The 144,179-nt window shown below is 33.9% G+C and overlaps 1 protein-coding gene across 1 annotated transcript; it reads left to right on the top strand.

Annotated features, from left to right (window-relative positions):
* The first annotated feature begins 34,734 nt into the window (after nucleotides 1-34,734).
* Nucleotides 34,735-143,139, top strand: LOC149559137 (protein SENSITIVE TO PROTON RHIZOTOXICITY 2-like). The gene is made up of 2 exons (XM_089831258.1): nucleotides 34,735-34,843; nucleotides 141,923-143,139. The coding sequence occupies exons 1-2, from the start codon at nucleotides 34,735-34,737 to the stop codon at nucleotides 142,678-142,680; spliced, it is 867 nt and encodes a 288-aa protein (XP_089687384.1). The 3' UTR covers nucleotides 142,681-143,139.
* The last annotated feature ends 1,040 nt before the right edge of the window (nucleotides 143,140-144,179 follow it).

The following is a 144,179-nucleotide window of genomic DNA, read 5'->3' as shown; positions in this document are numbered from 1 at the left end:
CTCTCCACTAAAATAGAATCTAGTAAGATATCACCAACTTCAAATACATCTATCCTACAATCTCATAGAAACTATTCTAAAAATGTTGGGTTAGCTCATTTGAAAGAAAGAATGAAAGAAAAAAAGGTATACTTGTCCTAAATGGAATCAAAACATCACATTAATTAGCTACAAACATCATACATATCCTGTATTCTATTAAACTCTTTGATTCTCACTCAACATATGGAAATGTGGGGGGAAATGTTGGACAAAATTTACAATCCCTTCCATTAACTTGGAAAATTACATATACAAGACCTTTCTTAAGGTTCTTAGCAAGTTACATATTCATCAGTTACATTGACAAAGCACTTGAGTCACTAAGAAACCCAAAAATCATTTAATAGTAAAAAAACATGAATAAAATATGAAAAATATCTAATCTTGAACATGGTATAGATGTGTGACATCATTCCTAGTGATGATCCTCCTCCTATGGCACCTCTGAGAACACCTAGTGACCTTTCATCTTCATGCAACTTTTGAAAACACTGTTAAACTTTGTGCTTCCTCTATATTCTACTATTTGGTACCAAACCCATGTAATTCATATTCTAACAGTCACTACAGTTTTGAATTTTGACCATCAACCTTAATTTCATAATTAAATAGTTTTAAACATTTATTATCACCGTTGTATTTCCTTTTGTCGGTCCACCATTCCACATGTTTCATTGTCGCTTCCATACATTGTGTAAATGTTGTGCAACTTTAAAAATTAGGAAAATGACATATCTTCTTTGATTTGAAAGTGGTAATAAAAAAATATTAAGTTCTCTTTGTTTCGCGGTGCAGATCTTTCTTTCTTGCTAGGTACACTATGGTAGACAAATGCTAGAATTTTGTTGCTTGTAGGATCTGACATTAGACTTGTCTTCTTTGTTGGCACCTCGTGACTAGATTTTAACACTTCATGGAATGTGTTGTTGCTGTAGTAGTAGATCGACAAATGTAATAGGAAGCTAGTGATATGTTTTATGTTGTTTTAATTTTAATAACATCCTACATGTGGTGGCATACCTGGAGTAGCAATTCAATGAGCTCTCCAGATATAGCCACCTAGGACAAGGTGTGTCGATTTCTTCAATTAGAGTAGTTGCCTTTAAATCATTGTTTTGAGTGTTTAGTGATTTTTAGAATCCAATCATAGGTAGTAGGCAGTTTTTTGGAATATGCATGATTTAGAAAATGGCTATGGAATAAAAAGAAACCGTTTCATATTCCTTCTGTCAAGAGGAAAGTCAGTTTTTTCTTTAAAAGGGTATTTTTTTTTAATGTGGGGAGGAATCAGTTTTTAAGAAGAGAATGAGCTCTTATGTAAGAGGGACGGAATATCAGTGAATATAGAGAAGATTTCCATTTCTTGGGAGTTAGTGTTCTGAATTTTTTTTCTGATTTTGAATCAAATTTTGAGAGGAGAATAGAACTTTTTTTTCTTATTCTCTTGGTGCATGGTTCAGTTTTTTCAATGTGAAATGAATTTACTTTTTTTCTTTTTCAGCTGAAGGTTGGTTTTGGAAGGGAATCAGATTTATGAGAATGAGAGAAAGTTTTTCTTTGTTGATTGATTTAATCTAGATTTTCAGTTTGTTTCATTTTCTCTCTATGATTTGGAACTCGATACCTTTGGAATGTTCTAAATCTTACAAAGGACAAAAGTAAATAAGTTTTTTTGCTGTGTGGAGGTTGATAGACATGGAGGAAGAATGGGGTCATCCACTTTGATAGAGACCTGATAACAACAAACTATCATGCATGGTATTTGGTAATTAATGAGAGCGGAAGGAGCCCAATCAGTAGAAGTAATGATAGTCTCCTCGTAGATGCTGGCACAAGGGAGAGAATTGGCTTGTGATGCCTGACATGCAGTTGAAAATGAGAGTTTAGTGTTGGTAAGGTTTTGTAGAGGGAGTCGTTGATTGCTTAGAACTTCTTTAGTTCTCTGGGATGGGTCTCAAGATCATGGCAAAACCACACCATTGTTTGTAGTTGACAAAATACATTATTTATGGAAAAAAGATTTTGGGGGTGATTAAAGATGGAGAATGGAATGTAATTGTTATCTTAGCAAGTCCACTCTGGAGTTTGGTTTTAATTCGATCCTGGATGTTGTACGTGCCCCTTGAAGCAACTTAGTTGAGTGTCTGATTCCTCCTGAGTTTTCCAAGGTGTGGCTCTGCATCATTTTTGGTATCAGAGCTTAAGAGTTGCAGGTTGTGAAGTTATATTTTGAACGCCCCTGATCAAGATTCCTCAATAGGGTCAAACAAGATGGTGACCAATGCAGAGTTAGCAAAGAAGGTTGAGGAGCAAGAAGAACTTTACCAAAAAGAGAATAGTGAACTGAAGGGGATATTGGCAGAATTAGCCAGTAAGTTGGAACACATGAAGACTATCATTGAGAAGAAAGAAATGAAAGAAGAAATGGAAGAAGAGGAAGACATGCCCAATGATGAAGAAGATGATATTTCTGAGAATGAGAAGCCATTTTTTAAATCTTTAAAGGCTTTAGGAGGAAAACTCGTCAAGTTATCGATGTTTATAGGAAAGATGGATGCTGAGTTAGTGTTGGAATGGATTGAAGCTTTAGAGAATCATTTTGAATGTGAGAAAGTTTTAGAGTCGCAACAAGTTAAGTTGGCTAAATCTAGAATGAAGGGAGCAACCCTTACATGGTGGAATTTCGTGCAAGAAGAAAGGGTAAAGGAAGATAAAAGGAAGATTTGTTCATGGAAGAATATGGTGTCAATGATAAGAGAGACGTATCTCCCTAAAGACTATGAGGTACAGTTGCATCAAAAAAGGCAGAATCTCAAACAAAGGGATATGGATGTCTGCACTTATACAAAAGAATTTTAGAAGTTAAGTCTAAGGTAAAAATTTACAGAACCTGAGAGTATCAAGGTAGCAAGATACCTAAATGGTTTGAGGATGAACATACAAGAAGAGTTGTAGTCGCTAAGTCCTAACACCGTAGCTAAGTGCTATCAGCTGGCTTTGAAGGTGGAAGAGAAAATCAAAAGGAGATAAGAAAATAACAATAGAGGCAAAGGAAGGCAACCATTCAGAGGAAGAGATACATTTAGAGGAAGGAGTCCAAATTTTCAACCACAAGCAGAGCTGCATAATGAAGTTAACCAGTTCGATAATTTTAGAGGAAGTTTTAGAGGCAGAAGGCAAAATTTTAGAGGAAGATCACCAGGAAGGACAAATGGACCAATAAGATGCTACAACTGTAATCAGGAATTTCATATGGCACACAAATGTCCAGCAAAAGCAAGCTCTAGTACTCATGGCGAAAAGAGAATACACTTGGCACAAGAAGTAGATTTAAAAGAAGATTCAGAAAGGTATGGTTATCCAGAAAAAGGGGAAGCACTTATGATGAGAAGAACAATGTTGAAGATGCCTATAAAAATAGAACCACCACAAAGGAAGTCCATTTTCAGAACTACCTATAAATCTGGAAGAAAAGTTTGCAAGGTATTGGTAGACTCTGGTTCTACAAAAAAAATTGTATCTCTAGAAATGGTAGAAAAGTTAAAGCTACCAAGAATACCACACCCATATCCTTAAAAAATATCTTGGTTAAATAAAGGACAACAGACTATAGTGGAAGAGCAAGCTTGGGTGGAATTTCAGATTGGAGCATACAAAGATAGATTACTGTTTGATGTTGTTAAGATGGATGCATGCCATTTACTTTTCGGTAGACACTGGCAATATGATCTCAAGGCACATCATGATGGAGTGAAGAATACGTATACCATTACAAAGAATGGAAAGGTCATTGAACTGATACCTTTAGTTGAGCCAAGTCCAAAAGAATCAAAAGCCGTAGAAGCCAAAGTTATGGTGATGGGTAAGAAAGAAATTTTGAAAGAAGTGAAAGGAAAGAAGTGTCCACTCTTTGCACTAGTTCCTATACTCAAAGATAAATTACAGAATGATGCTGAAAATCAGATTGAGGAAGAAAATCCAGAGATGGAGTTTTCAAACTTGAAGGTGGAAGTGATAGAAAAGAAGAAGGAAAAGGTGCCAGAAGAAGTGGAGCCAATTCTAGACAAGTACAAGGAAATTATAGCGGATGGAATACCAAGAAGTCTCCCACCTATGTGAGAAATAAGTCATTGTATTGATCTCATACCAGGATCAAAATTACCCAACAAAGTGGCATATAAGCTAACACCGCAACAAAATGAAGAAATGGTAAGGCAAATTGGAGAGTTTCTCGAGACCGGTTTGATTGGCAAAAGTTTAAACCCATGCGCAGTACCTGCAGTCCTAGCACCAAAGAAAGAAGGAACATGGAGATTATGCATAGATTCGAGAGCACTAAACAAAATCACTATAAGGTACAAATTTCCAATGCCTAGAATAGAAGACTTACTGGATTGTTTAGGGAAAGCAAGATATTTTTCAAAAATTGATTTGAAAAGTAGGTATCATCAAATAAGAATTAGGCCAGGAGATGAATGGAAAATAGCATTTAAGACAAATGAGGGATTATATGAATGGAAGGTAATGCCATTTGGATTGTCTAATGCTCCTAGTATGTTTATGAGGCTTATGAATGAAGTTTTGAAGGATTTTACAGGGAAGTTTGTGATAGTGTATCTAGATGACATTTTGGTTTTCAGCGAAACAAAAGAAGAGCATTTGAAACACATAGATTTGGTGTTGAGAAGGTTACAAGAGGAAAAGTTAATGATCAATATGGAGAAATGTAGTTTTATGCAAGAGGAACTAACATACCTTGGCTTGTGATCTCCAAAGGAATGCTCAAGATGGATCAAGATAGGGTAAGTGTGATTCTTTCATGGCCAACTCCTAGAACTATTGCAGTAGTTAGAAGTTTTCATTGTTTAGCCACTTTGTACAGAAAGTTTATCAGAAATTTCAGTTTGATTTGTGCACCTATTTTGAACACCATAAAAGGAGGGAAAAAGTGTAAATTTGTCTGGATAGCTGAAGCCAATGAAGCCTTTGAACTTCTTAAGAAAAAAGTGGCCCAACAACCAGTCCTTGCATTTCCTGATTTCAATAAAGTCTTTCAGATAGAATGTGATGCAAGCAACATAGCCATAGGAGGTGTTCTTAGTCAAGAGGACAGACCTATAGCCTTTTTAACTGAGAAGCTCAATGAAGCAAAAAAAAGATATTCATCATACGATTTAGAAATGTATGCCCTTGTTCAAACCCTGAAGAAATGGAGACACTATTTGCTACCCAAGGAATTCATTGTATACACAGATAACCAAGTACTTAGTTTCATAAAGAGTCAAGAGAAATTGAATCATAGGAACATGAAATGGGTAGAGACATTGCAAGCATTCACATTTTATATTAAGCACAAGAAGGGAGTAACAAATAAGGTCGCTGATGCATTAAGCAAGAGAACTTTAACTACGTCACAAATTCAGTTGGAAACTACAGGCATTTCAAATCTGAAAGGTATGTATGTTGATGATGCTGATTTCAAGGACATTTATTAGGCATGTATTAATTTGGATGAGAGGTACAATAGTGAATATTCTGATTTTCTGGTTCAAGAAGGATTATTGTTCAAGGGAGGACAACTTTGCATCCCAAAGTGTTCAATGAGAGATAGTATCATACAAGAGAAACATAGTGGGGCATTATCTGGTCATTTTGGATTGGATAAGACTTTAGAGCTAGTTCGTAGAAACTATTTTTGGTCAAAGTTACAAAAGGATGTGAGGAAATTTGTGGAAGAATGCACCATTTGTCAGAAAAGTAAAGGTAAAAGTACCAATGCAGGATTATATCAGCCCCTGCCTATTCCTTCTAGACCATGGGAAAGTATTAGTATGGATTTTGTTATGGGATTACCAAGAACTCAGAAGGGGTTTGATAACATTTTTTTTGTTGTGGATAGGTTCAGTAAAATGTCACATTTATTACCATGCAAATCCACCAAAGATGCATCATACATTGCAGATTTATTTTTCAAGGAGATAGTGTGAATTCATGGACTACCACTAAATATTGTTTTAGACAGAGATGGCAGATTTCTGGGTCATTTTTGGAGGACTCTTTGGAAGAAACTTGGCACAAATTTATCATTTTCATCTGCATATCATCCATAGACCGATGGTCAAATAGAAGTTGTCAAAAGATATTGAGGAAATCTATTAAGATGCCTTACAAAACAACATGGAGAAAAGTGGGATTTCATACTTGCTCAAGCTGAATTCTCATACAATGATACAGTGAATAGAAGTACAAGGAAATCTCCATTTCAGATTGTGTATGGTACACATCCAAGAGGAATTCTCGAGTTGAGGGAACTTCCAAATACTTTTCCAAGTAGTTCACATGCTGAAGAATTTGTTGAAGCTATTAAAGAGGTCCAAGATCAAGTCAAGTTGCAACTATAGAATTCAAATCAGAAGTACAAAGAAGTTGCTGATCAAAAAAGAAGAGAAGTACAATTCGAAGTTGGTGATTTAGTATGGACATATCTGAAGAAAGAGAGGTTACCTCAAACGAAGAATACAAAGCTACTACCTAAGAAGGTTGGTCCTTGTCAAATTCTAGAAAAATATGGACATAATGCATACAAAATTCAATTACCTACAGACATTGGTATTTCACCCATATTCAATGTTTTTGATCTCACATGATACAAAGGTTCTGAAACACAAGCAGCACAAGAAGATTCAGTAACAGAAGATTTGCAACAAGTACCAAAACCAGCACCACCTCAATTGGAGAAAATCCTAGATACAAAAATAAAGAAGACTTGCAGACAACAATACACTCAGTACTTAGTCAAATGGAAGAACAAACCAATGAAAGAGGCTATTTGGATGGATGAGAAACAAATTAGCAAACATGGTTCATCAGTTCAAGATCTCATCTCAAGTGGACTTGAGATTCTTTCTACAGGGGAGTATGCTGCAGTAGCAGATCGACAAATGTAATAGGAAGCTAGTGATATGTTTTATGTTGTTTTAATTTTAATAACGTCCTACATGTGGTGGCATACCTAGAGTAGCAATTAGATGAGCTCTCTAGATATAGCCACCTAGGACAAGGTGTGTCGATTTCTTCAATTAGAGTAGTTGCCTTTAAATCATAGTTTTGAGTGTTTAATGATTTTTAGAATCCAATCATAGGTAGTAGGAAATTTTTTGGAATATGCATGATTTAGAAAATGGCTATGGAATAAAAAGAAATCATTTCATATTCCTTCTGTCAAGAGGAAAGTCAATTTTTTATTTAAAAGGGTAGTTTTTTTTAAATGTGGGGAGGAATCAGTTTTTAAGAAGAGAAGGAGCTTTTATGTAAGAGGGATGGAATATCAGTGAATATAGAGAAGATTTCCATTTCTTGGGAGTTAGTGTTCTGAGTTTTTTTCAGATTTTGAATCAAATTTTGAGAGGAGAATAGAACATTTTTTTTCTTATTCTCTTGGTGCATGGTTCAATTTTTTTAGTGTGAAATGAATTTACTTTATTTCTTTTTCAGTTGAAGGTTGATTTTGGAAGGGAATCAAATTTATGAGAATGAGAGAAAGTTTTTTTTTGTTGATTGATTTGATCTAGATTTTCGGTTTGTTTCATTTTCTCTCTATGATTTGGAACCCGATACCATTGGAATGTTCTAAATCTTACAAAGGATGAAGGTAAATAAGTTTGTTTGTTGTGTGGAGGTTGATAGACATGGAGGAAGAATGGGGTCATCCAATTTGATAGAGACCTGATGACACAAACTATCATGCATGGTATTTGGTAATTAATGAGAGCGGAAGGAGCTCGATCAGTAGAAGTAATGATAGTCTCCTTGTAGATGCTGGCACAAGGGAGAGAATTGACTTGTGATACCCAACATGTAGTTGAAAATGAGAGTTTAGTGTTGGTAAGGTTTTGTAGAGGGAGTTACTGATTTCTTAGAACTTCTTTAGTTCTCTAGGACAGGTCTCAAGATCATGGCAGAACCACACCATTGTTTGTAGTTGACAAAATACATTATTTATGGAAAAAATATTTTGGGGGTGATTGAAGATGGAGAATGGAATGTAATTTTTATCTTAGTGAGTCCACTCTAGAGTTTTGTTTTAATTTGATCTTGGATGTTGTACGTGCCCCTTGAAGCAACTCAGTTGAGTGTCTGATTCCTCCTGAGTTTTCCAAGGTGTGGCTCTGCATCAGTTGGTCCACTAGACATGTATCAAACTGTCACTTTTCCACATTCTCTAAACCTTAAACATCTTCAAAGAAGCAAAGCGATGTCTGTAGATTTTCTATTATCTATGGCTTGTGAAAAAGACTTCTTTATTTAATTTTCAATATGGGTCCACTTTCCAACTAAGCCTACCATGGCATACATGTGGAAGTACTTTATTGACTAAAGAATTTGATGCTATCTTGTATGTATCCCATGGAACTTCATGACTAGACTATACCACATGGAATAGATGTAGGGCCCATTTTCCGTTGCACCAAAAGCCATGACTGTTAGTGAACATGGAACATCACATAATTAACCACCTGTGGGCAGGGGAGCGTGTCGCATCACCCAAAAATCTCCCCCTCGACGCACATACCAGGTGCTTACGCGGGTCGGGAAGGCACCGGGGAGATTTGAACCCATGACCAAGCCAAAACCAAGCTCTGATACCAATTGTGGGGCCCATTTTCCGTTGCACCAAAAGCCATAACTGTTAGTGAACATGGAACACCACATAATTAACCACCTATGGGCAGGGGAGCGCGTCGCATCACCCAACAATAGAATGGGTCCCTTCGTGTAAACATGTCATGTTGTCACTTTCCCACATTATGTAAACTCTATGAAACTTAAAAGTGTGAAAAAGAAATATATGACCATCTTGTAAGATCAATGGTTGAAAGCATTTCTATTTTTATTTATAATTAAATTGGACCGAATCTGACAGGCAAGCATTTGACCTTTCAATTGGTCAATAACATGTCTCTTTTCATTTGTGACATATGCATGCAGATTAAATGTTAATCATCAATTTTAATTCAAAAAGGGTCATACAAACTTTGACTTATTTCCTTCACCTTTTTTGCATTCTTGAGTGTTCATTCTATATTGAATTCAATCAATCTCTCTTTTGACTGGTGTTCATGATTTGTATATCAATCTTTATCCTTGGTCTTTTTCTTAGAATATGCTTTTGGTATCTCCATTCTACCTATATTATTCCTTTAATAGAACATTTGATCATAGAATTAGGATTTCTTATGAATAGAACTGATTCTTTCCCTCTCTCTCATCTACGGTATGCAGAAACTTACCCTCCCAAAACCTAGACACCTAGCTAGACTGAATCCATTACATTGTTTCATGTATTCCCACCTAGGAAACTCAAAGATAAGATGAGAGAGGAAACCCTAATAGGAACCTAGATGAAACAAGACATCACATTAACTCAACCCTAATCCTAAAAGTTTGAAAAATATAGGGAAATTAGAAATTTTCTAACAACTAGCTTTGACTAGGGAACTAGGCATGTTAGTGCCTAGGTAGGAACCTAGAAATATCTAGTTTCACAAAAGCTTGGTAAAAAAATAGCTCAACACGCTACCTACTTCCTTTATTACAAGAAACACCAAGTAGGAAAGATCAGTGCCTAGTCCATTGGGTTGCAGAGTCTTAAATAACACAGGGAGATGTTATACATTAGGGTGGTGGGGAAGCAAGGAAGCCAACACAAATGAAAGAAAGCACATAGAAAGTAGGAAAGAAAGGAAAGAAAACTACACTAAACATACACCTAAACTAACATATTTATAGAGGTGAGATGAATCTCACCTTGAGAAAAACTAGAAAAAGATACTCCAGTGAATCCGCTTTTTGATTTGTTGAAATAAGATCTACTTCTCCTGAATTGATTTTGATCTCTAAGTAGGATCCCTTCTTGTAGTAGCACCAACAACATGGAAAATCCAACTCTCTAAGTAGTATGTAGGATTTGACTAGAAATCCACTTAGATCCAAACATCCATGTCTCATTATATATTACCTCATCTTCTTTAGGTTCTTTGATAGTCTCTTTTGATAATCTTTGGGGAGAGGAAAATGGTCATGCACCTCCTTATTAGGAGAAAAGTGATTGGCACTAGAGACTTCAATTACCCTCTCAGATAACTTGGCTTTATCAATCAATGTAGAGAAAATCTTCTCTTGCATAAACTTTTTTGTTGGATGGGTACCCACTTCATTACATTCAAGAACCAAATCCCCCTCAGCTATGCAATGATATGCATTCTCCCTGTCCTCTATTGCATCTAAACATTATCTTTAGGAATGAAATCAAAAGGAATAAACACAAAAAAAGGAGGATAAAATAGAACCTTTAATGACCCCTCTTCAATTTGATTTGGTTTTGCAATTTCTTCTTTCCTTACATCCTCCAATGCAATGGTTCTCACAATATCTATTTCATAAAGATGGCAAGGGAGGGGAAAAAAATCATCTTCAATACCTAGATTTGTCATACTTGAGTTGTTATGAGAGATATTTTTTGTCCACTTCATTATTTCCTTGGAAGAAATATGAACATTCAACAAGCTCTTGAATAGTACATCCACCCTTAACCCTTTTGGTCTATTTTCCCCATAAAATTGTCCTAATGCATCCTTAGTGAACATTCTAGTTTCTTTACAAAAATTAGGCATTTTTTCTTTTTATTTTGTTGTTGACCCCAGAAGATCCCTAATTTTTGTTTTATTGTTTTTTCAAGTATTAAGTTTTTCCCTAGAAATCCTTTGAATCATTTTCACGTAGTATGCCCTTTTAAAAAAGGTGCATAGGAAAAATCTTTTGAACACCCCTTTTTATTTCTACCTAGGTACCTTTCAAATTTAATTGCATTACCTAACATTACCCTAAGTCTCCATAATAATATTAACCTAAGATTTTATTTAATTTTTGTGCAGGTTATATTTTATGTTTGAAAATTAGTTAAATCAAAGTTACCCTTGTTCTTCCTTCAGATCAAGGGTTGTCACTTTGTTGCCAAAGGAAGTTATGAGGTCTTTACCCATGGTGACATAGTGATAGGGAGACACGTGTTCACATGACCTAGTTAGAAGCATAAGTATTTAGTAGAAAATTTTGTGTCATTGATTAGTTGGTAAATCAATGAGGCTCACTTTGTTACCATAGAAGGTTGATGGTTCTTTATTCATCATGACATAGCAAGAACTCAACATGTGGCCACATGGGCCTTTTTCCCTTTAGGCTAATGGGTATGTTAGAATGATATAATAGATGTCCATGCCCTATTCATAATTTTTTTTAAGGGGATAGTCTTTCAATGTACTTATTTCAACCATTGATCTAAAATTGATCTAGGGCAGTCACTATGTCATTATCTAAAATTGAACAACCCTTACTTAAAGCGACATAACAAGATTTTGACAAGTGGAATATGGCAGGACCAATCAATGCAGAAATTGTCACATGATCTAGAAATCATCCCACAGGTGCCAAATGTTAGTTTTCCACCTACCATGAGGGGTATACTTTGAAAAAAATTATATGTTGGTCTACACAATTGAACTTTTCAAGATCGAAGATGGTCACTTTGTCACCAAAGGAAGTTACAAGGTTTTTATCCTTTGCAATATAGCAACATGAAGACATGTGTCGAGTGGGTTCCAGCTTGTTTATAATGTGATTTTCATTTTTTCTACCATCCAATGGAAAATTAATCAATGATCATCACTTTGTCACCAACAAGAGTTGCTCAACTTTTATCCTTGGTGACACAGTGAGAGATTGACATGTTGCATAGTGGGCCAGCTTTAGAGAAGTTCCGTAGCATCATCCTCAATTTTCCAATGTAGACAAAATCAAGGGTTGTTTTCATGTTGCCAAAGGAAGTTGCTTGACTTTTATCCTTGGTGACATAGGGAGAACTCGAGATGTGTCCAAATGCATAAATAAATAATATGCAAGTTTTTAGTAAGGAGAAAAAGAGTACATGTGATAAAATTTGATTGGATTGACCACCAACTTGGGAGGTTGAAGAAATGATAAGGCCAAGTAAGTGTTTATGTCTACATATAATCCTTGATGCTTAATGTAGAGAGGAATGAAATAACCAAGGCCGATGACACAACTAGTTATCCAATCCACCTTGCAAGAATTAACACAGTGGAAAAAAAAAAGGAACAACACCAAAGAGGGAGAGAACAAAATATTTATAGATTCATGAAAATATCATCATACATGCCTAGCTATAAGGCCTTCTAGGTTATGGTGAGATTCAAAATACATTCAAGTCCAAGATCTAGCTTCAAATTCAAATTTCTAGACATAGATGCTTTCAATTTCCTATCGTCCTTCTATCCTCTATCATAATTATCTACTTAAGAATCTACCCAAGATTCCCTTAAATACATGCCAAAATGGCTTATAGAAGATTCTAGAACATATTAAAGCTATAACTTGGCTCTCAACAAATGTTAAATACCCATTATGAAGATAAACCTAACATTAAATTCTTGAAGAGCCACAAGTCAGCCTCCAACAACAATTAAGTGTCCAAAAATTGATACCCAAGGAAAATTGAGATATCTCATAGCTCTTACTGAATTAGAACTTTTAATTCAAAATAAAGATATTAATTTAGGTTCTCTACAACCCCCCAAGTTTTCAAAGGCTGATTCATGAAGGACAAGTTCACATACATCAAAAAATTTAAGCACAGAAACCCATCGTGCAAACTGCCATTAATTGATACTTTAGGATAATTACCATATCTTAAAACTTGTAAGAAATTAGGAATTGCACCTTTGATAGAAGAAATTAGTCTAAGCCCTCTTCAATACTTGAAATTTTCATTCTCTAACACATTGCAAAAAATTAGATATATGGCTTGTAATAGGTACCCAAAAACTAGAAAATCATAATTCCAACAGCAAGGTAAAAATGGCTCAAACGTTAGCATGATAACTCCAATAACTTTTTGCACATAGGATAAGGTTTCCAATTATGTCTCCAATGCTTAAAAACTACTAAAATATTTCAATGCAAGACATTACAATCGTAAAAACTAAGAAAAATTTAGAACATGCAGGATAACAGTGCAACCCAGGATGCTCCTACATCAGACAACCAGGGTTGGAAGAAATTCCTCTTGTGAATCATTGAAATGTCACAACCTAATTTGAATCTAACTCAAATTAATAAATCCATGAAGCATCTTCCATAGATCTATTTTTCCACTTCATTAGATATTCATAATAACCTTTTCCACTTGCACTCTTACCAAATCTCTGATCCAATGTCTATTCAACTTCTTCAATCTACTTCTTAGGATGATCCTCTGATACAATAACTTCATCATCTAACTCATGAAACTTCTATAAATCAGCAACATTAAATATAGGAGATATATCCATTTCGTAAGGTAACTCAAATTAATAAGAGTTTCCACTGTCAAACTTCTTCAAGATCTTACAAGGTCCAAAATTCTTCATCTCTAGCTTACTGTATGTTCCAACAGGAAATATTCCTTTCTTCATATGAGCCATCACCTCATCACAACCTTGAAAATCTTGATGTCTTATAGACTGATCAAAATTCTCCTTACACTTATGATTACTTTGTTCTAACCTCAACTTCACTTCCTTATGTAAAGATTTCATAAAATCAGCAAATTCATCTCCTACATCACTTCTCTCTTCTTCACAAACAATATCTCTCAAATCAGATATACCTCTAGGTTGCATTCCAGTAACAATCTCAAAAGGTGTCTTCCCTATACTACTATTCATAGAATTATTATATGCAAATTTGGCCTGTGCCAATACCATCTCCCAATTACTTGGCTTATTCCCTACTAAACATTTCAGCAAATTACCCAAGCTTCTATTCACAACCTCTGTCTATCCATTTGTTTGTGGATGGAATGTAGAACTAAATTTCAACTCAATATTCATCTTCTTCTATAAAGTCTTCCAAAAATAACCAAAAAACTTATTGTCTTTGTCAAAAATAATACTTCTTGGTAATCCATGCAATGTCACAATCTCTTTAAAGAAATGTTCAACAACATGTTCAACATTTGATGTCTTCTTACATGGTATGAAATGAGTCATCTTAGAAAATATATCCACAACAACAAATATAGAATCATACCCCTTCACTATCTTAGGTAATCCAAGAACAAAATCCATATTGATGTCAGTCCAAGGTTTCTTAGGAACACTAATAGGTGTATACAAAATAGTATTTCAACTTACTCCTTTTGCAACTGGACAAACTCCACAACTCTTTACAAATTTCTAAACATCCTTATACAATTGTGGCCAATAATACTTTTTTAACAAAGTCAATGTTTTATCATTTCCAAAATGTCCAACCAATCCACCACTATATTTTTCCTTAATCAGATTCAACCTCATAGAACTTCTATGAATACACAACTAAATACCTTTGAACAAAATACAATCTTGAATGAAATAATCATCATACTTACTGATGTGTTCTATTATATTTGGTGATCTACACTCTCTCCATGCCTTAGAAAAAATAGGATCAGCAACATACAACTCTTTCATTTAATCAAAACTAAGAACTTCAACCTTCATTTAATCTAACAAAGAACATCTTCTACTCAATGCATTAGAAACTTTGTTAGTAACTCCGTGCTTATGTTTAATCACAAAAGAAAAACTTTGCAATTATTCAACCCACTTCATATGTCTCTAATTCAATTTATGTTGACTTTCCAAGTATTGCAAAGCTTTATGATCAGTAGACAACACAAAATCCTTAGGAATCAACTAATGTCTCCACTTCTTCAATTCTTGAACAATAGCATAAAATTCTTGATCATAAACAGAATACTTCTTTTTAGCATCATTAAAATTTTCATTAAAAAAAACATGTTTACCTTCTTGACTTAATATATCTTGTATTGCGTTATCACTTGGATCACATTCAACTTGAAATTTTTTTGTGAAATCAGGTAACGCAAATACAACTAGTTTTGTAACCTTTTGTTTCAAAGTCTCAAAACTCTTATCAGCTCCATGTGTCCACTTGAATTCCATTTTATCTTCTCTCATTGTCTTAGTCATAGCATTACAAATAGAACTGAAATTTCTTATGAAATTTCTATAAAAACTAGGAAAACCATGAAGAGATCTTATCTCAGGCACATTCTTAGCCATAAGCCATTCCAAAATTTCTTTAACCTTCTCAGGATCCATCTTCAAATGATTAGGTGAAATCAAAAATCTCAAATGCACACTCTGCTCTTGCATGAAAGAATACACTTTTTCAAATTAATTAGCAACTTCTCCTCTTTCAACCTCTGCAATACTTGTCAATATGCTCAAGATATTATTTCTTGGTCTTACTAAATATTAGAATGTCATCCAAATAAAAAATCACAAACTTACCCAAGAATCTTTTCAGAACTTCATTCTCCAAACTTATGAAAGTAATACCTGTGCATTAATCAAACCAAAAGGCATAACCAACCATTCATACAAACCATCTTTTATCTTGAAATTAGTTTTCCACTCATCACCTTCTCTAATTCTGATCTAATGATAGCCACTCTTAAAAGAAATCTTGGTAAAATACTTTTCTCCACTCAAATAATCTATTATGTCATTCATCCTTGGCATAGGAAACCTATATTTCACTGTGATCTTGTTGATAGCTCTAGAATCACTACACATTCTCCATTCTCTATTCTTTTAAAGTGCTCATATAGAAGGTACAACACGTGGACTCAAAATTTCTATAATTAATCCCTTCTATAGCAACTCATGCACTTGTCTATTAAGTTCTTGATTCTCTGTAGGTGAGGAATCAGATCCATACAATGACTTATACTTCTTACTAGTGGTAAATGATCAAGAATATCCTTAACAAAAATATATTTATAATCATTTAGCAATTTTTCAATTTCTTATAGTACTTGGCTACCACTATCTATTGTCACTTGGTCATTACCAACTTCAACTACTTGGTCATTAGTACCAACACTCGGTCCTCTAGGAACTATAGCAAAAAAAATTTGATTTTTATTTACTTCCTTTTCGAATCTACTTTCCATTAACCATGCAAACTTTGTTTTAGTACAACTAACCTCATCTGAACTTTCAATCAAAGGTAGTAATATGTGTTTCTTCCTGCTTACCCAAAGAGTATATTGATTCAATCTTCTATCATGAACAACATATCTATCATATTACCAAGGTGTACCCAAAAATATATGACAACAATCCGTAGTCATAATATCACACAAAAACTTCATTATTGTAATGTCCCAAGGCATTGCTCACTTACCAATATCTTATGCTCATCTTTGATCCATAAAACATGATAGGGTTTAGGATGCTTCAGTCTTTGCAATTGCAACTTGATAACTAGCCCTTCTAATGGAAAATTTGCATAACTTTCACTATCACTAATCACTTTGTAATATTTTCCAACCATCTTACATCTGGTCTTGAAAAGACTTCTCAAAATAGGTTCCTCATCACTTCCCTTATTACATAAGATTCTTCTCACCATCAAATCTTCTCTAGCCTTAGGACCACTTGGTGAATTCTCAATTTCACCTTGAATCATGACATTTATATTATTCTACACACTTTGAGAAGATCTACATTAAAAATATATATGCCCTTCTTTACTACATCTGAAACAATTACCAAAAAAACTACCTCTAGGATATGAATTACCTCTTCCTTGGTATCAATTAGTACCTCCTCGATAAGAATTACCACATTTCCATTTGGTCTTTTATTTTTCATCATTATTCCATTTATATTTTCCTTTATCATGTAGAAAATTGTCAGATCTTCCACCTTCACCATAAGATCTTCCTCTATCTCTCTATAATCTACCACCTCTATCTCTTTATCTTTGTTCATCCTTCTTTGTCAAGATCTCCTCAACTTTAAAAAAATATTGACATGCTTCTTCCACAATTTCCAACTTCACAAAACTTATTTCATCTTGAATTCCAAATCTTAATCCATTTATGTACCTTGCAATATTCTCAACATCATCATCCACATGTCCAGGTTTGATGTCCAATCTATAGAATTCCTCGGTGTACTCTTTCACAATCATGTCTTTTTGTCTCAAATTTTGCATCCTTCTTAACAAGCTAACTTGGTAATTAGTAGGAAGTAATTTTTTCTTTACCTTGTTCACCATCTTTGGAAAAGTTAGGATCTTCTCCTTTTATTACCTTTGTCTATTAGTTTGCAAATGCTCCCACCATAGTGAAGCATGACCTTTCAACCTAGTAACTGCAATCTTCACCTTTCTATTATCAAAAGTGTTTTCATACTCAAAGAACTTCTCCATATTAGATATCCAATCCAATACAACATTGGTGTCCAATTATCCATCATAAGGAACAACTTCTATAGCAGGCTTTAAATTTTCCCTAGAAAACACTCTCAACAACCTTGTGTTATCTTGGTCTTCTTTTAGTTCTATATTAGGGCTTGGTGCTACTACTTCATCAACACTTACATTATCAAGATGTGCTCCTCTCCTCTGGGCTATCTCCATAGCATCTAATCTAGCTCAAAATTTCCTCAATTGATCCAACATATAATTATCATCATTTTCTTGCCTCGAGCCATCCTTATAAATTAGATTCCTACAAGATTGTAACTGTCTACAAGTTATAGGTAAAATCCATAGATCTAAAACCCTACAATCCAATTCACTTAGGGTTCTACATGATCCAAACACCACAAGGATGAACCTCAAGCTCTCATACCACCTAATGTAGAGGGAAATGAAATAACTTGGGACTATGGCACACCCAGCTATCCAATCCACTGTGCAAGAGTTAGCATAGTGGAAACAAACAACAAGGAAAAACACCAAGGAGGGAGAGAACAAAATGTTTATTGATTCATGAAAAAATCATCATACATGCCTAGTTGTAAAGCCTTTTGAGTTATTTCTAGATATAAAATACATTCAAATCCAAGATCCAACTTCAAGTTCAAATTTCTAGGCACATATGCTTTAAATTTCCTATCTTCCTTCTATCCCCTATCTTAATTATCTACTTAAGCCTCTACCCAAGATACCCTTGAGTACTTGCCAAATTGGCTTATAGAGGATTATAGAACATATTAAAAGCCACAGGTTTGATCTCAACAAATATTAAATAGCCATCATGAAAATAAACCTAACATTAAATACTTGAAGAGGCACAAGTCGACCTCCAACAACAATTATCTGTCCAAAAATTGATACCCAAGAAAAATCAAGATATCTCATAGCTTTGATTGAATTAGAACTTGTGCTTCAAAAAAAAGATATTACTTTAGGTTCTCTACAACCCCTTAATGTTTCAAAAGTCGATTCACCAAGGATAGGTGCACATCCATACCAAAAGTTAAGCATAAAAAACCATGGTGCAAACTACCAAAAATTTATACTTTAGGAGAATTGTAATATCTCCCAACTCACAAGGATTAGGACTTTCAACTTTGATAAAATAAAATTCTCTATGCACTCTTTAATCCCTAAAATTTTCATCCGTTAACTCATTGCAAAGTAAAAATGGCTCAAACCTTAACATGATAACTCCATTCTATTTGCGCACAAAGGACAAGGTTCCCAAGTGTGTCTCCAATGCTCAGAAACTACTAAAAGATCACAATGCAAGGCGTTGCAACTTGGAAAAACTAGGAAAATTTGAGAACATGCAGGATAGATGTGCAACCTAATATGCTCCTACATCAGTCCTTGTCTCTCCTTGTTGTTTTTTTTAGTATGCCTCTAAAAGTGGGTTTCTTTGGGAAAGTTGAATATGTTAGTAGAAATATTCATGATGATTTTCTAGCTCAATTGAGTGAGTCTACTAATGAATCTACCCAAATAAAGAAATTAGTTCTTGTAAACCATAGACTCCAAATTGCGAACAATCTATTTGACAAAGGGAATCAAACTAGGGATGCCATAACTTCTAAAATAGAGTTACAATTATTTAAGAAGTTGTTTTTAGAGAGGAAATTATTTTTCCACCATAGAAATATTTAAAATTTTGACTTAGGTAAGTTGGTCATTCCTAGAGTTGTTATAAATTTAGACCTCCTCACTATTGTAGCCCATAATTATGATCTAGTAATTAGGATGGTGAGGAGAATATAAGGGAAATGTTTGATGAAATCACTATAGAAGAAATACAAGAAGTATTTCAAATGGACTTGACTATAGATTATCATGAGGTCATTAACTTTTAGGGATTAGAGAAGGAGTATTTGTCCCATAAGAATTAAATTAAGCAAGGGGCATTAAGAGGACACTTGGTAGCAATTAGAAATCTAACTTTTGTTACAACATTAACTAAAGATCCTTTTGAGAAATAATTCTTCAATTGTAGGGCCATAGATGTCTATATGACTTTGTGCAGGGTCCTTGGTACAAATTAGAAAGAGTTTGTATCAATAAAGTTAATGTATATAATGGTACAGATCTCTTCCTTTGATGTGGATATTATTTTTGATTTTGTATCCTTTATAGAAGATAAAATTCACATAGGTCTAATTACAATTGTAAAGGGAAAAATTGAGAAAATATTTGTTTTTTATTCTTTGTTGATGCATATGTTTTTGTATGAGGGGGTTACTTTCTTTGAAAAGGAAATGGTGTTGACAAGAGAATATGATGGAGAATCTCTACCAGTTCAATAATGGATTAAAGATATGACTTGGGATGCAAAGGATGCTAGTTTTGTAAGGTTTGATAGATATTTTGGATCTAGATTTAGGAGCCAGTTATTGAGAGATAACCCTAGGATACTTAAGGAATTGCTAGATTTCATAAGGCCTATGGATAACCCTACTTATTTGAAATTTTCCTATAATTGGGCAGACATCATACCATATTGATGGAATTCTCTAGAATAATGTAGAGGGGAGGGGGTGACTCAGTTATCCAATGTCTAGATGTACTATTAAAAAATTTCATAGCTTAGTGAACCCATAAAACATTTATCATCATGCATGCATCCATAAGATTATGCAATCACTTAAAAATTGTAGTTTACTATCACTTCAATTTGTAAAAATGTAAATCAAAAACATAACATATTCAATAATACAATTGAAACAATGACTTATGTGGAAACCCAATTTTGGAATAACCACTAGTAACATGCTACTCCTCACTCTTCTAAAGTGATGCCCTATGAAAACCCAACTGTATTAAAGGTTACAATGCAAACTATTAAATGTGACCTAGTTAAAAGATTTATAAATGACTGTTAGGTCAGCCTTAATCCAAATTATTTGTACCCTAGATGAATACAATTATTAGAGACCAACAATAAGGCTTGATCTAATAACAACTTACAACTCCATTTTCAAATTACAAATCACTATTCTAGTCCTTCATTTTTCTTAGCTTTCACACACTTAAAATTTGATAGCTTGTTCACCCTTCAAGAATCCATACCCTTAAGCCTTCTTTCCTAACTGATCAATGTAGACTCTTCACTTAGGTGATTGAATGAAGCAATACCCTAGACTCCGTGTCTTCCTTAGGTTCTCACACATGTCAACCTTTACTTCTGACTAACCATCCCTATAAATGGAGAATTAAGATATTTTGTCATTCATTTTCCATTATTGATCAGAATTATGAATTTAGGTTGCAATAATTGGTGTAGAAACTGTGGTATTGTGACTATGTTGAAAATAGTTAAAATGCAATAGTAGATATTTTGCAAGCCAAAATTTGATCCATTCATTTTGAAAAATAGAGTTTATACAAGTTTCATGGATCTAAAGGGTCACCATTATCCCTTGGAAAAGAAAATGAAAAGTCCATAGACTAACTAATTACAAAATAAACTCTAACAACTATAAAAAATATTAAAAACTATATTAAATTTTACGTCTACTTGTAGAAGTCGTAACTTTCTACTCGTAGGTCAAAATTAGGAACTGCCAAATTTTTGGAATGATATTCTAGAGCTCCACATTTATTATCCAAATTCTTATGCATAGTACTACAATTTCTTGGTCATGTCGAAGCCCATAAATGCCCCATATACCTCCAAAAATGCAAAATACATAAAATAGAAAATACCAAAAAAATGAATTTTGGTATTCTCCCATTTTTTCTTGTCCCAACATCTTTCATATCTTCCTATACTATGTTTTGATTAGTCATCCAATTTAGAGTTAGGATAGATTAGGTAGGATTCAATGAATCTACCTCTTATTTCATTTCATCTCCTTTTAGAAACTTCTCCTTCAATCCTCTTTGAATTTGTCTCAAAATGGTTTACCATGGATTCTATGTCACTATATCATCAATATTATCTTCCATGTGGTTTACACAATCTAAGAAAATAAAATTGTCAGCTCAGATCTATTGAAAACACAATCTTTTGAATAATGCTAACACTCGGCATTAACTAGCCTCTTATGCTTGGTACATAATGCATTGCTCAACATCCTCCATAAAATCAATTGGTAAAAAGTAAAGTTTATTGGTACTTGACATCAACTAAACTTTACTTGGCATCAATTGGTTTACTTAGCATTCACTAAAATAGTCTTTTACTTAGCTCCAACTTATTTTTTTCTTGGCTTGTACTAAATTTTCTTGGCACCTACTAGCCACTCGGTCAAGATTATTAGACAAACGTTATTTTAACTTTCTCTTCTAAACTTGCTTAGTGAAACAATATTTTTAACCTTAATTATATTATCAATGCACTATGATATCATTGTCTTACCTGATTCTTGTACTCCTTTTCATATCATAACTCAACCTTTTCTTTAGGTCCTATTGTTACATAATTTGATCAAATCCTCTTCATAAATCAAATAAATGATAGTACTTAAATCATATAAGCATTTATCTTATTAGAAAATAGTAGGTTTGACATCAGTGAAAAAATAATGATTGAAACACATTTATCATACTTGTATTAGTTTGTTTTCAATAACTTCCTCTTTGATATTGATGAAAAACCAAACTGATCAACCAAACTGACTAGGTTTAAACAATTAGTCTATTGGTGTAAATAATTATTTACTATTTACACTTACTTAAGTTTACTTAGGTTAGTGCATTATTTAATTATTTATTAGTTAGTCTCCTAGGAGTATGCATAATCTTGTGAGTTGTCATGTTGATAACACAAGAGTTAGCACTCTAATTATGCACATGGTGTCTATAACATAAGAGTAAGCATTTTATTTGAGCACATGGTGTCTACAACATCTCTACATCTAGGACACCTTGTCATACTTATCCGCCCATTTATGCACACATATTCATGCACAATGGAGGACATGTGCTTAGTTGTCATACTTATCTCCTAGTTCTTTCTAGATTGGTTCTAGATGCATCTTAGAGGCCTTTATATATAGGCACTCCTAGTGTTTATGTATATGCTTGAGATAATTCATTCTCATATTGATCATACTCTTTTGGTCTACTATTGTGCTTGTGTTTGAGTTCTTGATCTCATGTGAATTTTTTCCTAAGTCAAATTCTTACATGGTATTAGAGCTTGGGGATATTCTCTTTAAATAGCCATTTGAGACCATTGTTGCTTCAGCACCTTGAACTAGATTCAAAGAATCTATAGATATTGGGAAGGTCTAGAGCCAAAGTGGACCTTGCCATTGTGTCTAGAACATTGATTCGATGAAAATTGGCTATAAATTTGCCTATATTGGGCCCAAGTCAATTTTGAGACAAAGCATTTTTGCAAACCAGCACTTGAAGGCTCGATTTGCAAGTTTAGTATGATTTCTATTCAAATTTGCAATTTTATTTTTAGATTGAATTTATTTTTCTCTACATTTTCGGTTTTCTTTTATGTGGAACTTTTTTGGCCCTTTAGGCCAATAGAGATTTTTTTTATACTAGCACTGAGTAGTGATACCTTGACCCTACATGGAATAGTCCTCATTTATTTGGTGGCATTTTATCAATGAGCATGACATTTCAATGGGCACACTTTACAAATCTAGAATTCAAATTCTACCACTGGTTTGCAATTGCCATCACCATAATATTTCACATAAATTGGTATCATTTCCAGCCAAGCTTGGCTTACAAGACATATTGGCCACTTTGTTGTTTATTAGTTGTAGGTGTTTCATTTTATATATTTGAAAGCCTTGTTTACCCATGCATGTGGTACTAAAAAAACTCCCTACTAGTCGTGAAAAATTTCTAGTACCCGCAATAAATTTCTTACCAAAGAGACTCTCATCAAACTACAACATGACTCCTTGACTATATTTTGGCAACTGTCTTTATGAATACCGATAACCATAGGTCAATCACCAACCATCCTCCCTACAACATGTGGTGCTACCTCCCTCTAATAAGTGACTGACACATACCACCTTAGCCAGACAGAGATGCCAACTCAGCATCTTAATCCATAGTGCCACGTGAGAAATCTAGTCAACATATGACTAACATGTCATCAAGCCACATCTGCTATGTTCGTATAGCCATACAATTTGTATGGTGATGATGTCATGAGAGGGGCCTGACTATGTTGATTTCAACATTATACTATCTTCAAATAAAGGAAAGGGTAAGAATAAGAAGTGAAAGAATAAAAAATAAGAGGATGCAGAAAAAACAACACCACCATCAAATTAGCAAGGAAAGTCTCCTTGAATTCAAATAAGAAGGGGGACACTAATAAGGAGAAGAAAAAGTGTGCCAATTGTAAAAAGTTGGGTCATGAAGAACATGAGTGTTATCATAAAAAGATTGATGAGTTGGCCATCATCATGAAGAAACACAATGTTTTACTGCCTAATGCTTATAAGGAGAAATGATTTTCTTCAAATTCAAAGGGCAAAGGACAAGCACTCATTGATGTAGAAAACACAACCCACTTCTACCACTTGGTTCTTGGACCTCTAGTTGCACCCAAGCCAACTACAAGATGAAACCTTAGTTCACCAACCTTTTCCAAATTATGACCCCTATCTCTCCAAGTGGAATCCAATTTCCTAAGGTCTTTCCCTTCTCCTAGCGCTCTTGGAAAAATTTCACCAAATCCTTGCTTTAGGGACACTTGCCCTCAACTAGGCCAAATAGGTAAATAAAATAAAATGGTTTCAAGACTTCAAACTTGGGATGGTTTTAACATCAATGGACCTAAACCATTAATATACATCCACTTCCAAGGTTCCAACACCTTCAAAGGGACAATTTCCCCGAATTAGGCCTAGAAATGCTAGGAGGTCAAAAACCAATTTTCCTCAACAAACTTCCAAACTTTCCAAAGGATGAGACCAACTCCTCACCTTGTCAAACACCCTTTACCTTGTACTTTAAGATTCCAAAAAACCATTAGCTAACTCTACTCTAGCATATCCAAAACCTCCCCTTTGTCCACATACCTAATAGGCCTAATTAGGTTGGGTTTCCAAATAAATTGTTTGAAAATGGGTTCATGGAATCAACAAAACCCCTTAGAACTATTCCTCTGCTTCCTAAAGCTCCACTTCACCCTTCACCTAGGTTAAAACAAAAAGTTTGGAAGTACAACCATCTGGTAAAAATGGTAAACCAACTCCTCTAGGCCTAAAACTCTATCATCTTAAAGTACACCCATCTAACTTATATTCCCCAAAGAGGCATCAAAATCCCACTATAGAGTTGCAAGTTAGAGGCACATGTTTGCCCAAACCCTTGAATTTAGGCCAAAACTGACAACTTTCACTAAAATTGAAATAACTAGAACAAATGAAAAGATCTAAGCTTCAAATGAAAAGAAAACAAGAATTACTTCATAAGGCTATCCAACCATGATAGTTGATCACCTATGCTAATTTTTACATGATCTTACAACCCAAAATAATAGAGAAATAGATAGAAAATTAGGGTTTTATAGATGCTATTCTTCACTAGTCCATACATCCATGTTGTATCTTCCATGTACAACCTTAAAATACATATATACCTTATTTCCAAAGGTCATAACCCATATTCAAAATGGTTAGACCATAATTCAACTACCTTGCAACTATTTTGCAAAATGTTGACAACAATTTTGCATTTTTGCTTGACAACTTGAGTCCTTTTTACTAATGACCTCCTAAACACCTAAATCCTTTCCCAATGACCTTAAGGGCATCTAAATCCACCTTAGGACCTAAAAAATCCATGTTGTTTACAAAAATACTTAATCTATTTGAATTTTATTGTTTGTTCAATTGGTGTCCTGGCTTACAATAACACCAAGGATCAAATTAACCTTATACATGGTCTTATTACAACATCCTTATTTTAATGACAAGTTTAAAGACCAATTTTCCTTGCTTCCCTACACCATGCTCCTTAGGCTTGGAAAACTCAATTCTCTTGAGTTGGAAAATACTCCACTTTGAGTCCTATTTTGATCAAATTTTCTTCAGTTAGCCAGGTTGCATCTTCCATGAGCTTATTTCTCCATTTGACAAGGCAGTGATAATAAATCTTCCTCCTAGTCTTCTTCAACACTTTGGTGTTCAAGCATCATTCAATCTCTAGTGGTGGTTGCTTGGGAAGCTCTGTAGGTACTTCCACTCCTTGCATTTTTCCCTGCACCACAAGCAATAAATCCCTTATAGGGATACAAATTAGAAACATTAAAAATGTTAGATAAACCAATGTTAGTAGAGAGTTCCACTTTATAAGCATTTGTGCCATATTTTTGCAAGATTTTGAAAGGTTGCATCTTCCAATTCATCAACTTGGTGTATTTTCCTTTAGGTAGCCTTTCTTCCTTTAGGGGAAATATCACCATATCTCCCACCTTAAACTGAAGATCTCTTATTGTTTTGTGTGCCCTCTCCTTGTACTTTTTAGAGGGTTTTTCCAACCTGTGTTTGACTTCTTGGTGCAATTCCTTCATGACTTCTGAAAAGTCTTCTACTTGTACACTTTTCCTCTCTAGTTTTTTGACATCCTTTACTTCCATTACTCCTCTGGGATGGGTCCCTTAAACAATTTGAAAAGGGCTAAGACCAGTACTCCTATTCATTGAATCATTATAGGTAAATTCTGCCTATGCTAGGATTGAATCCCATGTGACTCCATGATCTTTTGTTAAGCACATTAATAAGCTCCCTAAGGACCTATTTATTACCTCTATTTGGCCATCTGATTGTGGGTGGTATGCAGAAGAGTAAGACAAGTTAGTTCACATCCTTTTCTAGAGGGTTCTCCAAAAATGTCCTAAAAATTTTGGATCTCTATCAGACACTATAGACAAAGGTAATCCATGCAACCTTACAACTTATTTGAAGAATATCCCTACAAGGTGTGAAGCCTTATGACTTGTTTTACAAGGAAGAAAATGGGCCATTTTGGAAAACCTATCCACTACAACTCATATGCTATCATGACTTTGCCTAGTTCTTGGAAGTCCAAGCACAATATCCATGCTAATGGAATCACAAGGTTTTCTTGGAATGGGAAATGGGGTGTATAACCTTGCATTTGATGTTGTTTTATTGGCCTTTTGGCACACCATACACTTCTCTATAAACCTTCTCACCTCTATTTGTGTTTTAGGCTAGAAATAAAACCTCTTGACTAGTTCTAGTGTCTTGTCTAGACCAAAGTGTCCTCCTAATACCCCACAATGCTTCTACTTTATTATGTTTTCCCTTATGGAGCCTCTAGGAATACATAATTGACTTCCTTTGAAAAGGAATGACTCCTATAACATAAAATCTACAAATTTAGTGTGGTACCTATCATTCATCTCATTGCATACATGGTATGCTTCAGAAAAGTCTTCATCTCCTTCATATATGTCCTTTATTGCATTGATTCCCATGCTTTCGAATTTGGTTTCTTGAATGGTCATATTTCTTCTACTAAGGGCATTTTCTAATTTGTTAGCAACCTATTTTTTATGCTTAATGGTGAAATTGTATCCCTAGATGTACCCCATCCACTTGACATGCCTATGGTTCAACTTGTCCTACCTATTCAAAAAACTCAAATCATGATTATCAGTATAAATCAAAAATTCCTTAGGCAACAAATAATGCCTCCACTTTCTCAAGGATTAACTATTGCATACATTTCCAAATCATATGTTGAATATTTTTGCTTTGCCACATTTAAATTCTCACTAAAGAAGGCTATTGGTTTAGCTTCTTGGCTTAGGACTCCTCCTAGGGCCCTATTACTTTCATCATGCTCAATGGTGAACACCTTCTTAAAATCAAGCAAAACAAGGATGGGTGCCTCTACAACCTTCTTCTTTACGTATTCAAAGGATTGATCTACCTCCTTAGTCCATGCAAATTGACATTTCCTTCCACCCTTAATGGTGTCAATTATAGGAGCACACAAATTACTGAAACCCTTAATGAATTTTCTATAGAAGCTTGTTAGACCATGAAATCTTTTTACCTCACTTGTATTCCTTGGTGTAGGCCAGTTAATGATGGCTTCCACCTTTTATCGATCCATCTTGAGGTTTCCCTTTGAGATGAAAAAGCCTAGGAATACTGATACTTCCTTCATGAAATCACATTTGTCCAAGTTGATCCTTATTGCCTTCTCCTTGAGTTTCTTCAAAACCAATTCCAAATGTGTTAGATGTTCATCCCTAGTTTTATTCAAAATTAGTGTATCATCAAGATAAACAAAAATAAAATGATTAATGAAAGGCTTTAATACCTCATTCATGAGTCTCATGAATGTACTTGGGGCATTTGAGAGGCCAAAAGGCATCACCATCCACTCATAAAGTTCTTCATTTTTTGTGAAGGTAGTTTTCCACTCATCTCCTTCCCTTATTCTAATTTGATGGTATCCACTTTTCAAATCAATTTTTGAATAGTATTTTACTCCACCTAGATGATCCATTAAGTCCTTCATCCTAGGCATGGGAAAATTATATCTAATAGTTATCTTGTTAATGGCTCTAGAGTCAGTACATAGCCTCAATGTACCTTTCTTTTTAGGAGCCAATAATGTATGGACTGCACAAGGGATAATGATCTTTCTTATGAACCCCTTTATAAACAACTCTTCCACTTGTCTAGCCACTTCCTTATTTTTCTTTGGTTTCAACCTATATGTAGGCTTGTTTGGTAATGTGGAACCAGGTATGAAGTCAATACAATTTCTTATCTCCCTGAAAGGTGGTAAGGTGTCTATGGTATAGTCTGAAATCACATCCTTATACTTTTCCAATAATTATCTCACTTCCTTGGGTTCCATAATCTTCTCATCTAATCTACTTTCCTTCCCCTTTCCTCCTAGCTTTGGCTTCACCACTATGGGAAAGCAAGGGGTATTCTTCACTTTGAGAGTCTTCAAAAAATCCTCTCCAACCACCATCACACTAGATGCATGTTGGGGTTCCTTCCCATCTTCTGGTAAGGATCTGATGGTATATGCTTTCTATTCTTTGAGATGATATAGACATTGCTCTTTCTATCATACTTGGAATTCACATCATACTGATAGTTCCTGCCTAGCAATAAGTGTCAAGCATCCATCTCTACAACATTACACACAATCTTGTATTTATATTCCCCTATCTAAAATTCAACATGAACTTGTTCATTTATTATGACTTGTTGCTCCTTATTTAGCCATGAGACCTTGTAAAGGTTAGGGTGGGGCAATTTCTTCAATCCAAGTTTATTAAATATTTCTACTGATGCTATGTTATTAGTTTAACTATAATCTATAATGACTTTGAAAACTTTACCTTTCACCTTTTAAAGAGTCTTGAATAATGTCTTCCTTTGGGGAGGTTCTTGCTCTACAGTAGTCTTCAATAGGGTCTTGTTGAACATCAAAGACTCTCCTCTCTTTGGATCAACATTTCCTCTTACCTCTTGGTCACTTTGTGCATGTTCTTCTTGAGCCAAATGGATTCTTCTATCCCCTTCTTGGGTGTTGGATCCCAATTTTTTAGGACATTTAGAAGACCTATGCCCTTTTGGTTACAAGTAAAACATCTTCCAGTAAAGACTCCTAGAGTCCTCCCTCCAAATCTACCTCTCCCATTAGGCCTCCTTCCTCTAGATCCTCCTCTAGGATTTGTGTGTCCTTTTGACTTATCTTGATTACTTGTATCTCCTTGAGACTTTTTAGATGAACTTCTACCCCCAAATCTTTATCCACCTCTAGCATTTCCTCCTCTCCCTCTACCTTGGGATTCATTTTTCATCTTTTTTTTATCCTCAATCTTGAGGGCCATCTAATAACATTGATGTATAGTTTTGGGGTTAAACAAAATCAATTCTTCCTTGATGGAATACTTGAGCCCATTCAAGTATCTTTCCAATTTTTTCTTCTCATTTTTAGGGACCTTATCCATTAGAGTGAGTTTATGAAACTCCTCTATATATGTCCCCACATCCAAATCCTTTTTCCTTAGACTTTGTAATTTTTGATGCATGAGGACCTCATAGTCCTTTGGTATAGATTACTTCTTAATCTTTGATTTCATCCTTTTCCATGTTGACAAAGGTTCCTTCTCTTCCTATATCCTCTCATTCTGAAGGAAATTCCACTGACTAAGGGTAGATCCTTTTATCTTGGATTTGGAAACTTTTATTCTTTTACTTTCAAGAACATTATGGCATTCAAAGTGGTTATCATGGGCTTCAATCTAGTCTACGAACTCCTCTAGATTTAGTTTCCCACTAGACATATGCAATTCATACCTTTGGTCTTTTCTCCCTACCCTCTCTAGGGCCTCTAACATGGCTCTCTAATCTGTAGGCATTTTTTTCTATCCTACTAGGGTTTCCTATCTTTAGCCCCTTCTTCTTCTCCTTCTAAGTCTTCTAAGACTCCTCTAGCCATCTTGCACTTCAATTTTTCCAGTTCTCTCTTCATCCTCCTATTCTCCTCTATTACTGCCCTACTTTCTACCACTTTTTCTTTGACCAATTTGGCCAACTCAACATTTTTGATCCTGAGAGGTTTCTCCCTCTCCTGCTCTTCACTTTTTGACATCTTGTTGCCTCCAATAGGTTCTTAGTGGCTTTGCTACCACTCAATGTAGAAAACACAACCCACTTCTACCACTTGGTTCATGGAACTCTAGTGGCACCCAAACCCACTACAAGATGAAACCTTACTTCACCAACCTTTTCCAAAGGATGAACCCTATCTCTCCAAGTGGACTCCACTTTTATAAGGTCTTTCCCTTCTCCTAGAGCTCTTGGAAAACTTGGACTAGGTTGTTGCTTTAGGGACACTTGCCCTCAACTAGGCCAAATAGGTAAATCAAACAAAATGGTTTCAATACTTCAAACTTGGAATAGTTTTAACATGAATGGACCTAAACCATTAGTATTCATCCACTTCCAAGGTTCCAACACCTTCAAAGGGACAATTTCCCCAACTTAGGCCTAGAAATCCTAGTAGGTCAAAAATTGACTTTGCTCGGCAAACTTCCAATCTATCCAAAGAATGAGACCAACTCCCCACCTTTTTAGACACCTTTTACCTATTCCTTGAAGATTCCAAAAGATCATTGGTTGATTCTACTCCAACATATCCAAACTTCCCCTTTGTCCATAGACCTAATAGGCCTAATTAGGTTGGGTTTCCAAAGCTAGTATTTGAATATGGGTTCATGAAATCAACACAACCCTTAAAACTCTTCCTATATTTCCTACAACTCCACTTTGCCCTTCACCTAGGTTAAAACAACCAATTTGAACGTCAAATTGCCACTTATCCTTCAAATCTAGGCTAAACATATAAGAATGTTTAGCCTAGGGCCAGTTGGTAAAAATGGTAAACTTACTCCTCCAGGCTTAAAACTCTATCATCTTAAAGTACACCCCTCTAACTTCTATTCCCCAAAGAGGCATCAAAATCCCAGCATACTGTTGCAAGTTAGAGGCACTTGTTTGCCCAAGCCCTTGAATTTAGGCCAAAAGTGACAACTTTCACCAAAATTGTAATAACTAGAACAAATGAAATGATCTAACTTTCAAACCAAAATAAAACAAGACATAGTTCATCATTCTATCAAACCATTATAGTTGATCATTCCTACCAATCTGAATAGGACCATACAACCCAAAAAAAAATGAAATTGACAGAAAATTAGTGTTTTATTGATGCTATTCTTCACTAGTCCATACATCCACATTGTATCATCCATGTAAAACCTTCAAATTAATATATCCCTTATCTCCAATGGTCATAACCCATATTCAAAATGGTTATACTATCATTCAACTACGTTGTGAGCAATTTTGTATTTTTGCTTGGCAACTTTTTACTAATGACCACCTAGACACCTAAATCCTTGCCCAATGACCTAAAAGGCATATAAATCTACCTAAGGACCTATAAAATCCTTGTTGTATACAAAACTACTTAATTTCTTTGAATTTGACCCTTGGTTCAATTGGTATCCTTGCTGATAATGACACCAAGGATCCAATTAACCTTACACATGGTCTTATTACAACATCCTTATTTGAATGAAAATTTTAAGAACCTATTTTCCTTGGTGACCTATGCCATTTATGGAAAATTCAATTTCTTCAATGGAATGAATTCTTGACTCAGGTGCCTCACATCATATGGGTTCCTCAAACGAAAATTTTTCTTCATTGAAGTAGTCTAAGGTACTAAACATTTTTGTAAGAAATGATACAAAAATGGAAGTTAAAGAGAAAGGAAATGTGGAGATTTAAAATGGAGATTTCAAAGATGTTCTCTATGTTCCTAACCTAAGGTCTAATCTCCTCTCAAGTTACCAAATCACTCACCTTAGAGATGGCCATATTATTGAGTTCCTTCTAGACTCAGTAAAGGTGCGCAATCTAAAAGATGATTCATTGGTTACAGTGGGGAAAGTTAATTATGACAAAATGTTATATTTTTTCTCCCACTTTGTACCTAAGTCTCATCCAAAATCCTTGTTGACTCAATCAAATTCAAAAACCAACTTATGGAATGAATGGTATGTTCATCTTGTCTTATGCTATCTTCAAAAACTTTGCTCAAATAATATGGCCAAAGGTCTACCTACAATAAACTTTTCCCAAGGTGAATGTTCAACATCTTCAGTGGATACGCATCTACATGAGAAGTTTACTAAAGGGAAGTCTTCAAGAGCACCAATTGTTCTTCATTTGGTTCACATAGTACTATAAAGACCTATTCTAGTGACATTAGTTAGCTAGGAACACTACATACTCACTTTCATTGATGACTTTTCATGCTACACTTGGGTCTACTTTATTCATCATAAGAATGAAGTGTTGGATAAGTTTCTAGCCTTCAAGTCTCACATTGAAAAGCATTCATGGAAATTCATCAAAGTTCTTAGGATGGACAATGAAAGGAGATATGTGAACAAAAGACTTAAAGACTTTTTCAAACTTGAGGGTATTGATCTTTAAAATCCACCATCATTCAGTTCACACAAGATAGATGTTGCAACACTAAGGATATGAACTCTTAAGTCAATGGAAAGTTACATGATACAAGCCAAGTCTTTTGATCCATCACTTGAAGTCAAAGTAATCAGTAGTGCCAATCACATACTTAATAGGTCTCCTCAAATATCCTTAGATGGAAAGACACCTTTTGAGGCATGGTGTAGTAGAAAACCAATTGTGAGTCACTTTAGAGTCTTCGGTTGTCCAGCATGGACAAACATATCTTCTAGAGGATGCAAGGTACTACCACCACCTAGGCCTTGTAATTTCATCAGCTATGAAGATGGTTTTAATGCATACAAACTTATGGATCCTAAGAAACATGAGCTCTTTTTGGAGAAGAACATACACTTTGAGGAAAGTTCACCAAGCTTGTCCTCTAATCCTCTCCACACTTCATACATTGTGGAAATTGATAGTGACACTAGTGATAGTTCTTCAATAGATTCAGATACATGGGGTTCTATCAATAATTGCAATCAAAGGTCATGACATCATCATACTCCACATGCATATATTGCCACAGTGATAGGTCTAGCACAGTAGGGTACACCTTGTCTTCCTACTCTAGCATGAGTGGATCACTTCTTGATAGACATTTTAGGTTTTCTTATGGAGTCACACATAGTATATTAGGGAGACAAAATTGGTCATATACATCTTCTCTTTGATGAAGCAGATACTTCTTTAGTTATCATTAGGGCTCATTCTTGTAGGATTTGAGAAAAAGTGCATAACAAATCCATGAAGCCCAAGAAAAACTACATGCAAAAAACCTATCATGGAGAAGAAAAGATAAGAAGAGGCAAGGGTTTGATCTAAAAAACTTCATATGAAGAACAAAAATAGTATTCAATGGATTTAATAAATTTACAAAGAGATCAATCCTTAAAGGAGATCAAAACCCAAAAAGGGTAACCTAAAGCCTAAAAAAGCTAGGGTTGCACATCATAATTAATAAATTATTAATTATATGCACCTAAAAGATACCTTAAGCAAACTAGAGTAATAGGAAACTTAATTAATTAAATTAGAGTGATTTAATTAATAAGTGAAAACAACTAATTACTCTAACACCCCCACTTAAGCAAAGCTCAGGAGGTAAGCTGACCTAGCACAGCTATGAAAGCAGAAAAGTGGGTCCTAGCAACAAGGCTTGATTAGGTACCCAATACAAGGAAATCTCTATGAAATAGAGAAATAGAGAAAACCACATGGGAAAAACCCTACTCGAAAAAGAGATAACAAAGAATGTTCTAGAAGAAGGAACAAAGAGAGATCATAAAGAGAACCACTAAAGCATCAAACACTACAAAAATTTGTCAAAAGGTGTTGATCTATAAAACCTCCAAGGAAATAGAAGGCACAAACCAAATGTATCTATATGGTAGATGATCCATCTCACCGAAATGCATAGGTAGCCAGCCACTACAATTGCCTAGTATGTAGGATCAGGTACTAAATACATAGCTCACACTAGTGAACCATCGAAGCAAGGAAGCAATAGAACAATAGAATAAGCCCCCCTTAAAGTAGATGGGGTGAGGTGACAAGAAACTGAAAGGATGGACCAAAAATCTCCTACAACATAGGAACCAAACACATCAAGTGTGAGGTACAGAAACCTATAAAGGAATGTGTCATCGACACATGATGGGGCTAATGTCATGGAAGGGACACTCACTTGACAAAGGAAGAGGCCCAAATGACAATAAAATTTCCCCCCCATGGCACTTTGTAAAATAGTGTGAGTACAACAAATCACAATGATGAAAAGGATCCCGAAACACAAGAAGTGGCACTTTATCTTAGTACATTTCCATAAGGATGCTTACAATGAATATCAAAAATATCCACCAACATGCAAAAATGTAGAAGGTTGAATAAAATGTGCCTAGAGTAGAATCTGGAACAACAACCAGATCATTGAAAAGAGCACAGAAAGAGCTTTCTAGTGATATAACGAAGTCCAAAATCGGAGATCAAATGCACAAGATATGCCTCCCAGAGTGCAAAATAGAACATCTAGTTTTCACTACCAAACTAGGCAACCAAACTACATCAAAACTCAAAAAAACCTATACAAATATCTCTATCTCAGAACTAGCTTTCCAACACATTTTTCAAATCAAAAAAAATGTCTGTATGCTCAAGTTATAGAAGAAAAACCGACAGGCTCTCTGAAAATGCATGAAAAAATATATTTTTAAATTAAAAAAAAAAATTAAAAATAAAAAACTTCAAAAAAATACCACCACTCATGGGTAGAGCAAAGGTGGGCAAAGGAGCCACTGCCGAGTGGGGCTATGACGGAGCCGCTGTGGGCCACTGCGGGCCTCTGGGCAGCGACCACAGTAGTGACCGTAGCGGTAACCACCTATAGTGTAGCTTTGGTTACTAAATTGCCACAATGTTTTAACCACTTTTTAAAAAAAAATTCTGATTCTTTTGTAAAATTCAGCCTCAGAGTGCATGTAAAGGCCCTATAGCCCTGCGCGGCAAAAAAATTTGCCTCCCAGATCAATGTTGTCCAAATCAAACAAATTTTATATCAAAATGGGGGTTTTGAAGCCTTTTGAATCCACCCGTGAGGTCTGTTTGGCCTCAAAACACTCCAAATATTAGTGACCCCCTAGTTTCTCTAAAAAAGCCAAAAAAAACACCGGATCTAATCTAGCAAACCCTTTTTCTCCTTTTTTCTTGAAACACCAAACAAGGTATAAAAAATTTCGCTCTAATACCATGTAGTATTTGAGAAAAAGCGCATAAAAAATCCATGAAGCCCAAGAAAACTTGCATCCAGAAAACCTATCATAGAGAAGAAAATGACAAGAAGAGGCAAGAGTTTGATCTGAAAAACTTTAGACGAAGAAGACAAATATTATTCAATGGATTCAATAAATTTACAAAGAGATCAATCCTTATAAAGGAGATTGAAACCCGAAAAGGGTAACTTAATGCCTAAAAAAGCTAGGGTTGCACATTATAATTAATAAAATATTAATTATATGCACCTACAAGATAGCTTAAGAAAACTAGAGTAATAGGAAACTTAATTAATTAAATCAAAGTGATTTAATTAATAAGTGAAAACAACTAATTACTCTAACAATTCTAACCCTCCTGTCCATTCTCTACATGATTGATCTTCACTCATTGATATGATTGTGGATTCTTATGAACAATAGTTTCCAAGAAATTTCTTTATCATTTGGGGACATTGATGATTCTTTGGGATAGGAGCTACATTCATCTTTGATAGATCTACACTCATTCTTTTCAGCAGTGTTGGAAGGTACAACTATTATCATAGACACAAGGACAGTTGAGCAAGTTTTAGAGACAATATTTATCTACAAGATTCTTTCTACACATAGGGGAAGCATCTCACATGTACCTCTACCATTTTTTCTTCCAGAGGGGAGGAACATTATTCTACATTCCTAGATCATCTTCTACATTAGAGCAACTATCACTGATTGACACTCTTCTTTGGGGGGGAGGGGAGATTATATTCTCTCTCTTCTTCTTCTTCTCATATTTTTCTTTTGTTTATACTTGATGTATGTCTTAATGGGGGGTCTTGATTAATCAATCTATCCATGCATCTTGTCTTTTTCATCTCTCTTTTTAGGGGAGGGTTTTTCACATAAGGTTTTCCCTCTTTCTCTGCTTTATGAGAGATTGCATTTCATTATGTACATGGGTAGCTAACATGGTCTAGTAGCCAAGACCCATTATGCATTTCATCCTAGGCAATTTCAACTTAAGTGCATTCCCCTAAGTTGCACTTAAGGGAGGTATTGGTGTAAATAAGTATTTACTATTTACACTTACTTAAGTTTACTTATGTTAATGCATTATTTAATTGTTTTTTAGTTAGTTACCTAGTAGTATGCGTACTCTTGTGAGTTGTCATGTTGATAACACAAGTGTTAGCACTCTAATTATGCACATGGTGTCTACAACATAGGAGTAAGCACTTTATTTGAGCACATGGTGTCTACAACATCTCTTCATGTGGGACACCTTTTCACACTTATCCTCTCACTGATGCACGTATATTCATGCAAAATGGAGGACATGTGCTTAGTTGTCATGTTTATCTCTTAGTTCTTTCTAGAACCATTCTAGATGCATGTTAGAGCCCTTTATATATAGACACTCCTAGTGTGTATGTACATGCTTGAGATAATTCATTCTCATATTTTTCATACTATTTTGGCCTACTATTGTGCTTTTTTTTGAGTTCTTTGATCTTGGGTGATTTTTTCTCTAAGGAAAATTCTTACCAAGACCAACAAAATACCAAAAAGAAAATAATTCCTTGTATTGAAATCTCACCCTCTATCAGTGACTTTCATCTTCTGAATAGGTTATGATATTTTTTTTTTTTCTAATCAATAGAAAGAAAACTCATCCTTATGATTCCCTCGAAATTACTTCTTATATCTCCTTCTACACTATCTTCGTCTTACTAGGTAGATGCAATCAATAGATACACTTTCTTTTTCAGTAGTCAAAATTTCTCCCCCATACTATGTCTTAGGATTTCTTCCTCTTTTTTTAGTTCCTTTATGTTTTATTAAAAATGTCTATCTTCAATATCTCTTCTTGTTAGTTACTATCTCCCTCTTCTTGTATATCTCTCTCTTTGACAACAATGCCGAAGACTTGTCATCTTAATATGTAGATATGAACTTTTTTAGTTTTTCCCTATGTCACAATCCTTATGACTAATTTGTAGTTTTAGCTATTTGATTACTTTAGCCAACTCCTAAATTAAGATACCATGCATCAATTTATAACATATGCCAATCAAATTGTTTGATGTAGGGTGCTCATCTTGTTTCTTGAATAGCCTTTGATAGGGATATCACCCCTAGTTTACCTCTTAGATACTCGTGAGCATCCTGTGGTAATAATTTTGTGAAGATATCAAAAATTTTCTCTTTTGTGTTAAAATATTCCATCTTCACCTCTTTATCTTCAACTAATTCTCTCAAGTAATGATACTTAATTGCAATTCAATTAGTCTTTGTGTGCATAACACGATTCTTTGATATATTTATAGCACTTGTATTATCAAAATAAAGTATCACTAGTTCAATAATCTCATCCTTCATACCTTTAAGTAGTTCTTTGATCCGTACAATGTTTGTACAATTTACATTAGCAACAACATATTTAGCTTCAACAATAGTTTGTGAAATACAATTTTATTTCTCTCTACTCCATGTAACCAACCTCTTTCCTAATAAAAATGCTCCTCCACTGGTACTCTTTTTGTCATTAATAATTCTAGCCCAATTAACATCACTATAGGATCTTAATTTAAATTTGTCATTTTTCTTATAGTATAGATCATATTTCTCTGTTCCTTTCAAATATCTCATTATTCTCTACAACCGTCAAATGATTCAACCTGGGATTAGTAGAGAATCTTATAACTATCTCTATAGTTAAAGAAATATCAAGTCTACTATGTACTACATATTACAATTCACCAATCATAGACCTATATAATGTTTGATTCACCTTAGCTAAACCATCATTCTTTGACAATTAAAGTCTTGTTACCATAGGTGTACTTACTAGTTTGAAATCATCCAATCCAAAAGTTTTTAGTACCTCTTTCACATACTTTGACTGAGTGATGTATATACTATATTTCATCTGTTGTACTTGCAAACCCACAAAGAACTTGATCTCTCCAAACATAGACATCTCAAATTCTTGCTTCATTTCTTTTGCAAAAGCCTTAAATAAGGTATCTTGACCTCTAAAGATGATATCATCAATAAAAAATTTAGAAAACAAAATGGATAAAAGTACAAACACGTGTCACCTTTCAGGCTAACTAATTAGAACGATAGATTTTGAGTATTTCTATCTAAAGAGAAATTTTATTCAAACATATGATCTAGATAAATTCATTCTAGTTAAATTATATATGGTTTCATTCTTTTCCAAGTGGAAATGTCCATTAAATGCATGTTTTATTCTAGTTTTTTATGATATTTTTCCAATTACTAAAAAAAGAAAATTATTTCAGAAAAGTGGCATTTCAATAACTCTTATTATTTTTTATGATATTTTTTTAATGACATATAAATACTATTTTATAGAACTCATAGTCAAGAGCATTCTCATATAGATTTTATAGTGTTTTAATTAGATCTAGTAAATTGTAACTAAAAAAATCTACAAGCATGCAATTTAACACTCAAGAATATGTCAATTTTGAGAAATAAAATAATAATAAATTATATAAAAAAAATTAAAATTATATGGCATTCTAGAGGAGAGAGTCATCTTCTAGAATATGCAATTTTTTTCCTAGTTAGAATAGATTTCTTTTGAAAAATGTGGTGGGAGATGAAAATTGTTGATTTCAAATGAGTTGAAATTTGAATCATTATAAAAGAGAAAATATAGGTCTAAAGAAATTTTTTATTTTTTATTGCTCTAGCTATGTATATTATCTATAACATAGTCTAGCATCAAAGTTAAATAACATTATTTCCATATAATTTTGTGGTGGGAACTAGACACCTAATTTTTTAGCCTTTTTTAGCAGCTAAAATATTCTGTATTAAAATTAGGAAAATGTATCAATTCTTATTCCAAATAATTATTAAAATTATAATCCTAAAATTCATCCATTTCTACACATTTCATTAGTTTATTTCATTTACAATTTCAAAATAATAATACCAATTTTATGACATTGAAGGTGAATAATTATAATTTTGTTAACCTTTTCCTTTACAAAAGGGTGACACAGGTTTGTGCCTTTACCCAAATACCTTTTCCTTTCTCTGTCTTCAAGTATAGAGCATTTTATTATCAGTTCTTTCAAATCTAATCTTTAAAAGATAATTATGAAGTCTTTCATACCATGTTCTTGGTGCTTGCTTCAAACCGTATAAAGATTTGTGTAATATATATACCATATTTTTATTGTTAACATCAAAAAATCCTTCTGACTATTCTATATAAAATTCTTTCTCTAATATACCATTTTAAAATGAAAATTTAACATTTATTTGATAAACTTTGAAAACTTTGTATGCAAAATAAGCAAGTAGAGTTCTTACTCCTTTCAATCTAGCAATAGGGCCAAATGTTTCTCCATAGTCAATTCCTTCTTCTTTTGCATATCCTTTATAGACTAATATTACCTTTCTCCTTGTGACTTCACCATTTTCATCTAACTTTTTTATGTATACCCACTTGGTGCCAAACACATTTTTGTCTTCTGGTCTAGGAACAAGAATCGATGTTTTATTTTTCTCAATTTGTTCAATCTATTCTTCCATGGTTTTACTCTAGTCCACATCTTCTAAGGAACATTTAATTATTTTGGGCTCTTTCATGCTCATAGAAATGTATCATTTCTCAACCTATTCTTTGGCATTGGTCTAGCATCTTTATCTCCAATGATTTGTACAACAAGATGATATCGCTTGACATATTTAGACAATCTTGGCTTAACTTTGGTTTTTCATTTGGTATTTCAACTTTTGAGCCACTATGTACATCTCTATCAGGTATTTTTAACATTTCTTTCATGTACACTAATCTCATCATCAAAATATGCCTCAACTTCATTCTGTAACTTGGCACTTGGAATGTAGCTCGATTCCTAAATGTAACTTGACACTCATAGTATGTGACTCAGTAGTCATTGAGCCTTGATGTTGGTTTGTAACTTGATTTGCAACATCTTCTTTATCAAGCATACCTTCATAAAAGTATACAAATGATTTATATTCTTATGGTTCCTTCATAGGTTCAGCCTCATATATTTTTTATATTCATAAAATTTCATATTTGCACTTTCCACAACTTTTTTAGTGTTACTATTTAAACACTTATAATATTTACTTCTTGTGGAATAACCTAGGATTATACCTTATTTACTTTTTGCATCTATTTTACCATTCCTAAAATCTTTGATAATATAGAATTTTCCTCCAAATACCTTAAAACATTTTATGTTGGGTGAGTCTCCATACCATAGTTCAAAAGGTGTTGAATGAACAATTGTACTTACCACTTCTCTCTAGTATTTCAAAGCAACATTTTTTCTCCATCATGAGTGTCCTACCACAGTCCATTGCAGGCCTACTCCTCCTTTTAGGAATTCCATTTTGTGGAGAGGTTCTAGGTGTAGATTTTTGTCTTTTGATTCCTTTTTCATTACAAAACATCTCAAACACATTTGATGTAAATTCTCCTCCTCTGTCAAATCTCAAGCATTTTAGAATTTTACTTGTTTCCTTTTCAACTCTTGCTAAGTACCACTTAAACATTTGGAAAGCATTAGATTTCTATTTCAGGAACATAATTGTCATTATTTTAGAATAATCATCAACAATAAGCATAATCTATGTATCTCCTTTGTAGGTTTGCACTTCAATTGGTCCAGACAAGTCATTATGAACAATCTCTAGTATTCCTTTAGAGGTATGAGTTTTATTCTTAAAATTTGACTTTTTCATCTAACCTAACTAACATTGTTTGCACATTATATTATCAGGCTTCTTCAACTTAGGAAAACCTCTAACTCTTCTCACATTATCGATACTAACCAAGTTATCTAAATTAACATGAGACAACCACTTGTTCCATAGCCACATATCATCAAATTCTACAACTAAACAAGTAGCATCCTCTATATCAAGGTAGAATAAATTACTCCTAGTTTGATCACCTTTTCCAATCAATTTTTCATCAATATCATATATCTTAGTAATCTTTTTTTCAAAATCAACCTTACATCCTGAATTATTTAGTTATGACACACTCAATGGATTATAGTTAAGTTCTTCAACATTGTAAGAATTGTCACATAAAATATTTTTTGTGAGTCTCATAGAACATTTTCGTTTTATCAAACATGGTGCATCATTACCAAATATTACACTATTTCCATCATAACAATTCAAGGTAATGAACTCAATTTTATCTCCAGTCATGTGATGTAAACATCCACTATCAATTATCTATATGTCATTCTTGTTAACACAAGATACAAGTGTAAGTTACCTCATCTTCATTAGATTCATCCTTCATTGCAACATACACATCTTCATCATCATGTTCATAAGATCATCTCTTGTTTCCTCTTCATCAATGTAGCAAGACTTCTTGTCTTTTTCTTCGTAATCTTTGTTTTCCTCATCTCTTATACTTTTGTACTTGTCACCACCTCTGTAGTTCTTCTTCTCTAGACATCTAGCAACAATTTGACCAACCTCATTACAATTTAAAAATTGATAGGTAATTTACCTTTAAAATTTCCTTTACCTCTATGAAATATTCTTGCTAGTAGTGCTTTAAGTTGGTCTACATCCTCCTCATTATTATCATTGTCATTGGACACATGTTTTGTCTTTTTCTTCTTTTTATTCTCACCAAGTTCTTTCAATTATATCATAGCTTTGAAAGTAGATTCAATATTTTAAGGTTTGTAATTATCAAAATTAGATAGCTCAAAAGTAGTGAGCCTACCTATCTGACCTTCAAGAGTTAGACCATTCCCCAATACACATATTAGTTCATGTATTATAGAAACTCTAATAGCATAGATGGGTAGAAGTGTTTAGAAAACATTTCATTGTATAGTATCATTATCTATTTTAATAGTAGCTCCTCTTATTGCATTAACAACATATTTTATCCTAGAGCAATATTGTGCAATTTACTCACCTTCTTGCATTCTCATATCATCAAACTTACTTCTGAGACTTTCATCTTTGGCTCTCTAAACATTCTTCTCTCTTCCATAGATGGTGTATAGAATTTCACATTTTCATTTGACTATCAAGGTTTTGATATCATAAAACTTAGCATAGATTAAGGTAGAGGCAATCTCCAACATTGCATCATTGAGTTCTTTCTTTTTTTTTATATCTTTACCAGTTAGGGCTCCATTAGGATCATCATTATCAATAGTAATGGTAGATTGTGCATGATCTTCAATTCCTCCAATGTGTAGCTTCATTAGACTTTTCTATGCAAGAAAGTTATCTCTATTTAGCTTGGGTACTTCTTTTTTTGACATCTTGATCTTTGTGCTTCTAGTACATTCAAACTAGTTCTCTTAAGTAGATGGCTCTAATACAAATTGTTAGAATTCTTTAGAATAACTATTAGGGAGGGTTAATCATTATCCAAGATCTAGATGTGCTATTAAAACTTTTCATATCTTAGTGAACCCATTAAACATTTATCATCATGTATGTATCTATAAGATAATGCAGTCACTTAAAACTTGCAGATTACTATCAAATCAATTTGCAAAAATGTAAACATGAAACATAATAGATTCAATAATGCACTTGAAACAATGATTTACATAGAAACCCAATTTGGAAAAAATCACTAGTAAAATGCTACTCTTTCTCACTCTTCTGAAGTGATGCCTAGTAAAAGGTTACAATGCACACTATTAAATGTGATCTAGTTTAAGGATTTTAATCACCCTATTAGGAGTGAACCTTTTTAGAGGACTTTAGACCATACATTTAGAATGTCACCCAATTAAAGGATTTACAAATGACTGTTAGGTCAACCTTAATCCAAAGGACTGATAGAATTATTAGAGAGTAACAATAAGGATTGATCTGATAAAAACTTACAACTCCTTTTGTATATTACAAATCATAGTTTTATTCCTCCATTCTACTTTGCTTTTACACACTTTAGCTATGATATCTTGGTCACCCTTCAAGTATCCATACCCTTAAGCCTTCTTTCTTAACTTGCCAATGTAGACTCTTTACATAGGTTACTGAATGAAGCAATACCCTAGACTCTTTGTCTTCTTTAGGTTTACACACATAACAACCTTTTATTTTGACCAACCATCCCTATAAATAGAAAATTAAAATATTTTACCTTTCATTCTCCATCTTCCAGTTTAGGGTTAGGATAGATTAGGTAAGATTTGATGAATCTATCCCTTATTCTATTTCATCCCTTTCTAGAAAATTCTCTTTCAATACTCCTTGAATTTGCCTCAAAATGGTTTACCATGGATTTTGTGCTACCAAATCATCAATATTATCTTCCACATGGTTCACCCAATCCAAGAAAACAAACTTGTTAGCTCAGATCTATCAAATTCACAATCTTTCAAATAATGTTGAAACTTGGCATTAACTAGCTTTTGATGCTTGGTACATACTACATTGCTTGGCATCCTTCATAAAAAATTTGGCATGAACTAAAGTTTACTAGTGCTCCACATCAACTAAACTTTACTTAGCATCAACTATTTTACTTGGCATATACTAAAATAGACTTTTACTCCATTCCAACTTATTTTATGCTCTTCTTGCACTAACTTTTCTCTACACCTACTATCCAATTGGTCAAGATTGGGAAACAAACTTTGTTTTAACTTGCTCTTCTAAACTTACTTAGTGTAACCAATCTTTACAACTTTAATTATATTATTAATACACTATGATTTTATTTTCTTAACTAATTCTTGTACTCATTTTCATATCATAACTCAATCTTTCCTCTAGGTGCTATTGTTTTATCATTTGATCAAATCCTCTTCATCAAACAAATAAATGATAGTACTTAAACCATATAGGAAGTTTTCTTACCAGCAAATGGCAGGTTTGACATTGGTGACAAAACAATGATTGAAACACATTTATCATACTTGTATCAGTCAGTTTTCAACACATATCCAGTGTCAATAGTTTTCAAAGTCTATGGAATCCAAGGAACTCTACATGTTCTTCACTACCAAGTACCTCTTAAGATAGGAATAGCTAAGATGTTATGGAAATTAGGTGGTTAGGTCTATTTTATCATCTTGTATAGTTTCTCATTAGTTTATAATCACAACGAGTGGTTGGTTTTTTCTGTATAAATTTATAAACCCATACAAAATGGCTATCTCCCATGCTCATTTCAATGATAGTGAAGTATTTTTTGAAATATTCAAATAAAGGGCTAGGACTAGTGCTTGAATGAATCAACACTATTTCCTTGAAGATATAATAAGAAATAAATTTTCTCTCCAAGAATAAGAGATTAAAAAATAAAATGTAGAGTTTGTTCTAGGGTTTTAGAATTCATTAATTGTTTCAAGGAAGATTATAGACCTTTGAAAAATGAAAAGACAGAAGCTGATAAGATGAACAAGTTGATGATCACTTTTTCCAGAGGTTATGGAGACCATGAATGAAAAGAAGACCCTTTTTATCAATTCTCATCCTAGAAATCAAGGGAAGTAATGAAAAGGCTGTCTTTTACACCTACATAAGGGAAGAACAGAGGACAAGTTAAGGGTTGAATGTTTTCAAGTGTATGAAATAATATAAGATGCTTAGAGGAAGTGAATTAAAAGGATAAGAAATATATATTGAGGAACTGAAAAGATACATTCTATCAGAAGGGATCAAGTATTCAAGCTAGAATTGAGATCTAAAATCATCAATATATTTGCATCAGAAACTAGGTCATCTCATTTTTACTCTCTAACCATTGTAGTAGTGATCTAAATATCTTAATGGAGTTGGCTTAACAACTATTCGTAAATCTTCGAGCACAAGGTCACATTTCTAGATTGAAATGTCTAAAGAACTCTAACAAGGCCACTCCTAATAGGGTGATTAAATCCTCTAATATGTTCACACCCAATAGTGTGTTTTGTAACCTTTAATAGGGTTGGCTCCTAATAGGGATCACTTTAGAAGAGTAAAAAATAGTAACTAATTGCAATTGGTGGCTTTTTCCAAATTGGGTTTCTATATTAAGACTTGGTACCTCTACTATTCATCCTATTTATTTCATGTGTAGGAAACTAAGATAAACAAGGTTAATCATAGATAATATTTAAAGTTATGCATGTTTTATTTTCCAAGTCACAGTTGTTATTTCAATGGTTATCAAGCTACAACATATTATCAATATTAACTGAGTGCCTATGTGTTTATAAAGCTATAGTATTTTCAGTAAAGTTTATGTTGTGTGCTGACACCTAAGGGATTTAGGATTTATTTTAGTGGTAATTGATTCACCCATCCCCTCTTAGTTATTCCTCTTATGTTTCCAATAATTGTTATCAGAGATTTTTTTGCTTGCAAAAAGGTTTTAAGGATCTAAGCTAAAGATTAGGATGTCTTACAGAAGAGAGATTCCTCAGTTGAATAGAGATAAATTCAAGGCATGGTAGAAAATTATGAATTTGCACTTGGAAACCATTAGTAATTCTAGTTTAAAATATTTGAACAATACTTACAAGGCCCCTACTAGAGAATTGACTATTGAAGAGATTTCTGAAATGAAAAATCATAACATTATGATGATTGACATTGCATCAACTATTAACTATGTTGAATTTGATAAGGTGAAAGAATGTGCCATCACACATGATATGTGGAGAGAACTAAAGGATATCTATGGAGGTGATGATAATGTGAAAAGAGACAAGTCAAAAAGCTTAAGTGGCTAGTTTGATCAGATGAAGATGAGAGAGGATGAAAACAATGCAAAATATATTGAAAGAATCAAAGCTAGTGTCTATGCAATAAAAGCCTCTAGAGGGAAAATCAATGATTTGAGAGTGGTAAGAAAGGTACTCAGAACTCTTTTTCCTATCTATGAAATTATAGTTTTATCTATTCAAGAGATTAGATGTGATCCAAATAACAAGATAACTTTGGATGCTCTAGTTAGAAGATTGACTACATTTGAGCTAGATAACTATGATAATTATACTCCCAGTTCACTACTACATTTGACCCCATTTTTCAACCAAAAATTTTGACCATCAATTAAAAAGGTTTAGGTTGGTTAGATTGTAGAAGGAAATTTTTCTCTTTTTTAAAAATCTAACCTTTGTTGGTTGAAATTTCGGCCAACATGAGCTTTAACTTTAAATCATTTCACTGAGCATAGGAAGGAGTCCGAGTTTAAGTTTTAATTTGCAAAATTTGTTGTGAAACTAAGATTGAGATTGAAGGAGCTAGTTTGGTGAATAGGCAAAAATGGTTGCACAATTCAATGTTTTTGATTTCCTATTGCTAGTCTCTATTCTAGAGGCACGAGAGTTGAGCAGAGGAGGTAGATTAGGGTTTTCTGAAGCAAGAGATGACATTCAAAAGGAAAAATGGAGTGCGTAAAAGCACGGTTGTATTTTTAGGTTTTCTCGTTCTTTCTTATTTTCCTATAATTATTTTCATTCTTGCTCTTTTTTGATAACTGGTCTTGTATGCTTGTGTTGTGTTCCCATGTCTACTACAAATTTTCATTTGTTCTAAAAAATTTCTCCATCAACCAAATACATGCATCTTCTAAAACTTGTGCCCCAATTTATTCTTTGTAAGGTTTGTGAACTATCCTCAACCAGATACATGCAACTTCTAAAAAATTACCACCCCCCAATTTATTCTTTGTAGGGATTGTGAATTGTTATGTCCAATGTATTTAGATTATATTTCTACTCATGTTGAGTATGGTGTGCAATCTTTTGCATATTTTATGTTTATTATTTATAATTATATTTACAATGCTGTGAAATTTCCATAATGCTAAGAAATGGTTGCTTCTCTTAAGAATAGAATCATCTTAGGGAACAAAATTTTTTTGTTAGTTTAGGATTCTAGTGTAGGCTTTTCACTTATGTTATTATTAGAATTTACTTTTGCTAGTAGATACAATATAAGGTATACTTTGGACACTATAGCATTAACCATGGAATAAAAGTTAAAGCATGGATATAACCTCTTTCGACTCATTCACATTTTTTTGTTGTTGATATCTTTCTATTTTGATTTGGTTTATACGAAGATATACTTGGAACTCTAATAATTAAGCTACAATAGATGGTGAGCAATGAGAATCAGTGACAACATACATAAAATTATTTTTCTTGTTTATATAGACCTATTCTAGTGTTCCTATTATAGAAAAAATATTGTTAGTTACAACAAGTAGGTATTAACTAACATATTCATCAAATACATATCTACATATAATTTGTGGTTGATTACAGGTATCAGTGACATTTCTTTATAGTTCCTCCATTGTTCCATATTACTATCTCACCTTGTAGAATGTGTTCTGTGAAGTCTGTGTGTAAAGCACTTTTGTACTTAAAAGTGTAGATTATTAATTTGTGATCTCTTTTGGGAGTATCAATTATTCATATCAAGCCATGGTAAAAGTTTCTAGAGATGTAGATCTAACAAGAGTGATTGTTTTAACTTTCCAGATATTTGCACATACATAATAGTCAGCAACCTACATAACCAATTGGGGTTCCTTTGATTAATAAACAACTATGATGTTGATGGAGTTGCATATAGAATAGAAACTAAAAGGAATAAAAAACCTTGATATAAGATAGGATTAATAGTTTGAGAATGAGATCACTTACATAACAGATTGTTATAAATATGTAAACCTATGAAAAGAAGCTATAGCCTTCAATTTAGCATTAGTTTGTAGATTTTATATAATTTTTTTGTAACATGAGTTCTTGTTGTAGTTGGAAGCTAATCATATTTTACTTTTGTGGACTGTGTTTGATTTTTAAGCCGTTCTATATCCTTCATTTGTGCTTTAAAATTCATAATGTCCTAGTGGAAGGTTGTGAATATCATTTCGTTTTGAAGGTTGCTACAAAAGAAATTTCAAACATTATATAGGCCTCAATCAAATATGTTTGCAAAGTGGAACATGTTCTGGATTTCAAGAGATAAGTCATAGGTAGTATTGAAATGTTTCTTCTACCTCTTGTAGTGTAGGCATCCTGTATTTTCTTTGTCAGGTTAGGAGAAAGATTTGTGTTAGGAGACTTTGTGAGAAACTTTTACATTTTCTTGTCCCTACATACTATTGATTCACTTATTAGACTGTGTAATATGTTGTTGCCACCTTTAATAAATCTCTCACTATAATGTCTCAGTCACAGACTCACAAGTGGAGAGAGTTTAATAGGCATAGTTTTTGATTGAAGTATGAGAGCTAGTTGACCAAAACAATAGATTAGTGAAGGAGAAGGAGAGTAAAAATGTAGTAATATTAAAGCTTTAATGATTTTGTCTTGTGCACTCTCTTCAAATACCCACACCGTACTGAGGAATTGTGGAATATTTGCACTAAAATCAATTTATATTAATCCTTAGTTCTATTAGTGACCTGCCTAATATGTATGATGATAACAAGTAGATTAAAATAGTAGAACAAAGAAGGAAAACTTTAAACATGAACAAGATCATAAATCATATGATGATGACATATTGGAAATGATAAACTTATGCTTGAACAATGATAAAGTTTATTGTTAATAAATATTCTATCAAAGTTTCAAAATGATTAGGTATTGAATTAAGCTTGATAAAAAATGAGTTGATACACAAACAAAAAATTAGAAAAAAAATCAAAAATCTCAATCAAGGTCCTTAGCTATCATGCTCTCTATTGATTACCCGGTACTTGGGATATGTGTACCTGGTACTTGGGTACATGGGTACAAGTTCCAAGTGTGTGGGTACAAGTAACCATGCAACATTGATAGTTTATTAGAACACCAATTTTTTTTCTTGAAAGTGAACTTTGGTGTACAAAAAGCAATTAAAATAATTCTAATAATCCTAAGGTACAAAACCCTTTTACTTTTCTTGGTCTTTCTTATATGCAAGTTCCCTTATTAGAATCTATTATTGTTTGTCTTTAGAGAGAGAAAATATAAATTGGTAATGGTTGGAGTAGAATGTGGCTTTAATTTGGTCAAGGAAAATAGCCCTTAGGCATTTGGTAATAGAACATGGGCCTACTTGATTGATAGGCCATGTAATTGTACAAGATTATAAATGATTGAATATCAACCTTCTATAGAAAAAAAAATGGTAAAACACTACTTTAGTGAGCACTCCATCATGAGGTGGAGGCCTACATCCAATTTTTAAATTTTTAAAAAATTAAAAAATACTTGCCTCCTTTTTACCATAGTCTTATAGTTTCTTTCTATATTTGTAGCTCTGGAAAGTGCCAGATAGTTCACTAGAGAAAAGGTCACACGAAAGAATGTCAACCACCAAATAGCAGCACTAAATCTGATTTTCCAATTCTATTCAAGATGGATGAAGTTAAATCTTTTGATGTGAATATACAAGAGGCAAGAAAATTTAGTTCTAGATCTCAAATGTTGGGTTATTCTATTACTATTGAAGTTTCTAAAACCTCTGCTTTAGGACTGATTGATTTGCAGAAGACTAACTCTGAAGCAACAAAAGAAATCTCAAAGATTTTTGTTTCTAATGCAACTAAACCTAGAGAACCAACTATTTTTGTTGTTAGACCTAAAGTAAACAACTTAGATATCCATCTATCAAGTAGCATCTCAACATATGTCTGTGCAAAGACCTCTCCCATGGATGGCAAGTGTGGTTGTCAATGTACACTCTTGAATTGTTGCATTATAGGTACGGAGGCTTTACAAGATTATGTCAACTTAGATATTGGCAGCTCCTGTGAAGGAATCAGTCTTTCCTCTAAAAATAATGTGAATCAAGTCATCTTCCTGGAAGATGAAGTGAATCTTATCCCTTGTTTCAGTGAGAGAACAATCAAAATGTGTGATGATCCAGTCTCTTCCAGTTTTGTCAAAAATGTGATAGGGTTTCTAGTTTTTGAATAGAAAATTAATAGGTCTTTGAGCTACACTCATGAGCTTTTGAATTCTGGTGGGTTCATTACTGAAATAACTCTAGATAGTACACATGAAGGATCTAAAACAAAGAATAACATTTGTGACCATCCTCTTGATGACTCTTCAAGTACTGATCATCATATTGTAGATACTGTTATTTCTAAAAATCATATTTTAGATACTATTAGTGAGTTATGTCGTGTGGATGTTCCATTTTCTAGAAACTTTGATATTAGTATCTTTAGTTCTACCATTTTGAGCATCAATGTCCCTTTTCTTCCGATTTCTATTAGCTTAGGTTTAGAAGGAGCTTTGCTGATTGGTGATCCTAGTTCTAGCTCATTATTGAATTTCATTAAGTTCCAAAATCAGGAGCCAAATGAATCCAATACAAAAAATTTAGAAGATAAACTCCAAAGTTCAAGCACTTCTATATTGTTTTGTGATACTTATGAAATGCTAAACACACCTTAAATATAACCTACACACATATTTGCAATGCCACTCATAATTACAAGAATCCTTTTTCCATTTACAGCTTTCAACTTGGAGAGGATGGAGAAGAGGAAGGAGACTTGTATAGTTTGACACATCACCATAAAGTATTCATTTTACTCACACAAATGAAAATCATGGCTTTATATCTTGAAATTCAAAATACACCTTCCTTGATGTGAAATATGAAAATTTTATAAAAAATCTGCAAGTGGTCCCAAGGGTACCCCAGGGAAGTTGGATACTTTGGTTTTCCCACAAGCTTCTTCCCCTTATAAAATCCTAAACTAAACCTTATATATGATCCATTCACCAATTTTCATGACAACTCAACTACCACAATCATTTTTACAATTACGATTGTTACCTGAAGAGGAAGGAGAAAGGAGGATAGAAGCATGCATTGTCTATCACTAGTCGCCCATGAATGGTCACATTTATTGCACAAATCAAACTCATGGTGTGAAATAATAAAATGAAAAATACACTTTTTGATGCCAAATATGACACCCTTCTACACAATCTACATATGTTCCTGCAGGCACCTTAGGAAAGTTGGATACAATAGATAGGTACAAGTGTTCTATTGGGACCATATGCTTGAGTGATTTTCCTCTAATAGTGTTTCAAGCTTGGAAACAAGGTTTTTTGGGTGCTATTCTTTGGTTGTTTAGCTCTGTAGCCTAAAAGATTCATTTCCATTGCTTCTATTTCTTCTACCAAATTGGGGGTGGCTATAGTTACAAACTACACATTCTTTTCTCTCCTAAACATATAGTAGCTAGATAGACATTTGCCCCTCCTTGGACACACATATCCTATTTGTATGGATACGATATGGATACATATCAGATAACATACCCACACAAGCCCAACAAACCTTAATTTTTAGACTATGTAGGATACTGTGTGAAAATTTGACATAAACCTTCCTAAACTTATTTAACAAACCTGAAACCAAATGAGGATGACAAATGAAATGCGTTTTCTATTTTGGTGACCCATTTTTTGGGTTATCTTCTGATGCAACACTACAATTTTTTTTGCATAGTGAATTTTTTAATGTAAACTTATAAATATGTATGGAGCAATTATTTGTCTATATTGCTTTAGAAGTAATGCAAATAGGGTGAAATTATATTTGGGTCTACTTTTGGTGATGTCATTAACTGAAGTTCAAGAGACTCATTTTGTATCATTGAGTTCATCATGTAGGAATGACAATGATGTTGAATGAAAATTTTCTAACTTTTAAGAGTTTTTAGAGCCTATGGAAGCATTAATTATGTAGAGCATCTTGAATTGGATGTTTCCTAGGGTGTATTTAGATAGTCATCATTAGCTTTAGAAGAGAAGCATTCTCATACACACGTGCACTTTTCTTCACCACTTAAACCCATTCCTCTTTTTGGGATAACAAGATACAGTCTTCCACCATCTCCACCTATGTCTTTTAGTGATAAGGAGGATATTTTTAGCTCTTCAGAGTGCAAGACTTCAATAAATGATGTGGGACCTCTGTCACCTTCTCATTTACCACAACATATTAAGCATTTTATGTGTGGTGGAAAGAAAACATATCAATTGACAGATTTAGTAAGGGCTAGAAAGCTTGATGATGAATCCAAAATCTCCACAGGACATGCAGAGGACTGCACATAGTCATCTGGAAGGATAGCTTTGCATATCAATGAGGAAGTGAAGAAGCCACATGTATTAAGTGGCCATTCAGAAGTGAGTGAGAATCCACTTGACTATACTGACCATCCAAGTCCTAAAAAATATGGTGCAAGTGTAAGTGAACAAGTGGGCTACATGTAAATTTACATGATGGAAGAGAGCTTCTTGAGTTTTGATAGCCATTGCAAGCATCGCGGGTCACTTCATGAAAATGTTAGAAAACTATACATATCATTACATGTACCAATTCCTCAACCCCTTTTTTCATTATTGGACCTTGCAAATATCACCAAGCGACCTAAAATCCAAAACTCTTAAAGTTAATCAGATGAAAAGAAATCATTGTGGCTTCTCATTCAAACTCCTTTCCTATTCATTTTCTAGATAAAAATTGGAGTCTAGATTAAGATAGTATCATTTCATTCTATTAGTCATTATTATAGTGATTTTGTAAATTACCTCATTCTATGTACTATGATAATTATATTTTCTTATCAAGAATGTCATGACACTCAATTACTTCAGCTTAGTGGGACTGGCTGTATACTAGTTGAAACATTTAGTTGAACTCCAATGTAGTCCAGTATGAAATTTAGTCAAATATTCATTGTTCAAAAGCTATTATTATTCTGTGTAATATCATATTTATTTGAATTCAAGTGCATTTAATATCAACTCAGTCTTCATGCTTATTAGCAGGAAATAATATTAGAAAGAAATTGTGTAAAATCTGGCAACATGGAGTTCCTAACATTTGCTACAATGAATGTTTAAAAGAGAGCAATTCTTATGCAGTAGCTAAATGGTTATATCTTCCAAATCAACAAGACCTTAACATTAATAATGCATTTAAGCACCATACTTGAAAAGGGTTGTTTATTTGTCTTATCAAAAGAATTTTCTTTGAATCTAAGAAAAGGATTTGACAAATGTTTCTTTTGCATATGGTATAGACACCTAAAAACCTTTAGAAAATAAAGTATTTTTATTTTTTGAAAAATTCCTGATGACATCATCATTTATTAATTAATTAATTTTTATACCATTAAATCCATTTATCTTAATTAACAATATTTAATTAAGGAATCCCTCCCAAAAATGTTTAAATCTTATTTAAACATTATTTTCTTATTTATTAATTATTTAATTAATAAATTGACCAAAAAAACCCAAAATAAATAAAAAATTTATTTTTTGCCCAAAACTTGGCCAATTTCCTTAAGACCACTAACCTCTTCCAAAATCTTCTAATCCTTCTTCAATTTTGATTAAAGGCTAATCCCATCATTTCCTACCCTTAATCTCAACTCAAAATATTTAATTAAGATTAAATATTAATCCTCATGTTTATTAAAAAAGTTTTAATAAATATCTCCTCAACCCACACCCTTGAAATAAATAAAACTTTATTTATTTCCTGAAAATCTAATTTATCCTCATCCTAAGAAGTTCTAGACTCTTCTAGAAAGTCTTCATCCTCATCCTAGGAAATTCTAGACTATTCTAGAAAGTCCTTATCCTCATCAAAAGTCTAGACTCTTCTAGAAGATGTCTTTAAACCTAATCCTAATCCCCTCCTAACCTTGTCACATTCTCTAAAAATGGGTTAAGACTTACTAACCCAAGCCAAAGTTAACAAATATCTCCTCCTTCACCCACCCTCATTAAATGCCATCCACTTGCCTATCCCTAAGCTAATCCTAAACCATCCTAATCCATCCTCTAATCATTTGCACAATCCGAAGAAAGCTTAAAACCCTCCTAATCAAGCCCAAGTCAAAATTGCTCTCATCTCTCTCAAAATATCTCAACCATAAAACTTTATGAAGCCCACTAGGCCATAAATGACTCTTCCAAGCCCTTCTATTGCTCTTACAAGCCATTATGAGGGTCTTTATGAATATTTTATCCCTTGAGCCTCCTTTGTTGACTCATCCTTCCCCTTTCCTCCATCCTCTCACTGTGTGACATGTGTCACTCCCTGATTGGTTGTAAGGAAGCACAATCCATGTGCTCTCTTCTCATGCAATCTAAGCCCTCCATGAGCTTTTTCCCATCCTTGCATCTTAGCCCTCAATCCCTCAAGCCTCTTGCCTATAAATTGGATCCTTCCCCTTTGCAAAACAACACAATCCATGAAGTAAAGTCATAATGCCATTTTAACAAGCCATTTTACATCAAAAGCATACACTCACACCCAAATTTCAACTCCATTTGAAGCCCTTTTTGAAGCATAAGTTTGAGCATACATCCTATCTATTTAGACAAAGCCACTCAACAAGAGAGCTTCTCATTGAGAGAGTCCATTAATGGCTCATATTCTCAATTGAGAGTTCATCTTAGTCTATCTTGAAGTTTATGAATTTTGTTTAGTTTGTAGAAGCTTTATTTAAATTTGGTTTCTATTAGTATACTAACATTGCTCATATACATTTTCGCACGCCCGGTGGGACCCCACATGGGTCATCTTCATTAGCTTTTTTAGTCAAGTTTTGTATGTCATTTGCTAATTTTGGCTAATTTTTCTTATTTTTGTGATTGGTAGGATTGTATAAATTAGTTTTGTAGGTCCACATGAGCATGAAAAAGACAAAGGAACTCATAATCTATCTCATAGTGTTTGCAGATTTTTCAAGCTTATAGGTGGACAAAGAACTTGGAATTCTTCTTCCTCTTCTTGTCTATATTCTTCTTATTCCATCTACTTCTTCTTCTTCTTCTTGTGGGAGATCTTGGCCATTTATTTTTTTTAAGGAAGAAAAATCATATACACTTCTTTTTAGTGCTTAAAATGAACCCCCAAATCATACTTAAATCCATTTAAAAACTAAAAATTTGCAAAAAAAAAAAAAAAAAAAGCCTTTTAACAAGTGAAACTAAACCAATTCAATCATTTGCATCCTTGCAACATCAAGGTTTTAGATCCATTCATGCAAAGTTAGGAATACTTCATTTTTGGAAATTTAAAAAGAACTTCAAGTTTCCATTTCAAAAGGTTCAAAATCAACACTAAGTGCACACTAGAATCTAAATCAAACTCAAAGCATCAATCAAGGATGAAATGAATCTCATTGGAAAATATTTTAAAGTTTTTTTTAAAATCTCATGAAAACTAAGAGTCCTAAATTGTTGCCAAAAATTGTCCTAAAAGCTTTGTTATTTGTTCCAAACAAATGTCTTGTTGCAAAATCTTGAATGTTTCTTAGGTTTTTCATGCATCAAAACAATCTAGGAATATCATTTTTGGGCTTAAAATATGCAAACTAGAACACAAAATCTTGAATGAAAACCAAAGTCCAAAGAGTCATTTTCACTTTTGAGTCCAAAACAATCTTGAATTATCTAAGGTTAAAACAAAGCACTTCAAAGTTCTTAAAACAACACACAAAATCTCAATCTTGAATGCTCAAAGGAAAAAACTTTAATGTTTAATCACTTGTCTTTGAATGCATGTTGCTAAAATCACTCTTGAGTGCCATGGATTAAAATCAAGTTTGTTTTATTTATGAATGAATGATTAAAACAACAAAATCCAATATTGAATTCCATAGATCAAATAATCATCTTTTGGGGCATAAAAAGAATCCACATTTTTGAAATCTTCTAAGTTATAAAAACTAATAAAGATGCTTTGAGTAAGTTTGTAGTTAGACTCACCCTCTTTAATCACCCATCAATTTAACCATTGGTTGCAATATCAGCACCATCTGTGGGGATGGGTCTACCTAAGAGGGTGTTAAGTGCTCCACAAAGATCAAACTCCACTCACTTGGGTCTTTAGTGGTTTTTCTAAGTTCAAAAATTCCTTGAATGCGCATTAATCTTGCTCACACTTCATTTGGGCACAAAAATTGGACAAATCTTGACATGGAGGGCCTTCGGGTGTGCGCTTGGCAATCGAGTTTCACACATCTTTGTTTTGGGCTTAAAAAAAACTCACACTCAATCTTGAATGCCTAACAATCAATGCACATTGCATGGTTTGGACTCATTTTCAATGATGCTTGCATTTCTTATGTTGACGATCTCTCAACTTTCATTATGCTGACGATGCTATCAAATTGGAATGAACATTGTATGCCATAATCACAAGTGTCTTCAATCATAGCTTACAAAATCTAAATCATCAATTGGAATAAATGCGTCTCTTTTAAAGCCCAAGATCATGTATGTGGTCTTTTTTTACACTTTTTAGGAGGCTTGCTTGGGGATTTCATCACCCCTTGGGACGACCTCAACTCCAGCGTTCCGGCAAAGTATAAAAATTGGGAGGTTAATCCAAAGACACCTCTCTTGGAATCAAGATTTTGTCACTCGGGCTAAGCCTCAAGGAACTTTATACCCTTGAGAAGTGAAAGAGGAGAAGTGGGTTACCACTCCTCTCGGTTGTGTGACATCTTTTTGGTTTCATCTACAGATTTGGGCCTCACGTACCTTGCATATATCAAGGACTGCCTAGTTATAACAAATTTCATCCTTGTAGAAAGCTTCCTAGGATGTTGGTGTGTTTGACGTGCTTGCTCCAAACTTTTTTCTACTTGTTTGTTCATAGCTTTTGAATGAATGTTTGCCCACTTTGGTCAAAATCCCAAAAAAACAGAAATCTCCCAGCTCAAGGCATACTTAGCATAGTCACTACCTTATCAAAAAATCATCAAAGCTCCCCTACTGCAACCGAATCTATCTAGTTCCTTGCTTTAGAACAATACCAAATCCAAAGTCTCTCCAAATCATCCCCCCCAGCCAGCTAGCAACCCAATCCAAAATCACACCCAAGCCTTTAGAGAGTTGTCATTTTGCTAGAATTTTTTATCTAATCAGTCCGACCAATCCACCAGCCTCACCAAGGTTATCCCTTTGACAGAGCTTTTTCTAGGGTAATCTAGCTTTGTCACTTGTTATCCCTCATCACCTTGAGCTAAAGGTTGGGATCCACAAGTGGTCAATCTCGTATCATGCCCATAGGATCATTAGTCTATCCTCAAGTTGACACAACCACCACAAAATCCAGTGCATAGGAAAGAAAAAATCTCACTTTTTGATAGCATACCCTTGAAGTCTTCCATCCACAGGAAAGCCAAAAATCTCCAGCCAATCCTCCTTAGGTCTGTCATACAGCTTTGACTCTCCCTAGGAAATCCTTCATCAGCCAATCCAAAATCTACGCTTAATCCAAATCCAACCATGAGCTTCCATGTTCATCCATATGCAAGACCCCATCCCCTTCCAACTCATCATCAAAACATGAAATCCCAAACCTATCATGATGTCTTTGGTTGTATTGTCTTTTCTCCAACTACATCCTATTCCAATGATGATGAAAATCTTGTTGACTATGACGGGTATCTTGAGAGCCTTAGAGGCCTTCCACCAACAATCCCCCAAAATCCAAGAGTTATTCCAAACTATCTAGTCATGCCATCTGATATCCCAGCTTCTCCTCCATCACCCAATCAACCAAGCTTCCAATCTTCCACCCTCATCACACCAGCTATTCCTATCAATCCACCACCTCCACCTCTGACACACGAGTCTCGAAAAAATCTCCTAGAGGAAATACAAGAAAAGTCACCTCCAATAGTCGACAAGCCATGTCATCTAATCCAACCATGTCAAGTAGTCAGTGATGAAGCATCCCCATCTATAATATCGCCCCCATCTCACATAGCTATCATATCCATACCATCCATCAAGTTGCTTAAAATCCTTCCACTTCCTGCAAGCATCAAATTCCCACCACCCATCAAATCGCTCCAAATCCCATCCACATCTCCTCCTCCAAGCATTATCCAAATCCCATATAATGAATCTCATGCATCCACTCCCATCCATTCCTGTCAAGATCTTGTGCAAAAGCATGTTGAAATATCCTTTGACAGAACAACAGATCCCACCATCCCACTTATTCCCCTACAGGATCCACTTTTCCCATCCCCTCCATATCTAAATCCTACCATCTTACTTACTCCATCTCACGATCCCTTTCCCTCAGCCTACCCAACTCAAGATCCTATCCTCCCATCTCCTCTATTTCATGATCATACATCTCCCATAATCCATGATGATAGATCCATCGAAAAAGAACTAATTATCACATCTGAAGCTCCAACTCCTTCAACTAGTAATGGACTCACATCTTGTGTTCCAATTAATGAACATCATATTGAAAAAGGAAATGAAAATGTATTTCTAGATGTTGGTATCCTCGCTATTCTTGCATGGTCCCAAGTCCTTCCATCTCCACCCCAAAGTTCCCATCCATCTTATTCCACATCTATTTTGGGCCCTCATCCTACTCCTTATCTCCAACCCTCCATTTTGGGTCCATATATCCCTTATCTAAATCCCACACCCTTTCCATCCATTTTGGGTCCTTACATACCTAATATGAATCCTTTATCCCCTCCATCTATTTTGGGACCTACACCTTCCCTGTTTCCATCTATTTTGGGCCCATATCCTTCCTTCCCTCCATCCATTTTGGGCAATTATATCCATCCATATCCTATGTTCCAATCTATCCTTCCATCCCCTCAAATCCACCAGCTAGATCATCAATGGCACTCACCCTTGAATCTTGTCCAACCTTTAAACCCTATCACTCCGTCAATTATCCCTCCATCTCCTCCATGCTCTTTTTCCCATCCCATGGCTAATAGAAGCATATTGGATGCCAAAATACAAAAGCATAAATCCAAAAATCCACAAAAATCCAAGTCTCGACATGTCCCTTCTAAAATACATGTTCAAAACAAGAAACATTTAATCCCAATCAAAGAAAAAGTCAAGAGGCCACAAAAGCCCAAGCTAAAAAAGTCAAAAATCATGTGGTTACCCAAGATGCTCATAAAAGAAATGCATCTCAAAGAAAAATCTCAATTGGAATCCATTCATGCTACTCAAAAAGCCTCATCCATCCATCCTTCATCCAAATCTCCAAATAAGCATCCTTCATCCCCCAATCCACATTTAGTCCATATGCTTCTTATCCTAAATTTCCCATCCTCCATCTTCCAACTCTACTTTTAGTCCTTATCTTTCTCTTCCTCCATTTTCTCCTCAACCTCACTCAATACCATCTTTCCCACTACTTTATCACCTCTCAAGGTGTGTGCCAATGATGATCTTTCCATTTTCCTCATCCATTTACCTAGAAGCCTTATGTCTTTGCATCCATTATCTGTCAAACTCCCACCCACCATTCCACTTGTTCAATCCAATCCTTTTTCATCCATCCTACCAACATTTATGAGCCAAAAATAGCTGAAGAAAGCCAGAATCATTCCAACTAAGTCCAAAGTCAAAAAGTCAAAAAAATAATAAAGAAAGATAAAGCGTCCACTGGTGAAAACTTGGCAAACAAGCGTCATGCATAATCCTGCCATCCCCAGCTTAGCCTATCACCCTCATGCTTTTGGTCATCTCTTGACATCCAACTCCATATTCCAATCTATCCACCTATCCTCCACCCTCCATCTTCCATCTCACACCATCCACTTATCTCCTGCAGCTTTAGTCAACCATCCCAGCTATCATCCATCTCCCTAGCCCCTTCAGCTTTTTCCATCCTAGCTTCAATCCTATCACATCCATCATAAGACCTCCTTCTGCATGTTATCTTCTGATGTGGGGCACTATATTCCTTGGAGATCTTGTCTTGTCCATCCTCCCTTGTCATTGGTATCTAGCTCTAGGCTATCCTCATGCAAACCCAATGTCATCTCTTTATATCCATCATAATCCTAGCTATCTACCATCCTATCTAGCCATCTCATCCTGCTCCTCTAGCTATCCTTGGTCACAAAATCTCTCATCATCATTGGATGCATCTTGCCAAATCCATATCTTTCACTATCACCCCACCCATAGCTTTCGTATCTTGCACAACATCGAACCATCCTGCTATCATATCATCTTGAGCTTTTGCCTACTTGTAACTATCTTGGTAAGCTACAGCTTGTAAATATCTTGGTCTATCAACTTGTATATTCTCTTTAGCTTAGTACCATTGTATCTATCCATCTTTTGTGTCAGTTTCTCCTTGATCAACATCTTGCACACATCACACATCTTGGTTAGCTATCCCAATGCATCCTTTAGCTAGATCTCCTGTCACCAAAGTGTTATCCTTCTTAGTTCAGCTTGCCAGATGTATCACTCATCCAGATCCACCAGCTTAGGTGCTCTCTGATAGATCCTTGTAGGATATAGCTTTCCTCATGTCTGATCTTGTTCCGTTAGTACCTCGTCCTACCCATATCGTTGGCAAATGTTTCTCTTTTAGATTTTCACTTTCTTTTTATTTGGACTCTTCCTTGTTGGGTCTTGAAATATCTTTTCCAAGCAATCTCCTTGTTCCCTCCTCAAGTTTTTCATGATCTTCCATATCATGGTATACTGCGAATGGGGCAATCAAAGTGTAAGGTCTTGATCATGTCTTTTTCTTGTTTTCTTTTCTGCTTGTGGGTTACTTAGTGTCGTTTCCACACTACTTCCTCTGGGAATCATGTGTGATGCTGGGGCAATTTTTGAGTCAGTTCGTCAGTCCTCTGGACAGTTGGTGAAAAGGCCTTGATGTTCTTGGTAACCTTGGCAATTAACCAACAGTCCTATAGAAAATCTAGTGCTCAACTACATGGTGGTACTTCTCTTTGAAGTATCCCCCCACTCAAAAAGCTTCAATGGTTTTCCTTCATCTCCATTATCCCCCATCCATATCCAAAATTGTTCTCTCCTACCCTAGCTTATGCATCAGTATCTCTTTGAATCACTCCTCACCTTTAGCTTTAGGGATCCACAATCCTAGTCTTAGGGATCCACCAATCCAAATCAATCCACCAAGCCTCATCTTTCGAGAGCCACAATCCTAGTCCTAGGGATCTTCAAAACCCATCTTCCACCAATCTGACTCTTTGAAATATTGTTGCATCAAGTTTTTAATCCCCTCATCCATCTCCCCATCCTAGATTCCTTTTATAGCACTTCGCTCCTTCATCCTCTGCAATCCTTGAGGTCTTAAGCCAATCTCTTTCTCTTTGCCAATCTAAGTCTTCTTTCTCATCTTAGATTCTTGTACTTTTCAAGAAGTCAGCGAGCCTCACTTTCTCTCCCCACCGCCTTCTTGAGGGGGCATCTTGTAGTCCATTCTCTCCTCCTCTGCTCTAGCCTTGGGCATCTTATTTTCTTATCTTTGATGCCATGCCACTTGCGACATCACATCAAAGAGGGGCAAAATGTAGACACCTAAAAACCTTTAGAAAATAAAGTATTTTTATTTTCTGAAAAATTTCTGATGACATCATCATTAATTATTTAATTTTTATGCCATTAAATCCCTTTATCTTAATTAAAAATATTTAATTAAGGAATCCGTCCCAAAAATGTTTAAATCTTATTGAAACATTATTTCCTTATTTATTAATTATTTAATTAATAAATTGACCAAAAAACCCAAAATAAATAAAAAAATTATTTTTTGCCCAAAACTTGGCCAATTTCTTTAAGACCACTAACCTCTTCCAAAATCTTCTAATCCTTCTTCAATTTTGATTAAAGGCTAATCCCATCATTTCCTACCCCTAATCCCAACTCAAAATATTTAATTAAGATTAAATATTAATCCTTATGTTTATTAAAAAAGTTTTAATAAATATCTCCTCAACCCAAACCCTTGAAATAAATAAAACTTTATTTATTTCCTGAAAATCTAATTTATCCTCATCCTAAGAAGTTCTAGACTCTTCTAGAAAGTCTTCATCCTCATCCTAGGAAATTCTAGACTATTCTAGAAAGTCCTTATCCTCATCCAAAGTCTAGACTCTTCTAGAAGATGTCTTTAAACCTAATCCTAATCCCCTCCTAACCTTGTCACATTCTCTAAAAATGGGTTAAGACTTACTAACCCAAGCCAAAGTTAACAAATATCTCCTCCTTCACCCACCCTCATTAAATGCCATCCACTTGCCTATCCCTAAGCTAATCCTAAACCATCCTAATCCATCCTCTAATCATTTGCACAATCCTAAGCAAGCTTAAAACCCTCCTAATCAAGCCCAAGTCAAAATTGCTCTCATCTCTCTCAAAATATCTCAACCATAAAACTTTATGAAGCCCACTAGGCCATAAATGACTCTTCCAAGCCCTTTTATTGCTCTTACAAGCCATTATGAGGGTCTTTATGAAGATTTTATCCCTTGAGCCTCCTTTGTTGACTCATCCTTCCCCTTTCCTCCATCCTCTCACCCTGTGACATGTGTCACTCCCTGATTGGTTGTAAGGAAGCACAGTGCATGTGCTCTCTTCTCATGCAATTTGAGCCCTCCATGAGCTTTTTCCCATCCTTGCATCTTAGCCCTCAATCCCTCAAGCCTCTTGCCTATAAATTGGATCCTTCCCCTTTGCAAAACAACACAATCCATGAAGTAAAGTCATAATGCCATTTTAAGAAGCCATTTTACATCAAAAGCATACACTCACACCCAAATTCCAACTCCATTTGAAGCCCTTTTTGTAGCATAAGTTTGAGCATACATCCTATCTATTTAGACAAAGCCACTCAACAAGAGAGCTTCTCATTGAGAGAGTCCATTAATGGCTCATATTCTCAATTGAGAGTTCATCTTAGTCTATCTTGAAGTTTACAAATTTTGTTTAGTTTTTAGAAGCTTTATTTAAATTTGGTTTCTATTAGCATACTAACATTGATCATATACATATGGTACCCATGTGGTGGTACATAACATAATTAATTGTACTTGGGACAATTACAAATGTCAGTTTCAATACCATTTCTATGAACAATATAGTTGTGCTCGCAATCAATGTCCCTTATTAATTTTTTTCATCCTAATTGTATAAACTAAGTCTTTTCTTGTGACCCATATTGAATTAAAGGATGCTTTTCCTTGAACAAGGTTGTTATGATTTTAGTAGACATATAAACTAGCAGTGTTGGAGTTCTATTTCTCATGACTGATTTTGATTTTTTGATCACTTCATGTATAAATCTTTTAGGCTCTGAAGAAATTTCTAGATGGAGATGCCATATTAATGTTAGATCCAAAAATAAACAAAAACCCTGCTACAAACTTGGTGATAGAGAAAGTGCTATTAAGGAGTGGTTAAAAGGCTTGGCAATGATTTGCTTTTGATCAATTAGGTATGCTTCATGTGTCTAGACTTTGTCTACTCATAATTTAGCTCTTGTTTATGGACTATTATTATTATGAGCTTTATAAGTTTATATAGTTTATTTCTTTGTTAAAAATTTCTATTAGATTTTGGTTTTCTTTGTGTTGTACATAATCCAAATTAAACCCATTTATTTCTTATTACAGTGCCGCATCAACCTTATGCTTGAAAAAAGAAGAGGAAGCCTCATGTTATAAGAATAGAACCACAAGATCCATAGGAGAATGTCGAAGATAGTCACAATGTGCCTATTAGCATCATGACTATATTTGGCATTCTCGTATGGCTTGTAAGGGAGATCAACTAGTGAAGATGCTCTATTAGCTTTTAATACACTTCATAGATGAGATTACATTATATGAGATTCATTACTACACTCGAGAATGGGCTCATCTTCAATCTTCAGAAGATTGAAGATGAGACCATTCTGAGTGTAGTAATGAATCTCAAAGCTCCTTCAACCTGAGCATATGATATCTTTTAGATGATCTTTCTGAAGCTGCATCAACATTGTATCCTTCAGGTGTTTGATTCTTCATCTTTCTTCTTTATTATCCTACAAAACAATTCTTATGGTTTAAGTTTTTTAGCATCAATTTTTAATTTCAGTTAGAAATCTCTATATATCTTATCTTGCTAGACAAGGTTGCTTAGTTTTTATGTAAATGTCTTTGCTTTTGCAGCTTGGACTTGAATTCACCACCAATGTTCTTTATACTCAGCCAATAATATATTTTTACCAAGTATAATGCATTGTAATGGTATTGTTCATACAATGTTGATGTTTACTCAAGAAGACTATTTTTATTTAGTTTTATTCGCCAAGTTTCCTTTTTAGTCTGAATTGACCTAGGGGATGGGCTTGGTAAGAAAACTTAAAGAGTCAGCTTGGTGAGTACACTTGAATTGTTGGCTTGGTGAGTGGACTTGGGTACTTGGTGGGACATGTGGGCAAGTTGACTTAGTGAGGCGAGATGGTGAGTCAACTTGGTGAGGTGACTTGGTGAGCAAATTTAAGGACTAACCTTGATGAGGCACTTTGGTGGGAAAACTTGATGAATAAAGTTTGAGTCAACTTGGCAAGCACACTTGAATAGTCAACTTGGCAAGTGTACTTTAATTGTTAGCTTGGTGAGCTGACTTGGGGAGTTGGCCTGACGATCTAACATGGTGAGTGGGCTTAAAGTGGCAACTTGGTGGGGCAAGTTGGTGAGCCAACTTAGCGAGGCCACTTAGAGATGTTACATAGAAAGCTGACTTGGTGAGCAAGCTTGATGAGAAGACCTAATGATTGACCTTGATGAGGCACTTTGGTGGGGTTACTTTATGATTGAACTCAAAGAGTCAACTTGGCGAGCATACTTGAACTAGTACATTTGGGTTCATTTTTTGACCTTTATTGGTCAAAATTTTTACCCTATTTTTGACCAAATTCAACCAACCCATTGGTCAAAATTTTTTTGGCCAAAATTTTGACCAACTCACTAGTACATGATTTGTCTCAATCATATAAATAATTATATATTCTTCATATTAGTTACTGTCGGTGTTTTTTAGGCATTCTATAAAATAGTTCACATGCCTTTCATATGATATAATATTTTGCATGCATCCTGCACTCTCTGATCTAACTAATGATGGATTACGTAGAGTGATATGAAACCATGATGCTAAAAAACATACAATCAAATCCAAATTGAACTTGCACTACAAATAGATTGTGGAAATCTGATATTGGTAAAATTGCATGCATGTCTACCAGGACAATCACAACTTAAACATATATTTGTCCTGGTAGACATGCATGCAAAATTAACAATATCAGATTTCCACAATCCATTTGTACTGTAAGTTCATTTTGGATTTGATTGTGTTATTTTTTTAGAATCATGGTTTCAAATCACTCTGCGTAATCCATCATCAGCTAGATGAGAGAGTGTATGATGCATGTAAAATGTCATATCATAGGCAAGACATGTGAACTATTTTATAGAATGCCTAAAAAAAATTTACACCTAGCTATTGGTGGAAATTTCCACCTTCATTGGTCAAAATTTCCACCAATGCCTAGGCTTTTTCTACCTTTGTTGGTCAAAATTTTGACCAAATCCTATTTGAACCTACACAATGGCTTTGACCAGTTTTTGACCAATAAATTGGTCAAAATTTTGACCAAAAAGTGAGTTGGTCAAAATTTTGACTGAAAAAATATCGACCAACAGGTTGGTTGAGGTTGGTCAAAATTTGATCAAAAATTGGGTCAAAAATTCGACCAATAAAGGTCAAAAAATGAACCCAAATGTACTAGTGGTTCTAGCAATCTTGAGTCTACATTTGAAGACAAGTTATGACTCAAGAAGAAAGAAACAAATTCTAAAGGAAAAAAATTTGAGACTAAAGAGGAAGACAGTTCTAACAGTGATCTTGAAGCTATTAAAGCATTTATTGGAAGAAAGTCTACCAAAGGCAAATGAAAGCACAAAGGTGAAATTCCTTTAATCTATTTTTCTTGTGAACTAGTTGGTCACATTACTATAAGGTGTCAAAACAAAGAAGGAAAGGATGAAAAGAAGAATGATAAGTACAAAGGTAATAATAATTTCAAGAACTTCAAGTACTATAAAGAAAAAGGTATGAAGTATTGTTTCATGGCTAAAGATTTAGATAGTAGTGATGATGAAAAAATGGTCTATATGGTTGTAAAGCATGACTCTAATCATGAAGAAGATAAAATAGAACTTATCCCTCATGTTAGAAAAAATGATACATGGATCACTGATAATGGTTTCTCACATCATATGACTAGTGATAAAACAAAATTTGAACATTTACAACACTATGATGGTGTAAGTGTAAGATCTGGAAACAATAGACCATGCATAAAGGGAAAATGTTGTGTCTCACTAACCAATGAACTTAGATGTGATAATTCTTATTGGGTTGAAGGACTAAAGCATAATCTACTAAGTGTGGCATAGTTGAGTAACATGGGATTCAAGGTAGAATTCATGAATGGAAAGGCCAAGCTACTAGTTGGAAAAGGAAATCTAGTTGGGTCTTGTAACCAAATAAAAGGTAACTTACTCTACCTAGATCTTAGTGAAATTTCATGTTTAATTTCTCAAGTATAAGAATGCTCATTATAAACTAAAAGGTCATTTCATGTGAACTCTGATAATCCAATCAAGATAAGAAAAAAAGAAAGAGTGAGAGGTATTCCTAGTTTTAGGAAACTTGATATGGGCCTATGAAGAAATTGTCAAATTGGTAAGATGGGAAAGACAAGTTTCAAAAGAAAGAATTATCATTCTAAATAAGTCTTGGAGGTAGTTCATACAAGCCTATGTAGAACTATTGGAATTGAGTGATACAATTAAGATAAGTACTTTATTATTTTTGCTGATGGTTACTCTAGAATGATGACGGTAATGTATCTAAAAGATAAGTCTAAAGCTTTTCAAAACTTTAGATAGTATCTAGAAAAAGTAGAGAAAGAAAAATTAAAGAAGCTAAAATGTTTGAGATTAGAAAGAGGTGGTGAATTCATTTTTAGTGAATTTAATAAATTTTTCACTAAAAGAGGAATCAAAAGACAAGTATCAGCCCCTAGTACACCACAACAGAATGGTATAGTTAAACCCATCATAGATTTTGCAAGAAATTTGATTTTAGAAAAGAATGTTGCAATCAAATAATGGAAGGAAGAAATCAGTACTATAGTGCATACCTTGAATAGAGTACAGCCGAAGAAAGACTCATATCAAACTACTAATGAACTATGGTATTACTACATACCTAATGTAAGTTACTTGAAAGTATTTGGTAGAGAATTTTATATTATGAAAGAAACTAGGAAAGGTCAATTTTATATCAAAGGTGATGAAGGCATATTCTTAGGATACTCTAGTAGAAGTAAAGCATAATTTTTTTTGGATTTGTCCACTCATATGATCATAGAAAGTGTACATGTAAGAATTGATGAGTTTGTAGAAAAGAGTTAAGAAAAAAGTAGCAAAGAACCTGAGGATTAAAGAAAGTTTATTTACTTTGAACCTGATATATTGCCAAGTCTAATTGGAAGTTAGTAGACTTCATCTGTCAAGTCCCCAAAATCTCCAGAAGAAATTTATTTACATCCAATGCAACTTGAGTCATAGTATAAAGGACCCAAATCACAACTAGAGAAAATCAATTCTAAAGGACCCAAGTCATCGATAATGGGACCCAAGCATGATATAGAAGATTATGATGAGGCAAGTGGAACTAATTATAAATCCAAAGTACCTATGTTAGCAAGATATATTAGAAGGCACCATGTACTTGATCAGATCATGGGAGACAAGTTAGATGGTACAATGAACAGGAACAAATTGAAAGGTGTTGGTGTAATTAAATATTCACTAATTACACACACTTAATCTTACTTAGGATAATGCATTGCATAGTAGTTTGTGATTAAAATACTTGGGAGTTTGCACCAAAATTGAACACATAGTGTAGGAGAATTCCACTCTAGATAGTCATAGTTGATATCTCATTGCACGTTTAGTGCACATATCACATTACCATCCTTATCATCACACATAAATCATTTCATAATGGAGGATGATCCACCTTTCATGGACATGTGATTCTACCTTATGTGGGTGATAGTTTATCTTCTCCTTATCATTGTCTCTTATCATCTCTCCTATATAAGGAGGCCTATTATGTACATTTCAAATCAATCCATTGGATATCAATCAAGGCCATTATCAATAATATCATTCTCTTATGAAATTATCTTGTCAGTCTCTTGTGGAAGTTATCTTGGTCTTTCATTTGATCTTGGGGGTGTTGTAGAGTCACCTAAAACTCTAACATGGTATCAGAGCTCTTGTGGTGTGAAGACTTCTTGTCAAGAAGTGTAATCTTGGCTTGACTCATTCTTGATGTAACATTTGGCAATTTGGACATCACAATTTGGAGGAGATTTTGGGAGTCCTATTTTGTGACCTTCTATTGCAAGTCAAAAATAGAGTTTGTTGGCACAAATTAAAGGCTGGCATCATATAGAGGAGGTCCAAATACCCCTAAATCAAATTTTGTTTCATCCAAATCAGACATTTGAGGCAAAATATAGAGCTACTTGATTTTTGAACGTGTGATGGTGGCAATTTAGAAAAAAATATTTGAGAGGTCATTTTCAAAAAATGATATCTCCCTCATATAGAATCCATTTTTTGATCAATTTTATTTTTTGTGTAGAATTTCACAATCTACATAGTGGTGTAGGTGGTTTTGGATCTCTGTCTCTAAATTTTTCTAAAGATCACAAATCCCATTTTTTTTGTGACTTTCAAAGCTTTGTTTGCTCAGATCCGATAAAATTTTCAAGTGCAATTTTTTTTGAAAGTGCATGATTTTTCCTCTACTTTCCAAATTTGTAATCAGATTTTAGTGATTTGGAGTGGACATATCACTTTTAGAAATAGGTCTTTTTTGGCTATATTTGCACTTGGTGAATACTTGGATTTCATTTTTCTTAATTGAATCAGTAATTTGAAGGAGTTATCAATTTATTTCAGTGTTCATTTGATTTCATTATGGGTTTATTTGAAAGTTCCATTACCCACTCTATATAACTATCATGAATGGGCAGTTTCTAATCAGTTGATGAGTATTGGATTGCTTGAATGATTCTTGGATAGGGTCTAGAACCAGGTATAGGTGTTGCAGAAAGAAGGAAATGGTTTGATAAATGGGATAAAGCACTTGGCTCTCTTAGATCGATGATCTTTAATGATTTACTATATCATATTGCATCCTACACACATCCTCATGATGCCTGGAAAGCAATGGAAGCAGTCTCTCATAAACGTGATAGAATAAGAAAAGTCAAATTGGAGAATGAGCTTATAGGTCTAAGTATGTGTTATTTTGACAATATTCCAAACTTTTTCTCTAAGTTCAATTATATTAGCTTGGAAATTTCTAATTGTGGCATTACTAAAGATGATGAGAAATTGATATTATCTATTATTTCCAAGCTAGGTCATGAATATTCAATCTTTGTTTTCACATTCTATGCTACTATGGATGTTCTTGGTAGTGCATACAAAATTCCTTCTCTTGATTAATGTATAGGTCAACTCACAAGGAAACAAGAAAAGTTAGTACACCTGGGTCAATTGTAGCCTTCAAAACATCAAGCATTGGTTGTAAATGACTTCTCTCCAAAGGCTCCCAAAGGAAAGGGAAACAAACAACACAAGGATACTAAGAAACATGACAAAGGTGATGACTCTCCTTCACAACATAATATTGAGTCCAAGTCCTCTTCGAGAGAGTAATCATCTAGAAGAAAGAGAGATAAATGTGCTTATTGCAAATAGTTAGGACATGATGAGCATAAATGTTTCCATAAGAAGATTGATGAGCTTACCCACATTCTTCAAAAGAATAATATCCAGTTGCCCTCATCAATGTCTTCTCCTTCTTCTCAATACCAAGAAGCTTCTACATGTACATCATCATCCAAAGGTAAAAGAAAAGCATTCATTGTTTCCACACATCTTGAGTAAGGTAAATAGCTTCTTGATTTAGGAGCATCACATCATATGGCATCTTCTATGGATATATTTTCTTCTATTGAGCTTTGTACTTCTCCACATATATTGATGGGTAATAATACATACATGAAGGTCTATGGGAAAGGTTCTATTCCTATGGGAGAGGGTACATTTAATTATGTTCTTTGTGTACCATCCTTGACCCCTAATATCATTACCATATACCAAATTACTAATGGGTCACAATGTAAAATTGTTGAGTTCACTCCTGATTATGTCTACATTAGGGACATGGACACTAGAGATGTCATAGCTATGGGATTTTTTGATCATACATCACACATGTATTATTTTGTACATTTTGTTGATAATGATGATGATATTCATGATGTTTTTGGCAATATGACCAATCAATAAGATAAGTTGAGTTATGTGGTTGTCATTAATGGAAACATATTTGTTTTGCAGTTTAGTCATGATTATTTGTGAAGGAAAATTGTCTAAGTGTTAGATAGTGGGGTAAAAGCACAAACCTATGTCACCTTTTATGAAGAAACTTGATATCAAAATGTGATAGTTCAACATTAATGACAAAAAAAATGGTATTTGTGTTTAGAATTTGAAAATGATGTAAATTGATGAAATGTGTAGAATTGGATGAAATTTATGCCTATCATTTTTTTAAATTTTTTTGAGTAATAATTTATTAATTTCTTTTATATTGAAGTCCCTTTTTTAACTATAAAAAATATAGGGTGTAGTTCCTATAAAAAAAAATGCAAATCATCATTTTTTGTTTTGATTTGAAAATATCTTATAGATGACATGTATATCTAGTGCACAAAAAAAGAAATAATTATTTTTGATCTATATTTTCTTTGTTTTAAGTACTCAAGCTCGACCTTCTCTAAAGCCAACAATTTTTTCTTCCCGTCAAAACTTCCCAATCAAATCTACACCTTCTTGAGAAAAAATTACATATTCATGAAGAGGACTCTCTCCTCTAGAGATAAATATATATTTTTTGTTTTTTTGGTATGATTTACTATTTTTTCCCCTTTTTTAAGTGAGCATCTTTTGAAATGTTAAAATATCAACTTATAATGTTTTGAAATTCTAACATATTATAACTAATCAAAACACTCAAAAATTTATATAATGATGATATTGAATCTAAAATCTATAAAAGAGTATTTTTAAGTTTTGAATAAAATTGAGTTTTGATAGAGAAATGAAATTTGGCCACAACAGGTTTTGATATCACAAATGGTGACACAGATCTGTGCTTTTACCCAGTGTTATAGCAACATGACAAGATTTTTTAATAGTGAAACAATCCCTTGGAATATTCTTTTGTGCAGTTAATCATAGATGCATGACCTCGTCTTGATGATGCATACCAATGTGCATGTCTGTACGATCAATCGAGTTCAAGTTATGAAGAAATTAGTGATGCAGTGATGTTACAATGAAGAATAGAGCATGTTAGCAAAATGAGTTAAATGACTTGAATAATTTTTTTAATTATTAATTCTTGATGATCTTACTCTAAGGATTATATTTGAGCCAAATAAGGAAGAATTATTGATATACGTGGTATAAATAAAGAACTTCATTTGTGAAGTTTATGTGTAACCAGTAATTGTAAAGTAATGTGAATGTTGTGAAATATAAGTGACAAGTGAATGCAATGTTATGATTTTTGATGTGAAGCAATCCTATGTGAGATATGATGCAGATTGATATGTTTGCAATCACTCTTTGTATAAAGAATTGACAATAAAAAGAATTGAAAAGTACAGTAAGTGATCAAGTTTTGTATGTATATCTATTCTCCTGAAGAAATCAATCGTATAGTTGAATTTTAGGGTAGTGGGCTCTTCTTGCACACATTTTTATATGATCTACCAACTTCTAATAGGGTTGAATCTTCTAACAAGGCTTGGAATCCTAATAGGGACTCGAGACACTATACATTCTTCATAGACTCCTAACAGGGTCAATATCCTTAACTAGGTCCTTTAAATAGTGAATCATCTTGTGGGTTCCATCCCCACCATCGTTTTCCCTTGGCCAAGGTTTCCCTATTTAACAAAATATGGTGTTATAAGTTCTCTTCTTGTATGATTTTTTATATTGTTTATCACTATCGGTTTTATTTCTTATGCATGTGAAAAAGTAATTAATTATATTCAGTTGTGGGTAAAAAGATTGAAAATACTGATTCACCCCCCAAGTACTATATATTTCTAACAATTGGTATCAAATATTACTTATTCATAAGAGGCTTAACAACTTGAATAAGATTCCCATGAATATAGTCTGTTTGAAGAAGAATCTTGAAGAAGCTCTTGAATAGATTGATCTACTTATTGATGAAAGAGATGGCCTAAAAGATAGATACAAAGATGCAAAAGCTTACATTGGTGAACTAAAGGACAAGATAGATGATACGAAGAAAAAAGGACCTAGTGAGAAAGCTAGTGATGATGATATTTAAGATCTAAAGAAAGAAAATGAGATCCTAAAACATGAGTTAATGATAGTTGAATGCAAGCTAAGTCTTAAGAAAAATGGAGGAAAGAGTGACTCTAAAATTAAAGCTGAAAATGTAGATCTAAGATCCTAGTTAAGCAAGGTAACATTTGGATTGGAATCTATCAAGTTAGAACATACAAAATTAGAAAAATACAACACTATTGTGAAACGTGTGTTCATACAAACCAAATAGCAACTTGAAATTATTTTGTATTGAAGAAAAAATATCTATACAAAAGCCCTATTATGAAAAGAATGGACTTGCATTATTTCTTAGACAATTTACCAAGAAATCTATTGAGAGAAAAGAACCTAATACTCCTAAAATCAAGAAGGATCTAAGAAAAATAGATGATACATCTAAAGAGAAAGATAATGTTACTCACTCTAAGAAATCTAAAGAATTTGATCAAGATCAGGATAAAAAAAGAAAGGAATCTCATTCTTGGTGTGATGAACTTGAGCATACTAAAGATGATTGCAAAGGTAAGTCTTTAAGACTAATTTCAATTTTTTATTGTCATAATTATCATGGATATGGACATTATGTAGTAGATTGTAAGAAACCTAAATTTGATAGTAATAATAAAAATAGTAGAATGTTTAGGAACACTAACCATGAAGGAAATAGAAGAAGATCTCACAGCAATGTAAGTGGATAAAGAAGACAAATTATTTGTTACAGATGCAGAAATCTTGGACACATTGGAAGGAATTGAAGAGCACACGATGAGTAGAAGAATGAATAAAAAAGTAATGTACCTATATGCCAATTATGTAATAATATTGGACACATAGTAAAGTTCTACAGAATGGATAGAAGAAGCCTAAATAGGAATCAGAATTATAGAAGGAACAATAGAAGAAATGATGAAAGTATGGAGAAATAAATGAAGGAGTAGATAGAGGAATTAAATGAATCATTTGTAAAGGCAAAGGAATTTGAAAGCTCTCATACGGTTCTAGAAAATGTTCTTGACAAGATAGTAAAGTGACTTATTGTTTGTGACTCCTCCTACTAGAATCAAGCATTCTTAGTGAAACAGAGCATCAGTTATTGATAACTAATGTAATATAGAATATCATAGGTTGTGCAGTTAACAATATGTACTAGACATTGAGAAAAGTATACAGTAAAGTTTGCATTCCATAATATGATCAAGATAAGGATCTATAAGAAGAATAACCTCTCTGTTATATAGAGACGATATATAGAACTAGTGGTAGATATGAATTTAATGTAAAGTATAGGTTGCAAAGGATTTAAAGAATGCAAATTGATTTGAAAACATCATTTTTTTGTACAAAATCTTGAATGCAAGATCGAAGAAAGATTTGAAGTGTTAAATAGGTCTATGGACACATGAATTGGCTAGAAACCCTAATATGCAAAGTTAAGGTATTTCTTGAATTTGTTGAGCATATTTTTAAGAAATGGCAAGATAAGAAGTTTTTAATGTCACCAATAGACCTACATATAATTTCAAGAAACACCCATTTGTCTCTTTCCTTGATGACCTTATTGGAGCATTTTTGCAAGTTCCATAAATTATTCTTCATGTCAAAGATATAAGAGGTTATATTCATTAGAAAATTCAAAGCATAGGAGATACAGAGATTCATAAGGAATAGAAAATGTGCAAAAATGATTTTTCACTAAAACCATAACATGGATACCTAGAACATAATTTTGAGTAGAATACATGATGATCTTCTATGGCTAGGAGATTTTATCATATGTATTGATAATGACCTAATTCAAAAGGTCATAGCTTTAAACAATGAAGGATGCAATCTAGTGAACATAAAGAATGTATGCAAGATAGTTTAAACAAATCCCAACACATGTTTTGATGGCAGAAACATGAAAATTAATAGCATTCTGGATGATGGAGTGAGATAGATTAGCAAAATTTTGGGATACAAGTTCAACCATGGATCTAGGATAGATTCATGCCCTATAGAATATCTTCATCCATCTTACTTGGTAGTAAAGGGTGAAGAGGTTATTCTATGTGAAATTATCTGAATATAGCTATTGGATAATATATCAAGAATCAAGAAGTCTAGGAGTGTAGTCTTTAGGTTTGAATCCCTATTAAGTCATATATTCTTCTACACAACTAAGAAGTTTCCTAGTATCATAAATTGGGATGGAAGTTAGTGCACAATGCAAACAATCACTCGTGCATACAGAGCCAGACTTGAAAAAGTTAGAGAGTGATATTGAGAGAATAATGAAATCTTTTCATGTTGAAATGAAGAAAAGGTATAGGATACCTCCTGTGCTAGTGGAGAAATATAAGGGTGAACTATGTTTCATGGTCAAAACAAATTTCACATGTATGGAGGTAGTAGTTCCTTGAGTTAAGTTCATTGAACCTATGGGTTATGAAATGAGTGAGGAATTAATTGAAGGATATGAACAAATAATCATTCACTTAGAAGTTGATTTAGAATGTACTAGATGGGGACATATATTGAGAAGATGAGATAAGTTAAGACAAGTCAGATTATCAAGGACTCCAAGAAGAAGGTGGAAAAGGTGATTGATTCTATTTTGAAGGAATTGGGAATGTCTCAAAAGGGATAGCCATGGAAATGAAGGCTAGTGGTTAATCTAAACTATTGATCCCTACACTTATTGTAGTGACCAAACCTACTGAAGAGGTCACAATTTCTGAGACAAGTGTGCAAGCACCTATTGTGCCATATGCAGTAGTTGCACAATAGAAACCTCTAAAGAATCTAGTGAAGACTGAGGAAGGGCCAACACCTAGGATGTCTACAAGACTTTAAAAGACCAAAACCCTTCCTACGAAGAGAGTTAAGAAGACTACAAGTGGTCCAAGTAAGAAGAGAAAAACCTTGCAGATTAGTTCTTCTAAGTATGAAGAAGAAACTGGTGACAAAATAGTAGAACTAACTGATTGGGAAGCAAAGACTTTAGTAGGAAGGGATGGAAGCCCAAGGTAGAGAATCTTAACACGTAAATTATTAATGGAAATAATTTTGTATAATTAAATAAGTACTATGACTTGTATAATAATATGGATAGGAGACAACTAGATAATGTTGTAGTTATGAATATGATCCTTCAAGATAAAAGGTTTGATAGCATAATAGGTAAGATACCTGAAGATTTCTACAATAGATTGAGAAATAGAAAAAGTAGAGTGATAGAGGAAGACAAGTAAATAAGAATTAATATGGTAAAAAAGTTATGCACTATAAATAATGAGGATGAGTTAATAGAAATTTTAAAAGGAATAGTACCACTATTAAGAAATTAAAAGAGATCCATTCTCCTCATGGGAGGAAATTATGAGGAAGTAAATGTAGAAAATCAAAAGGCTATAGTCATGTTGGTGTTTGAAAATGTTACAGGTTTTCAATTACCCTGATGAGAACAAAACACTAGGGGCAACTAACTCCCGTTTTCAACATGCCCATTCAGACACTAGGCCAACTATAAGGCATGACCCTTCTTCTTCTATAGGCTCTGCAAAACCTAGGTGAGTAGACCTATAGATCCTCTATATGGTACTAGTTGTCAAAGCATACACAAAATCTAATATGAAGTAAATAAAACCCTTATTCTTCTAAAAAATCATGAAATAACATCAATCTATAGTAGCTAGATGTAGGTCTAGGAATCTCAAAAGCTGAAGAAGGGCATTCTATTATAACTCTTCAACATGAAAGGGGAAAAGTGTTTGATTAATGATGTTGATATCAGCAAGACCCAAATACGAGTAATAAAATCTAGTGATCCTATTTCTAATCAGTTCCTTATCTATTGGGAAATTAAATGAATTATAACCATACATCTTTTGGAAATCTAAGACACATTACTAAATCCAGATCCCTGATCTATCCTTCACCTTGTGAACAAACATCTGCTTCAGATTTGAATCTCATACTCAAATTATCCCACCATGAAATCTGCAAACCCTGTGATAAATACCGAGCAATTACATGGCTCTTTGATCCATATGCAAGACATTTTAACCACATACATTCCAAAATGAGATGCAACCTAGTCTATGATCCTTGATCACAAACTAGAAAGATTACAGATCCATAAATAGGAGACAAGACTCAAATTGAAATTGGAAACCTTTGTTGTATTTTAGTCATTCTCCTTGAAAATGAATACATGAAAGACGTACAAAAAATAACTCATAGAGCACCTAATAGAAAAGAACTATATGCATAAAACATACATGTTTCTCAATACAACAGAGAAATGCTGAAGAGTGAAGGTGGAATTACAGTTCTAGATCCAAAGAAATGGTCTCACAGAATGACTGCAACTTTCCAACCAACAATGGTCTCACAGTAACGAAAAAATGGAACCAAAGAAATGGAGAAAAACAAGAAAGATATAGGAGAATTTAATTATAGACCTGAATCTGCAACTGATAAGTGTCCACTTGGAAAACCTTCTCAACAGGTTAAAACAACTCTCTCATCTCTCTCCTCAACTAATGAATCAAATCTTCAATCACTAGGCCTCTACCAGCACAAAAATATCTGATTTGAACAATTAAGTGAGTTGATTCCTGACCTGGAACAGCAAAAAATTGCTAAAAATGAACTCAAGAAAGGGAAAAACATCTCCAAAATTCATTTTAAGCTTCAGCAAACATCAACATACGTCCCCCAACTAATTTTGACACTCCATGCTGACTTATGCTCATTCCACTAAGAATGCCTCTGAAAATTGAAAATCTACTTATACACTAAACCAGTAAATACCTGTTCATAATCTGATCATGAATATGGAAAATTTAGATTCTCCCAATTCCAACGGTATGCTACACTACTTGTTTCTGATAAAAAATGCCCCTATTATGGCCATTTGAAAATTTGGTCCTAGACTGAACTTTGGCATTTAAAATGATTTTTTTTGAAAATTATATAGTTTGGACTATATAAAAATTTGAAATATTTCAATTTTTTTACTTTATACTTGTTCCTCTCTAAAATTTCATTTTATATTCACTTTCTCGACCTGTTGTTGCCATGTGTCTCTTGTTGATTGGCTGAGATACCTTTAATTCATTAATTAACATTAATTAATTAATTAATTACTACCCATAGCCCCATGACCCCTTTACTCCTTCATTTTTGCCTTTACGCTCAAAACTCAACTCCCGCTCATATGCGCAGCTTGGTTTTGCATGCTTAGGGTCAAAATTTATTGGTCGTGAACCCGCGGACCCCTCCACAACGCCATGGCCTTTTTAAAGGCATGTCTTTTAAAACAATTGTATTATTCTTAGAAAAGTATTTAAACATTTGAAAGGTTCACCACATAAATAATGTGGGATATAGCCTTATAGCCTGCACTTTGCTCCTGCGACTTTGAGTACACAGGTTGATCCTACTTCTAACCACCATGAGTTCTTCCTTTTATTTCATGGATGTGGATTCGATCTACAACATTTTTACTCTCTTCTAATGCTGCCCCTGTTCTTTTTTCAATTTGCATTGACTCCATTTCATGCTATGGTCATTCCTTACTACTGTAGGTCGTGGGTACCCTCTGCAATATGTGATCTATTCTATTGATGCTCTTCAATATGGCCACGAGATCTAAAAAGAAGGTCCTCTGCCAAACATTGACTGCCCTTGCATGTGTGGATTCCTCTGTGTAAATTGCTCAAATTTACTGCAACAAGCCCCCCTGCCCCCCCTTTTTCCCTATGGCTTCATTTTGGGTGCCATTCTCCATTCTTGCATGGAGGGTCTAATCTTTCTTTTACGCAAATCACAATATAAAATGTTACAGCCTGCTATGCATTTTCTTGGTGTGGAATTTTTATTTGTTATGAATCTAGTTTCTCCACTAATGCTTGTGTGGAACATGGAGTTGGAAGTTCCTTACTTCCTATAGCTCTATCCATGTGAGTGGAAAGAAAACTTTGCACCTACCCATGAAATGTGGATGTAAGCTCATATCAGACCCCAAATCTCCTCTCAATTTGGTTTCTTTGCTCTGAAAATGGATGTCTTTTGCCTTCAAAATCGTGGGAGCCTATCTACTCTTTTGATGGTGTGCCTTATTCCTTGCAACTCTTCCATAAATGGTCTTGCCTTTTCAAATGTGAGCTACAACCGTTCTTTGTCTTTGATGTGTCTGCTTATGAGGATTTTATCTCTGTTGTGTGTTCCTCTTTCATAAACTTTAAAACTTTCCACTTTGATGTCTACCTTTATTTTCTTCATTGCGTGGGGTTATTTTTTAACATAGTGACTCCCCTTTCTATACATCACATCTATTGTAGTCACCTTAGCGTGGGATACTAATCAGGAAAGTTTCCTTATAAGTCGTAGACTCCTTGATAATTTTTGAATTATCATCATTCATTTTTTAATGGACCTCCAATGGCTTACTCTGCCCACTTCTTTTTTTTAAATGGTGTGTCCCCATCCATGGCATCCTCTGGAAATTACTTCTCTTGCACTCATGAGGCTTCTCCTAGTTACTTTCTTTATCAAAGATGTGGACTATGCTTCCATTGCATTTTGTGGAGCTTTGGATACTTGTCTGCTGTTGAAACCATCCCCCTTATGTAGGCAATATTGACACTTACATGCTGCAGTCTGAAATGGGCTAGTGCCCTACCTTTGGTGTGGATTTCTTTTCATATGCATGCATAAAAACTATGATTCCATTTCTTGTGCATAGGCATGGGTGTAAACCTAATACACTCTTATGAAAACTTCAATGATTCATAAAGATAAGTGGCCATAAATTCAGATCAGAGGATTTATCAGTTCTTGGACTTTGGATGAAAGTGCTTTCTACCTTACTCCCTCATGGGTTGATTGGGAAACTCATTTCAATTTTATTAATTTCACATTTGAAATAACAAAACCAATAGACTTCAAAATTCATAAGCTTATCAGATGGAATCAACCAGGCCCAAAGTGGGTCTGGCTAAAAAAAATTTGTTTCTGGACAATTGAACTTTCAAACTGATCCACTGACCTTCTCAGACTAATTGGAAACAATTTTGATCATAGATTGATCATTAAAAACTCAAATTTTCACTTTTTGCCAACTGTGAATCTAATGCCAAGAGGTCTATTGACTACCTTTAAAAACTGACCTGAATACCTGATCAGGATCTAAAAACTGACACATTGAATCTTTTCTCTACATAATTCTACTCTGTCAGATCTCGTCTCATGATGAATTTCTATCCAAAAAATATTCACTATCAAAGTTGACCTCTCAGAATCACCTGCAAACAAACACGTCAGAAAACCATAAATTGGGTTTGGATTTGGCTCAGAAAACTATGCAAACTAACACCTAGGGAGACGAAAACTGGGACACTCATTCTTTTTCATGAGGACATTATGAATCTATGATTTGGACACATGATGAATAACAAGGCACAAATGGCGAATGCTCAAAATATGCTACTAGGATTTTGCAAATTAAAAGCCTTGATAGAAAATATTTTTTGCGAATGGAAATGACTCGTAAAAGTGTGCAAATGGATTTGTTAAAGCTCAAAAATTGGTACACTTATAGTTTTTTTAGTATACAACACAAGAGTAAAATCCATTTGACTTGAAATATCACAGATTAGGAGATATAATGTCCCAAATAGGGGTCCTGATAGCTCTGCAAATGCTAACACCAGTAAAATTTTAGAAATCTCATTTGGAATCACGTTTGAAAACATATCAAATGGATTCGTCAAAAGATGAAACCTGACACATAACAATTCTCTTCTCTGTAAAATGCAACGCAAAAATAAATTAAAGATTTTGGTCAACTAGGTCAAAGTTATAGCACATCAAACAGGGCCTCCCAGAATTAGGTGCAAAGTGCATCAATCATAAAAACAGTAACTAACCAACTTTGAGAAATTCAAAACCTATTCAAACATTCTCAAAATGACTTGAAATCTGAAACATAGATTCTTAGGTATGGACCTTAGATACTGTTAAAGTAGAAAGTCACAAAACCTTTCTGGGTGTGAGATATTCAAATGCAAACATAGCCTCCCGTCGCTGTTTGACACTAGGGCATAATTGCAAATTTGACAAATGCTTGAAACAGGACTTCGCCAAATAGCTCAAAATGATGATTTATCTTCATGGAACAGGTAGACAGGCTGAATGGAAGGTGTTAGAAACATTAAACACCATTTATGCATTAACTCAACGGCGAGGTACATAGGTTTCATAAAGCATTTATAGGCCTGAATTTTTCAATAGTGCTCAAAATTAACCATGCAATTTTGAGCGCCAACAGTGGCTCTATTTTGGGATGCATGCCCCTTGTGGGTATGGAAAGATTTCAGATCTTTGGAAGAAGCAGACCACACACCTGAACAACAAAAATTTATCGAACAACTTTATTCAAAGCAAGAAAACTACACCTACTATGTACAAACGATGGCCCCAAGCCATCAAAAAGTTTTAGAACTCCTTACCTCTGTCATAAACCTTATTTTCATTTACATTCTCCAAAGGTAAACTGAAATTTTCATTATCATTTGTTTCACCAATCAGATCAGCATACTAAAACAAATAACTTGGCAAAACAAAACAGCTTCCTTCATTTTCATAGTGCATATAAAAATCAAGGACCATTTCCTCTTCATGCTCACTATGAGAAAAAGCATCAGCATGCTCATGATTACACAAACTGAACTAAGAATCAAAATCCAAAAATGATTCATGCATGCTGATCGAAAACACAAAAGCTTCATAATCTACATCATTCACCAAGTTACAAACATAAAAAACTTGCAACTCGCCTTGTGTCTTCGACTGCAAAGAGCATTTGGAATCTAATTATTGCCTACTTGCAGTCATATCATTTACTAAATCAGATTCATCTTTCACTGAGAACTCTTCACATTCTTCAAACAACTGATTAGTCACCAAAATTGAAAACTCATTCTGAAAGTGCTGATCTAAACTATGTTGATCACTATCATTTTCTTCATCTAACTGAAAATCAGAATACACCTTGAACTTATCTTCACAAGACTTATTAGAACATGAAGAAAATCTATAACTTGATTGACAATATTCACTAGTTTCCTCTTCATCATATGAAACATCAAAACAATGTTCAACAAGATCAACATAAAAAGAATCTGAAATAGCATTAACCTTCCCCTCATTAACATTCCTTACATCTAGCAAATCGTCATGTGTAAAAACATTTGAGGTTCTGTTATATGCACCTCCAAAGTCTAACAAAGATTGTTTGGATTCTACCTCCTTTTCCACATCAAACTTTGGGGAATTGATTTCACTAAATGAGAAAGTATTATTAGATAACATATGAAGATCCTTAGAGATATTTTTGTGCTTTTAAAACTCATGAGCCAAAAAAATAGAGATTTCATCAAAACTCAAGAAGACTGCCTCACAAATCTTCTCCTAGCTATGACTATCATTTGGACAACATGAAGAACTTACAACAGGAAGATGATTAGTGTAACAATTTGGAAAATCAGAATTATTACAACATTCTTTCTTATCATGGCAATCATTCCCCTTACTATTGTTACAAATTTCTTCAACTTCATATTCACTATAACAAAGTTTATCTTCTCTTTTATATCCATCCTTTTCATGTTGAGTGCTATTACCTAATTCACTAATATTTGAATCCACCTCTTCACATATGGAAGACAGATTATCTTTCTCTACAAACTCATTGTAATCATTACTACCTTGGCTTTTAGCACACTCATTATCATTAGAAGACATGTCATGAAATCTATAATCACCACTTTCCATCTCCTCAATGAATTTTTTAATTTACAAAATTATTTATAACCTTACAGGTGTTGGCGAATCAACTAAATCGGGTACTAGAACATCAAGGAAAACACTAGGCAGGGAAAATTCCTCAGGTTTACAATGAAAAGGCATCTTACTGATTGCTGACTTAAGCCTTAAAAAACATTGTTTGACACTTAAACCTTGAGTATTTCCTACCTCAACTCTTAAAAGGTTGACAATCTTTTTGTAAACCATTCTATTCAACATAGCATTGTTATTATTCACAATTTTCAAACTCTTAGAATTTGGTACACTAATATCAGATCTGAGATCTAACTCCATTATAGAAAAAAATTTCTACCTCTTCCTTCTAGTGCTGAAAAGTCACTTAATAGAGGCACTGATTCTTTAAACACTTAACATCCATGAAAAGAAACATGAAAATCAAAATACCTCAAGTGTTGATGCTGAACTTCGATCTACTGATTTGGCACATGTGCAAGATTGAAAATCCTTTACACCACTGATCAAAACTTTTTAGAGCCTCCACCTCTTTACAAGAGGAATAAAATAACCACTACTGTGATCTACTTTTACATTTCAATTCTTTATAACAGAAAATTGCAAACATCACTTTAAAACTTATCAAAAATTTAAAACTTTCTTTCCAAGATCTATCAACAATCTTAGATCTGCCCATACAACTGAAAGTCTTTCAAAATTTTGTAATGAAATCAATTAGGAACAACTAGTACAGCGATTTGAGAGTTGCCACTCACACTTTGTGAGAAATAAAACATAATTTGTCACTTGACAAATCTGAACCAAACCTTCAATGTAGGAAAAACTTGCAGATCACGAACACCTTGAAAATACTTTATAAATCAATTCTTGACTCTAGACTTTCTCAACAACACTTGCAAAAACTGAACTAATTGAAGATAGACCTATGATAGTCATAGAACACAATTTTCATCTAGTTTCAACATGCTGCTGATTATGAATAAAGCTTAACTGGGGTGCATGATATTTGAGTAAGAGAATTGGAAAACACATCAGATAACCTACTACTATAAGTTCTTTATGCACTTCTTCTGTTGTATTGAATCTCCTCTTTTAAACTCTCAAGGTTTGTCTTACATTTGATTCAATACAGTCCATAGTAGAGTCACCATTTTGTTGGTGTTTAAAAATGTTACAGGTTTTCAATTACCCTAATCAGAATGAAACACATCTAGGGGCAGCTAACTCCCATTTTTATCATGCCCATTCAGACACCAGGCCAACTATAAGGCATGATCCTTCTTCTTCTCTAGGCTCTGTAAAACCTAGGTGGGTAAACCTATAGATCCTCTATATGGTACTAGTTGTCAAAGCATACACTGAATCTAATATGAAGCAGATAAAACCCTTAATTCTCTTGATAACTCATGAAATAACATCAATCTACAGTAGCTAAATGCAGATCTAGGAATCTCAGAAGCTGAGTGAGGGCATTCTATTATAGCTCTTCAACATGAAAGGGGAAAAGTGTTTGATTAATGATGTTGATATCAGCAAGACCCAAATATGGGCAACAAAATCTAGTGATCCTATTTTTGATTAGTGCCTTATCTATTGGGAAATTAAATGAATTATAACCATATATATTTTGGAAATCTGAGACACATTAGTACATCTGAATCCCTGATCTATCCTTCACCTTGTGAATAGACATCTGCTTCAGATTTGAATCTCATACTCAAATCATCCCACCATGAAATTTGCAAACCCTGTGATAAATACCAAGCAATTACATGGCTCTTTGATCCATATGCAAGAAATTTTAATCACATACATTCCAAAATGAGATGCAACCTAGTATATGGTCCTTGATCACAAATTAGAAAGATTATAGATCCATAAATAGGAGACAAGACTCAAATAGAATTTGGAAACCTTTGCTATATTTTATTCATTCTCCTTGAAAATGAATACATGAAAGACGTACATAAAATAACTCATAGATCACCTAAAAGAAAAGAACTATATGCATAAAACATACATGTTGCTCAATGCAACAAAGTAATGCTGAAGAGTGAAGGTGGAATTATAGTTCTAGATCTAAGGAAATGGTCTCACAGAATGACTACAACTTTCCTACCAACAATTGTCTCACAGTAACAAAAAATTGGAACCAAAGAAATAGAGAAAGACAAGAAAAATATAGGAGAACTTAATTCTTGGATCTGAATTTGCAATTGACAAGTGTCCACTTGGAAAACCTTCTGAACAGGTTAAAACAACTCTCTCATCTCTCCCCTCAACTGATGAATCAAATCTTCAATCATTAGGCCTCTACCAACACAAAAATATCTGAAATATCTGATTTGAACTATTAACTGATTTGATTCCTGATCTGGAACAACAAAAATTTGCTAAAAATGAACTCAAGAAAGGGGAAAACATCACCAGAATTCATTTTAAGCTTCAACAAACATCAACATATGTCCCCCAACTAATTCTAACTCTCCATGTTGAATTCTACTCATTCCACTGAGAATGCTTTTGAAAATTGAAAATTTCCTTATACACTGAACCAGTGAAGACCTGTGCATAATCTTATCCTAAATCTGAAAAATTTAGATTCTCCCTGTTCTAACGGTATGCTGCACTACTTGTTTCTAATAAAAAAATGCCCCTATTATGGCCATTTGAAAATCTAGTCCTAGACTGAACTATGGCATTTAAAATGAATTTTTTTGAAAATTATATAGTTTGGACTATATAAAAATTTGAAATATTTCATTTTTTTTTACTTTATACTTGTTCCTCTCTGAAATTTCATTTTAAATTCACTTTGTCGACTTGTTGTCGCCATGTGTCTCTTGTTGATTGGCTGAGATACCTTTAATTGATTAATTAACATTAATTAATAAATTAATTCTACCCGTAGCCCCAGGACACCTTTAATCCTTCATTTCTGCCTTTACGCTCAATGTTGCTTTTTACATCTTCACGTTTAGGTTTTTTCATAGCCTCATGATCCCTTCAAATTTCATTCATGCTCTTACGTTTCAACTTGGCCTTTATGCCCATATGGGCCGCGCATATCACTGAAGACATTAAAATTTTGGCTTACACCTATACGGGGCTTCAATTTGCTTAGGAATGCAAACCTTTCATTTTTGTTCTACGCCCTTACGGGGTACTTCAATTTTGAAGCACCGTAATGCTTTAAGATTTGCCTCATGCTCATACGTGAGCCTAACACTGGAGGACTTTGAAACTCAACTCCCACTCATACACGTAGCTTGGTTTTGCGTGCTAAGCATCAAAATTTATTGGTCGTGAACGTGCGTACCCCTCCACTAGGCCATGGCCTTTTTAAAGGCATGTCTTTTAAAGACAATTGTATTGTGCTTAGAAAATTATTTAACCATTTGAAAGGTTTGCCACATAAAAAATGTGGGATATAGCCTTATAGCCTGCACTTTCCTCCTGCGACTTTGACAATGCGGATTGATCCTACTTCTAACTGCCATGAGTTCTTCCTTTTATTTCTTGTATGTGGATTTGATCTACAACATTTTTACTCTCTTCTAATGCTGCCCCTATTCTTTTTTCAATTTGTATCGACTACATTTCATGCTGCAGTCGTTCCTTACTACTATAGGTTGTGGGTACCCTCTGCAATGTGTGATCTATTCTATTGATGCTCTTCAATATGGGCATGAGATCTAAAAAGAAGGTCCTCTACCAAACATTGACTGCCCCTGCATGCATGGATTCCTCTGTGTGAACTACTTGAATTTACTGCAATGACCCCCCCCCCCCCCCCCTTTTTCCCTATGGCTTCATTTGGGGTGCCATTCTCCATTCTTGCATGGAAGGTCTGATCTTTTTTTTATGTAAATCACAATATAAAATGTTACAGCCTACTATGCATTTTCTTGGTGTGGAATTTGTATTTTTTATGAATCTAGTTTCTCCACTAATGCTTGCATGGAACATGGAGTTGGAAGTTCCTTGCTTCCTACAACTCTATCCACGTGAGTGGAAAGAAAACTTTGCACCTACCCACAAAATGTGGATGTAAGCTCATATTAGGCCCCGAATCTCCTCTCAGTTTGGTGTCTTTGCTCTGAAAATGGATGTCTTCTACCTTCAAAATCATGGGAGCCTATCTACTATTTTGATGGTGTGCCCTATTCCTTGCAACTCTGCCATAAATGGTCTTGCCTTTTCAAATGTGAGCTACAACCATTCTTTGTCTTTGACATGTCTACCTATGAGGCTTTTATCTCTGTTGTGTTTTCCTCTTTCATAAACTTTAAAACTTTCCACTTTGATGTCTACCTTTACTTTCTTCATTGCGTGGGCTTGTTTTTTAACATAGTGACTCCCCTTTCTAGACATCACATCTGTTGCAGTCACGTTAGCGTGGGATACTAATCAAGAAATTCTCCTTATAAGACGCAGACTCCTTGAGAATTTTTGAATTATCATCATTCATTTTTTAATGGACCATTTTCAGTAACGCAATAGGACCTCCAATGGCTTACTTTGCCCACTTTTTTTTTAAAATGGTGTGTCCTCGTCCATGGCATCCTCTGGAAATTACTTCTTTTGCACTCGTGAGGCTTCTCCTAGTTCCTTTCTTTATCAAAGACGTGGACTATGCTTCCACTACATTTTGTGGAGCTGTGGATACTTGTATGCTGTTCAAACTGTCCCCCTTATGTGGACAATATTGACAGTTACATGCTGTAGTTTGAAATGGGCTAGTGCCCTGCCTCTGGAGTGGATGTCTTTTTATATGCATGCATAAAAACTATGATTCCATTTCTTGTGCATAGGCATGGGCATAAACGTAATACACTCTTATGAAAACTTCAATGATTCATAAAGTTAAGTGGCCATAACCTCAGATCAGAGGATTTATCAATTCCTAGTCTTTGGATGGCAGTGCTTTCTACCTTACTCCCTTATGGGTTGATTGGGAAACTCATTTCAATTTTATTAATTTCACATTTGAAATAACAAGACCAACACACTTCAAAACTCATAAGCTTATCAGATGGAATCAGCCAAGCCCAAAGTGGGTCTGGCTAAAATAAATTTTGTTTTCGAACAACTGAACTTTCAAAGTAATCCACTGACCTTCTCAGACTAATTGGAAACTATTTTGATCACAGATTGATTGTTAAACACTCATTTTTTTACTTTCTACCAACTATGAATCTAATGCCTAGAGGTCTATTGACAACTTTTAAAAATTGATCCGAATACCTGATCAAGATCTGAAAACTAACAAATTGAATCTTTTCTATACATACTTCTACTCTGTTAGATCTCGTCTCATGAAAAATTTCTAGCTGAAAAATATTTGCTATCAAAGTTGACCTCTCAAATCACCTGCAAACAAACATGTCAAAAAACCATAAATTGGGTTTGGATTTGGCTTAGAAAACTATGTAAACTGACACCTAGGTAGATGAAAACTGGGACACTCATTCTCTGTCATAAGGACATTATGAATCTACGATTTGGACTCATGACGAATAACAGGGCACAAATGCCAAATGCTCAAAGTATGCTACTTGGATTTTGCAGATTAAAAGCCCTGACAAAAAACATTTTTTGAGAATGGAAATGACCCGTAAAAGTGTGCAAATGGATTCGTTAAAGCTCAAAAATTTGTACACTTATAGTATTTTCAGTATACAACACAAGGGTAAAATCCATTTGACTTGACCTATCATGGATTAGGAGATATAATGTCCCTAACAGGGGTCCTGACAGCTCTGCAAATGCTGACACTAGTAAAACTTTAGAAATCTTTTTTGGAATCGTGTTTGAAAACATATCAAATGGATTCGTCAAAAGATGAAACCTAACACATAACAAGTCTCTAACGTGTACAATGCAACGCAAAAAGAAATTCAAGATTTTGGTCAATTGGGTCAAAGTTATAGCATGTCAAACAGGGCCTCCTAGAATTAGGTGCAAAGTGCATCAATCATAAAAACAGTAACTGACCAACGTTGACGAATTCAAAACCTAGTCAAACAGACTCAAAATGACTTGAAATCTGAAACATAGATTCTTAGGCATGGACACTAGACAATCTTAAAGCATAAAGTCACAAAACCTTTCTGGGTGCGAGATATTCAAATGGAAACACAACCGCCTATCACTGTTTGACATGGGCAGAATTGCAAATTTGACAAATGCTTGAAACAGGACTTCGCCAAATAGCTCAAAATGATGATTTATCTTCATGGAATAGGTAGACAGGCTGAATGGAAGGTGTTAGAAATATTAAACACCATTTATGCATTAACTCAATGGCGAGGTACATAGGTTTCACAAAGCATTTATAGGCCTAAATTTTTTAATAGTGCTCAAAACTAACCATGCAATTTTGAGCGCCAACAAGTCACATACATGTATACTATGCCAAAGAAGAGCGTGTAGCTAGAAAAGGAAAGCTCTATGTCAGAAAAGAGTGTACAACCAGAGAAGGCAAGCCCTATGCCTAAGGAGTTTTAGGAGTGTGTGCAGACAGAGGAAACAAGTCCTATTGTAGTCAATCAACCTCTTAGTCTTGAGCAACCATTTGAGACACCTATTCCAATTGATTCACCACATATTACCATTGGGATTGAGTCTATGCAAGTGGATAACACCAATGCGATAGTTTATAGAACTAAGGAGCCATTTAAATATTTTTGTGCCAACATTGTTGACAATATTGTGGATTACAGTAGCTCATCTGTTGAATAAGAAGACTAGGAGCCAAAGGAAGAAGATGCACCTTCTAGAAATAAAATTGAATCTAGCATTGAACTAGCTACTTCAAGTGATCCCTTTGCATCAGTAGAAGTAACACCCTCTACACTACCCACTCAAGTAGTAGTGGTCACAACAATAGTAGTTCAGTTAAATAAAGAAGATAAGACACAAAATATCATATCTTCTTTGAGTAAATTTCTTGAAAGGAAGAAATCAGTCAAATCCATTGAAAAGAATTTAAATTCATTTTTGGATAGATTGGAAATGACAATAAGCCCTATTGACACACCTGCATATATTCAACAACAAGCACCAATTTTGTGTAAAACTTTTGATAATAAGTTCACATCACTTACTAATGTGGCTACAATTCAAGCACAAATGTAGTATGATGGTAAAATTCTTAATATCATGTGTACAAATGTAATGAATGATATAGAAACTTTGAATATATGCATTAAGGCATTGAGATAGAGTATAGAAGAAGGGGGAAAAAATTATGCTAAGTGCAATTTGGCATACATCCACCTTCAAAGTTCTGATGAGAAAATCAAAGAAAAGGTAACTGAGCTTCAACCGCTCACTAATAACTTTCTAAAATAGAATCAGAAGTTAGAAACCATTGAGCATACAATGCAAGCACTTCATGATAGCATCAAGGATACTCAAGTAGAAAAAGAGAAAGTTCTAAAAAGATTCACTCATTTGAGAGATCACTTATCCCCATAGATTACATTTCTATAAAATCAATTGGAGGAATGCTTGGCAGCAAAGTCCTCATATGACAAATATGTGGTTGTAGATTTGAATGCAGTAGAGTTAGCCACATATGCTCTATGTGCACTAATCAATGTATTTGATGCACTAAAATATAGTTGGAAGAAACATTTCATGTAGCTAAAGATATACTTCAATGATTGTTTTTCCAAGTTTCAATGCAGCTACCAAATTTTGATAGGTTTTTCTTTTTGTGGCACCTTTATCATTGATGTCAAAAGTGGAGAAATATGGAAAATTATAATTGTAAGGGGGAGAAATAAAGAAAAGTTTAATTGATAGTTATATTTTGAAGTATATTAGTAAGTTTTGCTTCTAGAAAAATTTTTATTTGGAGTTATAAGGGATGTAATCCTTTCAAAAAATCAATACAATGTTTTTATTGTGTTATGGTTATTTACTTTGATTGGAATGACAACATGTTTGGGACTTAGCCAATTTTCCCAAAATGTTGCCATCAATACCAAAAGGTGAGATTGTTGGCAATATAACCAACCAATTAGACAAGGTGATATATGTAGTTTTCATTTATGAAAACATATTTTTTTTGTAGTTTAGTCATGATTATTTGTGAAGGAAAATTGTTTAAGTATTCTATAGTGTTCCAGCAACATGACAAGATTTGTTGATAAAAAAATATTCCCTTAGAATATTCTCTTACATAGTTAACCAGAGATGCATGATGTAATCCTAATGATGTATACTAGTGCACATGTTCATATGGTCAACTAATTTCAAGTTATGAAGGAATTAGTGATGCAGTGATGTTACAATGCACAACAGAGCATGTTAGCAGAATGAGTTAAATGACTTGAATAATTGTTTTAATTATTAATCCTTGATGAGACAACTCTAAGGATGATATGTGAGCCAACTAAGGAATAATTATTGATATGCTTGGTATAAATAATGAACTTCATTTGCGAAGTTAATGTTTAACCAATAATTTTGAAGTAATGTGAATGTTGTGAAATATAAGTGACAAGTAAATGCGATGTTATGATTTCTGATGTGAAGCAATGTTATGTGAGATATTATGAAAAGATTGATATGTGTGTAATCACTATTTTTATGAATAATTGAAAATTAGAAGAATTGTGAAGTACAATAAGTGATCTAGTTCTATATGTATATCTATTCTCTTGAAGAACTCAATTATATAGTTGCATGTTAGGGCAATGGACTCTTCGTGCACACTTATGTATATGATCTAGCAACTCCTAATAGGGTTGAGGCTTCTAACAAGGCCTAGTCTCCTAACAGGGACTTTAAACACTGTAGATTCTTCATAGACCCCTAATAGGTTCAATATCCTTAATTGGATCCTTTATATAGTGAATCATCTTGTGGGTTCCATCCCCACTAGGGTTTTCCCTTGGCCAAGGTTTCCCTAGTTAAAAAACTATGGTGTTATAAGTTCTCTTCTTGTATGGTGCTTGATACTGTTTAGCACTATTGGTTTTCTTTATCATGCATGTGGAAAAATAATTAATAATATTTAGTTGTGGGTAAAAAGATTGAAAATACTGATTCAACACCCCCCCCCCCCCCCCCCCCACCCTCCCCTTGAGTATTATTTCTAACAAATGTACCCAACCCTTTATGAAGGGTGAATAATTCATGTCAGGATAATATTGAACACTTGAATCATTTTTTTCCTGAGACAAGTGTTGAACTTCCTACTCCTCCACCTCCTACTTCTTCAGACATAAGTTCTACTATTCAACATGATGATCTTTATGCTTTAGATCCTTCAATTTGGGATGAATTCCTAGATTCTCTTTCAGACGAGTCTCATTATGAAAATTTGTTAACACATCTAAGGAGGTTTCTCTTTGAGATACTTGTTCACCATGTTTGGAGATTGGATTTCCCAACTCTTCATGTTCTCTTAGTTTTTCACATCTCATATGTTAGGTTGATGGTGTGATAGAATATTTGAGCTTGGAGACATCTATTCAATCTTCATAGATGCATACATGGAGACCTTCTTCTGACTTCCTCACTTTTTACATGGAGTGTCTTCATCATCTTTTGATGTATTTATCTCTTCCTAAGGGGAGACATGTTTCTTGTAGGTAATCTTCATATACATTAGAGCTTCTTCATCCTAGGGGGATATCATGTCTACTTATTTCATTTCTATGGGGGTATCATTCTTTGTATATACATTATGTATGCAATTTTTGGTGGATCAAGAGTAGTCCATCCATCCATGCATCTTATTTTCATCTCTCTTTTTGGGGAAGATTTTTTCCCATGAGGTTTGTTGGAAATGATTGAAATGATCATGAATGAAGAATAATGGAACTGGTAAAGAATGTTTTCAATCCTTGTTTTGTCATTGATGTCAAACTTGCTACTTGCAGGAATGACAATTGCTTAAGTGATCCAAATACTATCAATCGGTTGATTGTCAAGGAGGTGGAAATCAATAAGATGTAACTAGAGTACCTAGAGAAAGGTTGAATTTATGATGTTGTAATGAAGTATAAGGATCAGCTAAGCCATTGATGAAATAGTGTATTGATGACATACTCTAAGAGTTTGGACATACTAAGACACATCAAAGATGTAAGGTTTAACTAAGTCATTTGTAAAGCCTAACTAAGTTCATCGGAGAGAGATGAGCAAGCTAGTTAGAGCCAAATAGATTCTTAGTCGAAGCTAAGAAAGTTCAACTTTAGTGTGTGCTAAGTGATCTTCAGGTGTTGAGTGAAGATCAAGTGTCGAGTGATCTTCAGGTACTGAGCAGCCTTTAGGTGCCTAGTAAAGATCAACTGCCAAGTGACTTCGGGTGCCGAGCATGATACAATAGCTGAGTGATATTCTGATGTTGAGTAACATAGAATTGGTCAAGTGCCAAACATCAATAAACCAATGATGCCGAGTTGCTACATTATTTGTTAAGTCAAAGATTAACCATATCAGTAGAAATAAGTTTGTTACATCAAATTTTGTGAATTAGTTGGATGATAAGGATGATGAGTAGATGTCATAGAATTTTAGGTAAACCATGCAAACCAATTCAAGGTGAATGCTAATGGATTTATCATGAAGTTTCTAGAAGAAACAATTTGGAGGGAAAACAATACCATTTTCTCAAGATCAAATTAAGATTTGAGTGGTAAGTGAAGAATAGAACTTGTATAAAAGGAGTTATAGGTCAAAGATCAAGTTTGCATGTATGAGAGGGAGTTGGTCATAAGTGTGGTCAAGCAAAGAAGCCAAGATGAATAAGAACATAGCATCAAGGATCTGAGTTGATCAAGTGACCATAGAGTGCATTGGCATAATGAGTGGAAGAATTCAAGGAGACAGATCTTGAAGGGTGAACAAGTTGTCAGCATTGCAATGGAGGAAAGCCAAGCAAAGAAAAGAACTGAAGAGTGATCTAAAATCTGCAAGGTTAGAGTTGCAATCTAACCTTGCAAGGTTAGCTTACCATTGTAATACTCTCTTACCATTGTATTAGATATTGAAATCCTACATTGACAGGTTAGCTTAACAGTTGGGTGGATAAGGCTCAGGAAAAGGATAAAGCGATCCCCAGGAGAAGGATAAAGAGATCCTTAGAGAGGGATGAAAGATTCTTTTGAGAAGGTGACTGTAAATCCCATACACTTGGGTGAGCCTAACAGCTCTATGTAAATCCTTTAATAGGGTGAGATTCCAAGTTGAATGTTCTTAAGTCCTCTAATAGGGCACACTCCTAATAGGATGTAGAAATCCTTTAACAGGGTCACATTTAACAATGTGTTGTAACCTTTAATAGGGCAAGCCTTTAACAAGGTAGACCATCAAAAGTGGTTGAAATCAATTGTGTAGTTATTTTTTGGGTACCATCTCCACCCCAATTTTACCTTCTTATTCTTGGAGGGTTTTTGGGTCATCAAAATCCTTGGTGTTATGGTGTGAAGCATGTTAGCTCTCATGGTTGTTTAATGTTTAATTGCATGCATTATAGTTTCAGTTATGTGCCATTAAGGATTAGAAGAAAAATTCTTATCGGACATTATTGGACCTTGAATAACTAATTCACCCCTCCTCTTAGTTATTCTAAAGAATTCTAACAATTGGTATCAGAGCCCACTCTGATTTGTTTCAAGGTACTAGCAGCAGAAAGATCAAGATGTCCAAGAGAGAAGTTGCCAAGCTAAACAAAGACAACTTTGCTGTATGGAAAATTTTGATGAAGGTACACCTCAGATCAATAGGTGACTATGCATAGACCTCAATCAAAGTTGATCATGTAGACCCTATAGGACCTCTCACTATAGATGACATGAGCAAGAAGAAGGAGGACAATCAAGCGATGTTAGATATTGCTTTAGCATTAAGCTATGTCGAGTATGATGACATCAAAGAATGTGGTACTACACATTAGATGTGTGAAACATTATCAAGAATCTATGGGGGAGATGCTAATGTCAAGAGAGCCAAAAGAGAGAGCCTAAGAGGAAAGTTTGATGACATGAAAATGGAAGGAGTGAATGTTGCTCAATATGGTGCAAGGATGAAGGAAGTAGTAAGTGCCATAAGAAGCCTAGATGGATAGTTAGTAGAAGAAATACTATGTAGCAAATACTTGAGAACTTTGCTTCCTATCTATGGTATAAGAGTATCAACCATCCAGGAGCTAAGGTGTGTACTAGGCAACACATTGTCATTTGAAGGAATAATTGGAAAACTCACTACTTTTGAGCTATCCATCTTTGACAACTACAAGCCAAAAAAGTTTGAATCTACATTCAATGCTAGGATGACAATAAAAGACAATGAGGAGGTGCAAACAAAGAAAAAGAGTGGAAAAGGAAAGTATGTATCTAGTGATAGCAGCACTGATGAAGATGATGTGGACCAATTGGAAGCATTACTAGCAAGAAGATTTCACAGAGGAAGAGGAAAATTCAAAGGTAAGCTACCAATCGTTTGTTTTAATTGTAATGAAGTTGGTCACATTGTAGCTAGATGCACACAAAAGAAAAACTACAAGGATGGAGGCAACCTCAAGAACAAGAAAGAGGACAACAAGAGCTACAGAGGAAAAGGAAAAAGATGCTACATTGTTGAAGAAGCCTCTGATGAGAATGATGATGAAGTAGTCTATGTGGCTATGAAAGATGAATCAGATGAAGATGAAGCAACTACCCTGGTAACCTATATGAACAAGAATGATAAATGGATCATAGATAGTGGATGTTCTCATCACATGACTGGAGATAAAATTAAGTTTATTTCCTTTACTCAATATGAAGGAAATAGTGTTAGATTTGGTAACAATGCACCATGTCAAATCAAAGGGAAAGGTAGTATCAAGCTTACTAAAAATATATCATGTGATAATGCATACTATGTTGAAGGCCTAAATTATAACTTGTTAAGTGTCTCACAGTTAGGCAACATAGGATATAAGGTTGAATTTGAAAATAGAGCTACCAAGATCTATGATTCCCAAGGAATTCTATTAGGAAAAGGTGATCAAACTAGGAGTAATTTGTTCTACCTAGACATGAAAGATGCTTCTTGTCTCATTGTTCAAATTGATGATGTATGGTTATGGAACAAGAGGCTATGTCATGTAAATTTTGACAATCTAATAAGCATCAGCAAGATGAAGAAAGTCAGAGGTCTACCAAAATTGAAGAAACCTGATAACAACATGTGCAAACAATGCCAACTAGGGAAGATGACCAAGTCAACTTTCAAAAGCAAGGCTTATACTTCTAATGAAGTATTAGAGCTAGTTCATATTGACTTGTGTGGTCCTATTGAAGTACAAAGCTACAAAGGTGATAGATACATAATGCTATTTGTAGATGACTATTTAAGCATAAAAAGAGTCATGTTCCTGAAACTAAAATCATATGCATTTCAAATGTTCAAATGGTAGTTGGCCAGAGTAGAGAAAGAGACTGGGAAGAGCCTAAAATGTCTCAAATTTGATAGAGGAGGTTAATTCACATCAAGAGAATTTGAAGAATTCTGCAATGAAAGAGGAATCAAAAGGCAGACATCAGCACCTAGGACTCCACCTTAGAATGGTATAGCAGAGAGAAAGAATAGATCAGTTATTGACTATGCTAGGACCTTGATGATGGAGAAAAATGTTACACTCAAGCAATGGAGAGAAGCTATAAGTATTGAAGTCTACACACTCAACAGAGTTCAAGTCAAGAAAGGTACTAATGCAACACCTTTTAAATTATGGTATGGGCATTCTCCTAATGTAAAACATTTCAAAATATTTGGATGCAAATGCTATATATATAAAGAGTCTAGAAATAGAAAGTTTGATGCAAAGAGTGAGGAAGGAACATATCCTAGTTATTCTACTAGAAGCAAAGCTTATAAGTGCTTGAATGTTAATACTAACAAAGTAGTAGAAAGCACAAATGTGAAATTTGATGAGCTTGCAAAAGTTCAAAGTGTTGAGAACACTAAGAAAGTAGAAGAATATAAGATATTTGTATACTTTTATGAAGGTATACCTAATAATGGTGAAGTTGCAACGCAGAATTACAATCAGCAATAAAATCTAGCATCTGCTGAGTCACAGATAGTGAATACCAAATAGTAGACACATTTAGAAGCCGAGCTACAAAATACAGAGAATGTTCATTTAGATTCTAAGAACAGCCAACAAGAAGAAAATGAACATATACCTAATGAAAATATGCATGAGGATTAAAATTCTAAAAGATACAGCATCCAGACAAGGAAAGAACTAGTATTGGCAAAGTATTTAAGAAGAAATCATTGTACATATCAAATTATTGGAAACAAAGAGGCAAGACCAATGACAAGGAATAGATGCAGAAGTGATACATGTCTGCTTAGCAAAATGGAATCAAAAATAGTAAGTGAAGGTATAAAAGATGATGACTAGTAAAATTCTATGAAAGAAGAAATAGAACAAATTGAGAAGAACAAGGCATGGACCTTAGTCTTAAGATCAGTTGATAAGAATGTGATTGGAACTAAGTGGGTGTTCAGAAACAAGTTAGATGAGAATGGTGAAATCACAAGGAACAAGGCAAGACTAGTCCGTCAAGGGTATGCACAAGAAGAAGGGCTAGACTATGGAGAAACTTTTGCTCCAATTGCTAGAATAGAAGGAGTAAGGACCTTACTAGCATATATGCAGCCTTCAAAGGATTTCAAGTCTATCAAATGGATGTAAAGTCTGCATTTATGAATGGTATACTTGAAGAAGAAGTCTACATAGAGAAACCAAATGGATTTGTTGATGAAACTAACAAAAACAAGCTATGCAAATTGCATAAGGCTCTTTATGCATTAAAGAAAGCCCCTATAGCTTGGTATGAGAGACTTCACAAGTATCTAGTGCAAATAGGATTTGAAAGAACTGATGATAATAGCAACAGGTATATCAAATCAAAAGAAGGTAAGGATAACATTGTATGATATAGTTTTTGGTGGAAAGGAAGCACTTTAAAAAAATTTTGTGACAAAATGAAACATGAGTTCAAGATGTCAATGTTTAGAGAAATCAAGTTCTTTGTAGGATTGCAAGTACATCAACTAACATGGCATATTTGTGACACAATCAAAATAAATCAAGGAGATACTCAAGAAGTTTGGATTGGAAGACTCCAAACTAGTCAACACACCAATGCCAATAGGACATAAGCTATCTAAAAATGATGAATCAACTTAAGTCAATCAAACAGTGTACAGATCCATGATTGGAAAACTACAATATGTTGTACATAGTAGACCAGACATAGCATTAATAGTTGGAATAGTGGCTATATTCTTTGCTAATCCTAGATAAAATCATCTCATGGCAGTAAAAAGGATAATGAGGTATCTCAAAGGAACTGATGATTTTGGCCTATATTACAAAAAGAATGAGAAGTTTGAGCTTAATACATACATAGACGTAGATTGGGGAGGCAACATTGATGATAAGAAAAGCACAAGTGGACAAGCATTATTCTTAGGTAAAAGGCTAGTTACTTGGACTAGCAAGAAACAAACATGCACATCTCAGTCCACTACATATGCAGAATATGTGGCAATAGCAGTCAATTGCACAAGCATTGTGTGGCTTAAACATCTATTGAAAGGAATGAAAGAAGAGGTAACCAAACTTGTGATACTATATTATGATAATACAAGTGCTATAAACATATCCAAGAACCTAGTAATGCATGCAAAAACCAAGCATATTGCAATCAAGTATCACTATGTTAGACAATTGGTGGAAGACAAACAACTGAAGATGGATTACATTCACACAAAGGAACAAACTGCATATATCTTTACCAAACCATTGCCCAAGGATGCTTATGAATATCTTAGAGGCAAGTTGGGGGTAATACCCCTAACTCAAGTAGTCTAAAACAACACAGAAGCTGCCCTACATCAACAGGAACAAATCATTGAAATATCTTAAGAGTGATGTAGAGGATATCAATAGGAACAAAAATTCCAGATCAGTCACAAGCATGGTGATAGAGGGAGAAAACATGAGATGCAAAGCTTATATTTAGCATGTTGAAGATGTTACATCTTTGGCATTTATGTCAAAGAGGGAGATATATGCAAAATTTATCAATACAAAGTATGAGGGAGATATATATGAGAGATGCATATGAAAGAGGGAGATTCAGAAGAGAAAAGAATCAGCAAGCAGCTATGAAGGATCAGGAATACAAAGTAAGGATGCAGTAGTCCAGAGGGAGAAGCAAAACAAAGGATTCAATTTGATTCATTTTGTAACGTATGTAATTTTGATGGTAACTAACTTGATCAATTGATCAGTTTGGTTTGCCATCAATGGCAAAGAGGGAGATTGTTGGAAATGATTGAAATGATCATGAATGAAGAATAATGGAACTAGTAAAGAATGCTTTCAATAATTGTTTTATCATTGATGTCAAACTTGCTACTTGCAGAAATGACAATTGCTTAAGTTATCCAAATACTATCAATTGGTTGATTTTCAAGGAGGTGGCAATCAATAAGATGTAACTAGAGTACCTAGAGAAAGGTTGAAGTTATGATGTTGTAATAAAGTATAAGGATCAGCTAAGCCATTGATGACATAGTGTATTTATGACATACTCTAAGAGGTTGGACACACTAAGACACATCAAAGATGTAAGGTTTAACTAAGTCATTTGTAAAGCCTAACTAAGTTCATTGGAGAAAGCTAAGCAAGCTAGTTAGAGCCAAATAGATTCTCGGTTGAAGCCGATCAAGTTCAACTTTAGTGTGTGTTGAGTGATCTTCAGGTGCCAAGCAACCTTTAGGTGTGAAGTGAAGATCAAGTGCCGAGTGATCTTCAAGTGCCGAGCAGCCTTTAGGTGCCAAGTCAAGATCAAGTGCCAAGTGACTTTGGGTGCCAAGCATGATACAAGAGCTGAGTGATATTCTAATGCCAAGTAACATAGAATTGGTCAAGTTTTGAGCATCAGTAAACCAATGATGTCAAGTTGCTACATTATTTGTTAAGTCAAAGATTCACCAGATCAATAGTGATAAGTTTGTTACATCAAATTTTATGAATTAGTTGGATTATAAGGATGATGAGTAGATGTCACAAAAGTTTTGGTAAACCATGCAAACCAATTCAAGGCAAATGCTAATGGATTTATCATGAAGTTTCTAGAAAAAACAATTTGGAGGGAAAACAATACCATTTTATCAAGATCAAATTAAGATTTGAGTGGGAAATGAACACAACTTCTATAAAAGGAGTTATAGGTCAGAGATCAAGTGCAGATGTATGAGAGGGAGGTGGTCATAAGTGTCTTTGATCAAAGAAGCCTAGAGGAGTAAGAATAGAGCATCAAGGCTCTGAGTTGATCAAGTGACCATAGAGTAAATTAGCATGACAAGTGGAAGAACTCAAGGAGAAAAACCTTGAAGGGTGAATAAGCTGTCAGCACTGTAAGGGAGGAAAGCCAAACAAAGAAAAGAACTAAAGAGTGATATGAATTCTACAAGGTTAGAGTTGCAATATAAACCAGGTCAAAACCCTTCTAATACTCTCTTACCATTGTATTAGATATTGAAATCCTACATTGATAGGTTAGCTTAATAGCTAGGTGGATAAGTTATCTTAAGTCCTCTAATAGGGCACACTCCTAACAGGGTGTAGAAATCCTTTAATAGGGTCACATTTAACAATATGTTGTAGCCTTTAACATGGTGGGCCTTTAATAGGGCAGACCATCAAGAGTGGTTAAATTCAATTGCACAGTTGTTTTGTGGGTATCATCCCCACCCCAGTTTTACCTTCTTATTCCTAGAGCCTTTCTAGGTCATCAAAATCCTTAGTTTTATGGTGTGATGCATGTTATCTCTTATGGTTGTTTAATGTTTAATTGCATGCATGATAATTTCAGTTATGTGCCATTAAGGATTAGAAGAAAAAGTTGTATCGGACATTATTGGACCTTGAATAATTGATTCACTCCCCCTCTTAGTTATTCTAAAGAATTCTAACAAGGTTATCTCATTTTCTCCACTTTATGAGAGATTACATTTCATGTATTGCATTTCATATTGTACATGGGTATCTAAAATGGCCTAGTAGTTGGGACCCATCTTACATTGTGAGTTTAAGTGCATTCCCCTAAGTTGGACTTGGGTGGTCGGGGTGAGTGTGGTGGGTGTTGGTGTAATTAAATATTCACTAATTACAATTACTTAAGCTTACCTAGGATAATGTATTTCATAGTAGTTTGTGATTAAGAAACTTGGGAGTTTGCACCACAATTAAACACATGGTGTAGGAGAATTCCACTCTAGGTGGTCATAGTTGTTATCTCATTCCATCTTTAGTGTACATATCACATTACCATCCTTATCATTGCACATACTTCATTAAATAATGGAGGATTATCCACCTTTGGTGGAAATGTGATTCCACCTTGTGTGGGTGATATCTTATCTTCTCCTTATCATTGTCTCTTATCACCTCTCCTATATAAGGAGGCCTATTATGTACATTTCAAATCAATCCATTGGATGCCAATAAAATCCATTATCAATAATAGAACTCTTGCATCTTCATGCAATTGTCTTGCCAATCTCTTGTGGAAGTTATCTTGGTCTTTCATTTGATCCTGGGGGTGTTGTAGAGTCACCTAAAACTCTAAAAAAAGGTACATTCTTTCTTACTAAATTTGACCTTGAACCAGTGAAAGATTCTTTTGATAATGAAAGATGGATTGAAGTAATGAATGAAGAGATAGAACATATAGAAAGGAATAAAACTTGGACTTTTGTTCCTAGACTTAAGGTTAAAATTGTAATTGGAAAAGTGGGTTTTCAGAAATAAGTTGAATGAAGATGGAGAAGTTTCTAGAAACAAAGCAAGTTAAGTATACAAAGGATATTGTCAAGAAGAAGGTATCAATACTACGTTGATTTTTTTCTTCTGTTACAAGATTAGGTGTGAGGACTTTAATTTCTTATACTGCACATAAAGGATTTAAAGTTTATCGCATGGATGTGAAATCTATATTCTTTAATAGAATTCTTGAAGAGGAAGTCTACACAGAACAACCAAAAGTTTTTTAGATCTGAGCAAAAAGGATATGGTTTGTAAACTACACAAAGCATTGTATGGTCTCAAGAAATCTCCTAGAGCTTGGTATGAAATACTTCATAACTACTCAATGAAGATTGATTTTCAAAGGGAAAATTATAACATTAGCCTATACATCAAAGAAGGAATGTACTGGAAATGATGATTTGTGCAAGTTATTTTTAGAAGAAATGAGTAAGGAATTTGAGATGCCCATTTTTGGAGAGATAAAATTCTTTGTTGGATTGAAGATTCAATAGAAGAAAGATGGTATCTACATTACTTAAGCTAAATATATCAAGGAGATATTAAATAATTTTTGAATGGAAGATTCAACACCAGTTAGAACACCTATGCTTAATGGACATAAGATTTCCAAAAATGATGATTCCAAGGAAGTAGATCACACTGCGTATAGATCAATGATGTGAAAACTATAGTTTGTTGTATATACTAGGCTTGATATTGCTCTTGCAGTTTGTATGGTGGGAAGATTCTCAACTAATCCAAAAAAATCATATGATAAAAATAAAAAGAATCATGAGTTACCTAAAGTGTACTAAAGACTATGGATTATGGTACAAGAAAGGAGACAATTTAGATTTGAAATCCCTCACCGATGTTGATTGGGTAGGAAGTGTTGATGATAGGAAGAGCACCAATCATGTAGTGTTGTTTCTTGGTAAATGACTAGTGTCTTGGGAAAGTAAGAAGAAAAACTACATTTCTCGATCTACAACAGAAGAAAAATATGTTGCAGTAGTAGTTGCTCCAATTTTTTTGTTTCAAACAACTACTAGTAGGTATGAAGGTAGAGATCAAGGATCAAGTGGTTATCTTCTATGATAAAACCAATGCAATTAATATGTGATAGAATCTTGCGATGCATACCAAGACCAAGAACATTGCACTCAAATATAAGTTTATGAGTGAATTGGTGCAAGATAAAGAGGTAAGATTGGAATATTGAATACTAAAGAAAAAATTACAGTTATATTCACAAAGTCATTACCTGAGGATGCATTTTTGTATCCAATAGGTAAGTTAGGGGTTGTTCTCCTATCTGAAGTTCACTAAATAAAGTGCAGTGATGCATCAACTAGTACATGTTTAAGATCATTCAAGTTGATGTGAAAATAAAAGGGTATATTGCATATGAATCTATACATGAGGTACATTGATATTCACTGAATATTATCTTTGGTATAAGATGTCAAAGAGGAAGAGTTCTCTCATAACGTTAGAGAAATTTTATGTCTACAAGGGAGAGTTTTCTATCATGTCACAAAAAATTATGCTTTAAAAAATCAAAGAGGGGGAGATCAATCATATATAAGTTAAAGATGTCAAAGAGGAAGAACTTGGTCTGATAATCAAAGGGACAGAGTTTGCTAACAAAGGGAGAAAATAAATTCAGAGGGAGTTCACACTAATAGAGGGAGCTCTCATGCATGAGAATCTTAATGAAACTAAGGATATTACCTGTACTATTATTTTGGTCCAAAATTTCATTTTATTATGACATGTTGTGTTGCCATCAACATGAAAGAGGGATATTGTTGAAAATAATTGGTTAATTGTGTATTTTGTTGGATGTTACACAAAATGTCATATCTTTACTAGTTAGTGTATGTCAAGCTCACTTGGTTAATGAAGGAAACTTGGATGGAACCAATGTTAACCAAGATCACTTTGTTACCAAAGGGAGTTCACAAAGATACAGTGTTAATCGAGTTCACTTCGTTAACAAAGGAAAATCTTTTTAGTGTTAGTATATACCAAGCAAGGTCGACTAACGAAGGATTTTCTTGTTTTGGCATATTTGAGTTTAATGGATTTGTTTGTTTGTTCTAGCTGACTAAGGAGATGAATATTTATTATTATAACTTGTATTCAAGTCAACTTGAAAATGCATAAGGTAAAAATATAAGTTAAATTTGAGGATTGAATGTGTGCAAGTGTATGGAAGAATATAAAGTTCTTAGAGGAAGCAAATTAGAAGGATAAAAGGAATATCTTTTAGGAGCTGCAAAGATACATTCGATCAGAAGGGATCAAGTATTTGAGCTAGAATTGAGATCTAAAATTAGCAATATAGTTGCATCAAAAATTAGGTCATCTCATTGTTACTCTCTAACCATTATAATAATGATATAAATCTCTTAATAGAGTTGGCTTAACAACTATCTGTAAATCCTCTAACTAGGTGGAATTTCTAGATTCAAGTGTTTAAAGACCTCTAACAAGGCCACTCCTAACATGGTGATTAAATCCTCTTATAGGGCCATACCTAATAGTACATTTTGCAACCTTTAACAAGATTGGCTCCTAATAGGGCTCACTTTAGAAGAGTAAAAAAGAGTAACTAGTTACAATTGGTGGTTTTTCCCAAATTGGGGTTCCATGTTAAATCTAGGTGTCTCTTGTGTTAATGCTATTTATTTTATGTGTATGCAACTGAGTCAAATAAGGTTAATTATAGATACTACCTTAACTTCTTTATGTTTAGTATTTTTTGAGTTGCAATTGTTATTTCAATGATTATTGAGCTAAAAAATATTATCAATATTAACAGAGTGCCTATTAGTTTATCAAGCTACAATATTTTTATATAAAGTTAATGTTTTGTACTGACATCTAAGAGATCTAGGATTCATTTTAGTGGAAACTAATTCACCCCTCCCCTCTCAGTTACTCCTCTTATATTTCCAACAAAACCAAGATCTGTAAAGAAATATTATACAAACCAAAGTAGGAACAAATCTTGCATTGCTAACTTATTGTTAGAATGAATAGATTTACCATTGCACCAAAAGATTGACCTACCAATACCTGATACAACCAATAGCATTATAGAATCATAGGAGGTGGTTAAGCCATGTCATGAATCTTGTGAGGGGTGTTGGCCCATTACAAAAAATCTCCCTCCCAACATCACTCATCATGGGTTGCAGGATTCAAAAATTTGATAAAGATTTGATACCAATTGTTAGAAAGGATAGTGTTTTTGTTGCCCCAAAAGATCGACCTATCAATGTTTGATACAACTAATAGTCTAATAGAACCACTAGAGGTAGTTAAGCCATTTTGTGAATCCAATGAGGGATTTTGGCCCACTACCAACACTCGTCACTATTAAAATCCCTCACTAAAATGTGTATCTAAGATATCCATGACATCATGATGAAAAAATTTCCTCTAACTATGAGAATCAAACAATGCATCAAATCATCAAAGAACTCAAAGTGTACATCATAAGCTCCTCAAAATAAACCAAATAATCATGATCCTTAGCGAAGATGATATACCACCATAACAAATTAGGAATCCAAACTAATGAATATCAAGGAGGTACCTCTATATCCAAGCATGTCATGCTAGAAACTATGGAACCATGATCACATCCATGAATTGAGAGTTTAACTCTCAATGTGTCCAACTTGTTAGGATACAATAGTCAACCACAATTTTCCACCATGACTATACCTGGTAACAACATCTCATTCACTTCTACATGAAGAAAAATCAACAAATCCCTTGACTAAGGGCATAGACAACCCAAATCAAGGCCACCAATCTGAATATGCATTACTAATGAAAGATCAATGAGAAAAGAAAACTCATATACAAGCCATAAATGCAACCTGTATGTATAGACCACTTAAAATGCACCACAACTTGTATATTTGACAAATCATCAAACATATCCAAAATAAATGCTGATAACCATATTATCATGAGACCAATCTAAAATATGAATTGAGTATACAATGAGATTGGATCCAAATATCCAAAATATACAATTTCATGGACTCACAATGTTATCATAGTCAATATATATCATAAACCATTTATATCAATATATCACCAAATAAATCATGAAAAACCTACATGAAATATGAACCAATGTGTAGATCTCACCAAGACTAAGATTTTAGTTTGTGGTGACTAATTAGGGAAGTAATATACATACTTCATAAATTCTTTGCAAGTGAGGGTCTTACAACGGGTCTTGCTAAAATCCTTAAGCTATAATGGATTGGATAATGTCCACTAGTATTCCTAAGGTTCATAGTTTCATGGATTTAGTGGGATACTACTTTCAATTTGTTAAGGGTTTCTCACATATGGCTCCCCCTATCACTTATCTTCAATAGAACGGGAAGAAGTACATGTAGACCACTCATTGTGAGTCAACATTTGAGGCTCTTAAGAAGTGATTGACCATTATGCTAGTCGTTGCAGTGCCTAATCCTCTGGGTGATTTCATGGTGTGCATATATGTGTCATTAGAGGGAATGGGGATAGTGTTATTGCAGGATAGTCAAGTAAGTACATTTGAGTCTAGGAAGGTCAAAGATGATAAGATAAACTACTCCACTCATTATTGGGATTTAGCAGTATTTTTGCATCTTCTTGTGTACTAGAGTCATTTCCTTTTGGTACATGGGTTTGAATTGTCTAGTTTTCATTGTAGCTTGCAATATATCTTTACTCAATTGAACTTGAATACAAAATAGCATTGTTGGGTGGATTTTTTGTGTGATTATTATTTTCATGTCCATTACATATAGGGTAAAGAGAGTTTGCATTGATTCCTTGAGTTGAAGGCATGAGACTTTGGTTTTATCCTTGGGAGTGCATCATTGTAGTCATATCTTAGAGGATTTTTCTAGTGACACATGGTGTGAGGAGGTTAGAGTAGAGATTGAGTATGGATGTACCCTTAAGGGGTGGTTTTCTATCTATTCTTTAGAACTTGATGGACTATTTTAGTGGTTAGAGGATATTTATGCACCAATGTCAACATATCCTAGTGTCCAAAAGATGCATTCCCACCTTAGAAACTTGTACTTTTGTGAAGGGAATAGGTCCAAAGTATTTTATTTTTTCTCTTGATGTCTTGAGTTTCATAGGGTGAAGGCAAAGCATTAATATCATACCCATATGTTGCAACCACATTCCACTCTTGAGTCAAAGTGGGATATAGTATCCATTGATTTTTTTATGAGGTTTCCTTTTTTTTTATCTCATCTTCATGATGTTATTATGGGGATAGTGGACAAGTTGTCCAAGGTAACACAATTTTCACCCATGAGAGCATTCTCAACAGTTGTTTTGGTGGCTCATGTTTTCTTATAGGATATTATTTGATGAATTAGGATCTCTCATATGACCACTTTGGTTAGACATCTAAATTTTACCTCAACAATGTGGACATCTCTCAAGCATGCTTTGGGTCCAAAGAATAATTTTAGTTTGACATATCACCAAGAGACAAATGGACACATTGATAGATTGAACTAGGTTATGGAGGACATTCTTTGCATGTATGTGATGGAAAAAAAAGAAAAGTGGGAGAATTATTTGTACATGGTAGCATTTTTTTATAACAATAGGTACCATGATTCTCTTGGTATGTCACCTTTTCAGGCCTTGTATGGTAGACGATTTTGTATCTCATTGAGTTGGAATCAATTAGAGGACTGAGTAGTTTTTCATATAGAGATAATATTAGATATGGAAAATAAGGTTGTTTGTATTAGTAGAATATTTTTTTACCTCCTATGATAGGGAGAAGAAGTATGCGAATTTTCATAGATTGGATTGCCACTTTTCAATTGGCGACCCAATGTTTTTGACACTACATCTTCGAGAGAGCCCCATCTTTAATGGAAGAGGCTCTAAGTTGGTACCACATTTTGTAGGGCCTTTTGAGATCTTAGAGAATATTGGACCTATTCCTTATTTCCTAGCATTTCCATCTATCTTATCACACATAGATGATCTTTTTCATGTTTTTTTTTGAGTTAGTATATTGCTGATGTGACCCATGTACTTGATTGGGATGCCTTATAGGTCAAGGATGGGAAACTTTGTTTGGAGCCCATTTACATCCTTCAACATAGGATGTTGAACCTTAGAGTTTAGTACATAGAGAAGGTAAGGTTCTATTGAGACACAAATGTTTCAAGACTTCAACTACTTGGGAGGATGCCACACAGCTAAGAGAGATGTGCCCCTATCTTTTTTAGGCTTCCAATCATAAACCCATAACTAGTGAGCGAGGATGTAGTGAGGTCTCCCATATTTTTATTAAGTATCTTAGTGTATTTTGATTTGATGACACTTTATGATATTCTTATTTATGTTCATTTGAGATTCTTCAATGATTTTACATTATTTTGATTACCAGTATCGTAGATGTTAGATGCTACATTGTTTAGTTCAAGATCATATCTCCATGATGATTCTGGTGATGCGATATGATGCCTTATGATGAAATTTGGTTATTTTGTATTGAGATATAAATTTTATTTATGGATATATGATGGACCTTACTAGATTACGGCTAATCTATTTGTGCTACAAATATTTATATTGTTCTAGTAGTATAATTTTACTATGATGCAAATGAATGATTTAAATAGGTTATTGTAATGAAATTAATTAAATGAGTATTCACATGATTTTGTGCATTATTGATTCATCTATATTTTAATTGTGTATCTACACTTTATCATGTCATTTATTGTTCAAGATTTACATCCCTAATAGTGACATGTTCAGTAGTGGTTTCACCATTCATACCTAGCCAATGTCATCCCTGTATAGGTGATATCTCCTATTTAATGAAAATAATAAACTCTCAAATTAAGTGGTAAATATGGATTCACTATAAAAAATTTATTGGACCTATAATCATTTTTGTGCACTTAGAAATTTGCAGTGGTTGCGAACATTATTAAAAATTCTAATTTAATTAGTTAAAGATAAATTGATATTTGATTTAAATTTATTCTATATTATCAACAACTTTACCATAGTTAAATTCCATTTAGCTAGGATTACTATATTTATTTGAGTTTAAAATGGGACTTAGTTCATTTATATTATTTATTTTTCCCTTTATATATTTATTTGTTCATAAGTGCATATATGGCTGAAAAGTGAAATAATACTTGACTTCTCACTTTTGGATTAGGAATTTTGAAGAAAAATCCACCAAACCCTTGGTGAGAATTTAAGAGATTTTTTTGTTGTGGGCACTATACTCATGGGATCCATTTGAGAGTAGGATCATTCAATTCAAAGTAGAGAAATTCATCTTTCCCAAGTATTTTAGCACTATTGGTGTCTCAATTATTTTTTGGCACCTATTACCATTTTAGTCCATGTGCCTGTCAAGCATTAGCTTCCTATTTTATTAGTTTGGACTCATCTTCATTTCTATTTTTTGATTTATTTTTAGTTTGTGGATGAGAAATGTTGTTCCCCTCTATTTTCATAAATTAATTTCACCCAATTGAGTGGGAATGAGTAATTAGGTGTTCTTGTATGTTTTAATTTAGAATTTTGTACTGTTAACCTGCTCATTTTGGTCTACAAACTTGGAATTTAGTTTTTAATAATTTTTTGGAGATTTTACCCCTATTTGAGAAAAGATAGTTTTTTTTTCAATTTTCAACAACTTTTTTATTAGCAAGTTTTACATTGTCCCATTTTTCATTTCACCCAACTTTCTTGGGTGGTCACTAACTTTGGTCATGGATTTAGAATGAATACTAGGCTTCCAATATAACTATGATTTTACATTTTTTCATTTGGATTTATGTCAAATCTGTGCTCGTAGCAATATGCTCGACTGAATGTGTTTTTTTTACAACATGAGTTTTCTTGTTTCTTATCCAACCCTTGTTTATCTATGATTATATTGTGGATGTTTGGCCCAAACTTAAGCACATTAGGATGCATATGATATGATCTTATGAGAGGTGAACTCCAAGACATAAACTGACAGAGTGATTTTTAATTCATAAGATGGGTTGGGAATTTGTATTTCCTATGGGCAATCATCATGTGATGAGCATGGGTATGTAGGGTAGATGTGTGGAGTGGATTCTCTCCTATACCCTGGGGTCACTAGAATTCCAACATGGTAACATGAAGAAATTATAATAAGTTATAAGCAAAATTAATAATGGGGTAATAAAGATTAATGATTAGAAAAAAGAACACATGAACGGTGCCTTGGATTTTCTAGCAATAGTCAAAGTCATTCATCAGAAAGGAAACCATATAAATCCTATTTCATCTCCACCTACTTATCATTGGTCTCCCAATAATTCTTAGTGTGCATTAGATAGAGGGTTGTGGCTTCTAATTGCATGATAAAAATTGAGAAATTATCTACTTTATCAAACTTATCCTCTAGGTCCTCATTCCATTTAACTAACTTTGCAATTAATTTTTCCAATTTATCCACCACTTGATTTCCCTTCTCTATGTTCTCATTCTTGGAAGAAGTTTCTTTATGATTTTTGTGGTCTTCCCTTACCAATCCTTAGCCTCTTGTTCTCTCTAGATGATATTCAGCTATGCATTGGTACCCAGATTACGCATTTTAATAGGTGATGTAACCATACCATTATCGACATTCTCTAGTTTTCTAGAATATGAGGTAATAGTTTTAAATGTGTTAAAAACCTTAGAGGGAAAAGGCATAGATTCCTTCATAGTTTCAATTTTATCTTCACTTTCTACTTCTTCTTCTTCCTATTCCACATAGTTCCTTCTAGTGGCCTTATGTTTGGGATGAGGCCCATGCTTTCCCCTAGAACTATCTAGATTGGTTATGGCAGGGTTGGTCAAGGGAGCTTTCTCTCTCATTCTTTTTTTGGCTAGTTTTTACTCATACTCTTGGTTACACTTTTATCAACATCTAGAACTTTAGTTTTTCCCTCCTTAATTTTCCTAGCCATAGTCATGGGCTTCTCTTTGGAGGTGGGTTTAGGAGGGGACGAGGGGCTTTGAGAATTTATTTTTAGAGGGTAAGGGAAAATCCTCTAAATTTGAGGGTGGAGGAATTTATAAAATTTAAACAAATGGAACATCAAGGCTTGATGGTATACAATGTATTTTTTTACCCTCTTTTCATTTTTCCCTTATGTTTCAAACATAATCTTCCATGGAGTGTAATAGGAAACAAGGAAAATAAATCCATTATTTTTTATGGAAATAATTAATTAAAGGAAGATGATAGTAATAGAAAATCTCAACTCTTTTTTGAAGGGTGACCTAGTGCATAATAACATAGAAGACCATATTCCATGGCTCTGGAAACTTCTCACAATAAAACCCAACATGAAAGAGGACATGGGATTCATTCGAGTGGAAGAAAATAATGAGGCTTACTTTATCTTTAAACCTTGGTTGTTTCCTCCATGACTGCCATTCTAGAGAGAGGTCAGTGGCATTGTCTATCAGTTCTTCCATGATCTCAAAGTGACTCCATCAATTATGACCGATTATTTCTTCCAAAAATTAAGAAATTTCTAATGAACCATCTCCTCATGGCCCTTAATGCTTTCAATAAACAAAATAAATCTTCCCTCATTCAAATAGGATTATTCTACTTTGTCATCCCTAACAACTTTCTCAATTATTGGTTGTTCAAGTTTTTAATTTGCCCCTTCCATAACCTCGTCGTCATCCAAATCAACCACCAACTCCTTGTCTCTATCATTAATCTCAGTCATTTTGTTCTCCTCATACATAATGAAAATTTTAGAATAAACTAGAGACAAACCCTTGAAAATCATGCAATATCTTTTACATCTAAAAGAGCTCCAAATCAATAGAGGCTTTTTGGATATTGTAGCGATTAAGAAAAAATCAAGAGGCCAAATCATCAAATCCTCATGACATCACATTAACTCCTTGTCTCATTATTTGTAAGCCCATCTTAGGTGATGTAAAAAATGGGTATGTGTAGGATCATGGTGTGCCAAAAAGTGGTGATCTAAAAAATCTATAGTTCTAAAATATCTCAAACCATTTCAAAATCTATTCCAACATTTTTCCAACCCACCCTGACACTAAATGAAAATAATTAATATCTTTATAATTTCTACTATATTTTTTGATACCAAACCTATATGGTCGACTTAAAAAAATCCTAAAAATCTGCTTTTGGCCTATCTTTATGTGATTTTTACTTTTAACATGTAGCTGCCGAGTTTTTTTTCACCAAAATTTCATGAAATTAAAAGGTTTTCTTAAGAATGTTCTTATCTTTCCATAAATGTAAGGTTTGTCAAAGTATAAGTTTAGTAAGTAATTATTACTTATTTTCTAATGGAGTTATGTATAAAGTGCTAACTGACACACTACTTGAAAAACAACTATAACTTTTAAATGGTACAACATTTTTTAAATCCAAAAGATGCATCACATTCTATGTTTCTTCGACTATAAGGAAAAAATGAAAATTTGAATTTTATAGAGTTTTGAATTAGTTAAGGTGGTCAGATATGAGAGTTTTTTATTCCAAAAATACTAAAGTCAAAAATTATTTAATTAATATTTATTTAGAATAAAAATACCCAAAAATATGTGTCACATCTAGGCATGAGTCTACTACTTATATCTAGAATATTATTAAAAAATATTATCATTTGATTTTGATTAAGGTGGTCAAACATATATCTACTTCTTATTTGTGTTCTATAATTTTTGTAATATTGCATTAAAATTCAAAATTTTGACTGATCAATTTCTATTTTTTTGAGATAATTTCTAGTAGTTTAGAAACTAGATTCAATTCGCTAGAGATTCTTTTCTCTCAACATTTTGATATACAGTTAATAACAAGTAGAAAATTGCACGTCAAGTTGACATAACCCTGATTTTTTTTTTTATTGCCACTTAAGGGCATAGTTTGGTTGACCATGATCTTGCAAATACCCAAATATCCTAAAATTTCATTTGGAGTATCAATTTTCCTTTTTCCATTAAGAATAATGATTACCATTCGTTCACAAGGATTAGCACTAAAATTAAAGGCTTCCTCTAAAATTATCACCATCATATCCCACCTGAATAAAATAATAAGATAATTTCAAAAAAACTATACCCATCATGGATGGATGACCCTTGTCATATTCCAACCTACACAAGATAGTTTAAATGACTCTTTATGGATGAATGATTTGATCACCACTAGGAGATCTTGCTTATCCCACCATAATTTATCATTAACCATACCATCTTCATATCTCACTAGGATCTTTACCACTCGGTTCCCTTCTCTATAGATATATTGTATTATTATATCATTAAGAAAATTCATTATGCATTGGGCCTCTCTGATAATAAATGTGGCATTCTAGCTCATCTTATTCTCTCCCTTATCAGCTTTAATGACTATCATAGAGTCTCCCTCCACAATCAAATTTTAAATTCCCATGCTCATAGTTAATTGAACCCCACACAGAAGCCCAATCATCTCACGTTAATTGTTCAAGACATTAACACATTTCCTAAAGTATCCCCTAATTCCAATATCTAGGAAATTTTGGATTATTTTTCTTGTAGTGGCTCCTTCTACTTGCTTAGATACATCAAATTTCAACTTCAATACATTTTTTGGGGGGAAAGGATGGCTGCCATTTAGTTTGCATTCTTTCGCTTATCTTAGACTTATCCATTCTCTCACATGGCTTTCTCAAAGCAATTTGGGGTTACGGAGGGGGTTTCACAAGTAACTGGTTGTTTTATCAAATTTATGTTTTCTCATTTTGACTTCCTAAATTAGAGAAATGTCCATGTTATGATATTTTTGTTTGAAAAATAAATTCTAATGATATTCCTATGGGGGAGTATTGAAGATGATTATATGTTACATTCATGACTGTGTGTATCATTAATGTCAACATAGTAATTTTATGTGATATTTGGTAGAAGAACAAAGGTAAAGATTAAGTTGGTAAAGATAGATCATTGATTATTTTTACTAAGAAAGGTCATGGGAGATACTAATGAGTATCTAGTATATGCAAATAACGTTGGGTGAAGAAATACTAAGTTTGGAAGAAGTTATGCAAGTTTTGGTGAAGACTATTCTAAGATAGAGTTTACATAGGCATGTTCTAGTAAACTTTTTATATCTCTTAGTAGATTTGTTATTTTGAGAATCAAGGTTGAAGATATATAGAAGAAATTTTTTAGACGATGTGGTTAAGCTCAATCACCATGATGTTACATGTGCAGAAAGTTATTCAAGTTGCAAAGTGACAGATTGATGTTATCAATAAGTAAAATGTATTCTTAATGAGGTCCTATAATAATTAATTGAGAAGGTGCATTATCTGACTCAAGTAATTTTTTTGTGGACTTGGTATAAAAGAAGAACATTTTCCTTTGATATTTATGGATGATAAAAGTAGAGAAAAAGATCGAAAAGAGGAGGAATTAGATTGACATGTGAAGATAAGAAGAGCAGAGTGAATTTGGAGAAAACTTCATTTCCAAGGTTTTATTTTGTCATTTGAGGTTTGGTACTTGGATCCAAGGTTCACAACCAAGTCTACAAGGTTTGAAAAGTGATTGGTCTAGTTGATAGGATAGAGGAAAGAGGATAAAGAAATACAAATAATTACTCTACAAGGAATAGTTGAGAGGTCAGTTGGAGAAGTGAAGTTCAGTGATCTTTCCTCAGAAGTTGTTTGGACAATGGGACCTTCTACCTTCTACAACTCCTAAAAGTGTTGACACAACTCCTAATATGGTTAAAATATCCTAACAAGGATTCAAAGTCTCCTAATATGGTTAAAATATCATAACAAGGATTCAAAGTCTCCTAATAGGGACTCTTATGAATGTTTTTATAGACTCCTCACAGGGTCCATCCTCAAACAAGGAATATATATATATATATATCTTTGTGGGCATCATTTCTACTAGGTTTTTCCCTCTAATGAAGAGTTTCCCTAGTTTAAAAAATATGGTGTAACTATGTACATGTATCTTGTTATGGTTGTTGTTTATTTTGGCTACATGGTTAAGATTAATTAAGATAGAAAAATGTTTTAATTAGATAACTAATTCACCCCACCTCGCCCCCCTCTCAATTATCTTAGTGGATTATTATTTCTAACAATCAGCATCAAAGCGTCAGGTCCTTCAAGATAAAGTTTAATAACTTTGGGAGATCCATGGCTAGCATATTTAGAAAGGATAGTCTAATGTTTGATTGAACAAACTAGTAAAATTGGAAGGGCAAGATGAAGACACATCTACTGTGTATGGGTCCATGATATTGGCTTTTGACAAAATCTCAAAAGACAATTGTTGATATAAATAAGCTGGAATCTTGGACTGAGGAACATAGAGAAATTTTCATGTGCAACATGAGATCTAGAGAAGTACTATTGTCTACACTTCCTAAAGAAGAGTACAACTAGGTAAAAGAACTTGATACTTCTCATAAGATTTGTAAAGCTTTGGAAACTTGATTTGAATAGGATGAACATGGATTTGTGCATTTCAAGATGCTAAAATGATGGAAGATGAATCTATAAGAAAATATGTTGGCATAATATCATAAATTACTACATGCATCATATCTCAAGAAGGACCTAAGGAAGATATTGAAGTGGTTTGGAAGATATTGAAGAGTTTAACACCACCATTTAGGCTGGTGGTTCAAATGATATAGTTGCTAATCCCCTCTAATGAATATTTCACCAAGAAAACATTACTTGGGATACATGAACCAGCTTAGAATGAGCTTAGATAGTCTATAGAATTGTCTAGAATAGAGATAACTTTTAGTGCCTTAAACATTTGAAGTTATATGTCAAGGAGCACAAGTGCTAGAGGAGACTTTTCTAGTAGTAGTAGATCTGACAAGGACAAAAAGATAGAAGAAGGAGTGAGGCTTCTTGTAAGGAGAGAGAAAGATGGTAAGAAAATCTATAAATGTTGGACATGTAATGAGTTTGGTCATTATGCATCTATGTGTCCTAAAAGACATAAAATGTATAGAAGAAAAGTGCAAACCTAGAAGAGATAGAGATTGTTTGCATATCAATAAAGAAGATGAATTAGATGAACAAGAAATAAGTTCTAATGATGATGAAATAAGATTTATGGATATTAAAGAAGGAAGTCTAGAAAAAGTAGCTTTGGTATCAGAAGTTGAAAACAAATCTAATTGGATAATTGACAATGGTTATTCACATCATATAACTGGTAATATGAACAATTTTTTTTAAGTCAAAAGTCATGATGAACGCATTGTTAGATTTGGGAAAAATGCAACTTGCCATGTTAAAGGTATTGGATCTATAACTCTTAATGGTAAGACTAACACTCAAGATGTATACTTTGTTGATGGATTAAAACACAATCTTTTGAGTGTTGGACAACTAGTGGATAAAGGTTATCTATTGTAGTTCATAGAGAAGACATGCATGATCAGAGACAAAGATCAAAAGGTAATCAGAATAGAAACTAGGTCTAGAGGTAATGTATTTCAATTGAATCTCACTAAAATGACATGTTTGGTTGCAAAAGTAGATGATAGTTGGTTATGACATAAGAGATTTTTTCATATCAACTTTGACAAAATTGTGAGAACTAGTAAGTTGTTTGCAATTAAAGATTTGTGTAAGATTATAAAGCCTACTAAGATAGTTTGTAAGGAGTGTGTATTGGAAAATTATAATAGAGCTTCTTTTTTCTAGCAAGAAGTTTACTACTACAAAAAAGTTGTACACACAAATATTAGTGGTCCTAAAAAGACATAAGAATTCTATGGTGAAAGATATTTTATGATTATTTTTGATGGTTTTTCTAGAATGATGTGGGTTGTATTTCTTAAAGAGAATTATGAGGAATTTGATAAGTTCAAGATATTCATGAATAGAGTTGAGAGTGAGTCAGGTATGAAGATTAAATGTTTAAGATTAGATAGAGGAAGAGAGTTTAATTCAAATGAGTTTAACATATTTTGTGAAACCAATGGAATCAAAAGACAACTTTCAACTCCTAGAACCCCTCAAAAAAATGGCATTGTAGAAAGAAGAAACAAGTTAGAAATAGAAGCAACAAGAGCTCTATTAGTTGAGAATGATGTATCAAAGATGGTTTGGAGAAAAGTTGTGAATACAAAAATTTACACTATGTACAAAATGCAAGTCAAGAAAGACATAGAAAAGACCCCTTATGAACTATGGTTTGGTCACTCAACTATAGTTAAGTATTTCAGAATTTTTAGCAATAAGTGTTACATCAAAAGAGATGATGATTTTGGTAAATTTTATGATGAAGGTATGTTTCTTGGTTATTCTTTGAAAAATAGAGCTTATAGATTTTATAATCTGAGAACTAAGAGTATAGTTGAAAGTGCAAATGTAAGAGCTGACTAGATCTTCAGGATGCAATAAATAATAGTTGACTACAATTCTAATGATGATGAGAATGATGTTGTTACTAAACCAAGGAATGATGAAGTATTCTTAGAGTGTAACAATGATTTGCAGAATGAATGAGAGCTAAGGCAAGAGAAAAGATCATAACCTAGAATAGAGCCAAGAGTTGAGATAACAACTCCTACTTCTACTAAGAATATGACAAAGAATTATCTAGTAGAGCACATCATCAGTAGCAAAGATGAAAGTGTGATAACAAGAAGTAGAATCAATGAAGAATTATGTTTGATAACTAGAGTAGAAGTAAAGAATATAGATGAGGTATACAATGATGATTGTTGGAAGCAAGCTATGAAAGAAGAATTGGTTCAAATATTGAAGAATGAGACATGGGACTTAGTCACTTGATAGGAGAGAAGAATGTGATAGGAACAAAATAGGTATTTAGGAACAAGATGAATGAACAAGCTAAATTTGTAAGGAATAAAGAAATATTAGTATGTAAAGGTTACTCGTAGAAAGAAGGAGTTGACTATGGAGAAACCTATGCTCCTATGGCAAGGATTGAACCAGTAAGGTTATTCTTAGCCTATGTGGCACACAAGAAATTCAAAGCGTATCAGATGGATGTCAAGTCAATGTTTGTGAATGGAGAACTTGAAGAAGAGGTATACATAGAATAGCCAAATGGTTTTCCTTTAATAGATGATAATGACATGGTATGCAAATTGAACAGAGCTTTTTATGGCTTGAAACAAGTACCTAGAACCTGGTATGTAAGGTTGGACAAGCATTTGACAAAACTTTGATTTAGAAAAGGTATGGCAAACAATAATCTATAATTGAAAGAAATGGATGATGGATTTTTTCTTTTGTAATATTTGTTGATGATATCATATTTGGAGGAGATGATAGTGAAAGTGATAATTTTGTAGAATAAATGAAGAAGGAATTTGAAATGAGCATGATAGGGGAAATGAAATATTTTATAGGACTACAGATTTTCCAAGATAAAGAAGGAATCTTTATTTATTAGACTAAGTATTTGAAAGATCAATAGAAAAGGTTTGGTTTGGAAACATATAAACCTATTAAAACACCTATGATAACTAGACACAAGTTATCTAAAGAGGAGGAGACACCTAATATTGAGTAGAAGAAGTATAGATCTATGATTAGAGGATTGCAATATTTGACTCACACAAGGCTAGATATAGAAAATGCAATTGGAATTGTTGCAAGATTTCAAGATGATCGCAGAGAAGTACATTATGTAGTAGTCAAAAGGATATTTAGATATCTGAAAGGAACATTAGACCTCAACTTATTATACATGATAGATCTAATGATTTCAATTTATGTGCTTATACTGATGCTGTTTGGAAAGGTAGTATGGATGATAGAAGGAGCACTGGTGGTGGAGCATTTTTTCTTGGAGGAATATTGGTTTCTTGGTTAATAAAGAAACATGATTGTATCTCACAAGGTACAACAGAGGTAGAATATGATGCAAAAGTAAACAATTATAATCAAGTTGTTTGGATGAACTAGATGCTAAAGGATATAAGGATAGAACTCAGTGAAACTATTTTCATACATTGTGATAACACAAGCATTGTGAATATTTTAAAGAATTCGGCGTTACATTCTAAGACTAAGAAAATTTCTATCAAATATCACATGTTGAGAGAAAAAATTGTAGAAAAGGAAATAAGATTGGAGTATGTAAGCACCAAAAAGAAAATTGTAGATATTTTTACCAAGCCTCTTTCCAAAGATACTTTTGAGTACTTGTGAGGTAGATTAGGGTTATGCCCCTACCTATATTAGAGTAGATGATGTAAGAGTGCATTAGTCTAGTGGTATAAGCACTATTGTTTATATGGACTAAATGTTGATGCTTCCTATATGGGGGAGTATCTATGATGGATAGTGTCATATAGGAGTCTTGATAGATGTTCTTTTGAGTAGTGAGTTTGGACACTTGAGAAAATTGAAAGAAAGTTGTTGCAGAGATTGACAAGATGTAATAATAGATGGTTGCTGAAACCTTTAACATTGATATCAATGGGGAAGAGATTACAACATGACAAGCATTGGAATGGATGGGAAAACATTGGAAGGGGTGATGGGAGGGATTATAGAACATCAGAAGAGATGATGGGAGAGATTCTAAAACATTGGAAGAGATGGGAAAATATTAGAAGAGATGATGGGAAGGATTACACTGCATATTGAGGTATATCAATGGGAAAAATATGATTGATGAAGAGGATTTGAAAAGAAAGGATAATTTTTTTTTATAATTCATATTCTTGGAACTAGATTTTTTTCATCTATTTTGCCATCAATGTTGAAGGGGGCAATTTTTAGAAGAATGAATATTGATGATATTCCTATGGGGTATTATTGAAGATGATGATATCTTACATTCATGACAGTGTTTTTCATTGATACCAACACAACAATTTTCTATGGTATCTGACAGAAGAATGGAGGAAAATATTATGCTCGAATGGATAGATCATTAAGTATTTTCACTAAGAGAGGTTGTAGGAGATACTGCTAAGTATATGGTATATGCAGATAATGTCAAGTGATGAAATATTAAGCCTAGAAGAAGTTATGCAAGTTTTGGTGAAGACTATTCTGAGATAGATTTTATAGAGGAATGTTATGGTAAACTTGTTATGTCTCTTAACTAAGTTTTTATTATGAGAATAAATGTTGAAAATGGGTTGACAAAATTTTGGGGATGATGTGGTTAAGCTCATTCATCATGATATTACACATACAAAAAGTTATTCAAGTTAAAAAGAGACAAAGTGATGTTATCACTAAGTAAAATGTGTTCTTAATGAGGTTCTATAATAATTTGTTGAGAAGGTGCATTAGACGACTCAAGGAATTGTTTTGTGGACTTGGTATAAAGAAAGTACATTATCCTTTGATATGTATGAAAAAAAAAAGCAAAGAAGTAGATCAAAAAGAGGAGGAATCAAAATGACATGGGAAGATAGGTGGAGTAGAGTAAAGTTGGAGAAAACTTCATTTCTGACATTTTATTTTGTGCTCTAAGGTTCATGAAATAGTCTATAAGGTCTAAGAGTGATTGGTTTGATTAATAGGATAGAGGAAAGAGTATAAAGTATAGTACAAAAAATTATTCTACAAGGAATAGTTGAGAGATTAGTTTGCTAGGAGAAGTTCAATGGCCTTGCCCTAGGAGCTATTTGGACAATGGGTCATTCTACCTTCTACAACTCCTAACAGGGCTGGAATCTCCTAACATGGATTCAAAGTCTCTTAATAGGGACTCTTATGTATTGAATGTTTTTATAGACTCCTAACTAGGTTAATCCTATAACAAGGAGTATATATATTAGTATATCTTTGAGGGTATCATTCCCACCGAGGTTTTCCCTCTAATCAAGGGCTTCCCTAGTTAAAAAAAATATAGTGTAATTATGTATCTATATCATGTTATGGTTGTTGTTTATTTTGGCCACATGGTTAATATTAATTAAGGTTGACAAATATTTTAATTGGATAATTGATTCAATCCCTCCCTGCTCTTAGTTATCTTGGTGGACTATTATTCCTAACAATTGGTATCAGAGCATTAGGTCCTTGAAGAAAAATTCTAAACTTTGGGAGATCCATGACTAGCATATTTAGAAAGGATAGTCTAAAGTTTGATGGAACAAACTATGACAATTGGGAGGAAAAAATGAAGAAACATTTGCTATGTATGGGTCTAGGATATTGGCTTTTGAAAAAAACTCAACCAACAATTGTTGATGAAAATGAGTTGGAATCTTGTACTGAGGAATAGAGAGAACTTTTCATGTGCAACATGAGAGCTAGAGAAGTACTATTGTTTGCACTTCCTAAAGAAGAGTACAACTATGTAAAAACACTTGATCAAGTTGCACCTAAGCATACAGAGGCATCAGATTAGGTTGGCGACATTATTGTTCATGCAGGATAATGCCACTATGCATTAGGTGAATAAGCTAGAATATTGTACCAAGGCATAGAGAAAACTTTTCATGTGCAACATGAGAACTAGAGAAGCACTATTGTATGCACTTCCTAAAGTAGAGTACAACTAGCTAAAAACACTTGATACTTGTCATAAGATTTGGAAATCTTTGGAAAATATGATATTATTAATTACATTACCACATGCATAAGAAAGTAAACCAATAATTTTGAATAGTATAAGAAACCATACACAAAGAGAGATCATAACACCATATCTTGTTAACCAGGGAAACCCTAGCTAGGGGAAAACCCTAGTGGGGATGAAACCCACTAGATGATTCACTATATAAAAGGATCTGGTTAAGGATATTGACCCTTTTAGGAGTCTATGAAGCATGTATAGTATCTTGAGTCTCTATTAGGTGAATGGGCCTTGTTAGAAACCTCAACCCTATTAGGAGTTGCTTCAACTCTATTAGGAGTTGGTAAATCATATACAAATGTGTGCAAGTAGAGCCACTACCCTAACATGCAACTATACAATAAATTCTTCAAGAAATAAGTATACATACAATACTAAGATACTTGTCGTACTTGACAAATATTCTGATTGACAATTCTTCAAACAAGAGTGACTGTACACATATCAATCTACATCATATTTAGCATGACAATGCTTCACATCATATATCAAAATATTGCATTCACTTGTTACTCACATTTCACAAGATGATATCAACTTTGCAATCACTGATTACACATTTCCATCATCATATTTCTACACTTTTAACTTCACAAATGAAGTTCTTTACTTATACCAAACATATTAGTAAATTATTCCTTAGTCAGATCACATATCATTATTAGAGTAATCTTATTAAGAAATTATAACACAAAAAATAAATCAAGTCGTTTAACACATTTTGTTGATATGCTTTGTTTTGTGTTGTATCATTTCTGCATCACTAATTCCTTCATAACTTGAATTTGGTTGACTATATAGACATGTGCATTGGTATACATCATCAGTATGATTTCATGCATCTCTGATTAACTACACAAGAGAATATTCCAAGGGAATATTTTGCTATCATCAAATCTATCATGCTACTGTAACATTGTCTCATACTTAGACAATTTTCCTTCATAAATGAACATGACTAACCTGTAAAAAAAATATGTTTCCATAAATGACAATGATAACTTACCTTATTTGATTGATTGGACATATTTCCAACAATATCCTCCTTTGGCATTGATGTCAACATTTTGGGAAAATTGGCTAAGTCCCAAACATGCTGTCATACCAATCAAAACAAATAGCCATAATATAGTTAAAGAAATTATATTCATGCTTTAAGAGAATTACATCCCTTATAAATTTTATTACAACTTATTGCTCCCCTTTGCATATTATAATTCAATAAAATTTTCCATATTTCTCCCCCTTTGATATCAATGAAAAAGGTGTAAAAAAAGAAAATGTCTATCAAAACCTGGTAGCTACATCAAAACTTGGAAAAACAATCGCTAAAGTTAGTCTTCAATTGCATAAGGTGTTTCTTCCAACTATCCTTCAGTGCATTAGATATACTAATAAGAGCACCTATAGCATATGTGGCTAACTCTTCTACATTCAAGTCTATAGCCACAAACTTGTCATATGAATATTTTACTGGCAAGCATTCCTCCAATTGATTCTTCAGCAATGTTACTTGAGGGAATAAATGTTCTCTTAAAAGAGTGAATCTCTTCAATGTATTCTCTTATTCTGCTTGGATTTCCCTTATACTATCATGAAGCATCTACATTGTGTTCTCAATGGTTTCTATTTTCTAATTTTTCTTGAGAATGTTGTCAATGATTGTTTGAAGCTTAGTCAAATTTTCCTTGATTTGATCATCAAATTCTTGGAGATGAATTTATGCTAAGTTTCACTTAGCATAACCCTGTTTCCTTCCTCTATACACTGCCTCAATGCCTTAATACATATGTTCAAAGTTTCTATCATTTCTCATATTAGTGTACATTTTATTAAGGAGTTTACCATTGTGCTATGTTTTTGCTTGAATTGAAGCTATATTGGAAAGTGTTGTGAACTCATTATCAAAGGCTTTGCACAAAATTGTTGCATGTTGTTGAATGTCTATTGGGGAGTCACCGTGACTTACTACCTTCTCCATTCTATCCAAAACTAAAGTCAAATTCTTTTCAAAGCACTTGACTGATTTCTTCCTCTCAAGAAGTTTACTTAAAGAATATATAAGATTCTTCACTTCATCTTCTTCATTAGTTTGAACTGTTGCTACTACTTGGGTAGGTGGTATTGAAGGTGTAACTGCTGGTACTATCAAGGGTAAACTCAAAGTAGTTGCTTCACTACTAGATTCAACTTTCTTCATAGAAGGTGCATCTTCTTCCTTTGGCTCATGAGCTTCTACTTCCTCATTAGAGTGACTATAGTCCACAATATTGCCAATAATGCTAGCACCAAACTATTTTAATGGGTCAATAGTTTTGTCAACTGTCACATTGGTTTTATCTACTTGCATAGATTCCCTACCAATGGTGATATTGGTGAACCACTTGAACTTGGTGTAGTTTATAGTTGAAAACTATGGGGATGACTACTAGCTTCTTGTGTTTGTACACATTCCTTAGATTCTTTGGGGACAGGATTTGATTTCTCTATTTGCACACTTTTCTCTACCATAGAGCTTTCCTTCTCAAGCTGTGCACTCTCTTCTACCATTGGGCTTTCCTTTTCTACCTATGCACTTCCCTGAGGTACCTGGCTTGCCTTCTTCGGCTGTGCACATTCCATAGGTATAGTAGACATAAATGTGACTATAGCCTCTTGAGTTTCCTTATTAACTTCTTCATAATTACCTCCCATGAAGAGAATGGATCTCTTTTTATTCCTTAACAAAGGTGTTATACCTTTCAAAATTTCTATAATCTCTTCCTCATTATTTATAGAAGATAACTTTCTCACCATATTAAGTCTTATTTTTATATCTTCCTATACAACTCTACTATTTCTATTTAGCAATCTATTGTAAAAATCTTCAGGTATCTGATGTCTTATACTATCAAAACTTTTATCTTTTAGCATCATATTCCTAACTACAAGATTTCCTAGCTATCTCATATCCATGTTATTATAAAAATCATATTATTTATTCAATTGTACAAAATTATTGTCATTAATGATTTGCATGTTTAGATTTTCTACCTTTGGCTTCCATGCTTTACACCCTGCTGATTTCTTAGCTTCTTGATCAGCTGGTTCTACTGGTCTATCACCAATTTCTTCTTCAAATTCAAATGAGGTAATATGCAAGGTTCTCCTCTTTTTTCTTGGGCCACTTGTAGTCTGCTTCACTCTCCTTTTATGAGGGGTTTTGGTCCTTGTAGATTTTTTTGTAGGTGATGCTTCTTCTATCTTTACTATTTTTCTTAGAGGTTGCTACTATGCAACTACTGCATAAGGAATACTAGGTGTCTACACACTTTTATGGGCAATTGTGACCTCTTCAATAGGTCCTGCCACTATAATGGGTGTAGGGGTCAATAGCTCAGATTGACCACTAGCCTTCATTTCCATAGCTATCCCCTTTACCTCATCAAATTCCTTTCTATACATTCTTGATTCCTTCATAATGGAATCAATCACCTTATCAACCTTTTTCTTGGAATCCTTTATTATCTTTCTTTTCTTAACTTCTCTCATATTCTCACTCTATGTGCCCCATCTAGGAGAATTAGAATCAACTTCAAAATGAAGGATTATGTATCCATATCCTTCAATCAAATCCTCGCTCATCTCATATCCCATAGGTTTAATGAACTTTACCCGAGGGACTATAGATTCCATGCTAGTGAAATAAGTTTCAACCATAAAACATAACTCATTTATGTACTTTTCTACTAGCGTAAGAGGTATCCTATACCTTTGCTTCATTTTTACTTGAAAAGACTTTATTATTCTATCAATTTCATTATCTCTAACTACTTCAGGTCTTGATCTATATGCATGAGTGATTAACTACATTGCACACTCACTACCATCCCTATTTGTGATACTGGGGAACTTCTTAATAGCATATAAATATATATGTGTCAATAGGGATTCAAACCTAAAAACCTCACTCCTTGATTTCTTGATTCTAGAAATGTTATCCAACAACTGTGTTTGGATAATGTGACACATATTAACCTCTTCATGTCTTACTACCAAGTAAGCTACATGAACAAATCCTATAGGGATTGAATACATCTTAGATCCATGATTGTACTTATATCCTAAAATCTTACAAATAAGTCTCACTCCATCATCTTGAATGGTGTTGACTTTCATGTTTCTACCATCAAAATATGTGTTGATATTTGCCTCAACTATCTTACACACATTCTTGATATTTACTGGATTACTTCCTTCATTTCTCAGACCTATGACCTTGTGAATTAGGTCATTATCAATACATATGATAAATTATCCCAATCATAGAAAATCATCATGCACTCTTCTCAAAATTATCCTTGTCCATTAATTATTGTCAAAAAATTTGTAGAACATGTGCTTAACTAGGTTAAGTCATTCTAGGTATTTATGCTTAGGTTTCAATTACAATTCATTGCTGCACATTTTCTACACATCCTTATGAATTTTTGAATCATTTATGCTCTCAATCTTGCAATGAATATATCCTATGATATCCTCGACGTGGGGAACATTTTCTAGAACTCACAAAAATGCTCCAATAGGGTCATCAAGCAAAGAAACAAATGGGTGTTTCTTGAAATTATATCTAGGCTTGTTGTGCACATTATAAACCTCTTGCCTTTCCATTCTTGAAAGATTATGCTCAACAATTTCATAAAAATACTTTGGTTTTGTGTAATAGGGTTTTTGGTGACTTTGAGTATTTGTAGGCCTCTTAATTTTTCAAATCTTGCTTCAATGTCACACTTTGATTTTGTACAAACAAGTGATGTATGCAAATCAATTCACATCGTTTAAATCTTTTGCAATCTATACTTTGCATCAAATGCATTTTTTCCACTAGTTCAATTTTCTATTTCTGTATAGCAGAGATGTTATTCTTTTTACATATCTTTACCCTGATCATACCAGGCAATGTGTACTTCACTATAGACTTCTCTCAATGTCCACTATATGATGCAGAGCCACACCTTGGATAACTCAGGAGGAAAAAACTCACTCAACTGAGTTGCTTCAAGAAATATTTACTCAATGGTTGGATTGAGTAAATCTTATCGGGTTTAGAAGTTATTCATGTCTAAGTTCGGATCTATCTGAAGGCAGCAAGAAGATATTTTGGTGAATTTTATTTTCAAAGTTTTGTTTTGAATCTGATTTTAGTGTGTGATCCTGAAGGTTGTAGATGCCCCTTGAAGCAACTCAGTTGAGTGACTGATTCATCCTAAGTTTTCCAAGGTGTGGCTCTGCATCACTATATACTATCAACTATGCAACTTTTGATATATCCTCTAACATCAGTTATCAATAGTTGATACTCTATTTTAGTGAGAGTGCTTAATTCTAGTAAGAAGAGTCACAAACAATAAGTGACTTTATTGTCTTGTCAAGTACATCTTGTGGAACTGTATGAGAGCTTTCTAGTTCCTTAGCTTTTACAAATGATTCCTTTAATTCATTTGTCTGCTCCTTCATTTCTTTCTTCAAACTATCATCAATTCTTCTATTGTTCCTTTTGTAATTCTAATTCCTATTTAGGTCTCTTCTATCCATTCTACAAAACTTTTTTGTGTGTCCAAAGTTATTACATAGCTAACATATAGGTGCATCTCTTTTCTATTCATTCAGTTTGTCATCACATGTTCTGCAATTTCTTGCAATATGTCCATGATTGTTGCATCTGTAGCAAACAATTTTTCTTCTTTCTCCACTTTTATTATTGTGAGATCTTCTTATGTTTCCTGCATGGTTTTTCTTCCTATATATCTTACTATTTGCATTATTCCTATCAAATTTAGGCTTCTTACAATGTACTACATAATGACCATATCTGTGACAATTATGGCAATAAATCTTTGAAATAGGTTTAAAGACTTACCTTTGCAATCAGCCTTAGTGTCTTTAGGTTCATGACACTAGGAAAAAGATTTCTTTCTTTGTTGTTCATATCTTGATCAGTTTCTTTATCTCTCTCAAAGTAAGTAAATATTCTCTTTGTCTTTAGATGTATCATCTATCTTTCTTAGATCCGCATTGACTTCAAGAGTATTAGATTCTTTTCTCTCAATGGATTTCTTGGTAGATTGTCCAAGAAAGAATCCAAGTCTAGTCTTGTCATAAATGGGTCTTTGTGCACATATTTTCTCTTAAATATTATCAATACTGTCATAAATCTTGTCAAGTTGTTATTTGGTTTGTACCAACTCACCTTTCACAATAGTGTTGTATTTCTCTAATTCTACATTCTCTAACTTAATAGATTCCACTTTAGATGTTACCTTGCTTAACTGGGATCTTAGATCTACATTTTTAGCTTTAATTTTAGAGTCATTCTTTCCTCCATTTTTCTTAAGACTGAGCTTAAGTTCAACTATCTTTCACTCATGTTTTAGTATCTTACTCTTTCTTCAGATATTCAATATCATCATCATTGGTTTTCTTACTAGATCTTTTTTTATTTAGGTCATCTATTCTTTTCCTTTAATTCACCTATGTAGGCTTTTCCATCCTTGTATCTATCCTTAAGGTCATCTCTTTCATCAGTAAGGAGATCAATCTATTCAAGTGCTTCTTCAAGATTTTTCCTCAATTGTTCCATATCCATAGGGATCTTATTCAAGCTATTAAGCCTCTTCTAAAAAACTAGGCTCTGATACCAATTGTTAGAAATAAATAATATTGGGGCGGGGGCGCGGTGGGGGGGGGGGGGGGGGGGGGGATGGGGGCGTGAATGAGTATTTTCTATCCTTTTACCCACAAATGGATATTATTAATTATTTTATCACATGCATATGAAAGTAAACTAATAATGCTGAACAACATAAGCAACTATACATAAAGAGAGATCATAACACCATATTTTTTAAACTAGGGAAACCCTAGCCAAGGGAAAACCCTAGTGGGGATGAACCCACTAGATGATTCACTATATAAAAGGATTTGGTTATGGATATTGACCATGTTAGTAGTTTATGAAGTACGTATATTGCCTCAAGTCTTTGTCAGAAGACTATGCCTTTTTAAAAGCCTCAACCTTGTTAGGAGTTGCTTCAACTTTTTTAGGAGTTGGTAAATCATATACAAATGTGTGCAAGCAAAGCCCATTGCCCTAACATGCAATTATATAATAAGGTCTTCAAGAAATAAGTATACATACAATATTGAGATACTTGTACTTTAAAAATCTTTTGATTGACAATTCATCATACAAGAGTGACTACACACATATCAATCTACATCATATTCTGCATTACAATGCTTCACATCATATATCAAAATATCGCATTCACTTGTTACTTGCATTTCACAAGATCATATCAACTTTACAATCACTAAACACACATTTCCATCCTCATATTTCTACACTTTTAACTTCACAAATGAAGTTCTTTACTTGTATCAAACATATTAGTAAATTCTTCCTTAGTCGGCTAACATATCATTATTAGAGTAGGCTTATTAATAAATTGTAACTCAAAACAATAAATCAAGTCATTTAACACATTCTGCTAATATTCTCTATTTTGCATTGTATCATTACTGCATCACTAATTACTTCATAACTTGAACTCGATTGATTGTATAGACATGCACACTAATATATGTCATCGGTATGATGTCATGCATCTCTAGTTAATTGCGCAAGAGAATATTCCAAGGGAATATTCTACTATCATCAAATCTACCATGTTGTTGTAACACTATTTAATACTTAGACAATTTTCCTTCATAAATGAACATGACTAATCTGCAAAACAAATATGTTACCGTATATGACAACCATAACTTACCTTATTTAATTGATTGGACATATTGCCAATAGAATATGAGGCTACAAAATTGGATTTGTGCATTTTAAGATGCTAAAATGATGGAAGATGAATCTATAAAAACATATGTAGGAAGAATATTAGAAATTACTACAGGTATTAGATCTAAAGGAGGAACTAAGAAAGATGTTGAAGTGGTTTGGAAGATATTGAAGATTTTAACACCACCATATAAGCCAACAAATCAAATGATATAGTTGTTAATCCCTTGCACCAAAGGTTTCACCAAGAAAACATTACTCAAGAGACTTTAAGTAGTTAAGAATGAGGGTAAATAATCTAGAGAATTGTCTAGAATAGGGACAACTTTTAGTGCCTTAAACATTTGACCTAATCTATGAGTGAGCACAAGTGCTAGAGGAGATTTTTCTAGCAATAGCACATCTGATCAGGACAGAAAGATAGAAGGAATGGGGATTCTTGTAAGGAGATAAAAAGATGGTAAGAAAATCTTTAGATGTTGGGCTTGTAATGAGTTTGGTCATTATGCATCTGTGTAATAAAAGAGAGAAAAATTATAAAGGAAAGTTCAAACCTAGAAGAGATAGATATTGTTTGTATGTCAATGAAGAAGATTAATTTGATGAACAACCAATAAGTGCTAGTGATGATGAAATAGGACTTTTGGCTATTAAAGTAGAAAGTCCAAAAAAAATGGCTTTGGTATAACAAGTTGAAAATAAATGTGATTGGATAATTGACATTGGTTCTTCACATGATATGACTGGTGATATGAACAAGTTTGTTGATTTCAAAAGTCATGATGGATGCATTGTTAGAGTTGGAAAGAATGCAACTTGCCATGTTAAAGGTATTGGATCTATAACTCTTGATGGTAAGACTAACACCGAGGATGTATACTTTGTTGATGGATTAAAACACAATCTTTTGAGTGTTTGATGACTAATGGATAAAGGTTATAAGTTGCAATTCACAGAGAAGAAATGCATGATCGGAGAAAAATATGGAAAGGTAATCAAAATAGGAACTAGATCTAGAGGTAATGTATTTTAGTGGAATCCTATTGAAATGACATGTTTGGTTGTGAAGGTAGATGATAGTTGGTTATAGCATAAGAGATTTTGTCATATCAACTTTGACAACATTGTGAGAACTAGTAGGTTGTTCACAGTTAGAGATTTTCCTAAGATTGTAAAGCCTACTAACACAATTTGTAAGGAATTTTTATTAGCAAAGCATAACAGATCTTCTTTTTCTAGAAAGAAGTTTTTGACCCAACATTTTCCTTATTGTACCTTTTATTTGGGTTCTTTATAATCCCTCTATCCCACAAGGGTTTTTGGAGTTGAGGACAACAAGCTCAACATAGCTCTTTGAAGGTCAATACATGGTATGTTTATTGTAAGGGTGTACTATGATGCTTATCCTTCAACTCATCTTTTCCCACTCCAGTAGTCATCCCCCTAGATCATCCTTGGGTTGGTCTCAAGTCATTGCCACATCTTTACTTTGACACTTTGGTGTCTCCACTTTATAGATTTCTCTTTCCACAACAACCACATTCCATTTCTTTAAAACCTCCAATGTGTCACCTGAACCTTGTGCCCATGCCTCTTTGACTTGGGTTAGTTTGGCCTCATCAATACCTTTGTAGATTTTTCCCTCCTCTAAGAGAGCCTCTAGATCATTATTTCTAGCCTATTTCATAACTATGTTCATCTTGTTAGAAATGTTTTAGTATAACTGAGGGGGGGGGGGGGGGGCGCGGGTGAATCAGTTATATAAGGTCCAAATGTTCTAATAAAAAAATTTCATCAAGTGATCCCATTAAACTGTTCATTTATCCAAGCTTAAGCTTTTCATACTTAGCAAGTTATAGGAAATCAACATGCAAGCATAACACATGAAGAATCAACACATAACACAGTGATTTATGTGGAAACCCAATTTGGGAAAAACCACCAATAACATGGTACTCAATTCTCACTCTTCTAAAATGATGCCCTATGTAAGGCCTACCCTATTAAAGGCTTCAATATATTGTTAAATGTGACATGGTCAAAGGATTTAACCACCCTATTAGAAGTGGGTCTGGTTAGATGACTTTTAAAACATTCACTTGGAATGCCATCTGTTGAAGGATTTACAAATGGATGATAAACTAACCTAAGTCCATAGAATTTTTACCCTAACTGATGCAATTGCTAGAGAGTAACAATAAGTGGTTTTGACCTAATTATAGTTCACAACTTATCTTGTAGATCTCAGATCTCTATTTAGCTCTTCAAAATTTGCCCAGCTTTCAATCTTTTGACCTTTGATAGCTTTTCGTCCTTTCAAGCTTTCTCTCCTTGAGTCTCCATGCTCGATATTCCAATGCAATCTCCTATATGACTACTTATCAAAGAAGAGTCAGTGTGCTCTATTCTTTCTTCTCCTTGACACCCTTCAACCACTTCACAATTTGGCACACTAGCTCCTCTAGCTTCTTGGCCCATGACTCCTTAAATAGAAGTCTAGAATCCTCTTTCCCACTTGATTCTTCCCTTCTTTAATTTAGTTCGAATGGATTAGGTAGGAATCAATGAATCTAACCCATATATTGTTCCTTCTAGAAACATCATAAAGAATCCTCTTGAATTTGCCTAAAAATGGTTTACCTAAAAATGTGTGCCTCCAGCACATCATCCTTATCCTCCATCTGGTTCACAAAGTTTAAGATAATAACCATGCCGGCTTAGATCTAGCGAATCTTTAACTTTTCAAATAATGCAGTGGCTTGGCACTATTGAAATTTTGGTGCTCGACACATACTATGTTTATTGGCATCAACTACATTTTACTAATGCTCGACACCTACTATGGATTCACTTGGCATCCACTAAGTTTTCTGATTGCTCAACACTTGCTACTTGGCTCAGCACCTAAACACACTTAGCTCCTTCTGTATCACTTGGCATACACTAGATTTTGCAATTTCTCAGCATGAACTCGCTTGATCGGCACTCACTAATGAACCTAGTTAAGCTTTTTAGACAACCTTACTACAACTTATTCTTTTAGTGTTTCTAAGTGTGGCCAACACCTGTATCTTCAAGTATATTGTCAATACATCATTTTACCAATGTCTTAACTAATCCTTGTACTTCATTATGAAACCATAACTCAACCTTTCCCTTAGGTACTTTTATTACATCTTTTTGATTAAATCCTCTTCATTAATCAACTAAATAGTAGTACTTGGATCCTATAAGAAATTGTCATTCCAACAAATAGTAGGTCTGACATCAATGACAACACAATGATTGAAAACATTCTTTATCAACAGTCTCTTTCTTTACAAAAATCTCCCTTTTTGATAGTACTCTTTTTCAATAGTGATATTTTTAATTAGATTTCCAACAATCTCCCTCTTTGGCATTGATGGCAAACCAAATTGATCAACCAAGTTATCAAAATGCTAACTAGGTTAAAATAGTAAATCAAATGCAAAAAAAAAATTGTGTTACCATCAGTTTTCACTTCTCCCTCTTTGATATGCTATCTTGAGTGCTTTTCTTTTGCTTCTCCCTCTTAGCTGTTGATTCCTTTCTGCTATATCTTCATGAACATCCTTTTCTTCCTCAATCATATTGAGTGCTTTTGATCAGTTTATTCTCTTTTCTCTTTCTCCTCAAATGGTGTTGATTAGTTTCTACTCTTTGCTCTTTCTCCCTATTTGACAATAATGCCAAAGACACACCTGTTTCAACATCTTATCATGCAAGTATAGCATCTATGGGTACTCCAATTTCTCCCTTTGTCACCTTGCTTGTGACTAATTTGTAACATCAACACTTTGATTACTTTAAATAGAAATCCTAAAGTAAGTATTCTCTGCATCAATTCACAACATTTCAACAATCAACTCATTTGATGTAGGGAAATCTTTTTTGTTACATAAGTAGCCTTGTCTAGGGGTATCACCCCTAACTTACCTCTAAGATATTCAAAAGAATCTTTAGGTAATTCTTTCATGAAGATGTTAGCAATATGTTCCTTTGAACTGACATATTCCATTCTCACTTGCTTGTCTTCCACCAATTCTCTTACATAGTGATACTTAATTGCAATATGCTTTATTTTGGCATGCATCACAGGATTCTTTGATATGTTGATGGCACTTGTATTATCACAATAGAGTATCATAGGTTCAATTACCTCTTCCTTCACTCCTTGGAATAGATGTTTGATCCATACAATATTGGTGCAGTTGATAGTTGCAGCAACATACTCAACTTCTATAGTGGACTATGAGGTACAACTTTTCTTTTTTCTGGTCCAAGTAACCAATCTTTTGCCTAAGAAAAGTGCTCCTCCATTGGTACTCTTTATATGATCAATATTACCTCCCCAATATACATCATTGTAGGCTTTTAACTCAAACTTTTCACTCCTCTTGTAATACAAGCCAAAGTCATCAGTTTCTTTAAGTAACTCAATATTCTTTTTACTGCCATCAAATGATTTTCTCTCAGATTTGTAGAAAAACTTGCCACTACTCCAACAACTAATGCAATTTTTGGTCTACTATGCACAACATACTGCAACTTTCCAATTATTGATCTATATAATGTCCGATTCACTTTAGTTGATTCATCATTCTTGGATAACTTATGTCCTATTACCATTGGTGTTCTAATTGGTTTTGAATCTTCTAAGCCAAATATCTTGAGTATCTCCTTGATATATTTTGATTGGGTCACAAATATGCCATGTTTCAGTTGATGTACTTGAAATCCAACAAAGAATTTAATTTCTTGAAACATTGGCATCTCAAACTCATGTTTCATCTGATCAGCAAAATCTTTGCATAGGGCATCTTTACCTCCAAATATTATGTCATTAACAAATATCTCAGATATCAGTATTTCTTTACCTTTTTTTTCCTTGATATATAGGTTGTTGTTGTCATCTATTCTCTCAAATTCTATCTTCACAAGATATTTTTTGCAGTCTCTCATACCATGCTCTAGATGCTTGATTCAAACCATAGAGTGTTTTGTGGAGTTTGTAAACCATATCCTTGTTGTTATCATCAAAAAATTCCTTTGGTTGTTCTATGTATACTTCATCTTTGAGTATACCATTCATAAAAGTAGACTTCTCATCCATTTGGTAGACTTTAAAACCTTTGTAGGCAGCATATGCAAGTAATGTTTTTACTCCTTCCATTCTTACAACAAGGGCAAATGTTTCCCCATAATCCAATCCTTCTTCTTTTGAGTAACCTTTGCAGACTAGTTTAGCCTTATTTCTTGTGATCTCACCATTCTTATCAAGCTAGTTCCTAAATACCCATTTGGTACCAATCACATTCTTATCAGGTAGTCTAGGAACTAGGGTCTAGGTTTTGTTCTTCATTATCTGATCTATTTCTTCTTCCATAGCTTTATACTAGTCATCATCTTGTAGTGCATCTTTCATTTTTTTTGGTTCAATCTTGCTCATTAGACATGATTCATTTCTTAGTCTATTCCTTGTCATTGGTGTAGCTTCCTTGCCACCAATGATTTGTTCTACAAGGTGATGTCTTCTTAAATATCTAGATAGCCTTGGTTCTATGGACTTCATTCCATGTTTGATCTCTTAGCTTCAGAGTCACTTTGCACATCACTATCTAGTATATCATCATCTTTTTCATGTGTACTAATTTATGAGTCAAAATGTACATTATTTTCATTATGCAGTTTGACTTCTTAATGTAGCTCAACATTTACTAGTTGTGACTCGGTTGATACTAAAATTTGTTGCTGATTTCCAACTTGATTGGCAGCTTCATCTTCAATAGGCATTCCTTCATGGAAGTATGCAATAGATTTGTACTCTTCTAGTTTCCTAGATTTAGCAACTTGGACTTCTACATGCTCATCAAAATTTACATTTTCACTCTCCACAATCTTGTTAGTGTTAGTATTCAAACACTTATATGCCTTACTTCTAGTGGAGTATCCAAGGAATATGCCTTCATAACTTTTTCCATCAAACTTTCCATTTCTAGTATCTTTAAGAATGTTGCATTTACAACCAAATACTTTGAAATGTTTTACATTAGGTGAGTAACCATACCAAAATTCAAAAGGTGTTGCATTTGTACCTTTCTTGACTTGTACTCAGTTCAAGGTATAAACTGCAGTACTTAGAGCTTCTCTCCAGTACCTCAAAGCAACATTTTTCTCCATCAACAATGTTATGGAATAGTCTATCACTAATCTATTCCTCCTTTCTACAATGCCATTCTAAGGTGGAGTTCTTGGTGCTGATGTTTGTCTTTTAATTCCTTTATCATTGCAAAATGTCTCAAATTCTTTTGATGTGAACTCTCCTCCTCTATTTGATATTAGACACTACAGACTCTTTCATGTTTCTTTATCAACTCTTTCCTATTTCTTTATCAACTCTGGCCAAATACCACTTGAAAATTTAAAATGCATCATATTTTTGCTTCAAGAACATGGTAGTCTTCATCCTAGAGTAGTCATCCACAAACAACATTATGTATCTCTCTTCTTGGTAGCTTTGTACTTCTATTGGGCCACATTAGTTTATATGGACTAGATCTAATACTTCTTTGGAAGTGTATGTTTTTATTTTGAAATTGCACTTCGTCATCTTTCCTAGTTGTCATTATTTGCACATTGTATTTTCAAGCTTCTTCAATTTTGGTAGCACATTGACTTTCTTCATTTTTCTGATACTAATCAAATTACCAAAGTTAACATGACAGATTTTTTTATGCCATAGCCACACATCATCAAGTTTTACAATGAGATAGGTTGCATCTTCCATATCTAGGTAAAACAAATTACTCCTAGTTTGTTCACCTTTTCGTATCAGATTTCCATTAGTGTCATAGATTTTGGCAGTTTTGTTTCCAAATTCTACTTTGCAACCTACATTGCCTAATTGTGATACACTCAACAAATTGTAGTTCAATCCTTCAACGTAGTATGCATTATTGCATGAGATTTTCTCTATAAGTTTAATAGAACCTTTTCCTTTAATTTGCATGGAGCATCATTTCCAAATCTAACACTATTTGCATCATATTGAGTAAAAGTAATAAACTTACTCTTGTCTCCTATCATGTGATGTAAGCATCCACTGTCTATGATCCATTTGTCATTTTTGTTCCCACAGGTTACTAGTGTTGTTGCTTCTTCCTCATCTGATTCATCCTTCATGGCTACATAGACTATCTCATCATCATTATCATCTGAATCTTTTTCTTCAGCAATGTTACACTTTTTGCCTTTGTCCTTGTAATCTCTACTATCATCTTCTCTTTTGTTTTTGGTACTTGTTTCCTTCTTTGTAGTTCTTCTTATGAGTGCATCTTGCAGCAATATGACCTACTTCATTCCAATTAAAACAAATGATAGGAAGCTTACCTTTTAATTTACCTTTTCTTCTACGAAATCTTCTGGCGAATAATGCTTCCAATTGTTCCACATCTTCCTCATCTGTGTTGCTATAACTGGATACATTTTTTCCCTTTCTCTTCTTCTTTAATTTCACCTCCTTAGTATCTTTTAATGTCATCTTGGCCTTGAAAGAAGATTCAAGATTCTCAAGTTTGTAATTATCAAAATTGGACAACTAAAATGTAGTAAGTCTTCCTGTTATCCCTTCAAAAGTTAGTGCATTTCTTGGTACACATCTTAATTCCTGGATGGCTAAAACTCTAATAGCATAGATAGAGAGATGGTTTCTTAAGCATTTACTATTAATAATGTCATCTTCCAAATGAGCTCCCAAACTTCTTATTGTATTTACCACTTCTTTCATTCTAGAGGCATATTGAGCAACATTCGCACCTTCCTCCATTTTCATGTCATCAAGCTTTCCTCCAAGACTTTCTCTTTTTTCTCTTTGAACATTCTAATCTCCTCCATAGATATCTGAAAAGGATTTCCACATCTTGAATGTAGAGTCATGTCCTCTGATATCATCAAATTCAACACAGTTGAGAGTAGAGGCAGTCTCTAGCATTGTCTAATTGTGCTCCTTCCTTTTGTTCAAATCATCTACAATAAGGGCTCTAGCTGGATCTACATTTTCCACTATAATTGATGTTTTTTCATAATCACCTATTGATCCAAGATGCAACTTCATTAGACTTTTCCATGCAGTAAAGTTATCTCTGTTGAGCTTGGAAACTTCTCTCTTGGACATCTTGATCTTCTTGCTTCTAGTATCTTTAAACTAAATCAGCAGATGGCCCTAATACCAATTCTTCGAAATGCTTTAGTATAACTTAGAGGGGGGTGAATTAGTTATACAAGGTCCAAATGTTCTAATAAAACTTTTTCATCAAATAAAGTGATCCCATTAAACTATTCATTTATCCAAGCTTAAGCTTTTCTTACTTAGCAATTTACTATAAATCAACATGCAAGCATAACACATGAAGAATCAACACATAACATATTGATTTACATGGAAACCTAATTTTGGAAAAACTACCAGTAATATGCCACTCAATTCTCACTTTTCTGAAGTGATGCCCTATGAAAGGCTTGCCCTATTAAAGGCTACAACACACTGTTAAATGTGACCTGGTCAAAGGATTTAACCACCCTGTTAGAAGTGGGCCTAGTTAGAGGACTTTAAAACATTCACTTGAAATTCCACCCTATTAAAGGATTTACAAATGGTTCTTAAACCAACCTAAGTCCATAAGATATTTACCCTAATTGATACAATTGCTAGAGAATAACAATAAGGGGTTTTGACCTAATCATAGTTCATAACTTATCTTGCAAATCTCAGATCTTTGTTCAACTCTTCACAATTTTCCTGGCTTTCAATCTCTTTAGCTCTGACAACTTGTTCTCCTTTCAAGCTTTGACTCCTTGGTGCAATCTCCTATATGACTACTTATCGAAGTAGAGTCTCAATGCTCTGTTCTTTCTTCTTCTTGATGCCTTCTCTTTGACACCCTTCAACCACTTGACAATTTGGCACACTAGCAACTCTAGCTTCTTGGCTTGTGACTCCTTAAATAGAAGTTTGGAATCCTCTTTCCCACTTGATTCTTCCCTTCTTTAATTTCAATTCAAATGGATTAGGTAGGATTCAATAAATCTAACCCATATCTTGTTCCTTCTAGAAAAATCATGAAGAATCCTCTTGAATTTGCCTAAAAATGGTTTACCTCAAAATTTGTGTCTCTAGCACATCATTCTTAGCCTCCATATGGTTCACAAAATTCAAGATAACAACCATGTCGGCTCAGATCTAGCAAATTATTGACTTTTCAAATAATTTAGCAACTCGGCACTATTGAAATTCTAGTGCTTGGCACATACTATGTTACTCGGCATTAGCTACATTTTACTAATGCTCAACACCTACTATGGATTCATTCGGCATCCACTAATTTTTTTGATTTCTTGACACTTATTACTTTGTTTGGCACCTGAACACATTCAACTCCTTCTGTATCACTCAGCACCCACTAGATTTTGCAATTGCTTAGCTCTAACTGAAAATCTACTCGGCATGAACTAGCTTGCTCAACACTCACTAATAAACTTAGTTAAGCTTTGCAAACAACCTTGTTACAACTTATTCTTTCAGTGTTTCTAAGTGTGGCCAACACCTATATCTTCAAGTATATTGTCAATACATCATTTTACCAATCTCTTAACTGATCCTTGTACTTTATTACAAAACCATAACTCAACCTTTTCCTTAGGTACTTTTGTTACATCTTGTTGATTAAATCCTCTTCATCAATCAACTAAGTAATAGTACTTGGATCTTATAAGAAAATGTCATTCCAGTAAATAGCAAGTTTGACATTAATGACAAAACAATGATTGAAAATATTCTTTATCAACAATCTTCATCTTTACAACAATCTCCCTCTTTAATAGTACTTTTTTTCAATAATGATCTTTTCAATTATATTTCCAACACATCTATCCCCCAACTCCCATAAATATTGGAGTTGGTCTTGGGAAACCACTAGGGAATCATCAGGGTTCACATCTATGGAACCTAGGAGATTTGTGGGTTCCAACACTTTCTCATTCATTTCCTTAAGGTCCATTTTGCATGTAGAGATAACATGACCATACTCTCTATAGTTTTGGAAATATAGGTCCACATTCTTGTAATTGATAGCTTACCTCCGCATTTTCCATTTTGATCTTAGAGCAATATAACTAGGCAGTATGTTATTAATAGCTACATTCACACAAAGTGTGGAAAACCCTAAATAGGACCTATTTTTCATAATGTTGTCCACCTTAATGAAGTACCCAAAAGAATCCCCAATCCATTGGAAGACACTCTCATTCCAAAATTCTAAAGGAAAACTTGGGAGACGAATCCAAACTATGGCCATTCTCTATAGCTCAACACCAAGGTTGAAGTTAGGCTTCCATTTGGCTATGACTAGCATGTTTTTCCCGAAATTCTAGGAGCCTACCGAAACCTGGTTCCTATCCTATTCATTTGTTAACCTAAATAGAAACATTGCTCTTATCATGATGGAAACCATGACTAATTCTTAGAGCTTCCACATTTTAGAGTCCCATCTCCTAACCATCTCTATCGTAGGTCTACAACATATGAATCTTTTGACCAAACTTACTGAAAATCTTCTCGAGACATTATCCACAACCACATCTGACAAGGAGATCTTCAGGCCAGAGTCCCCATACATAATAGTAGGGTTAACCTCAGGGGTGGGTCCTGTCACATTTTTTCTCACTAGCACACCTCTCTGGCTCGGTTTAGGGTCAACCACACCCCAATCTAGCTTAGGATTCCTTAGCCTAAAGGATTGCACAAAATGTAGATCCTCTATAAGATATGATGATGTAGGGAATGTCGATTCCCTTCCACCTAAATTACCCCCATTCTCCAAGCCTTTCCCATTTGACATGACCAACCATAAGCTTAAGAAGATCTCATATGCATGAGGTGCAATGTTTTCTCATTTAGTTACCACCATTAACCACCATTAACGAAAAGAGTTGTTGTGTTGAACTCTATCCCTCCATTTCCATGTTTCTTACACTGATGTTTTTCTTATGATATTATGGTTTAGATCGATAGATTCTTTTTCTTCTTCATTGTAGTATGTTTGGGTGGTAATCCCTAGTGTGGCAGTTCTAACTCTACTTTTCTTCTTAGTTGAAAAACTAGCGTTATGTTCTAAATTGGGTAGCATTATTTCAACACTATACAATAGTGGTAAAGTATCATACTCCAATATGTAAGGGTATCGTACGTTACTAGTAAAGTATCTTATTGGTACTATATGGTTATCATATAATACTAGTAAAGTGTTGTAATGGTACTATACATATTATCATACAATATTGGTAAAGCGTCATACCAAGTCTAGCAGAAGACCTCCTCGACCAAGCAACGAGTACAATCTAACTTGCCTATTTGGATACCCTTTTGGGAGTTCTTTCTCCCTATATATAAAATATATACATTCTATTCTTCCTTCTCCTTTCTTCCTTTTTATTTCTTATACATAAGATATATATGTATATATATGTATATATATGTATATATGTATATATATATATATATATATATATATATATATATATATATATATGTATATATATATATATATATATATATATATATATATATATGTATATATATATATGTGTGTGTGTGTGTGTGTGTGTGTGTCTGTGTGTGTGTGTGTGTGACAATTCATTTAAGATAGGTCTTAGTCCTCTATGAGTCAAGATAAAGATTCTAGAAAATTTCAAGGCTTTCAGATTTTAGACTTCACTAAATTTCAGAGCTTCAAGATTTTCGACTTAACCAAATTTTAGGATTCAATGTTTTTCTTTCAACATGGTGAACCTTCATCTTGTACATGACTGTTTGAAGGTCTTTGTGTTATATTCTTGTTTATATCAGTCAAAAATGGGCTTGTATGTTTAACCATGCTACAAACTTCCACTTTGGGTTTAGAAAGAACATCTATTTCACGTATTCTCTTGATTCATGTGATGTTGATCCTATGTTGGCAAATAGTGACATTTAGGGATCTTCGATGCTAGTTTATGTTAGTCTTTGGTTGCTTCTCATGTAAGTTGTTGTTGATGTTTCATTTTACCCTCAAAAAAAAAAGTTTGTATTATCCTTTCTTTATCCTTGTTCCAACGATCTTTGGGAAGGGGATTGCATAAAGACCATAATCAAATCCTTATGCCAAAAATATCAAACATAAGTGTTTTGACAAAAGATGAATACAAAAAAATGTGGATTTCAATTCTAGATACACTAACCACCTAGAAAACATTAGAAAACTGTTTACATAAACATTAATGTTTATCTATGAATTCCCTAGATAGCTCAATTAAATTTTACAATAGTTTTATAGAGAAAAGATTATTTCAAAGCCTTACATTAAAAAATTTGAGATCTCTTGAATACAATATTACTAAAATATTAAAATAATATTTATTTATTTTAAGATTAAAAAATGTATTTAGTATACAATAATCTATTATTTTATTTTAATTGTGATATATTTTATATAGTAAGCCCAAGATTAAATTACATGTTTGATCAATATGAGAGTACAATGTCATCAAGAAAAAAAATATGCAAAAGATTAACACATCTATTGTAATGTAGACAGAAAAAAATATAAAATTGAGCTAATATTTTATTACAACCTTTAATTTTTAGAGTGTAAATTACAATGCAATGAATTTTAACTTCTTTAGTTTTACTTTGCAAATTCATTATGAAATATGTTTTTCAATATTACCAACTTATAATGTAATTGTTTTATATACTATATTAAAAGCAACAATTAACTTAAATAGAATTAATAATAATAAAATATAATTTCGTGTTAAATAATTATAATACAAAAAGATTTAATGTTAAATAATTAATATATGATTAAAAAGAGTAAACTATTTGTATATTAAAATATATACTGATTGGTAAACTAATAAATTTAACCTGCACAAAAAAGTATTATTGATAGGGTCAGAGGATCTACAAAATAGTGTTTAAAATATTGAAGTATAGCCAAATAAACTAAACAGACCCATGAGGAGGTGCCTTTAGGAAGCTTCAAGTGGCCTTCCTCTCGAACGAGCAAAGAAAGTAGGGCGAGAATGCCCTAGCATGATGATGGAAGAGATTGGGTTTTGCAGGAGAAGCGAAGGCAGAGTATTGTTCACAGCTGGAGAGTCCCAACGAGCGGGAAGAGGAGAGGAGAGATCTGTTTGCTCTGACGTCTAAGCTTTCACGCCTTGGTGTGAAAGCCCATGAGCCGGAGCAAGTTTTCAGGAGAGAGTACAATCCTGAGCAGCAAGAGGATCTTCATGGAGCGAAACTATCCCTGGATTCGGTCCTGAGCGAGATCATCTACACATCTGCTTCGATTCTGTCGCAGCTGCCAAAGGAGAAAGAGATTATAACGGCCAAGGAAGGCGATATTCTGGCAGAGCTCGTCCATTTCTGCGAGGTGTGCGGGAAAGTATTCAGGCAAGGTGGGAATGTCCGCATTCACATGCGATCCCATGGGGAGCAATACAAAACACACGAAGCCCTCAAATCGAAGAGGCCGAAGAGGGTTGCAGGAGAATCGTATTTTGCATGCCCAGTAGAGGATTGCAGGCGGAACAGTGGGCATCCGAATTTCAAGCCCCTGAAATCGATGGTGTGCCTGAGGAACCATTACAGAAGACGCCACTGCCCCAAGATGTACGCCTGCAACAGATGTGGGAAGGACTTCTCTTTTCTCACTGATCTTAAAACCCATGGAAAGAGATGCGGACGCTCTTCCTGGCGCTGCTCCTGCATAGCCACGTTTTCTACCAAGAATAAGTTGTTCCGCCATGTTGCCGCCCTCTCTGGGGAAGGTCACCACCAGTACGTGCCTCCCACAACCACAACCATGTTAGTTTAGTTAGCTTTGGACAGCTGTTCGTTCATTTGTTATTATTTAGTAAGGAATTGTTTTGCTAATTAATTGGTTAGGTTAGAGATAAATATTTGTTAAATAATTGATCACTTTTGGAAACAACTAGAAACCAACTTGCTTAGGGTTGTTAAGTTGTTTTAATCTCGATTGTCGATTGTAAATCGATCTTGGCCGTTGGTTTACCAACAAGAGTAGTATAGAAGGAAGTCAGGGGGGCATTTGTAAGAATAAGAGACAAAGTTTCGAGAAATATTTGCAATGTTAGCAAACAATCTTGCAGTGTTAGCAAGGGCACAATGTTAGCGTGAGAATAGCAGTGGTGAATATCAGCAAGAAAAATTAGAAGGTTGTCGAAGTTCTGCCAGTGAGAGGCAAAGCATTTTGTATCTCTTGATTTGCTAAAGTGTAATATAATTCCTCATCCATAGAACTGGTTTTCCCTTAGGAGTTTTTTCAGGGACAATTTGTCTGAAAATATTGTGTTTGTTGTGTTGCACATTTCTTTCCGTATTTTATAAGTGAAGTTGTTGTTGTATTATTTTTCAATATTAGCTGAGAATTTGTTTTAAGCAGTTTAATAATCGTTTAAGATAGGAGATTAATAATCAATGATTGCAATAGTTAATTTTCATATGGTATCAGAGCATTGTTAAGGGTAGAAGAGTTTTGCCCTAGGAAAGAAATTTTGATCTCTTTAGATTTCTTATTGCTTTAATCCCTTGAGATGGCTTCAACTGGTTTGAGAGATTAGGATAGATTGGATCGTGCCTCGAATTTTGGTGTTTGGAAGGCTAGAATTTCTTTATTCTTGGAAGAGAATGGTATCAAGGATCATGCTACCAGTGTTGTACCTATACCAACAAATGCAACACAGCTTGCAGCACATAAGAAGGATGATGCCAAGGCGAGGAGGATTATCCTTGATGGTGTCAAGTATTATATTGTTCCACATATCATAGAGCTAGATACAACGAAGAAGATGTGGGATGCCATTTTGAATCTATACCAGAATGCTTCCACCAACAAGAAGTTGATTCTTAGAGAGAAGCTAAAGAATACCTGGATGAACCAGGGAGAAGACGTCACAAGTTACCTTACTAGGCTCAGACTTGTCAAGGACGAGTTAGCAGTTGTTGGAGATAGTCCCAGTGATGACGAGCTAGTGAGAATAGCCCTAAATGGGTTTACTAAACAATTGAGTGTCTTTGTTTAAGTTATTAGTGGACAAGATACTTTACCGAGTTGGGATTGGCTATGGACTGATTTCACTCAGGAGGAGTTTAGACTAAGTCTTGACAATGGGGCCAACAAGAGTCGAAAAGATGAGGTGGAACAAAAGAATGTTGCCCTAGCGAGTAAAGGGAAAGCAAAGAAGGGATTTAGCAAATGATCGAATTCACAAAGTGAGAAGAAGAAGAAGGACCTTTCTAAGGTCAAGTGCTTTGGATGTCATGAGTTTGACTACTATGTCAGTGATTGCCTAG

The sequence above is a fragment of the Cupressus sempervirens genome, chromosome 5 (genome assembly GCF_028749045.1).
Source record: "Cupressus sempervirens isolate cs-2001-9-10 chromosome 5, ASM2874904v1, whole genome shotgun sequence".
Lineage (NCBI taxonomy): Eukaryota > Viridiplantae > Streptophyta > Pinopsida > Cupressales > Cupressaceae > Cupressus > Cupressus sempervirens.
The sequence above is the reverse complement of the archived record's forward strand: the minus strand, read 5'-3'. Positions and strand labels throughout refer to the sequence as shown.

What these genes read in the sequence shown, in the direction of transcription:
- LOC149559137 (XM_089831258.1), top strand. Translation starts at nt 34,735, where the DNA reads ATGGGTAGAGCAAAGGTGGGCAAAGGAGCCACTGCCGAGTGGGGCTAT. An exon ending in CCACAGTAGTGACCGTAGCG is followed by an intron (nt 34,844 to 141,922) that starts GTAACCACCTAT and finishes TGGGTTTTGCAG; the next exon opens with GAGAAGCGAAGGCAGAGTAT.